The 144,179-nt window shown below is 38.8% G+C and overlaps 1 protein-coding gene across 4 annotated transcripts; it reads left to right on the top strand.

Moving 5' to 3' along the window:
- The first annotated feature begins 36,793 nt into the window (after positions 1–36,793).
- On the top strand, positions 36,794–129,825 carry LOC120790556 (cadherin-2-like). 4 transcript variants are annotated; one of them, XM_040128206.1, is made up of 17 exons: positions 40,078–40,169; positions 40,303–40,363; positions 44,306–44,444; positions 76,381–76,610; positions 80,779–80,952; positions 83,962–84,117; positions 89,306–89,450; positions 89,553–89,725; positions 92,895–93,032; positions 93,433–93,618; positions 95,142–95,395; positions 100,732–100,874; positions 104,938–105,171; positions 108,599–108,832; positions 112,846–112,985; positions 120,919–121,080; positions 129,016–129,825. In XM_040128206.1, exons 3-17 carry the CDS (start codon positions 44,369–44,371, stop codon positions 129,220–129,222), a joined length of 2,652 nt encoding a protein of 883 aa, XP_039984140.1. In that variant the 5' UTR covers positions 40,078–40,169; positions 40,303–40,363; positions 44,306–44,368; the 3' UTR covers positions 129,223–129,825. The 4 variants fall into 4 exon arrangements, with proteins under 4 accessions (XP_039984137.1, XP_039984138.1, XP_039984140.1 ...); XM_040128203.1 differs by lacking the exons at positions 40,078–40,169; positions 40,303–40,363 and adding an exon at positions 36,794–36,997; XM_040128204.1 differs by lacking the exons at positions 40,078–40,169; positions 40,303–40,363 and adding an exon at positions 39,720–39,819.
- The last annotated feature ends 14,354 nt before the right edge of the window (positions 129,826–144,179 follow it).

Genomic DNA, 144,179 nt, shown 5'->3' with positions numbered 1-144,179 from the left:
TTATTTTCAATTTCATTTTGGTCCTATGAATATTACCAAAATATGCAACCCCACTTTGTTTTATTCATAATATCTTCATGTCCATTGGTAGTAGAGACCTGATATGTTGGCACAAAATTAATAAAAGATTGTGTTTGCAGAAAAAATAATGATCATTTTGTTGGAAAAAATGTGGGTTTGTAGTACCCTCAATATCCGTCTCTAGGAATTTTGTACTTTTTTCCAAATCTAGGGCCTTATAAAAATAAAATTGCATGCTGTACAGGCTTCTGATGGTTTTTGCATACAGAAAACATGTATGTCTTCCCTCCTACAAAGTTTGGTGATGCTAGGAACAATACTTGTCAAGATATTAATGCCCAAAATGGCATCCAAGATAAAATAATAACAAGCGCTGAAAAAAAACGAAAACATAGGATTTAATCAGAAATACTTTAGACCGTGGTTTTGGGACCAATCCATGATATAGACAAAGGTTTCAAAAAATTTTGAGACAATGCTGCAACAACCTAATCTGATTTGAAACAGGATGACCCTATTACCAGTAGACTAGCCTAGACAACTGCTCTGGCTAGAAGCTCAGTAACATGACCTTCACACTTAAGCATTGACTGATGAATTGAAGGGTTCATATATAAACATACACCCACAAACTGATCAGCTGTTTGAGCAGGGCTGGTTGAATGCTCATTAAAGGCAGCTGCAATAACCCAGTTCACATAGAGGAAGACAAGTAGGGACCTCTGGTGGTTCTACAAGATAACACAGGGGTTAATACCAGCAAGTACTAAAGATCTCATCTATAGTTGTAGATGATATCTCTCTGGAATTCCATGTACTCTGTTGTATTTTCACTTTTCTGAAGAAGTTTTCCCTTTTAACCTTTCCTGGATAACATCATACCTCTCAATCTGAGCTGACAGGTGTGACTAAACCACAGGAAAAATAGTATTGTATTATTATCCCTAATTTTTCATAGTTATTTAACTCAACACACTTGTTCTGTAAGTTGATGTTAATTTCAGTTTTTATGGTTTTTTTATTGATTTAGTGTTTTTGTTTGTATTTGTTTATTTATTAATGTTTTTCTGTAGTCTTATAGTTCATTTCATTTTCCTCCTCCTTCAGGTGTATGCTGATTGTGTTGTTATATCTGGATTTGCCACACCTAATTGTGGATAAAGGGATGATTAGCTTAGGATACGTCTTGTAACCCATGGATCTGATTTTTGGTCTTTTTTGACAGGAATCAATAAAAAAAGAAAGATCTGTTAAAAAGAAGAAAAGTGATCTGACCCAGGTGAACCGATGGTGTTAATGAGGAACCAAATAGTTACTGTAGGCAGGCTTCACATTAAGTCACTAGCCACATCTTTTTTATCTGCTGGTGAGGAGCTTCACAAGTATACAATCCCTCACCAGCTTCCCACCCACAAACATTAACAACTGTGTTTGCTGGAATGCCCAACCAAGACAGCTGTACTATAACTCTCCACAGGCCTAAGATGGATATCCAAACCCAACCCAGGCCTGTAAGACCCAATCTGACTGAACCCAAGTAGCACTGCCAAATATGAGACCCAATCTTGAGACTATATTTTTGGTATTCCTCAAAGTTGAGGGAATGTACTTAGTTTAAAACCAGTCCACACTAAGTACTAAATTGAGAAAGGCTTTATTACTAATGCAAAAATGCTAATCAATTGCAATAATGTATATCAGGCCAATCCAAATATGGCATAGTGACCCACCACCACACACACACTATGCAAGTTACACATAACACTAGCACATGACACCATAGCATCTCGTAATAAAAAATGATCTGCAAACAGATTTTACCTGAGCTCATGAACCCACATACACAACATGTCATGAATATGAACACATATTAAAAATATCAAATTCATGTGCAACTATATACAGGGAGGGACTGGGGAGGTGGAGGGAGTTATATTTCAGAATTCAGGCAGCAGTTTAGCAGCATGGATGACAAGCTCAGTGTTGGTTTATGCACACTGAATGGACTGCCTATTGAGAGGTTGTGGACATGCATTTTTGGAAGGTATGTGGAACATGTGACCATATATTGACTTCTCTGTCTGCCTGAATGTTCGATAAAATGCCACAAAAAATAATGAAAAAAGAAGTTGTCTTTAGCAACTTGCAAGGCTAAGGCAACACATTGGCTGTGCTCTGTTTCTCTTCCTGCTTCCCAGTGGACATTGTGTATTTACTAGTAACTTATATCACACATGGATGCAGATGACTGGCACAGTCGGACAGAAATAGAGACAAGGAAATTTCTTAATAAGTTACATCTGAAAATAGCCAAACTTGACCCAAGCCTTACACGACCAAGACGGGATGCGTTGTTGAGACCCCTCGGGTAGGAGAACTCTAGGAGGCACTGGTGCTGGTGCTATACTGTGCAGGTATATTGGCCACTGCCGACCTAGTTATGGTTAACGCTGGCCAGTGCACAGCAATGAAAAAAAGGTTTTCATTTCTTCATGGTATCAAGTTCAGTTTTAAGGGAAAAAGGTTGGCAATTTTGTATATTTTTGTTATTGTCCACAATCCAGTCAAAAGACCAAAACTAAAAGTGTGTCAGTCCATCTCTCAATATTTTACAAAATCCCCAGACTATCTGAAAAAACTGTTGCACAAAAATATAGTTTAATTTTTTCAAAAAGGCTCAATAATTTTGTAAAACAGCTGTTTTTCATCAAACAAACAGGAGGAAATAGTGTATTTGTTGGGGACTATTTTCAGCGGCAGATGAATCCACATTTGATCCTCTAGTCAGTACTTGGGGCAGCAGGACGGTGTATGAGGGACTGAGTCAAAATAAACGTGTGTGTGTGTTCACTATAATAAAAGAACATGTCATCCAGTGCAACAGTGTGGCTCACTGATGAGTCCACCCCTGGTCAATATCATTAAAATGTTGCGCAATTACAAATTCTGTCCATTTAATACAATTTTATATGTTTACAGCCAAAGCCCAAGAAGAATGAAACTAATTAATTTGAAAATCAGAGAGGTCAATATTAAAGAACCAACTGAAACAAAAGTGAGTACACCCTTCATTAGTTATATTCAGTTCTTTTGTTTTTTTAATATTGTGTATGTCTACCTTTATTTTTGATGACAGATTCGATCCTCCTGGTCATGGATGATACCAGTTTTACACAAATCTGTGGAGGGAGAGGTTCTGCCATTGTTAACAGATGATTCTTTTCATCTGCTCTCTGCTGCTGGAAGGGTTTTGTTGCTCTACCTTTTATAAAAAAAATCCAAAGGCTTTCAATTGGGTTCCAGTCAGGAGTAATAGTTAGCCAGGTTGTGGTTTTCACTTTTTTCTTCTTTAAAAACTATTGCTTGATTTAATGCAGTGTGTTTTGGATCACTGTCATGTTGGGAAATTCCTCTCCTGCCAAGCTTCTTGAGACTGAGAGGCAATCTTTTCATTCAGTATTTGGGTACACAAACATCTATAAATGTCATCTCACCCACACCTTTTGCATTCATGCAGCCCCATATCTGTACACTCCAACCTCCATGTTTAACGGTCGGCGGTATGCAGTCATTGCGGTAGTCCTGGACAGGTCCATGTCAAACATGCTGGACTCAAAACAAATTTATTTTGGTTTCATCTGGCAAAAGACTGTGCTGCCAACATTCATCAGGCTTCTTTTCATGTTCTCTTGCACGTTTAATCTTACAGTTTAGTGCAGTTTTGTGAGTGGTTTTCTTCTTGGACACTGTCCGTAGAGGTTGACTTTATGCAGTGTCCTTCCAATACTTGTTAGTAGGATCCATGCATTGTTGTTTTGAGTCTGTACAATATATCACCAGTTTTATCCATTAAAAAAGAAAAGGTTCCTTTACCAATCATTATTAACTGTTTTTATCATGTCATTTTTGTGTGATCCAGAGCTTATTGTGGTAATCTATTACATGCTGGTCACCAAATTGTTAGTGATCATAAATGTTATCCGATGTGATTTTAAAGAGCTATGTAAAAAAAAAAAAAAAAAAAAGCAGCTTTCACATTAACGACAAATCAGCTTCACATGCTGACAAATGGCAGAGAGCTAACAAAGACTTCAATAACCATAATTCCTGAAAGGTAACATCAGAAAACTGCTATAGTTCTGGCACTTTTCTATATTGACTCCTCAGCTTTGGAAACATAGTAGAATAGCAGGATATAATGTGGGTGTAGGAGGATGTTGTGATTTGGACTGATAAGAAAGCTGGGATTTTATTCAAACATCTTGCCTAGCACGGCTTTAAACTTTGGTGTGATGTGAAAAGGTGTCTGTGTATGTGTGTTTGACTGTACTGAAGTAGGCAGCAGTCACAACGTTTGTGCGAACATTGTGATTGTATGTGGTATGAGTCGTGCAGCCAGAAGGGTGCTGAAGTGGAGAGCTTTTAGCTGGGTTACTAAGTACCAGCAGTATTCACTGCACTCCTCCATCCTCCACTTCACTCGCTCCTTTTATCTCTTTCTTCTTCTTTACTCTCTCTCCATGACACCCCCCCCCCCCCCCGCTGTTTCATATTGTCAATCTGTCCAGCTCTCTCCTTGCTTTGTTTTGTCTTTATATCTCAAACATCCTCTCCCCCATTTCTCCTGTTCTTTCCATTTCTGCAGCCGTCACTCTCCTAAAGCCTTTTTCTCTCCTATCATTCCATTTACCCACAGGCACCTCTTTCTCTTCATTTCACCATGTCTATTTTCTTTCCATCATTCTGGTTCTCTGTTTTTTCCTCTCTTGTCCACTCACTGTCTAATCTCTCCTCACCATGTATGCATCCCATCAGCTGCAAACACACTGTATACTGTGCTGCTTCAATTTAATGAAAAATAATTAGATACAGAGTTCTTTGAGGGACACTGCTGGCTTTATTCTATGTATTTACTATGACCAACAAATCTCATGTCCAGATCCTGTAACAAGTATTGTGTGTGTATCCAGGACAAATATATCTTCTACATTCCTCTGTGCCGTAGACCTCCATTGTTGTACAAAAACTATAAAAGAGGCCCTTTAAGTGGTTGAGTGGTCTAGGACAGTGGTTCCCAACCTCGGGGTCAGGTAATGAAGGTTGGGCGGTAACAAAAGAAAAAAAAAAGTTCTCTCTAATCTTTACAGTATACCTTTTCAGGTATTTTAGGATAATTCACATGACACTAAGATAGGAAAATCACTCTTTGATTGAGCTGCTCACAACTCAAAGACATGCAATCTATGACAGGAATCACAAGTAGACGTTGCCTCGTATTAAGTGGTCACAAGTCAAAATGGTTGGGAAGGGCCCCTGTCAGATGTCATCACCCTTTTCTTTTGTTTCTCTTTCAACCCCAGCTCCTAAGAAATGTGTCTGTATAACACTAATAACACTAATTTTCTTTGGCAAGTAGATTTAGGAGGAAATGAAACAGTTATTGCGTGACATTTGATTGATTTCTATATTTCCATTTGAATCAATTGATGCAAATCACTGATTAAATATTTATGAATACATATTTATGGCTTGCATCAGTTTGACAATGCTTCCTATAATGTATACTGTGAATTCATGGCAACACAATTACTGACAGGATAGAGGTCCTCCTTTACTTGCACCAGTACATCAGTATGTTCTCTGACAGTAAGTTGTTGCTGCTACTGTGAACCAGTGTCACAACCCAGACAAACTGCAGCAAGGTTTTTACTTTTTAGCAAATTAAGAGATTTTAATTTAGTTCCAGTCACTCTCTCTCTCTCTCTTCTGTCTTTCAAAGCAGACTCAGATACTGTCGAGTTTAATTTCTTCCTCCCTCTACTTTCATGTTTAATAGTTTGCCCTCTCTCTTTCTTTTTGCACTTACTTCCTCTCTCTCGTCTGTCTCCTTGATTACTTGTTGCTCTCATCCCAACTCCCACCTGCCAACTTGAATTAGACCACAGTCTCAGCTGCTGGGCTGGGTTTGTACAGCCTGATGGAGTGTGTGCACATGTTCAGGTGTGTGTGTGTGTGTGTGTGTGTGTGTGTGTGTGTGTGTGTGTGTGTGTGTGTGTGTGTGTATGTGTATGTGTATGCATGTATGGCAATGACACATGGCAGGGAGGATGCTTGACGCTGGAAAGAGTTCCATCATGTAATACATTTCCACTTTAATAAGAAACGTTATATAAAAAACACAAAACATGTGTACTATATGTACACCGATCAGCCATAACATTAAAACAAGCAACTTGTTTTAATGTTGTGGCTGATCGACGTATGCTACCCTTTCCCTGATCAAAATACACTCAATACCCGATAATGATAAAGCAAAAACATAATTTTAAAAATATTTGAAAATGTATTAGAAAGGAAAAATTGAGAGCATTCAGACTCTTACTAGGTACTTAGTTGAAGAACCTTTAGCAGCAATTACAGCCTTGAAACTTTTTGGGTAAGATGCACGAGCTTTGCACACGTGGATTTGGGGATATTCTGCCTTTATTCTCTGCAGGTCCTCTAAAGCTCTGTCAAGTTGGATTGGGACCATCGTTAGATAGCCATTTTCTGGTCTCCCCTGAGGACATTCACAGAGTTGTCCCTCTACTACTCCTGTGTTGTATTGGCTGTGTGCTACGGGTCATTGTTCTGTTGGAAGGTGAAATGTCTGAGGTCCTGAGCACTCTGGACAAGGTTTTCATTAAGGATGTCTCTGTACTTTACTCCGTTCAGCTTTTCCCTCAACCCGTGACCAGTCTCCCTGTCCCTGCCAATGAAAAACAACTCCACAGCATGATGCTGACATTCACCATGCCTCACTGTTGGGATTGTATTGGGTAGTTGCTAAATGGTGCCTGGTTTTCTCCAGACATGACGCTTAGAATTGAGGCCAAACAGTTCAATCTTGGTTTCAACAGACCATACATTCTTGCTTCTCAAAGTTTGAGAGTCCTTCAGGTGGTTTTTTGCAAACTCCAAGAGGGCTTTCTTTGTCTTTCAATGAGGAGGGGCTCCCGCCTGGACACTCTGCCATAAAGCCCAGATCGGTGAAGTGCTGTAGTGATGGTTGTCCTTCTGGAAGTTTCTCCCATCTCGATACAGGATCTCTGGAACTCAGCCAGAGTGACTATCAGGTTCTTGGTCACCTCTCTTCCCAAGGCCCTTCTCCCCTGTTTGCTCAGTATGGCTGTGTGGCCAGCTATAGGAAGAGTCGTGGTTGTTCCAAACTTCTTCGATTTAAGAATTATGTAGGCCACTGTGCTCTTAGGAACCTTCAATGCAGCAGAAATTTTTTTGTAGCTTTCCCCAGATCTGTGCCTCGACACAGTCCTGTCTCTGAACTCTCAAGGCAGTTCCATTGACCTCATGGCTTAGTTTTTGCTCTGATATGCGTTGTCAGCTGTGAAACCTTATAGACAGGTGTGTGCCTTTCCAAATCACGTCCAATCAATTGAATTTACCACAGGTGGACTCCAATCAAAATGTGTCTCAAAGATGATAAAGAGAAATTTTTTAAGATTCTGTTTTTGATTTGTCATTATGGGGTATTGAGTGTAGATTGATGAAGGAAAAAAATAATTTAAATTATTTTAGTATAAGAATGCAGCATAACAAAATATGAAAAAGGGTGAAGGGGTTTGATTACTTTCTGAATACACTGTGTATATATATATATATATATATATATATATATATATATATATAGATAGATAGATAGATAGATAGAAACCATCAGCGTTAAACTGATGGTTTGCTTTGTGGGTTTTGACCTTTGAGTTTGATCGATGGCACTACAGATGCTCTCAGTGATGGTCTTGAGCATCTGATCATGACACCAGCGGTATCGGTCTTTTCTCAGAGCCTTTTGGCAGCAACTCAAGATATGCTCAAGGGTCCCCTTTCTCTGGCAAAGGGAGCATGCGGGAGTATCCACCAAGCCCCAGCAATGCAGGTTTGACAGGCTGGGAAGGACAAAATAGACAGCCTGGACCAGGAACCTGATGCAGTGTGGCTCTGCCCGCCAGAGGTCAGCCCACAAGATCTTCCTCTCCACAACTTTCTCCCATCTTGGCTTAGTGGCTAACTCTCCTTTCTAGGTCTCAGATTGTGGAGATTGGGAACTCATATTGTAGTAGTGGCCACAGTATCATTGGCAGAATCCCATTCTGATAAATCCATGCGTTGAATTTACCTGGAGGATCCGTCTTGTCGACATCTTTCAGCCACCCCTCTAGCTCAACGCCGGTGTTCTTAATGGCTTCTCAGAGATGGTTGGGATTGGTGTTTCTGAGGTTGGAGACGCGTAATTTATCCACTACTCTGCCCTTCTTCAAAACCAAAGATCTTGATTTTCTGGCTTGACCGACATCCTTGCCCATCCCATCAGCCTCCCCAGGCCCTTCCGGATCCATCTACCTCCAGGTACCGACTCGGTGGTCACTGTCAGGTCATCCATGAAGGCGCAGATTGGTGGTTGGCAGATTTCACCAGCATGTTCATCGACGGAGCAAAGAGGATCACTGAGATGGTGAAGCATGTGATTATTCCCACCTCCAGTCAATGCCAATCAGATGTTGCTGATCCTGTTGAGACTCTCAGGCTGAAATTGCTGTAATAATTCAAGATGAAGTCTCTTACTGAGACTGGAACATTGGTTCTCTCCGGTGTTTGTAGCACCAGTTTGTGGGGTTTGTGCCAGATCTAACCACAGTACCAGCAAATTACCCTTGTTCTCCCTAGCCTTTCTGAGGAACTGTGTGACCACACCAGTGTGCTCTAGACAGCCTGGTACTCCAGGGATGCCACCTTTCTGCACTGGAGTATCCAAGTATCCATTCTTGAGAAAGAAATCAGCCAGCCACTTCGCTAAAATGCCGAAGAAAATCTTGCGTTCAACACTGAGAAGCAAGATGATTGTAAACTGGCTGATGTCCTTGGAGCCCTCCTCTTTAGGAAATCCACACTCCCTCTGCAAACAGCCACTGCTGTGCTTGTTTTCCTCTTAACCAGATGAGCTTCAAGATCTTCCGAGCCGGTGTAGCAGGTTGGGACAGTGCTTGTACACCCTGTAGGCTGTTCCTTGTTCCGCTTAGTCGTGGTGCTGACCTGGACCTTGGTTCTTCACCACACCCTGAACTTCATTCAGCAGTGGCTCCCTCAGGTCAAATGGTTTAGCAGGCTCTGGTGGTCTTATTACGGCCTCACACTGCCCTAGATCTCAGTCTCTGGTGGGGTTACTAAAGGTGCTCTGAGGGTGTTGGTCGACTTCCTCCTTTGAATAGACTCGGCATACACTGAATCTCCCTGGTGAACCTAAATGGGTTATTGATGAAGGCAGTCCCTCTGCCGCCTCCTGTGTTGCTCGGCTCTTCGCATGGTTAAGAGCCTCTTCCTGAGCATGAGACGAAGCTCTACCAGTGGTCCCCTTTCCTCTTTACTAGCCTCCTTGTGCTGTTTCCTCAAAGCTTTCAGTTCTTTCCTGATGTTGTCGATTTTAACTGCCCTCTGGTTCTTGATGTAAGGCTGCTTAGCTCCCTTTTTCTCTTCAATACCAAATCTCTAAGCAGCCATGTTCACTATGATAGTCATTATAGTCTGTAGCCTCCTCTCCACATTCCCATTGGCTGTTACTTCCAGCACTTTATCAGTACCCTCGTCAAGCTTCTACCACTCCATTGTTTTAGAGGCTTGTGGGCACCTGACCCTTCTTGTCTTGGACTGCCTGTCTGAATGGACTGCTTGCATCACTTGGAGGCTCTGGGCTCTGTGGGGTGTTTCCAGGGCTCCAACACTTGGAATCAACTCCAGACCTTTTATCTGCTTAATCGGTCATGAAATAATGAGGGAGCAGGCCACATATTACCATGACACTTGCCAGTTACTTGTCCAGTTACATTTCAGCCTCTGAAAATGAGGGACTATGTACAGTCCTCCTTGAATTAAAGCTGAAAAAAGCTGAAAGTCTACACTTCAGCCACATCTTTATGGCTTCATTTCAAAACCACTGTGTTGGTGTATAGAAGCAAAATTATGAAAATTGTGTCACTATCCAAACACATACGTACCTAACTGTATATTGACAACACAGCTAAGCAATTTGTTTTTTATTATTTTGTTTTTTAAACAATGACACAAGGACTTGATTCTGATGGCACTGACATGTTCATTGACATAAATACTTACTTTTGAGCAATACAGCAAGGAGTTTGAGAAAGTTATGGGCTTTTGAAGGTAATCCATTGTGTGGTGCAGTTTTTACGAATTGATTTGAGAAATGCGCTCGCAAATGTTAAGGATGTTCCAGAAAATCTACCAAAGCAACCGAGAAAAACTGTTATATAAGTGCAATGTAATCTAATCAGAATGTAATTTAATGTAATGTAATATGTAATGTAATTTTAATGTATTTGATTCTGGTTTACAGTGGCTCTCAATGTACTTACATACAGATGTACAGGAAGATACACATGCAGCAGATATACAACTAAAACAATGACAGCAAGTTATGAGACATAAGCAGACATAAACATATGGAGTTGTGTGCAAAAGTCGTGCTAAGCCTGGGCAAATTACGTATTTTTTTTATTTTTAAAGTGAAAGATATTAAAAATTAGCCTTTCTTAAAATGTTAATGCATTTTTAAAAAAAAAATAGAAAAAAATAAATAGTAATTGGAGCATAGTGGCACCCTACTAAGTCAGTACTTGGCACAATTACTATTTACCTTTTTTTTTTAGATTTTTATTTTTATACATTTTTTTAGTTTAACTTCATGAAACAAAAAGTAACCGTGGATTAATATTTGCTCTTTTTTACTGTCCGTTTGCTGCATGGGTTGTATTTACTTCTTATTACTTCAAAAGTCAACTGTTAAATGAATCTGTCAAAGTCAGCTGGGTGAAGCAACCTAACAACGTCATCATGCTAACATGTTTAGCATGTTCACCCTCTTAGATTAGCATGTTAGCACACTAAAATATGCAAATTAGCAGTAAAAAACCAGTACAATTGAGGCTGTGTCATGGTCTTGGCCAAGGCTTCAGTTTTTTTCCCCTTTTTCTTTGTGTTTCCTTGTTTGTGCTCTGCCACTCATTACCTGCTTGCATCTCATTCATATCTTAGTCCTCATCTTCATTTCAGGCTACTCAGCCTTCATTACCTTTACAATCAATCCTGTTCAACTTGTTCAACCTGAATCTGTGTTCTGCTTCTGGGTCCAGTCATTGGTTATAAACAGGCTCATGTGAGTATCATTGGTTTTGCAGGTGTTTGATTATAAACGTTGACACCTCACTAAGCAGTTTATGTTGGTTATTCCTTTGATTTGGCACCCATGTGTATATGGTAATTATCTCAATTTGACCTTTCTTTAAGGATATAAATTTGCTCCTAGGTAGAGACCTAAATATAAAGACAATATTCACCAATTGTGTCACTTGTACTTGGTGAAGCAACACATGTTGCCAAGGATCCAAGATATCCAGTAATGCTGATTAAACAGCAAAAGTCCTTTTCTCTGAGCTTCAATTTGAAAATGTGGTGAAAGTGCAAATGCTCAGGTACTGAGCTTTGACTGAACTGTTACTGCATGTGGTTTTTTGTTTGGGGCTTGGAGTGAGTGATTTTGCACTTCAGTGACTGATGTGAAATTTAGATGTTGGTCTGCAGAATGAGTAGTTTCAGAGACATTGGTAGCTGCAGGCGATTTGGGTTTAGTCAGGTTTAATCCATCCCTCACACAATCAAACAAAAGTTACTATTACTAAACAAAACACACTTTAACAAAACAACCCTGCCACTATCCATCTGCAGCCATACAGTGTTTCTACTAGTGGAAGTTAACAACCCTACACACACATGTAGTTGGAAAAAAAGCCATCAGCAGTAAGTTTGTCTAGTTCGGCAACTGGGTGAAATTGGTCTGTTACCAATCCTGTGTCACTTTTGTGGCTCCTGGCACCACACTGTGGCAAGGCTGTTTGTTTCTTATTTTATGGGGACAAAATCTGTTGACCTTCTGTCTATCCCACATCTCCTTCCCATCCTAACAAGACGAGAAGTTGTGAGGATGGAATGGTGATGTTCATCATAGATGAACAGTAAGTATTACCTCATTCCTTCACTGTATGGTCTGCCGACTGCAATTGATGCTTGTGAAGTAGCAAACAGCTCCTGTAGGTCCACAGGGAGTTTTGCTGCTTTCACTTGTACATGCACATCAGAGTTTCACTCTTTTGAATTTTTGATTATATATTTTTGAATTAGATTGTCCTAAACTGGGGTCTCCTAAACTGGCAAGGTATTCTTTAAGGGTGGCAGCTGCCACCCCATGCCACCCCGGTAGATCCGCACCTGCATAAATGTATGCACATGGTCAACAACAATACTCAGATGGGCTGTGGCATTCAAACTATGATGGATTATTAAGGGGCGAAAATTGTGCCAAAAAAACACCTCAAACCATTACTCCACCACCACCAGACTGGACTGTTGACACAAGGCATTTTGGGTCCATGCTCTTGACGCATAATTATGATCCTACCATCTGCATGCCTCGAAATAAATCCAGATTCACCAGACCAGGCTACGTTTTTTCAGTCTTCAACTATCCAGTTTTGGTGAGACTGTGTACATTTCAGCCTCAGATTTCTGTTCTTGGCTGACAAGAGTGGAATCCGACATGGTCTTCTACTGTTGCTATTGTTGTAGTCCATCTGCCTCAAAGTTAGACGTGTTGTGCATTCTGAGATGCTTTTCTAATCACCACTGTAGTAAAAAGTGGCTATCTGAGTTACCATAGCCTTTCTGTCACCTCCAACCAGTCTGGCCATTCTCCTCTGACCTTTTGGCACCGTTCTCAGTAAACTCTAGAGACTGTTATGTGTGAAAATCCCACGAAAATCCCCAGTAGTTTAAAAAATATTCTTTTTTTCCTCATTCTGATGTTTGATGTTAACATTAACCGAAGCTCCTGACCTGTGCTTGCATGATTTTATGCATTAAATTGCTACCACATGATTGTCTGATTGGACGTTTGCATTAATAAGCAGGTGTACAGATGTTCCTAATAAAGCGCTGCGAGTGAGTGTGAAATGCCTCTGTACAGACCAATCTGTATAGGTAACTGGTAATCCCCAGCAAGTCCCCCAATTTAAACGACCATATAAGTTGTTTGCCCCTCGCTTTTGACACAATCAATTGGTGTGTACCAGTGAAAAACATACCAGAGGTCCGTCATCATGGTAACAATAATAAACATGTGGTCATAGTTTGCGGAACGGTGACAGTTTGGTAAGGTTTTAGGCACAAAAACTACATTTAGGAAAAGATCAAGGTTTGAGTTAAAATAAGTACTTTCCTTAAGGTCAGAGGACCTTTGTCATTGTGGTTATAATAATATACACCCAGTTAAGATTGTGGAATGTTTGTTTGATGATGATCAGTTTCATGCAGGAAAAGAACAGTGGTCCCTTGTATCAAAGTCCTGTGTTTTGTGGACCTATCCATCCATCTCGACCTCCTCCTAAAGTGGACTTTGTCTTCATGTAAAAATATTTTGTTTAGGAATTTTTGTTTTTTACACCTGAGAGCTGAGATTTTTCTGCTATTTACTACTGTGGGCAACATTTTGATAGCAGTTGTGTGAGAGGAAATAGTTGATAGTTGACTCCCTCTCCATCTAAAGACACTCATTACACTCCTGCCATCTGTCATATCTGAGCACTTGGTGAGAATGAAAGCCCACTGCTGATCTGAGTAGAGCAGTCTATGTTAATTTGTCAATGGGCAAAGATGATATGGTGTATCATTTTTTCATAATAAATACAACTATAGCTAAATAAGCATTTCCTAAGTACAGAAAGTGTATTATTTCATGGACAGGTGTAGAAAAGAAACAGCAGTCATTCAACTGAAACACACCGCTACTGTCTGCAGCTCAACAATACACAACACACAGTAACGGTTGTGAAATGCTGCTTGTATTTCTAACACATACACCAAAGGGAGAAGGCTTCAAATCTTTTTTTATATCTTTTATTTTTAATACACCCGTTATTACAGGCAGCTAACATCATATGCTCAATCATATTTCATATTATACATTCAATGTTTTTTGGTATTTCTTTGTACTGTCTTTCTTTCTTTCCTGTCTCTCTAGGTTTCTGGTATTTCCACCACGTAACAATTAATTCATTTCAAGTTTTTTTTAGGGTTTATGCACATGGTTAGTGTTAAAGCGGTAATGCGACAGTAGGGCACATTAGTAAAGACAAAAATAAGTTCCATTGTGAGGATTGAAAACATAAAATATCAACATACTTATATGGATGTACTTCTACAGATTCCATGTTTACTTATATAAAATGAAATTAAATCTGGTTATTCCTAAATATTCCTATTGTAGTAGTAAAATGCCAAGAAATATACACTGTGTGACAAGGTATATTAAGAATGTTAAGAATATATACTCTGTGTGCAAAGGTATATTAAGAATATACTCTGTGTGTTACAGTATAAAACAGAATGTATTGAACATTGATTTTAACTTTTAACATTGATTGTGATGATAATCTGACTAAATCATTGGGCTTGCAGTGAGTAATAGAAGTATTCTGATTAATCTGAAATAAGACAATTATTACTATAATAAACTGTTTGGAAATATAAAAGTTTTTTTAAATATAGCCTAAGACACCTTGGAAATAAAGGTGTCAGGAGATGCCCAGACTTACCCAAGCAGGCTGGGAGAGTTAGGGATTTTCCAAAGAGACTGACACCATTATTTCCAGGTATATATGGATGATGTGACCAAATATGGAAAGTATGACACCATTATTTCTTAACGAGGTGAAATTTATTTTTTTAAAAGTAGGTGGAAAGCCAACCAGCAAGGAAGAGCGAATTTGGGGTATAAAAGATGATGTCTAGCTATGCTTTCTTCAGTTGGTTTCTGGAATTAACTTGGGTTTATCTCTTGTGAGAGAGTAAACTCTATTGCATTGAACTCTGATCATCTCCAGTGAGCTTTTTTGAATTTTATGAGACTCCAGTTACTCATTACCTTCACAGAAATTAAGTGTTGGAAGAGAGGTCAGAAATACACTCTGGCTCTGATCTGGGCATCTTTTTCTCCAACACTATCTCATGACCACCATGGCACCAGGCAAGGTGCATTTATCCATCAGGATGAGCCTGGATAACATTCCAGAACAGTCTATTCTGTGTTTGCACACCAAGCAGCTGAGCATTACATGTTGGAGCCCATCCATAGAAAGGTTTACTTAATGCTCGCCTCTTCTGTAGGTGCCCTTAAACTTGATCTGACACGGAATTTCTAAGGTTTCAGTGTTTGAAAATAAAATCGGTGCCGGTTGAGGGCAGAAGGTGGTGAATGTTGTCTCCTAATAGTTAGAATTTTATCATTAAAGAAGCTCATGAAGTCATCACTACTGAGCGCTATATGAATACATGGATACATAGAGCTATGACTTTTTGTCAGCTTGGCTACAGTGCAGAAAAGAAACCTAGTCTTGTTTTTATTTTCCTCTATTAAAGATGAGTAATAGGCTGCTCTAGCATTACAGAGGGCCTTCCAATATATTTTATCTTGCCAAGCTAAGCAGGATTTTCCCAGTTTGTTGGAACGCCATATCCTTTCAAGTTTTCACATTGTTTGCTTTAATATGCAGTCTCCCAAATAAAAAGGTTTGAGAGTTACACCATGGAGCTAACCTTTCTTGTTTTATTAGTTTCCTTTTTAGAGGGGCTATGGAGTTGGTTGTCATTCTCATTGAGCATGCAGCACTATCATCAAGATGATCAATTTTGGAAGGACCAAAGTCAGCATAGGAGTCCTCTGATATATTGAAAAATAGTGATGAATTAAGTGCTGATGGAATCACTTCCTTAAATTTAGCTACAACACTACCAAATAAAAATTAATGATTAATAGGCTTGAACTGAAAATGGCTGTAACTCCACCTCCTTGGCCGGTGCCTTGAGGAATATGAGTATTAATATGACTGAAGGGAGTGGATTCATTTAAGCTAACATATTCATCATGGCATAGCCAGGTTAAGACTAAATAAACCAATATTTTGATCTGACATTAGATTGTTTACTAATTAATCGAATGTTTAAAAGTCCTCATTTTATATTTATTTCCATTTTAAATTCTCCTACTTTGTTGTACTTTTGCAGTGGTCTTAATTTTTATTAGGTTTTTATGTACAACTCCTCTTCTTTTTATTTTTGAGTTAATTAATTTAGCTGGTATGGGAGCAGACACAAGCTCTATGGGGTTTCGGGTGGTTGACTGCGGAGGCAGAAAGAAGTGTGTAAGACTGCAACTCTGCCTCCTAGTTTTAACTCTGCGTTAATATGTGGTTTTGGCTTTCTAAAAGACTCAGTCACTTTAGATATGAGCGCCACTCCATCCAAGGTGGGATGTATGCTGATAGATCCTAATCAGACCTGGTCTTCCCCAGTAAGTCCATCAATTATCTATAAAGCCACATGGTTTGCTAGACACCACTTCGACAGCCAACAATTGAATGATGACATGTGGCTATATATATCATCACTGATCAGATTAGGTAGGGGCCCAGAGAAAACTATGGAGTCCAGCATTGTCTTTTGCATATGTATGTACCGACTCACCATCAATTTTTTTGATGTCCGATTGGCATATTCGGATGTCGTTAATGCCTGTTGTTACTGTTACTGAATAACAATCTACTATATTTACGTTTATCCTTAGCCACCAGTTTTAAATAGGATTCAACGTTGCCTGCTCTGGCCTCAGGAACAAATTTGACTAGGGACGACAGTGTCGCTAACTTCACGTTTCTAAAGATAGAGCTAATAATAGAGCCAATAAACAGAGTTGGTGTCTCAGTGGGTGTGTCGCTGAGTGGAGAGTATCTGTTTGTCAACTGGTTGGTGGTGATCCAAGGGCTGCTGCTTGGGGCTACGCTTCTTCTTATAGACATTCATCCAGCCACTCAAGCTTCCCGGCTCCTCAGGACATCAGCATTCTCTTGGGAGAATTAGGAAAAGACATCACAGGCAAAGTAGAAGTGATGGGTAAGCATGGTTTAGGAGAGATGAATAAAAATGTAGAGGTCTTTGCGGCACTTATAACCTAAACATTTCAGTCATCAGAGGAATTGTATTTCCACACGAGGATTCACAGGGCTATGTGAGTATCATCGGCCGGTATTACTGAGAACCAGATAGATCACTGCTGTATAACTAGGAAGTTCAACATCTGCCTTTTGAAAGACACGCAGATTAGGGAGGAATGCACAATTAATCTGAAGAACAGATCCCAAATATAGCAAGAACAGCACAGCGAAGAAGAACACATGCAAGACCAATGGGTAAAGATAAGAGAGGCAATCACAGCAACATGTAAGAAAGTAGCTGGACTAAAGAAGCGCCAACAGAAAGAATGGATATCAGCAGAAACACTACGCAAAATAGAAAAGATGAGGCAGAAGAAGGCTAAGATTAAAATCTGTCGCAAAAGAGTGTCATTTGTGAGATATGACTCATCTTACAAATGACTGTCGCTAACAAATTGCAGATACATTTGTTACAGCAGCATTTCAGGAAACACACATATACTCAAGTAGTTTTCACAACCCTTGCAGGTTGTGAAAACAGGGACTGGAAAACAGGGACTGGAAAATGTACCTTTTTATTTGTCTCGGCATATGTGTACATTTAGAAACATAGAACTATGCACACATACATGGATAATACAAATATATATATACACAGCTAAAGTGAAGGTGCATAATGAATGATAAAGTTGTATTATATTTTTCACAATTGTTCAGCATTAAACAAAGAAAAACTGGATGCGGTTCCATAGAAGTCATGAAGAGATGATAATAATCTTTGATTATTCTTTGCTTTGTTATTTATTCCCCCACTTTAATCTTTAAGATCCAGTCTTAAAAATCCAGCAGTTATTGGTACACTTTTTGTTTGATGAGTTTGAGTTATGGTGTAAGGGCAAACCCAACCATATCAAAAAACAGTATCCCTGTTTTGTTTTTGATGCCAGTAAAAGTCAGAGTCAAGTTCCCCATCCTGTGTTTTCTGATAAGGTGAAGAGTTGTTTTTGTGTGTGAGCCATGAAACCTTGAGAAAACCGTATTTTTTAAACTCTTGATTTATCCATGATTTCCACAGATTTTCCCCATCGCAGTAGTTTACACTGGTATATTTATTGATTCTCCAATAAAAACATGGGAGTTTTGAATGATGGGCAGTATGAACAAATAAAGGGCAGTCACTAACACATGCTGGAAGCTGCAGTGACTCCCGTTGATATCCCTGGTCTGACTTCACCCTGTCCCCCCTCCTGGCTGTCTGAAGTCAAGGGTGGCAAAATGTCTCTCTCTTCCCCTCTTTGATCCATTTGGTGTCGCCAGTGATAAGGCCAGCTCACTCACAAACTATTTCTCTCCTTTGGCGGAGCTACCACCGTGCTCCCCCAATTCCACCTGCTGCTCGTATAGCGGACTGTATCCAGCCTGTCACCAGAAAGCACATCTCACCCACCAGCTCTACCAGGTCCAGCTCACCATCCACCTCAGCGGCCCCCGGGGTCCAAACATCCCCTTTTGTCACTCCCACAGCCAGTACCTGACAACCTGTTCCACTCGGTGACGTAAGCTCCAGTAACTTCTTCACCGCACACACCTGTGCTTCCCACCACGCAAACATCAGCTCAGATTGCTGTGGAAATTCTAAACTGAATATTTCCAAAAGGGAAGTTTGTCTTTATGGTCTTTTATTGTAGAATTTTTACAAATGGGGCCACAATGCCACAGTCAGACAAAATGGACCTTGTACAAAGGATATGCTCGGTCCTGGGAAAGTTCTGCTGTGAGATGGGGTGTCCTTGCTCATAGAATAACTGTTTTTGAAGCTTTGTTATGTTAACAAAACATATGCAGATAGGGGGGTGCAGGCAAGGTTCAGTGATAACAGTGTTAACAGGGTTAAACTCCCCCATGCAAAATGCAAACTGTTCTATAACACAAGCACTGAACCATAAACTTAAATATTAAGTTTTCCATTACATGATCAATCACTCACTCAGATGCATGCAACCAGCTCGTTAACTCTCCACCCACAATACTATCCAAAGCTTTCCATGTACAGTGGAAACCCTGAAACTGAGCAGCCTGAGGTTTAAATTGTTAGAGACTATCATTAGATTTGTAAAGCTCCAAGGTGCTATTACATACTGTCTTTAAGGATGAAAGTTGATTTTATAGAACTAATTCCAGATCATTCAACGCTCTATCCATACTGTAATAGCTGATGTCAGCAAAAATGATGTCATGTCCAGGCAGTCAATTAAATTATAATATGAAGTTGAGACAGGTGTGTCCTGTTGGGCCCTACTCTCACTATAAGTAAAAGCTCTGAACGATTTAGCCGTCTTTTTAGTCTGCATCATTGAATTTTAAAACTTCTACTTGGCTTGGTTTTACTATTAATTTTCATTCCTTCTGGACCAAGTGGGATCTTCTTAAAAACAATGGCTTGCATCCTAACAGGAAAGGAACAGGAAAATTGATTTCTAATTTTATTATTTTTATTGCTTTTAGCTATAACAGAGTTCCCCAGCAAGACCCTACCCACCCTCCTGGCTCTGTACTTCATAGTCCTGCTGTTGCTGGTTTTATTTCCCACATTAATTCCTTCACTCCTGTTAGAATCACTGAGCAGCAGATGTTAATACTAAACTTCCATTCCTTCTGTTGAAATAGTTCTTCTCTGTTTACTCAATGTAAAGGTCCCTTGCTATTAAGTCTTTTTCCCCATTCAAGTAAATGGGAAAAGTGGTCTCAGATTTTTGGACCCCACTGTATATGCCAGGATTTTATTATTACCATGTTTTGTTTTGTTTTTTATGATCACAGAGTCTTGGAATAATCCCTATGAATATGCCCCCCCCAGAGTTATTATTCTTCCACCAGCCCAGGTTGACAGGTCTATGCAGGGGCCTTGCAACATTACAGAGATAATTTTTGTTGTTCTCTAGTCTGACTCGATTGTTTCTCCACCTTTGAGAGTCTTGGGCAATGTATCTAAAAAATAAAACTATTTTAAGCATTTTAATCTACAGACCCCTTAAATTTAGCTCTGGTTTAATTCAGGAATTTTCATACCTTTTGTGAGCCATTATGTTCCAATATGAATGAGTTCTTATTGTTTGGTGATTTTAATATCCCTGTTTGTTACTCCTCTTCCTCCTTTAATTTCTGATTTTTAGACTCTTTTAATTGAAGTCAATATGTCAAGCCTCCTAGCCATTACAAAGGGCATTACACTTGACCCTCTGCTCTCCCATGATTTCTGTGTGGAAAATGTGAATTTGGTTGATTTTGCCATCTCTGATCACGGAGCAGTGCTCTTCCAGGTACCCTTTGTCTCTCCTGACCCGAAACCCATACACTGATTTGCTTCTGCCACCTAAATTCACTCTCTGTTCCTTGTTTCTGTCAAGCTTTTAATGCCTCTAACACAGTTTTTTGTAGCCATGAACATCAGGGCTGATGATGATGTAATATGCTAATTAGCATATTCATGATGTAATTGTGTCATATTTGCATTCTGCCTAGTGTCAGCTGGTTTCAGCCTTTATCTCTCTGTGCTAACATACTCACAACCACTGTCACGGTCCAGCCAAGAAGACAATATAGGAAAACAGAACAGAAATGGGAGGATAGACATAATGACTCCATAGCTTCTCTTAAACAGCTAATGTCCATTTATCAGTGTGCAATCAAAGAACCAAGGCACAAAGCTGGCAGGACCATAATCCATGAATTCTCTTTAAAAGCATAAACTCTGTGAAAAACTGGTACCACAAAACAACAGGACTCAAAAGCACGACTCAGGACAAAGTTGAGGGTTTCACAAAAATCAGCGTCTTTACTAGAGAACAGGTCAGTACACATGAAGGCAGATAGAACAGGCAAACAATTCCAAAAGGACTGGAAAAAGACGTGGTTGAGACTAGGAAATTAACATTAACAAGGAACACTAACACAAGGAGACTGCTGGAACGCTTCTCAGGAGGAACCAAGACGAACTGGCACAGAGGGAAGGGAACACAGGGACTACATACACTGAGAGAGGGGGAGACAATTGGACACAGGTGCAACACATTAGGATGGGGCAAACAATCAAAAAGGCGGGAAAAACAGGAGGGCAGGAAGTATGAATCTTAAACATAAAAAACAAAACAAAACAGGAAGTAGTAAACAAGTTAAAAACTAAAGGGAAAAAGGCTTAATTGGCAGAACGAGACAAGACACTCTGTGATTGGTCCCCCACTTAGACAGCAAGCTGAATCCTCCCCAGAGTCAAGTGAATTGTTTCTTCTTTATTTCTATAACAAGATAGTGGAGATTTGGCAACACATTGACACTGAAATCATAGAGCTTGATGTTGATTACTGCCCATCTTCAGCACTAACTCAACCCTGGAATGCACTGTTGCTCTTTCAAGATCCTTCATCTGCCAGACTGCACTCCCACTTGTTTTTTAAAAACAGTATTTCATAAGATTGGTTGTGATATTTTAGCAATGGTTAAGTATTCTCTGTTTACTGGTATTTTGATCTCCAATTTTAAACATGCCACTATTTACCCCCTCTTAAAGAAGCCCTCTTTGGATCCATCTGTTTTAAGTAATTTTGGACCCATCTCTAAGCTGTCATTTTTATCCAGGACTTTGGAAAAAATGTCTCCACACAACTGATTTCCTTTATGAACAAGAATCAAATTTTAGAACATTTTCAATCTGTTTTTCACTCTCCGCAAAGCACTGAGACTGCTCTGGTCAAGTTCATCAATAACCTATTGCTTGCCACTTTTGCAGGCCTGCACGTCATTTTAAATGTCCTTGATCTTTGACACAGTGTACCACGACATTTTAATCAGCCACCTGTAAAACTATGTTGGCATCAGCTATCTTGCTCTGGATTGGCTCATCTCATATCAGACACAGGTCCTTCTCTGTAACGCTTGGACATGCCTTCTCCTCTCGTGCTCCTCTCTTTTATGGGGTCTTACAAGGGCCTATTCTCGCTCTCCTTTTATTTACTATATACATGCTACCCCTGGGACAAATCATGCATAGACATAATGTCGATTCCATTGCTATGCAGACAATAAGCAAATGTATGTCCTAATAAAGCCTGGTTCCACTGATGTGTCATCTATTATGTCCTGCCTTTATGAAACTCAGTACCGGATGTCCAATAATTTCCTGCATTTTCATGTCTCCAAGTCGGGAATAATTATACTTACAACACCTGGCCCCAGGATTAGCAGCATTAACAATCTCTTATCTAGTCTGGGTGATTTATTTAAATATGTTAAAAAAAGAGACCTATAACCTAGGTGTTAATTTCAACCTGTCACAGTCAGGTGATTAAAGCTGTGCAATCCTGCTTGTGTACAACTGAGATATTTAACCAAGATCAGATTTCTTTTATCATTAGATCTAGAAAAGGTCATCCATGCTTTTATGTCCTCCCGACCGGACTACTGCAATGCCCTTTATTCTGGTATCAACAGGTGGAACATCCAAAGACTAAGCCTGCTGCCAGGCTTTTAACACATTCTAAGAGAAGCGACCACATCACACCAATCTTTGCTGCCCTTTCACTGGTGACCTGTGAGTTTTAGAATTAATTTTAAGATTTTCCCATTTGTTTTTAAAAATTCTGTCTCCAAAAAATTGCGTTCATATATGACAAAAGTGCAACAGCAAATACGTTTTGTATTCACTGGCTGGATTATGTCCAGGTGTTTTTTGAATAAACGAAGAGCTACATTTATTAACGGCTACAGAGTCACCAGGAGGTGGTTGGGGTGGATGGCAGGCTTTCAAAGAGGAAAAATGTCACACTCCAGAGTCCAGTCTGTGTTTAGGTTTAGGCAACAAAAGCAGTTTTGTTAAGTTTAGTGAAAGATCTTGGCTTTGGTTTTAAATGTAAATGAACCTGTTGTGTCTGAAGTCACTGAGTTTTTTCTGTAAACCTGACTACGATCTTTCCTGAACCTTAACCAAGTGCTGTGAATGCCTAAACCTAACCATAAAAAGTTTAATAATGCTGTAGTCACTGCAATTAGATATCGTACAGCAAGACTGGATATTTTCACAGAAAAAAATACACTGTCTGTTAACATTTTACTGATATATTCAGAATAAATGTATTTACGACTTCCCAAATACGTCAATTAAGAGCATTTCTTCGTTATGTCAAGAGAAAACGTTATCCGGTTGCAATTATGTTTCCTAAAAAACATTTTTTTTATGGCGTCTTGTAACTGATGATATTTTTTGCAATTGCTTTTAATTACTTATCTTGTTTTAGATTCATGTTTTGGATTTATTATTTTTTTTCCTTGTTTTTACTGTAAAGAACTTTGTAACTGTGCTTTGAAAGGTGTTCTATAAGTAAAGTTATTTTTATTGTCCTTAATATTATTAAGCCCTTTGAGGTTTTGGAAGGCTTTTAATTTGAAACATCTGTGCAGGAAAGGGTTGTGTTTCATTAACACGAGCTTTACAGGGATTAAAAAAATATGAGGAATGGAAGTGACGGAAAATATTTGAACAGTATTTTTGTTATAGAAGAATAATTTTTCCCAGCAGAGTAGTGAGAGTAACATGACTGTTGTACTGATGGAATTAGTGCTGTAGAAATGGAGAACATAATGAATTTATCAAGACAACAGGTAAACATGAAGTTTTGAGTTTGTATAAACTGCAAATTAAAACAGGAGCAGATCACAAAACAATGAGATTTCTCACTAAAATAAGATGAAATATACCTATTTAAAAAAAAAACAACTATTTGATTTTTGAGAAATACCTGTCTTATATAAACCTGTTTCAAATAAAAGTTCACTGGTTCTCTCTGCAGTTGAGGTAAATAATGGTTCAAGCCAGTATTTGAGATTATATGGGCATAATTTTGATCCAAATATATTGTTATTTATTACCACAAATTCTTATATGATCTAATAATAATTTAATCAAATTTTCTTTAACATAAGTTTTATGATTAACTATTGTATAACATTCTAACAATCATGATTTGCAAGTATATGAAAAAAAAAATGTAACTCAACAAAAGTTCTGAATTTCTCATATCATGTAAAGGTTTTACTTCTTCAGATTCAGTACTCTTTAAAGCTATAATATGCTAAAGTAAAAAGTTCTGGAAATGAAGCTAGCACTAGCATGAGACTGGAAAGAAAACCATTTCACTCGTGCCACCCCTCCCTCTTGCTGTTCTATTACGCTCCACCCAGTCGTCCACCTACCTTCTTGTTGTGCTTGCTGCCTCAGCTAATGCTCCTCAGCATGCCCCCAAGGCTCGAGTGTATGATAAGAGACTATACACTGACAAAGACAAGGGACACCCCAAACATACACTACTGAAAGGTGGCACAGGCGACAAAGGTGGTTTTCTAGGGTGCTGAATTTCAGGGGTTCACCACAAGAGCAGAAGTGACACTAACATAATTTTATTAATCATGGTTACAGTAACAACATTATCAACAAAAACAGGCTTTTAATTACCATAATAAACTTACTGTGCCCCCTAAACGTTCAGTCACAAGTTGACAACCTGATAGAATAAACAGTGCTGCTTCTCACATAATTTCATCTGCCCTCCACTGCACTTGATCTGTGTGAACTGAAAGTGGAGGTTGATGGGCATTGTTTGATGTACAGTTAAGCATCACTCAGCCCAAGATGTATCAAGATGTAACACTGACTGATGGCAAATGTTTGATTGCTTCATCTTAAAGGATGCTTCAATTATTATTAACTCAATTATTATTTCTTAATGAAAAGGTCCAAGCCTTCATGTGCACAAGAATGAAAACAGAGAAAGGAGAAAGAGGAAGAGATGATGATTCTTTTGGACTTTTCTCTTTCTTTAAAAGTTTGTTATATTTTCCATTGTGTAAAATCTTCATCTTAAAAGTAACTGGTAACTAAAGCTGTCAAATAAATAGAAATAGAAATAGATTGAAATGTCTCTAGTTTTTGTTAAGATAACTAAAACTAGACTTAAACTAAAACAAAAATGACTAAAATTTGACTAAAATATAGATTTTTGTCTAAGACTAAGACTAAAACTAAATCAAAACCAGTTGACAAAATTAACAATTTGTGAATTTGCAGTTTAAACTACAGCTTGTCAGTAAATAAACGATGAAAGGCCCGAAGGACCCAAGTAATGTTCCCATGTTTTGCTTTCCAACTGCTGTGTAAAGTGGAGGGGTTAACTCCCAAGTTAGTATCAACTGCAGCCATGGAGCAGAAAAATAAATCTCCCTTGTGCTTCTTGACCACAGTCTTGAAGGTATATTTTAAAAGTGGTATATCATGATAAAGGTAGGGGAAAATATTCTAGGAAATATCATACATTCTGACCCTACTATTTGTGTGCCTTAGCAGAAATCCCGATTCATCAGATCAGGCTACATTTTTTCAGTCTTCAGCTGTCCAGTTTTGGTGAACCTGTGCCCACTGCAGCCTCAGCGTCATGTTCTTGGCTGACAGGAATAGAATCCAACATAGTCTTCTTCTGTTGTAGTCCATCTGCCTCAGTGTTCAAAATATTGTGCATTCTGAGATGCTTTTCTGCTCATCACAGTTGTAAAAAGTGGTCATCTGAGTTACTGTTGTCTTTCTGTAAGCTCCAACCACTCTAGCCATTCTCCTCTGTCCTCTCTCGTCAGAACTGCTGCTGATTTTGATGATTTTTGCACCATTCTAAGTGAACTCTAGAGACTGTTGTGAATGAAAATTCCCATCACCTGTCTGGTATCAACGATCATGCCATGGTTCATGCCAATTCACTGAGATTTCATTTTTTCTGATTTTTAACTGAAGCTTCTGACCTGTATCTGCATGATTCTATACATTGTACTACTGCCACTTGTTTGTCTGTTTAGATAATTGCATGAATAAGCAGGTGTACAGGTTATTATGATGAATAATTATCCTGTCTATCTATCACACGGTTGACTACAGAATGTTTTACTGTTGGTGCAGAAGGTGAAATCAGAACTTATATTTATAAATAAATCTTTGAATCATATAAATAAATTGTTTTTGGAATTAGTTGCTGGGTTTTCGTTTGTGTGTGTTCAGAAACACATTATCTAATGATATAGTTACTCTAGAAGGTATTTCCCTGCCCTTCAGCACCATGTTAGAAATCTCGGAGTTATCTTCAATCACGATATGTCCTTTAACTCTCACATAAAACAAACTTCAAGGACTATCTTTTTTCAGCGATTTGAATTTTGCTAATTTCAGGGGTATCCTGTCTTAAAAAGATGAAGAAAGACTAATCCATGCTTTTGTTACTTCTAGGCTGGATTATTGTAATTCCTTATTTTCAGGCTGTCCCAACAAGTCTTTAAATACTCTCCAGCCAATCCAGAATGCTGCACCACTGCATTGGCTCCCTTTAAAATCCAGAATAGAATTAAAAATCCTTCTTCTAACCTACAAAGCCCTTGGTCAGGCACCATCATATCTAAAAGAGCTCATAGTACCCTATTACCCCACTAAAACACTGCACTCCCAGAATGCAGGCTTACTTGTGGTTCCCACAATCTCCAAAAGTAGAATGCGAGGCAGAGCCATAAGCTATCAGGCTCCTCCTCTGTGGAACCATCTTCCAGTTTTGGTCAGAGAGGCAGACACCCGCTTCACATTTAAGAGTATGCTTAAACCTTCCTTTTTGATAAATCTTATACAGTTAGGTGGATAAGTATTTGGAAAGGGACACAATTTTTATAATTTTGCCTCTGTACACCAAAGAAATTGATTTGAAATTAAGCCATCAAGATGTGATTGAAGTGTAGAAAGGGTTTAACAAAAATATCACATTAACTGTTTACTGCCACTTTTATACATAGTCCCTCATTTTCAGAGGCTCAAAAGTAACTGGACAATTGATTGACAATAAATGTCATGGCCAGGTGTGGCCTGTTCCTTCATTATTTCATGACAAATTAAGCAGATAAAAGGTCTGGAGTTGATTGCAAGTATTGAATTTGCATTTGGTAGCTGCTCATTGGAACTCTCAATATGCGGTCCAGAGAAGCATGTGAGGGATGCCATCATTAGGCTGAAAAAAACAAAAAAACAAATCTATCAGGCAGATGGCAGAAATTTTAGGAGTGGCCCAATAAACAATTTGGTACATTTTTAAAAGCACTGGCAAGGTCAGCAACACCAAATTGCCTGGAAGACCACAGAAGACAACAAAAGTAGTGATGATTGCAGAATTCTTTCATTGGTGAAGAAAAACTGTTCACAACATCTAGCCAGGTCAAGAACACTCTCAGGGATGTAGGCAGACCATTGCCAAAGTCTACAATCAAAAGACGCTCTCATGAATGTAAATACAGAGAGTTTACCACAAGATGCAAACCACTGCTAACACTCAAGAACAGAAAGGCCAGATTAGACTTTGCCAGAAAAACATTTAAACATCTAAAAAAGCCTGCCCAGCTCTGGAACAAGATTCTTTGGACAGATGAAACCAAGATTAACTTGTACCAGAATGATGAGAAGAAAAGAGTATGGCGAAGGAAAGGAACAGCTCATGATCCATAGCATACCGCAACTCTCTCAAACATGGTGAAGGCAGTGCCATGATGTGACTGCTGATAGAAGTAGCAGTATGAAATCTGTGTATAGGGCTATACTATCTGCTAAGAGTCAGCCAATGCTACTAAAATTATAGGATTGTGCTTCACAGTACAGATGGATAAGACCCAAAACACACTGCGAAAGTAACGCAAGAGTTGCCACCCTCACATAATTCCCCAAACCCCATAGAGACTTTGTCTGCACCCCAACCACCAAAATTAAATAAATCAAAAATCAAGAAAAGAGGAGTAATTCATAAATTCCTAATAAAAATTAATACAACTACTATAACAGAAGCAAAAAATAGGATAATTAAATGTTTACTATTAAACATTAGATTGCTTTCATCTATATCCGTATTAGTCGACAATGTGATAACTGATCATCACATTGATTTATTCTGTATGACTGAAACCTAGTTGCAGCAAAAATATGTTAGTCTAAATGAATCAACACCCCCTATTCATATTCTCACATTCCTCAAAGCACAGGCTGAGGAGGAGGGATCACAGCAATTTTTCACTCGAGCAAATTAATCAACCCTAGTGAATCAGTGGAGGTTAGCTTCGTGGTACAGTTCACAAATGCATGCTTTAAAGCAGAGATTGCAAAAACTGCAAAACAGTGGCATTCCACCAATCTAGAAGACTTTCACCTAGCCTGGGAAGATAGTGTAGTTACATACAAAAAGTCCTCTGTAATACCAGAACCACCTATTATTCATCATCAATAGAAAGAACAACCCCAGGTTTCGTTTCAGTACTGTAGCCAGGCTGACAGAGTCATAGTTCTATTGAGCCATGTATTCCTTTATCTCTCAGTAGTAATGACTTCATTAGCTTCTTTACAAATAAAATTGTAACTATTAGAGAAAGATTTCATCACTTCCCTCCCACAACTGGCATGGATGTGTTGTCCAGTACAGTGCCCTTAGAACCAACTGTAATGCCCGATTTATATTTAGACTGATTCTCTCCTATAGATCTCCCTGAGCTAACTTCAACATTTTTTTAATGTTAAATCGTGTATGGCTTTACTGTGTTTTGTAAAATAATTTAGCACCATCTGTGTAACATCATGGCTGAGGATCATTATTGTGGAAATTAAGGAGTTCATTCTGCCAAATGGTGTCACATGATAAGCTGACTGTTTCATCTCCACAAAATATCACAGTGAAGCTTGTCAGACACGACGTTTATGTTTTTTGTTTTTTTTTAACACATTTGAAACCTAACACAAATATCTGAATTACATTTTTAGTAGATGTTGAATGTTGGGCCTTATGGATAAAGATTTTTAATATTTTAGTTTAACTTTACAGTCTTTGTAATTTCACTCATCACTCTGAGCAAAAACACCACATATCTACCAGCGGTGACCTTGATCTTCTGCACTAATTACTGCACCTCAGGGGACCATCTGTTTGGAGTCAGTGGTCATTGGCTCACCTCATTTGCAATGCTGATGAGGCTGCATACTGATAGATACAGGTACTTCAGGTTTCTGGGTTCCACAGTCTCCCAGAACCTGAAGTGGGAGACCAACATTGATTCTATCATCAAAAAGGCCCAGCAGAGTATGAACCTCCTGTGCCAGCTCAAGAAGTTCAACCAGTCTCAGCATATGTTGATCCAGATCCACACAGCAGTCATCAGGTCATCAAGAAAGAAAGAAAGAAAGAAAGAAAGAAAGAAAGAAAGAAAGAAATAGGCCAACAGCCTGAGCGCTCATGTGCTTGAGGGAATAAACAAACAGGGTTAGAGAGAAGCAGTGGTTTTCAGAATGTTTACAGTAATCTCGTCAACAAGACTGCATGGTCTCTACTGTATGTACTAGGATTAACAGATTCATTGAGACTGAGACTGACCCATCAGCAGGGGAATGGTAATAGGTACAAGGCCTTAAATAATAATAAGCCATCAACTGAAAGTTAAGATATAAAGAAGAGTTTTAAGTTTGGATTTAAATGCCTCAACAGAGTCAGATAGTCTGATGTCAGCAGGGAGGTTGTTCCAGATGAAGGGGCTACAGTCGGAAAAGGCCCTGCAGCCCAGCAGACTTCTTTTTAACTCTGTGGACAGACAGGAGCCCTGTATTCTGAGAGTGAAGAATACGGGATGGAATAAATGGTTTAAGGAGATCAGACAGGTATTAAGGAGCATGACCATTTATGATTTTGTATCTTATTAGAAGCACCTTAAAATTTCTTCTGACATGGATAGGGAGGCAATGGAGGGAAGCTAAAATTGGTGTAATGTGGTTGGTTGTTTTGGATTTAGTCCAAATTCTAGCTGCAGCATTGTGAATCATTGTTAGAATTTTAGTACTAGTTATCCAGTATCCAGCCTGTGCCATACATAGAAGAGACCAAAATTTAGTTAGAACACCTTTAGGCAGATCAAACATGGAGAAAAATTTTACCATAACCTTAGCGATGACTAAAGCTGTGATTTTTCATAGTGGGATGGCTTCTGGGAACCTAGTGGGTTCGACACGGCAGCAAAAACTGGTGGATGTTTTAGTATTACAGGGTTATTGCATAGGGATTGTTTCTGATGCAGTTTTTATCATCGCACTGTAGATGGCTGCCTTGGTTCCTGGCTCTCTTGCGCTCTCACCATTTTTGTTTATTTGTTCCGCCTTTTGCAACTCCAATACGATTACTTTTCACTAGAGAAGAACTGCTGAAAATCTGACAGTCCACTCCACACATTTTTTTTTCCAAAGTTGATAATAAACATAATAAACACAAGCTATTAAGTGACCAACATTCATGAGAAAAAATGACCATGGCCCATTCAGACAAAACAAAGAACAACAAAACTCAAAATATATACTAACTTGTCACGTTTGTGACATTAAGCCTTCAGTTTGTGTAATTCAGTGTCCAAAAAATAGAAAATGACAAATTTCATGAGTAATAAGTGATTGAGGTCTAAATTTTCAGGCCACACAGAGGTGCACATTTAAAATTCTGGTGCCACCTGTGCTTATGACATGTTGCCATGATGGACAGGAACAGACACAGCAGGAAATTGAAACTGCCAACAAATATGAAGGCTCAACAGTTTGATGTGTATATCTGCCGAAATATCTGAACTTAAGTCATGAATTTGGAGAGAACAGCTGGATCAACTGCGCCAACAGTGGAGCAAGAGCCCCATCTGCTAAGTGAGCAGTGATGGGATAACAAAAGTGGAATAAAACAAAAACTTTTCTGACAGTTGTTGTGAAGAGGTTCATCGATTCCAAGACAGGCTTCACCACTGAAAGAAAAAAAAAGCTAGAAAGTCAAACGATCAGAAAACCATGGCAAGTGTATTTTCTCAAAAGAGGTAGGACAACCATTTTAGCTCTGATTTTAAAGTCACACTCCATCAGAAATGTCTAAAAATGTTCGAGTTGTTTGCAATAGATACTAACAGGAATCTGAATTTCCGTACAATGTCCACACAGCACTGACTGTAAATAAATAAATCTCTGTCGAATCTGATGGTCTTAACTTTTTCAACAAATAGTTTTCTTCCCTGGATACCCATAGAAGAGAGACATAGCAAATTTGTTTTGCCACCCTTTAATGAAGCCCCTCTTCATTAAAGGGTGGCAAAACAAATTTGGAGGTATTGCATGAAAAAGTAGTGTTAGTTCATTCTCTTTATACTTCTGTTTAATCCATGTAGGATACTGTAAAGGTGGTGATATTATTTTCTCAGTGTCAGTGAATCCCATGAAAATACCAAAACAATGTGTTACTCAGTCTCTCAGTACTCCCTGACCTCCCTACTCTTTATGTGTCTCTAAGCTCCAAGCCGATTGGTTCCAAATGAAGACTTAAATCTTTAGAAACAGCTCAAAAATATAGTTTCATTTTTAAAGTAATTTTTACTTTTTAACAAACGTTACTCAAACAAGAGGAAATAGTGCATTTGTTGGGGGTTATTTTCAGCAGCAGATTAATCCAAATATGGTGTTCTAGCAAGTATTTGGGTTAGCAGGATGGTGTATGTGGGATTGAGTCAAAATAAACTACAGTGTGTATGTACATGGTGATGAAGAAACATGTCACCTAGTGCAATAGTTTAGTTAATTTATGTGACTTTAATAGCTTTTGGACAAAAAGCTATGGCACAGAAGGATAACATTGATCGTGATTTGATACACACCCAGTACTTGTTTGTAGAATTCACATTGTTTACATAGATTTGATGGATTTATTTTCAATAAGAACATCACATTGATTTAGAGAGCATAACGTGCACATGTATTTGTAGTTTAGGGGGGCTGCTTGGTGTTGTCCAAATAATCTTCAGTGTCCATGTTGGACTAAGCACCACTTGGGCCCTAGCGCATGTTTTGTGACTATTCTTTCTGGACCTTGTCATCAGTAGCTTCTCTGCCATTCTAAATTTACTAAATTCAGTTATAATTATATTACAACTACGTTTATTTGGCAGGTCCCAGGAATGGTCTTGGATGGCACAGGCCACCACTGAAATCCGATTGGCCACTCCATTATTCTAAACTATAATTGGCTTTCTGCCCAGTCAGAAGCAGGCCTTAGATTGAAATTTTTGACAAGTAAACCTAACTTCCATTTAATGGTACAATTCAGTCTTAAACCTGAGAGGCAGTAATGTCACAGAATAGTGTCTACCCTGCCAAATACCCAGAGAAGTATAAGATCTTGCTGCAGTGCTGATTTTTGAGCAGAGCGGTCAGCTGCAGTCAGTCATGTCAAGTCTGCGGGGTTCCCACTTCTTTTTTGATTTTCATGATAAGGTGTTGGACAGGTCTTTCATCATCTCAGCTTTCTAGCAAACCTGTCGTCATTGTTTGTGTAACTTTGTAGGTCTGAGTAGGGTTTGCGTGCCTCATCCATGTTTGCATACATAATTAAATGCTTTGTGCGAGATATAAACTGACAGGCTACTATGACGGTATGAAAAGAAATCAGAATATTCAAGATTTCTTCCAAAGAAATCCAAAACAGAGCAGGATAGAGCATTCAGCATGTACAGCAGGAGCCTCCAGCTTCAGCTGTACTTCTTCTGCCTTGATAATATCAATGACATTGATTGATTAATTGCCAGATATTGAAACTGAAGTTGAAACTTGTCAATTATATGTGTGCAATAGACATTATTTCATTTTGGTCATCTGGGTTGGGTATCATATCACTTAGCCTACTAAGAAAAAGGCAGCTTTTATTATCATTCTAATGAAAATTTATGTGTTTATGTAGACTCAGAAAAAGATATTGGTGATGATGCTGGTTATGAACTTCCTTCAGTGTCAACTGCATATCAGGGTATGTATGCATTTGCCTTCTTTAAAACTTAATCTATTTTGACCCGGGATGGGGATGTTTTACTTTTGCTATATTCATAGCAAAAACAGATAGTGATGTGGCAGCCCGTTGCCCCTCCTGGACCACTTGGTATGCCTTACTATTCCTTTTTTTAATAGAAAATATATTGTACTTAATGAATAGAGTGTACTTCATTCAATTATTTCTTCTGTATTAATGACCCAATTGCCACTTCTTCTAATAAATCTTACCTGCAAATTATTAGTAATATAAGCTTTATATTACATTTGTATGATCTCACTTGGTTGTGTGGTGATTGTTAGGTCTATTTATCTTTTTAAATTAAACTTTAAACGCAGGAATGTAAGACACTTGAATATTAGCCAGTAAATATGTGGAGACACAATGGTGAATTAATGCTATGCCAAAGTGCGTGCATTTCTGAATGTGCATGTGCGTAAATCAGTGTCCCCTAGCGCCACCCCAGTCAACTAATTCTGGACACACCACTGCTAGGTTTGTAATGACATAACCATTCTAGGTAGGCAACAGGAGTAAGGCTTCAGTGAATATTGCAATAAAAAAAGGCAGGACAACTTTCTATTCCAAGGAAACAAGTTATTAAGCAATTGACACTAATTGTCAACTAATACTAATTGAATACAATCATTAGTGAATGTCAGTGTAATAATCATGGCACAACTGGTGATGTGAGGTAGTGAGTTATGTGCAAGTGTGTGTGTGAAAGCATGGGTATGTGTGTGTGTGTGTGTGTCTGTGTGTGTGCAGTTGTGAACAGAACAGAGGACGAGGAGTGGGAGAGAGAGAGAGGCTGTGCAACATGCATAGGGGAGAGGTGTGTGTGTAAGTGTAGTGTGCAAGCACTTGTGCCAGGCTCTGGCGAGAGTGGGGTGGGCAGGAAAAAGCGCATGCTTGGAAGAGGGAGACAAATGATCTCCAATTTAGGCTAGTCCCGATGAGTCCTTTAACCCAACAAACTCTGACTGAACCCCAGCTAGCCCTGAAGCCTCAACCGTTGCAGTGTTTTTGTGTTAAGATTAAGACAAAGGGAGTTAGAGGTAAAGAGAGAGAGGTCATGCATAATCTGTCTACACAGGTAGCAAACAAAAGAAAGCGGTCAAAGACTGAATTCCATGTGAATCAGTGTGCACATCTAGATGACAAAACAATTCAAATAACAGCACCTCTCTAACATTATCTAAACACCGCTAACACTAGCATCTTTTTTGCCCGCTCAACAGCGCAGGGCACAGATCCAGGGAAACAGTTATTTTACTTCACAGCTCATCAGCTGATGATCTTCTGCGATCCGTCAACTGTCGGATGATCTTTAAGGAGTTTAATTTGCAGTTTAATTTACTTAACGTTTAAGACAGAAACAGAGATCTGATCGCCCTCTCTTTCTGTGAAAACTGCATGGGCTGCAGTATAATTAACTGGTTCCAACTAAAAGTAGTAACTACGCGAGGGAAAGTGCATTAAACCTTGGCCAGAGGTCTGATAAAAATGGCTCGCTGCATTGTTCTTTGTTATTTTTCCAGCAGCATAAAAGGTACCTCTTTACACATGTGGAATCCTCTGCCAGAGAGAGAGAGAATGTCAATTTCACTGTGGTTTTACTCCCCAACCTTCCTATTTCCCACAGCATTTAGGTTAGGTCAGGATATAGGTCAAAGAATTATTATTTGTAAAGACCGTGAGGGTTGGAGCGTAACACAAATAATCACTAAATTTGTCGTAGCTGGCCCATTGGAGCACCAGGAACTTGAGTTTACCAGAGTGTAGGTGGTAAATCCTCTCAACAAGTGTTAATGTCCTGGACCCCTACCCAATGATAAGCAGTTTGTTGCCCTGGCGTTGGTATAATACTGCTCCAAGGCCTTCATCTGATGGCCCCTTTGAACAATGAGTCCTCTCTTCCCATCTTTCACTACAGGGCTTGATGGTTCTTCCTTAAATTCCACCCAAGACTTCCCCACCATACTAACCTGCACTACACCATCCAATAACATCTGAACTTTTACCCCATTTAGACAGCTGAGCATACAACTACCACTGATCAAATTGGCTACATGTTTCTTTTTTCCTGTACTGTGTTGTTTGTGTGACTGGGTAGCTGGTGGTGTTTCATCTTTAGGACATGAGTTTGCAGTGACAAGGGACTCTTCACCCATTAGGGTCACTCGTGGTCCCTCCCCAGCGGGTCCTCAGTCCTGCCTGTGTTGTGATAAGAATAGAAGTGACAAACACGTTGAGCTGCTGTTAACTTCACGGCAGGAGGAATTATTCTTCCTCTCACAAAACATACTTCAGGTATCAAAAATATCTGCCATAAACTAATGTAATATGGCCATATAACAGCACTGGGCTAAAAAAGGAACAATTTCTTCACATGTTCATTTACTTCACAATACTATTACTAATTTAGGCTATTTGGAAACATTAAACACATTCCCACAATTTCAGCATCCCCAGGAAACACATTCACTTAAAAACAAAATATACATAACCAAAATATATCTTCTCTTGTTTTCTCATGAATTATATCTCCACTGTATCCATGAAAAATAATAAATGGATTTTTTTTACTGTCTCAACCTGTCCTTACAGTGTTATTTCAACTAAAACGAATAAAAAGTCTTTTATTCTGTAGGTAATATAACTTATTTTGTTATTGTTTCATTATCTTAACATAAACCAAACAATTCCGTTTTTCCATAAAACACTGGGACACACAGTTCAACTACATTCGAACTACATTTGCTCGTTTATTGGCGCTGCCCTCTATGATGATTTATAAACTTTGTGTGGTCACCATTTTGTGTACTCTACTACTTCACAGGAGCATTTTCTGGTGTTGGAATAAACCACTAATGTCCATTTGGCCATATATAATAACCTAGAAATAACGTCTTGCAAGAAAACTGCTTCATAAATTAAGTGTATAATTACTAAAGTGTGTTTAGTGAATTCACAAGTTTTTCTGTTGTTTTGGTTTAGCTTTCTCCACACACCACTACACGCTACACAAGTCCTCTATCTCTATTTGATTAAGATTCTCTAACAAATTATTTCCTTTACCAACGTGTGCCAACGATCTCATAAGCGACATGTTCAACTCTTAAAATCTAGGATGTACACTCAATTTAAGGTATTTTTACCAACCAGCCTGTGATTAGAACAGAAGAGGCAAAGAAATTGAGCTGGCGCTCACGTCCCTGCAGAGAAATTTATTCTTTTTGTGTGAGTGCAGGAATCCTATTCAATACCACCCAAGCGTAATGCGCCATATAGCGGTCTGGATGTGAAATAGTAATGTAGTGACTTAAAACGCAATGAAATTACATGAGTGATGAAATCATTGAAAAAAATAATAATAATAAAAATAGGGAGTGTCTCTTTTTCTCTAATTTAATTCTACTTTTTTTTAGTTATTCCTTTCTTAACTTATTCCTAAGGTTAGCTGTTTTCAGCTGTTAGCTGTCTGTCCATGTTTTTACACTTTGTATAGCTGACAGTCTATCAGAAGCCAAACACTGGCTGGAGATCATTTCCTGATTTTGATATTTTTTATGATAACTTGATTATCGCAGATTTGTTTCATACCATCCAGATTTAATGAACTTCCCATAAACTGAGGAAGTAACGGGGCTCAATGTTTCTGTTGTCCGTTAGAGGGCCGCAATGAGGCGCGGGGAGGCCGGTGTTGAGTCAGTCCCAGGCAGACTGGAGTGCCGCTGAGCTGGACAGAGCAGACAGACAGACACAGAGGAGGGCTGGTGTATGGAGGAAGGTACCCTCATGCCACCGTGGTTTACCGGGAATTAAAAATCTGACGCCCAGCGTTGCGCGGCGGACGCTGTCGGAGGAATTAGAACACAACACAACAAAATGCATCTTTTGGTGATTTGGATACTGATGGCGGCTCTGCAGGTAAAACATGTCTAATTTTACACCGAGTCAGCTCCGATTGTCGGAGGCTGCAGTAGGATATAGCCTCCAGTGGAAAAGAGACTGATACCCATTTAGAAGAGGTAGAGAGAGGAGCGCTTTTCAGGGGACAGAAGACAATGCAGTTAAAACCAACTCTGAATCTGCCTTTTTCATTTTAGTAAAAATTTTATTTTCTGCTATTCTCGACTAGATAAGCAGCGTATATTCACGTACAGTACATTCACTGGCAGTAAAATGCTGCTGATAACAGACCCGCTCCGGTCCCACTGCACACTGTAATTTACCAACCAAACAAGAGAAATGCATTCGTAGCCTCGTCCCTTTGTATGATAAAGCATGAGAGTTTCAGATCAAATACGGCTGTATAGAAGAGTCCGAGCACAGAAATATCCGTTCCCGAGGTGTGTGTGTATGTTTTTATTAAACATCCATTCATCCTCGGATGGCAGGCTGCTACTGTCACCTGTTTCAGCATCTCATTTATGACAGAAAGTTGCTTTCTGCTGAGACCCGATGGTTTTGTTGGGCTGTAATCCATTGAAGCCTAGGTGAATCAAGCCCCCAATTCTTGTGGTGAAAATACGCCAATCTCCATTTAAAAAGATGGCAGTGTTTAGCGCCCGTTTATAACCGGACATAAGTAGTGGAGCAAGGTTTAAGGCGGTTTTTGAGTCGTAGATGTTCTTCAGCTAGGCTTCCAATCAATTCAATAGTGCAAGCTGAATTTTTTCAGTATAGATACTCGATCCGGCCTAAAACCTACCCCACAGAGTGTACCACCATTTGCTGTTGTACCCTAACATACAGCAATTGTCACTTGGCATGTGTGCGCCGTGGGAATATGATCCTATTGTGAAAGTGGACATATTGTGATTGCAATAGAGTGTTTTCATAATAGCTCAAGTCATGTCACCTGGTGGATTGGCATTAAGCAAGAAGAATTGTTTCATTGTTGAACACCTGCACATACAGGTGGTTCACAGTCCGTACAGTGATGTTTGGGCTACCTGTTTCTCAGCCCATTCCCACAAATAACTTTTAAAGGTCTATACCAACATTTTAATAGTTTATTATATTTACTACAAATCACATGCAGCTTATATTACTGTTAACTATCATCATGATTGTAGGCTACCATTTCTCGTAGTTTTTAATGTTTTTTTCAGTAATTTAAGCAGTACACAAACACTGAAGAACATACTGCATGTGATTGTGTGACATTTAGAAATCTGCTTACAAAGTATGGTATGCTTGGGTTAGTAGCAATGTTAAGGACGTATTAGTTGTATTAAACCAGCAAACACAACCAGGAACCACTGGTATGCCGCTGTTCAGGCAAATCAATGTTACTGTATATTTTCATGTGTGAGCGTCAAAGGTTGAATGGACCTTGAAAAGGCACCTGACGCATATTTTAATGAAGGCAGAAAGAGGCCCGCATAGGTAGACAAATCAATAGAGAGTACAATGCTGTGCCAAGGGGTCAAAGGTCAGGTACTAAAATAAATACATCACCAATGCCTTACCTCAAAAACAGCAAGGTCAGCACTCGAGGGCTTAGCTTAAATCCTCAAAAAACCTTTCATACATCAGCTTTTGTTACTTTTTAGCAACAATTTGCAGATTTTCATGAAACATTTGATCATATGTTTATGTATATTTATATCTGAAGGCTCTGCTGTAACTCTATGTCATTGTCGGATGTATGAATATCAGGTAGGTTGATATGGTTAATGACTTAGTTATATATAACCATGGAAGGGTTTACACACTTTTGGATAAATTAGGTAACAGCAATGGACAGAACATTATTTAGGTTTGTAGAGATAATAATCCTGTTCTCTAATTCCAATTGATATTGGAAGTTGATCAAGGTTTGATTTTATTAGATGTGTCACAACTTGTAAAGTGAGTCTAAGTACTGTCCTCCCTTCTGATCATGACCCCTCCCATCTGTTGGCATTTTTTCCTGGGGGAATGGCTGATGCAAAATTGTTATTTGTGAATCCTGCACTTTATGAATATATTGATGCAGATTTATTTTGCTCCAAGCAAGCTTGAAGTGGCATGCATTGTTCTCACTGAAAAGTTATTATACAATGGGGTTCAAAAGTCTGAGACTGCTTGAAAGTGGTCTCAGACTTTTGGTACCCCACTGTATATTGTATGTATACTAGAAGAGATAAGACATATAATCATCACACACAGGTGTAGGGAAGAAGCAGGCCCTGTTTCCTGGTAACGATTGTTCTTAGGATTTTCTACCAGCATTTCTACTGTTGCTCTTATATTTTTACTTGCGTTAAGAGCTTCCTAAGGTGGGCTGTCAGTGCTGTTGGAGAGAAAGATATGGAAGGATATATTTGAAAGGAACAACGATAAGTGTCTGTAAGATGTGCTATATATCAAAAATACATAAATGTTTAAGTTACACTGGTGAAGCCAGATGCCCAACACAGGCTAAATGCAAAGAAGATTCAAGTAAAGATTTACTGAAAAAGGCTTTAGTAATGGATGGTGAATGGGAAAGTGAGGGCTCCAGCAGGCAAAGGTGAAGGAAAGGGGAAATGGCAGATGGCAGGGTTGAGCTGAGTGGGGCATGAAGGCTGAGGAGCTGACAGGTGAAGCAGGGTATTGAGGGAGGCTGAAAGAAGAATGGGGCTGAGCAGGAAATGCAGGCAGAAGAGCTGGTAGGCGAAGCAGGGGATTGAGGGAAGCTGGAGACTAGTGGAGAGGAGCAGTGTCTGGGAAGGTGTGCTGAGCGGTGAGCACGGCAGGCAGAGAGTCATGCAGGTAAACAGGTAAGCAGGGGATGATCCTGAGGCACAGGGAAACAATAGTAGGTTGTAGGCAAACACACAAGGAGAAAAACTCAGAATACACAATTCTAAGTGGCCAAGAGCACTTGGTATCAAACTGGCAGGAGCCACAATCTCGCAAAGAGTGGATGAAGAACTGGGCTGATGAGTTGATGAATGGCAGGTGTGCAGACAGATTGGCAATCAGGCAGCCAGGAGAGAATGAGGCGTGCCGTGCCCACAGCACAGACACACATACACATACGTACAGAAAGAGAAACAGGCAGGGGAGGACAGAAAACACAAAGGGGAAAAAACAGCAGAAACACAAGGGATGAACCAAAGTCACCGTAGTAACCATTACAAAATGTTCATAAAAATGATGCTTAATATAAAGTTAGAAGTCTACAGATTGAGTTGCCACCCTTAATGATTAATGTTACTGAGAGGAAGACAGTTTAAAAAAGTAAACTTTGATTGTTTCAGCTGCTGCTCAACGAAGATGCTACTCTGAACGGTGGCATGCCTATCTGTTTTGGTGCCAGAGGTACAGTTTCATTGAGTTTCAAATGGATCAGAGTTTTACTGATATTAAAAAAAAAATGTCCCAACACTGTTTGACTGTATTAACTTAGAATCAATGCGTGAGAGCTTACATGTCTGAAGTGTAGAAGCAAGTATAGAAGTAGGTACAGGGTTTTTTACCGTTATCATGAGTTGGCATGTCCGGATAATTAATAATTGTAAAAAATTAATGAGGTAACAGCTGCTCCTCTCTCACTTTCGAGAAGCATATTTGGATCCTGCTGCTGTGTGATGGCTACAGGAATTTATTCAACTCTGAAACTCATCCTACATACAAACAGCTCCAAGCAAACAAAGAAAATTTAAGTAGGCATGTTTGATGTTTCAGAAAAACTCATGATTAAAAGAGGAGACAAAACTGCTAAGCCTCATTAAGCTATAGATGCAAACATGGTAAATGGACTGCACTTATATAGAGCTTTTCTAGTCTCAAAGCGTTTATTCTACATGCCACATTCACCCATTAACACACACATTCATACATCAGGGGCAATTTGGGGTTCAGTATCTTGCCCAACAGCACTTTGACATGGGTACCAGAGGAGTGAGAAATCAAACAACCGATTTTCCAGTATAGACTTAAAATTAACAAAAATAATAACAACATGAATAAAAATCATAGTTCATGGTTACTCCTGCTCATTCTGCAGCATCTTAAGATGCTCTTAGCTGCCTACAAGTGTTTAGGGAGGTACTCGTTAATCTGCGTTCATTTCTAAGAGTTTCTTCAGTTACGAAGCTTTTGGGAAACTCAACTTAAAAATAGGAAGGCTCTTAAGATGGATTTTCATCTTAGCCTTAAGATGCTTTTGGAAAATGGGGCCCTAGATTTGATGTCCAGTTGTGTTTAACTTTCTGCCTGCATCATGGATAACTATACATGTACACTATAATTCCATTAACCACTTTGCATGTGTTAGATTAATAATGTTATTTAAGACAGGTATCTCTTCTGACTGCAGTAACTATTGTGGTAATCAGTGCATGTGATTAATGTGTGGCAAAATAATATGATCACATTAAAATGATAGGATAGAGTCATAGATGGGAATGACTGAGAGATTATGAGAATGGCAACATATGACATAGTTTTTGTGCCTAAAACTGCACCAATTGCAAAACTAATGAGTGGGAAATGTTCTATTATCCCCCCAAAAAACCTGCTCGTTAGCTTTGAGTGCAGTATTAGCTACCAGCATGTAGCGGTCTGTTTAGAGCTATGGTTTTTATAAATGGTGCACAGTTTTACACAGAACCTGGTGAAGAAGTAAGGTCAGACTCCTACTGTCACTTCCTGTTTATGGCTGTTAAATGAAACATGAATGTTTGTCAGGCTGAACAGTGTGACATGTATTTAGAGTTTCAGTGTGGGACTCGTTGACAGCTGTGCATACTAATGCATTTGGAAGACAAATGCATCACACTGTTAGGCTTATAATTTGCCACTTTGAAAAAAGACAACGATATTCATACATGCCAATGTTACACATAGCAACATTAGGAATTTAATATATGTTATGTGCTGCCTGTTGATGTTGTGGGTGTCTCAATGTTCGTTTCTCACTACTGTAGAGCTAACATAGTGAACTCTGAGTCAGCGTTATCACTGCTACTAGCTGCCCTTTCTCATTCGAATGTGTCATGTTAGCCAACCAGAGCTGAAATGTCTATGAAAGATGGCATGTGGTTAAAAAAAAAGTAATGCAAGAATGAGTGCATGAGTGCATTAAAAATTCACCTCTAAAAAGTACTTTTACTTGTTTTTAATTATCATATCATTAATACGTATTTATTTTGTTTTAGGAAATCAATGTGATCATTGGGATTTTGACTATGTTAAGTGGCTGAATTATTCTAATTTTACCATTGATCAATACTTGGGTTCATTTAATGTTTTATCTTAGGAAATAATTAGGATTTTGGTTTACATGAAGAAAATGAATGATAAACAATACTGAGAGAAATCTCACCTTCATTGAAGAATGAAGGCCTTTTAGGTATAAATTAAGGGATAGTTTCAGGGTTTTTTGGTCATGGGCAATTTTTAATGGGCATTTTCACTTCTTTCAGATGCTGTATAGACAAAATGATTAAACTGTTAATGGAAAAAGATGACAGATAATAGATAATAAAAATAATTGTTAGTTGCCGCCTTAATTCTACATACAATATAGTTCTCTCACCACATGGAAAAACTACTAAGACACTAGGTCATGTTCCCAAAAAATTCAGGTAAGTAGATAACCCAAGTAAAACTCTTTACCAGTAGATAATTAATTAATATAATTTGCACGTATATTTTAAATTTTACACTTTACAAATTTAATTCATGCGATTTCAAAGACATGATAGTTGCTGAAACAATTACTCAATTAATGTATAAGACCATTGGTTTCCAACTGTCATAGAAAGCCAACAGAAAGTCTGCAAGTTTTCAGCTGTTGATGTCACTGAAGAATTCTTTCCTTCTACTAGAAGGTGTGCAAATCAGTGGGTAGAGTCTTTTGTTGGAATGAACATCTGGAAAACTCTTGGCTCCACATGATACATGGTTTGCCACCCATGGATAAGTTGATCTTCTTTTCTCAGTCAGTGTTGAAATGGTCTGTTTGCTTTATCACCTGAACCAGGTGTGCGTTCAGTTCTCATGTCCAGTCAACACATCATCATGCACATGAAGCCGATGCTCAATCTTCCACTAGCCCCTGCACTGATGGGAGCTCTGTCTCTCTTAAAGAGGTCAGCTTGGCTATGGTGGTCCTCACGCCAAGCTGCACTTCAGAATATCTAAATAGATTTAAGATACACTTCAAGCCAAACTTCAAATCCATAGAGAATGGCGGATGAAGAGGCAGAATCAAACACTTAATTTTCACACTAAATAATAAGTCTTAACTAAAAAAACCAATTACTCTGTTAGCTGCATCAAGCTTCAAGGTATTTCAGTTTTTCATATCATTTTCCCCTCAATGTCACCAAAATGATGGAATTGTCCAACACCATTAAAACATAAAGCTATTTAAATAAATAAATGTCACTACCGAAGCCTGTGTAGCATTCTGCTGAAACATACCATCATACCATAGTCTTGCTATGTTTCCTTCCTTATGCTAATCGGGGAAGTAATGAAAGCTAGCCGTGCTCAATCCACCCCTCCCCCATCTCTTTTGAAAATGTCAGTGTTGGCAGTGAGGATGTGAGAGTTTAGAGTTTTTGGATTATGTGGAAGCAAATAATAATTACTTTAATCACAGAACACTAAAAAACACACTAACCTACTACAGATGCTTTTATGCTGCTCTGAGGATCAGGAATATTTGTATCTGTGTGTGTCCGTGTATGTGGGATGGGAGGGGGAGTGGGGTTCATGTTGGGCCAGGGCTCAAACAACAGGAGACACAAAAGTCTAGATGTTAATTATTATCAGAATTGATTGACCCAGTTGTCTGTTGCTCTTTATAGTGATTAATAAGGGTTTCTTGGTTTGGACTGGTGGTGAACTGGATTTTATTTTCACTTTGATGCACAACATTTTTCTTCTGCTTCACTGTTGCAAGTTAGAATAACAAATGCTGTTAAGAAAATGTAGAAAAATTAAATCACTGCTCTGTGCTAATTGCTTTTTGTTCTGTTACATGGTTATGTTCAGCAAGAGAACCAGATCAGTGTCGATCATTTCATATTGCTTTAGTCAGAGACCTCAGTTTTATAAAAGAGAGAATTTAATATTTGCAGACTTGTTTTAATATTGGCTTTACATTTTCCCAGATAATCAGCCTTCTGTTTGAAGAAAAATAATCAAATTGAAGAGGTTATGAGGGCATCTAGATGTGATCTAAGATGCATGCAAATATCTGAATATTCTTTTTATTCCCTTTCATCTTTCTTCTCCTTCCCTCTCCAGTTTGTTGTTCTGAGTGGAGAGACCGAGCGGTCGTTGTCAAGCAAGCAGGGGTCGTTGCCATGCATGAGGGGGTTTACAAAGGAGAAGTACATCATCGAAATGGACCAAGAGCTGGCAAAGGGACAGGCTGTCTTCAACAGTCAGTACAACACACACACACACACACACACACACACACATGCACGCACGCACACACACACACACACACACACACACACACACACACACACACACACACACACACACACACACACACACACAGACTTGGAGTGGGGACAGCTCCAGTAATAATCCCCTGCTGTTGGGTGGGGGTTGCTTAAGAGTCCTGCTGATATTTGAACCATAATGGAACGTCAAGAGGACTGACCTTTTTGATGACAGTGTGTGGAGAAGGATTAGACTAATACACTGAGTGGATACCGTCCCTCTGTAAGGATGAATGTGCTCCAGTCTATCTTGTCCTCATTGCTAATTGATGAAAAATGACTGTGATTGGTGCTTCTAGCTTCTTCTGATTTTTCTGTAAAATCGATGAATATTTCTGTCTTTCTCTCCTGGAGGGTTGGATAGTGGTCTCAGTGCAGTTTCAGAGGTTTTTGTGTCAAATGTCAATGTCACTTTGACCCCACACCCATCCCTTTCTTGTGAATGTGTTATATCAGGAACGCTTGGTGGGAAGTAGGGATGTGTGTGATTAGTCGACTAAACGATTCAACGCTGCAGTTGGTTAAACTAATTATTAATATTTTATTAATATAAAATGCTGGTCAACTGTGCATTTAAGCTGAACGCAGCTGCCGGCCACTAGCAGGGGCTGCAGGCCCTGCAGACGGCAACCCCCCTCTCCCTGCACTAGTGCCCAGTTGTTGTAAACAAACAAGCTGGAAACTGGGACAGATGACATCTTGTAAAACCAGCGCAATTTGGCAGTATTTTGATCTAAAAAATTAAAATAAGGTTGTATGTAGGCTGTGTAAGAATAAACTGGCATATAACCACTCGACTGGAACAATGAGTAACCAAATTCAGCACAGGCATTTGGACTTAACCTGCAAGGAAAGAAGGCTCCTGTTGCTAGCACTGCTAAAATTAGCCACACTAGGCAGTGTCTCCAATAATTACCTAGACTGTGGCGGCTGCCATCCAAATTTGACCCACAACAGTTTCATAAAGAATCGAAAATATTTTTACACTTCTCATAATAATATAAAAGATCTCTAACGTAATGTTTTGCACCGTTGCTTCATTGTAAAGCTGTGTGCAGTGCATTGATTCGCTCAGCCCCTCCCTGCCCCGCTCTGACTCTCTCTATCTCTCACAAACACATTGCAGTGGAATGTGTGTCACAGTTGGAACAGCCACCAGGTAAATCCCGGCACATCGGTGGGTCCATTGGACCATTGGGAGCCCCCGGACGCCCCTGGACCCATGATTTTTCTCTGTGCTGTGTATCAACAGGACACTAATCAATAAGTAGTGTAAATTTGTAGATATGGTTAAAGCCTGGAATGGGTGAGCACTGCTGTGTTAATGGTTCTCCAACAAGAGTCCTTCTCATGGTGACAATGCATCTGCATTTGTTTTGAACCAAACTTTTGGACTTTAATAACCCTTCTTTTTAAATTGGCCACTATATGTAATTCTGCAGTCTGAAGAAACCTTCCTGTACTGATTTTAAGGGGAATTTAGTAAGAGGGATGTGTGTTGATAGTCAATATCTGACTCTGGCTGACTCCGCTTATTCTCTCCATATAAGAAATGCTCAGACCCTTTGATGTCTGGAAAATCAGCATGGCACTGTTTAAGTATTCTGCCTTTTAATGTCAGTGAATGGGAACTTAAAGCATTGTGTTTGAGCCTGATAGTGTTGCCTCACTGCAGCACCAGACACAGATAGTTTAGTTTCATCCTTTTTCTGATAAGGGTTATGTGAGGGCTTTTGGACTGGAAGGTCCTGGACTGTAAAAACGTCTCTCCACATGTACTGCTGGGATGCTCCTCAGTTTAACAGAAGAAGCCTTTGGCACAAGGCAGCCCAGAGTGTGAACACGTCAAAGTGTGTGAATATGAAGCAGGGTTTGCTGTCAATTTTCCCCTGGAGAAATATAGGTCAGGAAGTGACTTTCCGCCTGATGGAATAAAATCCATTTTTGGTTGTATTGTTGTGATATTATTCTGAAGAAATGTTTAAAACAGAACTGACTATATAAACAGTCTTTTTCTAACCACATCAAAGTACCAGGCAAAAGCCCTACAATAACACTGAGCTGAGGTGGCGTGTGAGAAATGGGAATGTGTGTGTGAGTTTGTGATCACATATTTCTGTGCTGCAGTGGACTTGTACAGGCCCTGTGAAGTGTAACAAAGCAGCAGAAGCAGCTAGGGAAACAAGAAGAAAAAGTGTTTCAATGTGGTTGTCTGTGATGCTCATGGTGTGTGTGTGTGTGTGTGTGTATGTGTGTGTCAGTGTGTATGGGTGAAGAAGGTTAGGAAACAAATTACGAGGCCATGTTGTTTATACAGTGTAACAAACACTAATTGCTACATTATATGAAGCCAGGCTGCTGGAAAGATGAAGAGAAAAAGATTTGTGTTGTTGGTCATTGTTTATCCACCATTCTGCATGTCATACTCTTCACAATCAAAACCGTCAGACCTCTAAAAATAAAAATGTTGCTTCACCTACTGTATATGAAGCCAATAATTCATAATAAGCTGTCCTGGAAAATAGTGAACGAGGCAGAGACAGAGAAAAAAACCTTGCGGTGTTTTGCTTTGCTGTTACCTCAAAGTGTACCACATTGTTTGCTTGATACATGGTTGAGTTCACACTGACATAAATATTATAGTTAAAATATTTTAACTTTGTAGCCTCCCTGCATTAGGGTTTTTTTCAGTTATCACATTAGCATTAGTCCATTAGCTTTTGCAAGTAGTTCTTTAGTCACATTAGCCTTTTAATTTTCTTTTTAGCATTTGTCATGTAAGTCGTTTCAGAATTTTGTTATAGTCATGTGAGCCTTCACTTTAGAATCTATCACATTAACCTAATAGTTCTTTGCTTCTTTGCTCTTTGATTGCCGTGTGAATAAATGCTGAAGTTACACCATTGTTTGTTTCTCTTTCAAAATGAACTGGTGGAAACAGTTTCTATTGTGTCATTGGGAGTGTGTTTACATGTAGTGTTGCCATCTTAATGCAATTGTTGCTGGAGTTAATGATTTTTGCACCCCTTTAGCAACTTCTTTTGATAAAAGCGCATAGCGACAAATCTAGGGACTTTTTGAACAAACCTTCGGGCTTTCCCTCCACAGACACACCTGTCTGTGCGTCTCATTTAATTGACCCCACAGCAGCTGACACAGACGTGAATGAGCTTCTAACTTTCTCTCTGAGTGATCATTTTACAAGTGTATATAGCCTAAATCACAGCACAGCCGTTGCCTTTAAGTTAGGTTTATGGTGATTTTGTCAGACGACGTTACATTTATATAACCAGGATTTTAACAGTGCAGAGCAGCCACTTGGAAATGGCATGGTGGTTAACATGCAGTCTTAATGGGCTACATTTCAGGCACTATTTCATAATTTTTCCTTTGTCTGCCAACAGAAACAAAAAAACATGTAAATGGGAACAGCTTTGTTAGGAATTAAACTGTATTGAATTAATGCGTATGTGAGCACAGACAGTAGGAAAGAAGCAAACAGATAAAGGGAAGTCCAGCCAAATACTAGGTTTTGACCTAGTTTTGTTTTGAAGATAATTTTGGGACCAGTGCGGGGTGTCTTTGCTGGGTTACAATCTGATGGCTCTGGGTGCTGTTAATTATTTAATCAGAGCAGAGGAGGACTGAATTATTAATGAGAGGAGAGAGGATTGGGGGGGGGGACATAATTATAAACAGAGTGTCTGGGAGATGAGTTGTGAAGGAAAGGAGGTTAGAAGTGGAGAGCAGCAGCACAGATCAGGTCAGACTGATACACTCGTACAGTAGGAAGAAACAGGAAGTACCACTGAAAGTTAATTGACACAGTCCATTATTTTAAATATTGTCTTCAGACTTTTTGATTTTTTTGTAAGAGTTCATTCAAAATTAGAGTCTTTTCTTTCATTTTCAGTGTTTTAACAAACAGTTGCACTCGAAACAGATCAGATTTTATATAGGCTATTGCAATCCACCAAAAATCGCCTGGATCTCATTCCCAATTCTGGGGATCAGCTCATAATTACAAATAATATCAAACAATTAGGGCAGGATATGGAACCTCAATACTATTTTTTTATACCAACTGATGTGTCTGTAGAGAAAGTTCTTGGGTGAGATGTGGGGTAAACTCTGCTTGCCAGGTCTATGATGTAGAGACAAACAACCATTCATGGTCACATTCACACCTACGGGCATTTTAGAGTCACCGATTACCCAAACCTTTATGTTATTGGACAACGCACAGAGGTGTAAGGAGAACATGCAAACTCCACGCAGAAAGGCCGGGGTTCGAACTTAGAACCTTCTCACTGTGAGAAGGTAGTGCTAAAATTATCCACCATTTACAGGAAACTGACTCAAAGCAGCGGTGGCTGAGTCCGATTTGTGTTTCTGTGGAAAGCAAACAAAAATAAATAGGGGAATGAAAAGTTGATTCAGACCAGTGTTTTCAGTGGACAGTCCCTCTGTGCATGTGTGTGTGTGTGCATGTGTGTGTGTGTGTGTGTGTTTATAATGACTGTCTGTATGTGAAGAAATAGATGTTGTGGTTTTGATTTGCTTTTTTAGCCACGATGGAGGTGTTTTTGTGGGTCCTCATCCTTTTTTTCATCTTGGGTATACAGTGCATTTGGAAAGAATTCAGACCCCTTCACTTTTTTCACATTTTGTTATGTTGCAGCTTTATTCCAAAATCTAAATAATTCATTTTTACCCTCTATCAATCTTCATTAGTTCAGAATTCTTTGCAAATTTATTCAAAATGAAAAACTGAAAGATCACATTGACATAAGTATTCAGACCATTTGCTATCAACCTTGAAATTTAGCTCAGGGGCCTCATGTTATTGTCATGTCTGGTTTCCTCCAGACATGAAGCTTTTGATGCTTTGACGCCAAACAGTTCAATCTTGGTTTCATCCGACCAGAGAATCTTGCTTCTCATAATCTGAGAGTCCTTTAGGTGCTTTTTTGCAATCTCTCTGAGGACAGACTTACGTCTGGCCACTCTTCCTATAATCCCAGATCGTAGGAGTGTCGTAGTGATGGTTGCCCTTCTGGAAGTTTCTCCCACCTCCACACAGGATTCCTGGAGCTCAGCCAGAGTGAACATTGGGTTGTGGGCACTTCTATTACTAAGGCCCTTCTTCCCCAAATCCTTAGTTTGGCTTTACAGCCAGCTCTGGGAAGAATCCTGGTCCACAGTTCTTCCATTTAAGAATTATGGAGGCCACTGTGCTCTTGGGAACCTTCAATGCAGCAGAAGTTTTTTGTTGTCTTCCCCAGATGTGTGCCTCAACACAACCCTGTCTCTGAACTCTGAAGGCAGTTCCTTTGACCTCATGGCTTGGTTTTTGCTGCTCCGATATGTATTGTCAGCTGTGAAACCTTATCTGGACAGGTGTATGACTTTCTAAATCATGTCCAATCAATTGAATTTACCACAGTTGAACTTCAATTAATGTGTAGAAACATATCAAAGATTATCAAGAAAAATGGGAGCCATCTGAGCTAATTTTCAAGTATCATAGGAAAGAGTCTGAATATTTATGTTAAAGTGATATATCAATTGTTCCTTTTTAATAAATTTGCAAAGATTTCTAAAATTCTGTTTTCACTTTGTCATTATGAGGTATTAAGTGTAGATTAATGAGGGAAAATATATATTTTTTTATTTTAGCATAAGGCTGCAAAATAACAAAATGTGAAAAAACTGAAGGGGTCTGCATACTTTCATTATACCTTCTGAATGCACTGCATGTGTGTGTATTTATGTGTTTTTGTGTTTGCATATGTGTGTGTGTGTGTTTACCACGTGTTTATCACTGCAGTTTGTTGTATATTTTTTGCCAAGTACAGTATGCATTCTTGTGTGTGTTTACATATGAGCACCGGTGTTGGTTATGCTGGGTTTGCATGTGTGTACAGTATTGTTTTTGTGTGTGTGTGTACGTGTGTGTGTGTGTGTGTGTGTGTGTGTGTGTGTGTGAGTCAGGTCGAAGTTAGTAGCGCTCTTGTATTTCCTGTGGAGCTCAGCAGGGCTGACTGCTCTGACCTTCCCATTTTCCCATCCATCCTTCCAATTAAGGCAGTTAGTGTTAGTCAGTCATACGGCCTCATGGAGCCAGCCAGTGGTCAGCGCTGCCATACACAGCAGTGGAAAACCCCATCCCACGAGCCAGCAGGCACTGAGCACATTCATCTCCCCACATCCTCCCTCTAAATCCTTCTCTCTTTCTCCTTTCTCTCCCTTTCTTTTCCTTTTTCTTTCCCTTCCGTTGTCATGCTTATTCATGCATGCATGTTTATTTTAGCCTCATATATCACTGTCTCCCCTCACAGTCAGATTTGGGGAGGTTGACCGAGATACAGAATGAGAGTTCTCTCTCTCTTTCCCTCAAATTTGATTTCTACTCCTGCCATTGTTTTTTGTCTTAGGGGCTTGTTAACATGTTAGCAATGGGATGTTCACTGCTCTTATGTTTTCACTTCTGCATCTAATGGAACATAGTGTTTGTTACTTAAATTTTGTAGTAGAAAGTATTTCATTTGTATAACTTCTAGTTAATTAATTAATTTCATTTTAAGGATGGCTAAATGGATGTCAGTTACTTTACATTCTGCCTTTAAAGATCTTCACACATCTCTGACACATTGTTGTGTCTTCTCTCTGTGCTTATTTCTTCTGCTGCACTCTCTGCAGCCTGTTTCTCTTACAAAGAAGATGTTGATCTTTTTTGATATAAGGGTCATTACATAACAAATCACCTAGGACATCCCATTTGGTGTCATGGACTTTTTTGAAAGAATTCGTACATGTATATCATGTTAAAAATTGTAAATAGTATATCGAATTGTAAATAGTTGTTGGTGAATGTTTAACAGTATCAAATTAATAACAAAAAATAATTTTTTACCCGAACGAGGTAAAAAATTATTTTTATTTTAAAAAATTATCCTTATTTTTTAAAAATTAATATAATATGTCTAGTATTCATTTTCTTGTAACCAAATTTTGATTCTGTGTAGTATTTTATATATTTCTATCACATCTAGAAGTTATAAATTCTGCATAAAAACTGAGTGCGACAGACCTTGCTAAAACGGAAACAGAGTTTTAAACATTTTTGCAAATTTATTAAAAAGGAAAAATTGATGTATCACATTGACATAAGTATTCAGATCCTCAGCCAAGACACTTGAAATTTAGCTCAGATTCCTCCCATTTCTCTTGATGATCTTTGAGATGTTTGTACACCTTAATTGGAGTCCACCTGAGGTAAATTCAATTGGTTGGACATGATTTGGAAAGGTACACACCTGTCTATATAAGGTCTCATAGTTGACAATACATATCAGAGCAAAAACCAAGCCATGAGGTTTAATGAACTGCCTGTGTTGAGGCGAAGATCTGGGGAAAGCTACAAACAAAATTCTGCTGCATTGAAGGTTCCCAAGAGCACAGTGGCCTTCTTAAATGGAAGAAGTGTGGAAAAACCAGGACTCCTTCCAGAGCTGGCTGCCCAGCCAGCTTGCGGAATCGGGGGAGAAGGGCCTTGGTAAGAGAGGTGCCCAAGAACCCGATGATCACTCTGGCTGAGCTCCAGAGATCCTATTGGAAAAACCTCCAGAAGGGCAACCACCAATGTAACACTCCACCAATCTAGGCTTTATGGCAGAGAGGCCAGACTGAAGTTTCTCCTCAGTGAAAGACAATGAAAGCCTGCTCGAGTTTGCAAAAAAAACACCTAAAGGGCTCTCAGACTGTGAGAAATAAGAGAAATGAGAAATAAGAACTTTTTGGCCTCAATTCTAAGCGTCATGTCTGGAAGAAACCAGGCACCAATCATCACCTGCCCATTACCAACCCAAGAGTGAAGCATGATCGAGGCAGCTGTGGTGGTGTTTTTCAGCAGCAGGAACAGGGAGACTGATCAGGGTTAAGGGAAAGCTGAACGGAGTAAAGTACAGAGATGACCTTAATGAAAAATTGGTCCAGAGCACTCAGGGTCTCAGACTGGGTCAAGGGTTCACCTTCCAACAGGGCAATGACCCTAAGCATACAGCCAGGACGACGCAGGAGTGGCTTAAGAACAACTCTGTGAGTGTCCTTGAGTAGCCCAGAAAGAGCTCCGACTTGAACCCTATTGAACATCTCTGGTGAGACATGAAAGTGGCTTTCCACCAACGGTCTCCATCCAACCTGAAGGAGCTTGAGAAGATCTGCAGAGAAGAATGGCAGAAAATCCTCAAATCCTGGTGTGCAAAGCTTGTCATGTTATACCCAAGAGGACTCGAGGCTGTAATCGCTGCCAATGCTGCATCAAATAAGTAAAGCGTCTGAATACTTACGTCGATGTGACATTTCAGTTTTTCCTTTTTTATAAATTTGTAAAAATTTAAAATTCAGTTTTTTTACTTTGTCATTATGGGGTATTGAGTGTAGATTGATGAGGGAAAAAACAAATTTAAATGATTTCAAAATGTGAAAAAAACACATCTGAATGGACCATATATATAATATATACATTTTTTATACTTTTTCAGTTTTTTTATATATATAAAGTGTAATCCACACTGTCATTAAAAACACATAAAATACATTTTAAAATGCAAATTTGTTGTATGAAATAGAGACAGGGTTGTACCAGAACCCATTATAAGCTAGCCATACAAATTTGAAACTTAAAGATAACATTGTATAGCTTTTTTTCTTAAAAATGTTATGGAAATATAAATGTTACCAAAGATCACTGACATAATAAAAGTTTGTAAAAGTTACTTTGGGACTAAAATATTATCCTTTCTGAGTGTTTCTTCCCTTTGGTGTCTGAGCTAGACTACAATAATGCAGAGGGTTGTACTTACAACCTAGAGGAAAGGAATTACTAACCCCCAGTCTGAACGTTAGTTTTATGCTCATCGCTGCACTGTTTCTTAATTCATTTTAATGTGATAAAGTTGAAGGATTGATATCGGATCTAAAGTGAACGTGCCACTGCTTAATGAAATTACAGATTACAGGTCTAAATGTATTAAGTGTCACCCTCCTGATTTCCCTGGCTGAACTTTTAACTTTGCTGTTAAAAACCGCAGTGTGAGCAGTGAATGAAAGGCCAGTCAAGGTCAATGAAGCGGGATGTGTATGTGGTAGAGATGGAAGAGTGTGTGCATATGTGTTTATGTGTGTGTCATGGAGCAGGAGGAGCATTAGTGCAACCATTAATTAAATTTTAAAGCTGTTGTTTTGTGTATTATTTTTAAACATTACCATACCACTTTCAAATTTAAGTGATGGAGTTACAATAATCAAATGAGACCATAGTGGAGATGGTCCAAATGAACCTTTCTCATAAACCATGTTACCTATGCCTACTTAAAGAGGAGAAAACCTGTTGGAAGTAATTTTGTCGTCTTACCTAAGTCCTACCATTGCATTTACAAGAACCTGTGAAAGCTTGATTGGTGCTCTAAAGGTGTGAGTCGATTAAAGTCAATGCAAAGATGTGAATGGATGTAAATTTGCTCTAGAAGGTTTAAATTGAGGCTAAGATGCTTGAGTTGAAAACGTTTTAACTTTAAATCTGCGCTCATCTTGAGGATTTTCCCCATGAACATATGGAGACAAGAAAAAGATCAGTCAGAGGCTGTGGTTAGTCTGACATCTAAAATAGTATGCATACGTTACTAGCTAAATCACAACTACTGGCTAACTTCTGTAAAGCTGATACACTGGCTATTATGGGCAAAACAAGACAAACTGCAAGTTGAGTGAGTAATTTATGGTGAACATTTGTTCCAAGTTCAGTCTAAACACACATGTGCAGAAAAATTCTTTTTTTTTTTAATCTTCTTTATCTTTATCTTAACATTTGCACATTGCAAAGTTAATTTTAAAACTACCTTCAGTGCTTACAGGAAATATTTATGGATTTTTTTCAAGGATTTGTAGTCTTAATAATGGGTGGTAAGTATTGATGTTGCCGAACCTGTTACTATTACTTAAAGCTGCAATAATTAATATTTTATATTAACAATGGCTCAAATGACTTTGTGTAATGCAAATGAGGCCAGAGAATGATGCAGTTCCCTCAGCTCTGCAGAGATTTTCAGCTTCTCTTAGCTCCGTTTTTGTGTTTCCAGACTGCACAGCTCTGATAAACCCACTGCACACTATCTGCCCAGCACCAGACAAAATCGGTGCCTAGCAGGTGAAAAAGTAGTACATCTAGGAACTAAAAAGCCAGATAGTAGACAGGAATTGGTGAAGACCCAGCAGAGCTAAAAGGAGTTTCTGTTGAATATGTAAATTGAAGAATGTCTTTGAACATTGTTCGTGATGTTGCATTATTTTTTTTTTAGCTTTTTTATGGCTTCCAAGTGGCCAAAAAAACAGAAAGAAGCAGCTCAATCAGCCAAAATTAAAGTTGCGAGCAGCAATGAGCAATGGCTTGACAAAGCCAAGCAAAGTCACTTCGAGTTGTTTCATTCTGTTTAAAATAGTGAGACCAAGCACATACTTGTCTTATCATCACAATGTATTCAGAAGAAAAAAAGTCATCATTCAACGAAGTGTCCATGTAATAAATAACAGCTTAAGAATCAGGTTGATGGAAAAAAATCTACTTCAATGACATTTTTTAATAGTTTCCTCAAAAAAAATTAACGAAAGTAAATACTTTTGACTGGAGTTAATGACGGCCTTATAAAAATAGAAAATAGGTAAAGAAACGTAAGGTACTATTATGAAGCCATTTTTTGCCTTGATTCAGCCACAGGTGATCCACGTTGCATGGTATGTTTAATTTTTTGTTTCACAAGTGTATTAAGTATTAAGCATTTTATTGTTATGTAAGACTAGTCAAAGGATTGGAAAATTAGATTGACATACAAAAAACATAGAGTAACTATTGTTGGCTACAGCCCTGCTTTATGAGACTCATGCCTCAATTCGGTGGTAGCAACATGGATCTAGGTAGCTTTTGAAAACTTTGTAAATTGTGTACAATATGACCTCAATATGAAGTGGCTGCTATGAGATGGGCTGAGAAAAGTGGAGCTGACAAATGTTAACCAATAAGTTTTAATGAAACAGCAGGCCAACTTGAACTCTGAGATATGGAGTCATTAAAACCTTGACACTTTTGACCATAAATATACCTAAATGGCATTGATTAGACTCATGATGGTGTATCACTATACAACTTTGTGGGCCTATCTATATCAGTTTGACTGGAAAACATTGTAAACATTACATTGTTGCTGTGTTGGTTTGGTAACAAGTGTTAGTTATGTTGCCAGGATACTATTTGCAGTGACATAGCTTAAATGTCCATCACTATCTTGACCAAACAAAAAAGGTGTTAGAGAGCCAATTTATGTGGTCGCATAACCACCAATCTAAATTGTTGCCATTAGAGACAAAATTGTAACTCGACGAGAGTAAACACATTTTGTCAAGCAAACTAACTTTGCTTGACAAATACTGTACTGGTTTTATCACTTACATGTATGTTTACCCATAATAGGCTTATGGGATAGTGTAACATACATTTCATTACTTGCTACCATTTGCAATGAAGCTCATTCTCATTTATAGCATCCTTATAGCTTTTTTCTAGTTGTTAATAGTTTTATTTGTGTAGGACATAGTTTTTTATGGACCTCTCAATTTGAGATGATCTGTACGCCTACTGGGTTTTGTGTTTAGTTATAAATATGCATTTTCATGGTTATGTTAATCATAGAATGCTTTAACATTATACATGCGATCAACAATATGCTAACAGTATGTTTTTTGTAATTTTTATGAATTACATGTATTTAACAATAGTCCTAGACAGCTGCCAAGCTTTATTGTTTGAGTTAGCTATGTATGATTCAATGTCTTATATTAAATTATATCCTTACTCCACTGAAAATTACTACTTTATTAATGCACTTAAAATCACAGGTTCTCTGTATTATTTCTACTTCTAAGTAATTTAGAACCTAAAAAAATAATCTTTGGTAAAACCTTTTGTGGTGCACTTAGTAATAATTTGGCAGCTAAGTGCACCACAAAAAGTTATACCAAAAATTTTTTTTTTAGGTTTGGGTGCAGACTTCCCCATCACCTTGGCATTCACCACATGTAAATTTTAAATTAAGCTGAAAAGCTTAAAACCTTTTTAGAGACACACACATTGCAAATGGATCATGATATTGCAGTTCATGAAATACTCATCAATTACAAAAATGTAACATTTGATCTAGACCAGGTAGAAGTAGCTGGGAAAAAAATGTTGATCTACTAAAGTGTGTGGAATGTGGCGTTCATGGCATCAATTTTGAAAAATTCCCTTATATAACACTTTGATTTGTATTAATTGCAATTCCAAGGTATTGAACTTCCTGTTTCACCTGAATGTCACAAATCATATTACTTTCACATCCATGAATTGGTATTAATTCACACTTCACCTTCAGATTCAGGTGTAGGCCTGAGGCTTTGGACAGTTATCAACCTATGCACTCTGGAAGCATTTTTAAGAAAAATTGTTGTGTCATCAGCAAACTGATTAGCTGTAAATTCTTTATTCAAAATGTTGATGCCATGAGTGTTCTCAGCCTTGATAATCATCATAGCCAGTAACTTTGTAACTGGCAGTGGCTGACACAGCATTATTATATGTGCTAATGCCAACTCTGGCTCCCTGTACAGACAAGTTTGGACAAGTCAGGTTTCTTTTACCCCACCCTGCAAGTTGATGGGATTGGTTCCTTAGGTATGTGACGTATGACACCTAGGAAGTCTGAACGCGTGTTATTGAGACTGTCATTCGTACACTGCAGTTCCAAGGTGGAAATATTCAGCCCTGACGTTGAGTGCTTATTATGCTCATGATATGCCTTGTATTATATAAAAAACACGATATGGACATAGTAACAAGGTTAAAAACTTGATTTTTATTTGAGAAGGTCCTTAATACTTGCCCCCAGAGTATGTACAACAAAATTGGTGAAACTGTCCACCAGGTTTTGAGATACATGTTTTTTTGCCTTGGTTGGGGCTTAAAATGCTTTGGTAGGCCTATTCCCAAACATGGACCAAGATTTATGATAATTGGACAAACCGTTGAAGAGTTATGGCCAATGTTTTGCGAAGCACATTGAGCTGCACTTCTGTGTCAAATTTCATATCAATCGGACTTAAACCATAAGGGGTGTGGCCTTTCCGAAATTGCGTTTTGGGGCCTTAATTACAGTGCCACGATCTGGCCAATTGGACTCATGTTTCTTAAGAAGCATTTGCACGTCATTTCCAGTTATTTGGCCAAGTGTCATGTTTCTAGCTCATTCCAGCTCTCGGTAATTTCAGCCACAGTATAAGTCGACAGATAATAATAAACCAGCATAAACACAAAATAGTTCTACCCTTTCGGGGCCAATCCCTAATGAACCGGCACAAACTCAGTAGGGTTCTACCCATTGAGGGTTTGAACCTTAATAACCCTGGTTGCAAACAATTAGTTTTGGAGTCCTGCATATTTGATATATCTGCAGGTCATATAATTCACAGACATCACAGACAATCCGTAGGTACTCTTTAACTTTTTTCCCATGAGAAGTGTTATAATCTATTTGACAAAAGCCATGCATTAAAAGATTTCCTCAATGATAAATGCAGTCTGTCTCTCATGTCATTTTTTGCTGATGTTGAGGAAACCAGATCATCCTTTTCTAATTCTGTTCATCATATTTCACATAAAATACTCAAAAGCCAGCTAGAGACAGTTTTGGACCTCAGACTAACCACACAGTGTAGACAGAAGGAGGCCAGCTTTCTCCAGAACTTGCTTTGTGTGTGTTTATGTACTGTATTTGTGAGTGTGGAGGAGGAGATTCCAGGTCTGGTTGTCATTATATTGTCTGTATCTTAAACTGACAAATCCCAGACACTACCACACTCAGCTCCACAGATATGGCTGGAATGTTTGCACTGTGTGTGTATGTGTGTTAGTGTTTGTACTCCCACGGGGTGCTCTTCCAGCTGTGGTTTTTCATGTTCCACTAAATCCTGTCCTCCCATTTTCATTCTCTACTTCATTCCCATCTCCCTCTCCAGCTTCGTCTCTCACCCGTTTTCTGTTAAATTAATTATGGCTACATGCCTGACCTCACATCTGACAAATGAATGTGTGTGTGTATGAGTAAGCGTGCATACACGGGTGTGTGCATGTATGAGTGGTGGAGCTCAGGGTTGTGTGGGTACCTTTGCGTCAGTATGAAGGGAATATGTTGTTCATCTACTATTTAATGGTGTATATTTGCAAGAAACATGCACTTTTCCCCCGCTTAAACACATGTTGATGGAATGATAGGATCATACTATAACTTCAGACAGTTTCATTGACTGGGGACCCAACTAGTGTGTTTTCTGAATTGATATAGCAAATAGCAGTACAGTGTATGTACTTTCAGTTCATATAGTGTAAAAACAGTGCAATGAGGGGTAACTTGACATCACTTTTTAGATTCACTAGTGGTTTGGCTCTTTTGATGGCAGTTTTACTCGGTCCATTTCTTTGGGCTAGAATGAAAATATTTTGACAAATATTGGATAGATTGATCATGAAATTTTGTGCAGACATTCAGGGTCCACAGAGGGTGAATCCTGAGGATGACTTTTCATTATTTTGAGTGAAATATCTCAACAATTATTAGATCTATGGTCATGAAATTTGGCACAAATATTCAGCATCACCAGAGGATGAATTCTAAAGCCTTTGTTGATCCTCTGACTTAAGTTCTAGCACCTCCAGCAGGTGGAAGTTATCAAATTATTAAATATCTCAACATTTAGTGGATGGCTTAGCACAGAATTTGGCTCAGACATTAACTGTTCCCAGAAGATGAATCCTTAATTTATTTTCTTAGTATACTTTGGATCTCAACTTGTATCCATCGTACAATTTGGTTTTATTTACAATGAGCAGAATATTTGTCCCGTTATCATGCAGGGTTGGGGCATATGGATAACATGATAATTTTCCAATATATATGTATATCATATATTGGAAAATGATCATGATTTTCTGGAAAATTTGGATGGAAATGCATATTTTAGCTAAGCCAGCACATGAAATACTTCACAAATTAAAATACTTTATTACATGGATGGAGAAAACATATAAAAATCACCTCATAGATTTGTAACATTACATCAATGCTCTAATACATTCAGAGATGTTAAAGGAAGAGCTACCATTGTATAAAGAGATTAGCAGATTGTTAACAAATTCATGTTGTCTCATGGTATATATCATCATATGGCCCAACCCTATTGTCATGTCGCAAGAACTACCACAGTGATCTTGTTGATTTTTTGAAGCACAATCATCTTTCAGCAACAAATATTTTAGTTGACCGAAAAGCCCCCCCCCCAGAGGCCTAACTCTGAGTACTGTGATGTCTCTCTGAGCCTTTTATTCTTTACCTCCTACAGTAAAGGAGCAGACAGGAGTCAAATTGATTATGCAGTGTGGAACAGTGCCTAAGATTCATGTATTAGGAGGGTAAAAGCTTGCACAGAAATCAATAGTCTGTTTTATCTTACTCAGGGAGACTGTTGATCTGTTTATGTAGTACATCCAGAAAGACATATGCCTGTGACTAAATCGCAACTGTGATGTTATACCACAGTTTTTGTATAATTTTATTTTTACTGTGAAACCCTGAGAGTATGTTGTGATTAAGAGCTTTAATTATGCTCTGTGAAAAAAAGTAACCCACAAAATGAACTACATTAAACTGTAAGATGAGTCTATGCTCTGCAGGTAAGCTGTTGCTAAAGGGTTGATTTCATTGACAATGGTGTTAACGTTACTGCAATCATCTTTTAACTCTGTGACACACCGCAGAGCAGTATTTCTGTTGTATCATACTAACAGGATGGACACTTACTGAAAAAAACCAAGAGAGGCTCATAGGAGGTCATTTTGACCTTGGAAACAGTAAAAAAAAAGTACAAAAAATCTTAACTCAATGTCCACTTATTAGCCTTTTCTGTGGCTTTAACAGCATCTCATGGTCTTAATCAGCGACTGGCGTTTGCTCAATAAGCAAACTTACTGAGTAAAAATATTTAAAAAAAAACTGAGGACACGTCATTACCTGAAGACTGTTAGATGCAGCTGAAAGCTCTGAAGAATTCACCAGCGAAGGTAAATGTGTAACACAGCATCCATATTGTTTCTATAGTTACCTGCAGTTTAATGACCAACTCTCCACTCATCTCATGGTCTACATCAGCTACTACTGTTACCAAGGTATTCACCTTACAATTCACTTTTCTCTAAAATAGAGAAAACCAAAAAAATCTGACAATGGAAAATGTTTGCAATTATTGCTTAAACTATGATTTAAAGGAGTCATAATTTAACAAAACTGGTGCACATTCATTTTCTGTTGATTAACTAAATGACTGATGGAATAAAAGTCTGTAAGACCAAGTATTGTAAAATGGTTGAGTTAGAAAAATAGGCATCAAATGTCCAGTCTGGTTCATAGTCTTGTTGACTTTTTCTTTAATAAAATATTTTTTCTTGTTCAATTACTTGGGTTTACACAACACTGAACATTTTCAATCAAAAAGAACATGTTTGTATTCCTTAAAGTAAGGTATTGAAAAGAAGTACTGTCTTTAGTATTGCTTAAAATAACACTCTAACTGCCAATGACAAAGGTGTTTGTTGCAGTAGTGGACTCACCTAGACATCGTGATCAGTTAGTAATACCACTTTACGAGGTGTAGTGTGTCAGAGACAGAGGGTGCTGTGCTGTGACTGACAGCCACCCTGTCTGTCTGGGCAAGCTGGCTTCCGGGCTCATAATACCATTTGCCAATGTGTGTGTAATGCATTGTGAGTTTTTGTGTAAACCCCGGAGAACTCTGTGCGCTGTGTGTCTGTATGTGTGCTACTGAATGTGTGCTACTGTGTTTGAGTTTGTTTCTCTCTACTAGTGGGTTGATAGAATCAGTAAGGCCTGTCACGGTCTATTAAGGCTCTGCTGCCATCATCCTAGTCATTGTCCTGCCTTAGCCTCTGAAAACCTCACACATAGATGAACTCTATACATTAGGTATCATTGCTCCTGTGCACATTTGCATAAGAGCAGTATCAGTATAATTAAAATTAAAAAACTGTAAGTCAAACAACTCCATCTCCTTTACAATACGGATACAGGAACTGTTGTCTGTGCTACTGTTCAGCTCCAGATATACACTGTGAGGGTGGTATGATACATGGACACTCATTATCGCTAATGTAAGAAAACGAACACTCCATGTCATACACTTAAAAGACTAAAAAATGTGCCAAAAAAGGGGACATGTCATCATAATTAAGGCACCGACCCAAAGAGTAACGGAACATTGAGCTTCAGTTCACTCTTTACAGTGGAAACTGCAGTTGATGAAATAATCTTAACTTAAGATTGGTTGTTCTTGTTCTGGAGCTTCCAAGCTCAACTTTTTTTTTTCCGCTTTGCTTCATCATGGATCATGTGTCTTTGGAGTTGCCATGTCATACTCAGCCTATTACAAGATGGTCGACAATATTTTCACAAAGCACGTGGCGTGTTGGTGTGAGCGGTTGGGACTGGGTGGTATGGTGTGTCAGAGTTCAGAGCTACAACTGAGGCTCATCAGGTTTTTCTTTTATCTGGGACGACAACTTCCCCCAGCTCTCCACCAAAACACACTCCCAGCCAGCGACAGACTGTTTCAGGCTGTTTAATTATGTGGCTTTCCCCGCATCATGTTTCCTCAGTTTTTTCTCCCTTAACCCTACTCTGAACTTTATTGAGGTTCATTCTGAGTTACAGTTTGAACAGTGTACAGTTTGGAAATCAAAATTTCTGTATGCATGCTGCCAAAATGTATTACTAGGAGTTTCTTTGAACTGGAGTTTCTATGTTGCCTGCATGTTTGCACCAACCCAAGATTTGTCAGTGTTTAGTTATGCTGTGTCAGATCCAGTCCTTCCACCATCCCAGAAAGATCAAAAGAGATTTCTACTCCATCCTAAAAGCCAAAGAAAACACATTGCTTTGATTTGATGCATTGCTTTGACATGTGACCCTTACTGGTGAAGGTTTTACCCAAAAGGTTATACCCAAATATTTTGTCCCAGTTTCAAAAGGAGTGGGTCACATCTCCACGGGAAGGCCTGTTTTTTTGGGATTGTGCATGAGGAGGAGAAGAAGAGGGGTGGGAGGTTGGGGGGTTGTTGATTTGAAGATTATTCAATTTCAAAGCCAACATTCGTTTATCCATAATCCAACTGTGTTGTACATGGCCGGAAACAGTCCTCACCCACATTGTTTGTGTGAAGTCTCTGTGTGCTTGTGTGTGTGTGTGTGTGTGTGTGTGTGTGTGTGTGTGTGTGTGTGTGTGTGTGTGTTTGTGTGCGTGTGCGTGTGCGTGTGTGTGAGTGCGCGTGTGTGAATCAGATCAATCAGGACAGGGCGACAGCTGTCCAATGAGGATTAGCTGTGTGTGTCTATAGTGTGCATGTCCTGTCATTCTGAGTTTAGTCTGCTCCCCATATACAGACTAAAACAGCAGCAGGCTGACCTTCTAATCTTGGCCTCCAGATTTCAGTCATTATTACTTAGATGCATTCACTCAAATGTTTACCATAAACCTTTAGTCTTACAGTCTGAAATGGAGCTATAAAGTGTGACTCGTAACCTGTCGTTAAAGCAAAACTATAGCTGTAAACATAGAAATAGCCTCCAATGAAAACATGAGTGTTTCAATAGCAGTGCAGAGGGGTGGAGAGGTCTTAAATGCATTTTTTAGTGATGTTTGGATGGCTCTAAGGATGAGGTTGACTCGTCTCTGGTCTGAGGGTATATTCATGGCATACTTTTGTAAAACATGTTTGTGGGCTTAGTCATCCTACTCTCTGTATTTATGCCTGCTGTTGGTTTTCTTCCTTCTTTCTTCTACTTTAATTTGTCAGGTAATTAATTTACTGGATTACCCCCCCAAAAAAGAAAAAAAGAAGTGAATCAGCCAGTTATATTGCATATTGGATTTTTTTTAACCTGTTCTCACTTGTCTCCCATTTTGTTTTAAAATAGACATTACCAAAAATTAAATATTTCCAGGAGGCCTCCTGAGTTACATATTTATAAACAGGTATACATACATATTGCTTTTGAATGAAGCTGAAAGCACATGTCTCACATCTAAAACATGAAAGTAGCCAATGGTGCAGTAATTCTGGCTGATAGCAAAATGGATTGTTAGCTAGTTAGCTCGTAACAGTTGATATAAGAACTGAAGACAGTGTGTCACAGTAACCTACATTTGGAGATAAGTCAGCCTTAGCAGAACATTCAGTTTTGCTTAAGCCATGCAGCAGGAACTGTACACCACAAATCAGATCAGATGAACTCCTGTGCAAAGATGACCAGTAAGTATAAAGCCTGCTGTAATATTCTGGGATGGAAGTAATTTCAGTTTGCTGTAGATTAGGGCTCAACATGATTTTTCTCTGTCTAGACTCTTATGAACAAAAGTAACCTGTTTTTTGTTAATGTTGTCAAACAGTAACTTAGGTTACTGTGAATTAAAAAAACAAATCCAAAACAATGGCCGACTTAATTTAGTAAGGGTCTCAAACTGAAAGATGGATTATGATTAGGGATTATGCCTCTGAACAGAATATAAATGCAAGTGATGTTAAAAAAAAGTTCACCGTAATACAAGTAAAGTGTTACAGTTTATTCCAAGTGAGTATGAAAGCACCAATGTGTTTGTCTGGTGATTAAAGAACAAAAAAAGTGATTGCAGCTGGATCTCAGATAAAACACAGCTGGACTGACGTCGGAATAAAAGATTTACTTCACAGGAAAAAAATTTTTGCAGTGACTGGAACTTCAGACTGGGGTTAACTGACAGTACACGTAGGCAAGGTCGAGCTAATGCCGATTTAGATCAACATCATTTTACCTGTTTTTTTGTGTGTTTAAATTGCACATTATTATACATATTATATATCATAGCTCAAATCTGACCATCTAAACATGGGTTTGATGAATTCTATTATATGCACACCCCTACAAGCTGTATCAGCAGTGTTGTTAGGCATTGTGAAATAACAATCAGTTCTCCAATCACTCAGACTTGGCAAATAAAACATTCATGTCACAGCTGCATGTAGAAAAGGCTGTATAAAATCTTCTCTCCTTAAAAGTAATGAACACTGGCCAAAGGCTGGGCAAAAAGCCAAAAATAGACCAACATGTTGTTATGTTTGGTAGATTCATTCCCTCTGTCAGGCAGTTGTTTATAGACCACCCCTTTAATGCACCCAAATCACATCTAACCCAAAGTAACAACAAACACTTGTCATTGTGCGTGTATGTGTATGTGTGTGTGTGTGTGTGTGTGTCATTGTGTTCATTCATAACAAAGAAAGTCTAGGCAGCAGTCTTCCAATAGCCACGAGTGTTCAGTCTAATGCAGATTGATAAAATGAATAATGTTGGTGCGGGTGCAGAAAAAAATGCAATGTGTGTAGGCACAGTGTGACATTGGTCCTTATGATACAGAACTAAACAAAAATGAGGAATTTGTTCCATCACCTCAAACACAACACATGCGCATTTCACAACTGCGCACTTGACCAGGTCACTTGTCAGACACAGCAGCATTTGCTAATGTGACTCCATACACCCACAGATACAATGAGACAACTGATGCCTTAAATTGATTTATAATTTGACTCGCAAGAGATGTGTAACTGAGCTTTTAACTTTAACTTTAATTTCCTATTATAGCAAACAAATACTAATGCTTAATGCTGAAATAGTTTTTGGCTCCATTAATACAGATTTTTGTATTAACCATGGATCAGAAGACTACATGTAATGTGAAGGGTGTTGCTTATATTAACAAACCCACAGAGAATTATCACCAACTCCGCTGTTACCCTCAGCTGTACACAGCTTTTTCATGTCTATGAGCTCATTGTTTTGGCTTTCCAGCCTGCAAACTCTGCCCTCATCAACCTTTTTTCTGGCGGCAGCAGCTGTTTTCAGAGAAAATGCTCTGATAAAGCTCTGTCCACTACCTGCTAAGCATCAAACAGCAGACAAACACAGTTAGAGACCACCATTTAGCAGCTAAAGAGCCAAATATTTCTCTCAGGAGTTTGTCCAAAAACAGAGCTAAAAGAGTGTGAATATTGGACTTAAATTCATCAGGTGCACACAAAAACCACTCCAAATGAATAGCCCAATATCTCAGAATTTCATTCATGATGGAAATTTCACCCCTTGTGATTTATGTCCAAAGTTAATGCTTCATGCCGGTGCATTAGCTGGTGTACTTTTCATCTACCGAGGTGGAAAGTATGGGTGCAGAGGTCGAGGTGGTTGATGGATGTGTATTGTCTCTGACAGGAGTTTGCCTTTTTATTAACAATGGCCATGATCATTCCTTAACCTTAACCATGTCATAGTTACCATGCACAGATATTGTGGATAGTGAGAATTTAAAAAAAATATTCCGCCAATGAGGTTGAGATAAATCCTAATGTTGTACTAATACAATCCCATTAACTATTTTACAAGGTGATATCATGTCTGTCCCTAAAAAAATCAATTCATGTAGCCTTAACTCCTGAATATGTTGAATAAACTCAGAGTCATAATCAATGACTCTTTATTATTCAGTACCAATAAATCATAAGAAACCCACTGTTTGGATGTAAAGTCATGTGCACAAGTCAGTTTTAAGTTAAGTTATCATTTTATCTGTTGCTCCTGAGGTAAACGTGACAATTAATCGTGATATGGATTTCAGGTCATATCGTGAATCTTTAACATCGACTATCTAGAGGAACTTGTGCCCTCAGGTACTGTCTCAAACTTTTATCACTGTGATGAATCCTGGGGTCTTAGTCCCTTCCAGCATTGCAATGAGTTTCCCGCAGAAGCTAGACTTATGTCATTTACTCCTCCAGGGTCATATTCTGATGGCTGTGTGTTCATCCACTTTGTATTTACATCGTATAACCTGATAGCAAACTGCCTGAACATCTCAGGTTTCTGCATCAAGGATTTCGCTGAAGCGTTTTCCATCGAGATATCTGTGTTGTATGTTGTGGTGCGGATCTGGTGTAGAGGAGAATGGAGTGGAGGAGAAGATGTGTGCACTCATGACGACTCTAAATGCCTGTTCCTGAGCTGGATATAAGGTTTATTTAATGAAAGTCCTTTTAGTTGACAGATTGCTGCTCTTTATGCCTGTAGAATCTCTTTATCCATGGCCATGTAGAAATTCAGGAGGTGATTTGGGAGGATTTTGAGGGGGAGCAGAGCAGCAGGAGGAGGGTGACCTGTGAATGGATTCATTATGACGGAGGAGATGGGTTCATTAACACCCACCAACCCTGCCGAAAAGGAGAGCCCCAGTAGTAGTCTTTGGAGGAGCAAAGCATGCTACGTGCATGCGCGCGCGCGTGTGTGTATGTGTGTGTATTGGCAGGTGCAGGAGGTGATAATTGGTAGTAGTCTCATGTTTGCTCAGGCACAGATCTGAAAGTGGAGATCTTCACTGTCTCATTGGCTTTGAGATATCAGATTCCTCTGTGGCTGTCTGTGGGTGTCACTGTCTCTCCTCTCTTTTCCCTCCCCCTGCTTTCCTGTGTCCAACCCTCTTTTCTTTCACTGATGGGAACTAGACAGACTTGTTTGCTGATTTTTACCTGGTATTGAGCTTGAAGCATTCAGAAATGGAAGAACACTTGCTGGTGTACAGTAGGTGGCAGTTTCACATATTCAGACTTCTCTGCAATGAATGTGCTCCACAATAGTACCACAATGATTAGTTGAGTAATTTATTAGTCCATCAACGAAAAAAGTTGATTATTGTTTAAGTCATATATCAATTAAAAATGTCAAAAATTAGCTTGTTACATATTTTTGTGTACATTTGAAAAACATTCACTGCTTCCAGCTTCACAGGTGTGAAAAGTTGCTACTTTTCTCTGTTTTTTAACAGGGTAAACTGAATCTCTTTGGGTTTTGAACTATGTTGGACAAAACAAGATTTTTGTTGATGTCACCTTGGACTCTGGAAACTTGTGGTGGGATAAAATAATTACTTAATTCATTGAAAAAATATCATAATATAGATTATAGGTTAATTGATAATGAAAACAACCAGTATCCTAATTGCATTGTAATCCATTTGAAAGTGTGCTCTGATCTGAAAAGACAAGGCTAGGATAATAAAACTGACAAAAATGAAAGCAGACATGTAAGGCTAGGTGTGTGAAAATATTTCTAGTGCCAGTACAAGAACATGAGTTTCAGTAGCAATGCACAATACCATTTTCTATATTTTACTTTGAGAAAATATAAACATTTGATGACAAGTTAATTTGGAATTTAACAAAAGAAACACATTTCCAAATACTTTATATATATACACACATATATATATATATATATATATAATCAAAACAACACTACGAAGCTTGAAACCAGAAACTAGATGCAAACTTCAGGAACATGAATCATTTCTATGTGACAATGGGCACATCTCAGTTAATATCAAAAAATATTGAGGTTTGATACCTAGCCCTAAATGCTGTATCTATAATTATGCTGATTTAGATCCAATTCTTAGACTAGCAATGTCCCAAGCTGGTATCAGGATCTGGCCCAATGTAACCATTCTTTGATGGTAAAATCCTGTTTCCTAAGTCCTAAAATCTGTTTCTAGCTATGCTTTTATGGGCTCCAAGTACACCAGATGTCTAAAAAAGAAAGTTCCTGATATAGTTTAAAGTCTGTGTGATCCAAGAATAAGAAAAGCTTAAGAATTTAACCAGATATTATACACTGACCCTTACAATGCAGTTTTTGAAACCCATTGCTATGGACACATTACTTTCAGTTCAAAATACTATTGATGTGTGATGCCCACAGACATGACATTTATTGTGTTGTATTACCTAATTCAAGCAAATGTCACATAACTGCAGATCTTTCCAAAATGGACGTAAATCAGTATTTACCTGGATGGTAGAAGAATACCATAAAAAAATCTAACATGCCGACATGTTTTGGAAAAGGAATCGGTGTCATGTAATGTTTATGTGATTTGTAGTGAATAAGGTGAAATATATAAAAACACTAGTATAGTCCTGTAATAGTGGTAAAATAATGTATTTGTGAACAATAGTGTGTGTTCCATGTCCATTCTGTCTCCAGTGACTCCACCCTTGAGTTTATCAGTGATGAGAGGTTAGGTGGTCGGATCAGCCTCAACATGGCTGCTGTGTACTCCTTTAAACCACTTGGCTAATCTGTCAGTCTATTTGTATGGCTAATATGTGTGTGTAGTGTGATTAGATGAAGATCAGTGCAGGGTTTGATCAGAGCCTTAACAAAACATCAAGAATTGATAGTGAGAGTTTGTGAGCACTGATTGTTGTAGGTTATTTGCTCAGACGGCTCAGTCTTAAGATTGAATATAGTGGGAAGGAGCCAGACTGTGTTCAAACTGAAGGCCTTCCATTCAGTCACAAGAAAAGTGAAGAGCGATACTAAGGTATTCATGGTTCTTTGACTAAATAACTGCTGTCTCTGATGTCAATGAAAAATCCCCCAAGGGCCAAAATGTCTCAAGTCTGAATCTCAATTCAAGCCAGTAAAAATATTTGTAAAACATAGAGACAGTATATCACGGACATAAGTCACCTTCAGACTAATTGGCCGGCTTCTATTGTTCTGTTATCAATGGACATTTTCTGGAATTGCTCTATTAAAAATAAATTGGAGACATACATTGTGACCACAGGTTGAGGCGCCACTCTTATCTCTCCAGGGGCTTTTGTGCAGTTCTGTACTGGTGCTGTTACAATTAAATAAAGCAGTATAATGAAGTAAATCTCATTTAGTTGTGAGAGTACACCAAGGCAATCAGCAGTTGTCGCAGATGTGTGCTACAGATATTGATTGTCTGTCCAACACTGTAGGAATAACAGATATGAGAGCTCTGGTTGAAATGAGGCTTTCCTTAAACCACTTCATGTACTCTTCCTGCAAGGTTACGAAGTCTCCTAATCTCACTCCTTGTTTGTGTGTGTGTTAAATAGGAAATCCACCATAAAGCAGATTTATATCACATTCATAAACCACATTTATGTCTCTGAGCAAGTCAGTGATTCAGTGCGAGCGTGTTAATTTATGTTGATGCACCACAACATGATGCAGGCAAAAATTTGCCTAAGCACATTATGGCCGCCAGCTGTTGAGCAAGAAGGCCTGGTGGGTCAGTAAATGGATGCACCTGTGAACAGCAAGTGATGATAGTGGTCGAGACGAGTGGTCGAGTTCTTATTGCCTGTGATTCATCTATCAGCCCTTGCTCTCTTCACATAGTAATACCCTGACGAAGTCTGTAATGCAGGGAGAAGACTACAGATCTCTGACCCCTTTTGTCTGACTAATTCAGCATTCACTCTGCATGTGTCTTTATTTGCAACATATTGACCTTTCAGAGCCGTAGCTGATTGATTTGGCATGCTTCCTGGTGTTATCTCTCTGGGGTGGGGGGCGTGATGCAGTCCCGCCCACCAAGGCCAGAGGAACACACTGGCTTTCTGACCAGTGGCAAGTTGCCAGGGGGAACCAGGGTGGTGGTAAGAGACCATGTGCATTCTACTAGTGAGGGAGTATTATTTTTGACATGGAGGTTTTAAATTCAGGGTGATGCAACACCAAATGGTTTGTCTTTTAGTTAATTTCCATTGGAATACTTGACCTTGACATTTCATGTTGTTTTTGCAATAGTAGAGCTCAAAAAAAAAAAAAAAAACAGAGAGGAGATCTTGTAGTACAGAATTTTGAAAACAAGTAATCCATAGGTTTTTGTCAACCTCCCAAATCAGTTATCACATAATGAATGGTTTCTTTGTGCTGCATTTCTACCCATAGGTAACAAATACTAGGAGGTAGAGGAAACTGCTACTCCATGAAATGTGACAGGATGGCATGGTCACATTTCTTAAGATGCTTTTTGGAGCAGTTAGCATTATGGCTAACATTTATTTTCATTATCACTTAATCTCTCAATTATGTTATAATTAATTGCTTAATGTATAAAAAGGAAGAAATTGGAAACTATGTCCATCCCAAGTGCCCAGAGTCCAAGGTGATGTCTTTAAATATCTTGTTTTGTCTGACACAGTCCAAAACCCAAAGAGATTCAGTTTGCTGTGATAGAAAACAGATAAAAGCAGTAGATTATCATATTTGTGAAGTTGGAATCGGTGAATGAAGCATAAAACTTAATCTGTTATCATGCAGTGTCATCCAGGTGATGATGTGACTGAGCATATACCTGTTTTCAGTTTAGTTTATATGAGCTCTCAGTTTGCTCTGCAGAGTCCAATTTTAACATGCTGTCTGGAGACTTCTGCTGCTTTCATGTTCAGTAATCCTCTTAGAAAGATGCCTGAGATCCTGAAAGCCTGTTCCTGACCAGGTGCAAACCATTCCCTCCAAAGAACACACAGGAAGCAAAAAAAACACCTTCTTTGACAAGCTAGCAGCTAGCCATGCTTTCCTGGAGAACCACTACACATTAAATCTGTGATTATTTTTACGAGGTTAGGTTTATAACAATATCCTGTGGTTGAGGAACACAGGCATTTAATCTCAAGTTTTTATTCTAAATACAGACTTTCACATATGTGCTGTAGAAAATAATCCACCTCATTCATTGTGACCACAGCTACTTTCTTCTTCAAAAGAAACAATAACTTCTATTATCTACAAACAAATGACTACAACCGTACTAGGCAAACAGCCAATCAAATAGCAGCGTGCCAGCAGGTAGTTGGACCCACATGGCATCAAATTTTGTCCTATAATTTTTCATTACCAAAGACTTGGGTCATATGCATTGTTGTATCCCCACTCCCCACATAGAGACCTTAAGAGCAATTAAAAATTAATTTTAAACTGTAGAATAATGAGCATGATTTTATATTTTATTTCATGATTTTATCCAAAACTACATTCAGTTCTTATTTACTCATTGCCACTAAAACCACACTTTTTCTACTGCCAGTAGAAAAAATTTGGTTCTAGTGGCTTTGCCCCAAATGACCCATCGCCATTACTTTTAATTTTCTTTAAATGTTAAGTTCTCTTACTGTGAATAGTTAAGTTAGTAGAAGATAAAGTCATCCCCAAAAGGCATATAGTTGAAACATTCTTTTCAAAAATTAAAAATGAGTGTATTATTTTTGTTTTGTACAAGTTTAGACTTAATAAGAGGAAAGGAGGGCCACACAAAAGTTTGGGCACCCCAGGAGATTTGAGCTCTCAGATAACTTTTACCAAGGTTTCAGACCTTAATTAGCTTCTTAGGGCTATGGCTTGTTCACAATCATTGTTAGGAAAGTGATTCAAATCAGCAGCCTTTGGCTCCTCTAAGCAGCTGCCTAGCACTCTGAAAATTAAAATAATTAATGCCCACAAAGCAGGAGAAGGCTATAAGAAGATAGCAAAGCATTTTCAGGTCCCTCAGTTCATAATGTAATTAAGAAATGGCAGTTAACAGGAACGTTGGAGGTCAAGTTGAGGTCTGGAAGTCCAAGAAAATTCTCAGAGAGAACTGCTTGTAGGATTGCTAGAAAGACAAATCAAAACCCCCGTTTGAATGCAAAAGACCTCCAGGAAGATATAACAGACTGGAGTGATGGAGTACTGTTCTACTGTTCAGTGTCACCTGCACAAACATGACTTTCATGTAAGAGTCATTAGAAGAAAACCTTTCCTGCACCCTTGCCACAAAATTCAGTGTCAGACTTTTTGTCTAAAGGTATGGAGGGTGCGGAATGTCTTGAAAAGAACACCTCTCTAACTGTTAAACGTGGGGGTTGGGCATGCTCTGTGCTAGTGTAGCAGCCAGTGGCATGGGGAACATTTCATTAATAGAGGGAAGAATGGATTCAACTAATATCAGCAAATCTGGAGGCAAACATCACACAGTCTGTAACACAAGCTGAAGATGAAAAGAGGATAGCTTTAACCTAAACAAACTTCAAAATCCACAAAGGGCTATCTCAAGACGCACAAGCTCAAGGTTTTACTATGGCCCTCACAGTCCCCCGACCTAACCATAATCGAAAATCTGTAGATATACCTCAATAGAGCAGTGCATGCAAGACAGCCCAAGAATCTCACAGAAGTAGAAGCCTTTTGCAAGGAAGAATGGGTGAAAATCCATCAAACAAGAACTGAAAGACTCTTAGTTGGCTACAAAAAGCATTTACAAGCTTTACAAGGTTTACTTGCCTAACTGGGTTTCACTAAGTACTGACCATGCAGGGTGCCCAAACTTTTGTTTCAGGCCCTTTTCCTTTTTTTGTTATTTTGAAACTGTAAAAGATAGAAGTAAAAATATTATCTTGCTTAAAATATTAAAGAAATGTGTCTTTAACTTTATCCTTTTGGAAATCAGGTCATCTCTTACTCGCTTAATTGTTACTACAATCACAAGGGTACAAACTTTTTCATGCCACTGTACCATACTTCCCTTATTGTGCCTTGTAAATAGCGTTCACATCAAAATCTGAGTTGTAATTATGACTACGATTTTTCTGAAGGCTCCGATATGCTTAATAATACAGAGGTGTTTGAAAAGGCAGACAAAAGGATTGCTTCGCATCAGCCAAAGCCTTTCGCTCAAGGTAAATAAACCCACATTTAATGGCTGTAGTGTTATAATGTACAGTATTTTTAATCCTCGCCAAAATTTGCACTCATACAACTGTCTTTAGTTGTGACATGAATGCTTGCAAGTCTTAAAAATGGCAAATTTCCCATCACGAACACCCTTTCAGTTTGATGTGAACACAGCATAGTTATCCTGAGGGAAAAACAGTGCTAGTTCCTCACAGCTAACCATGCTGTATTCACCATCTAAGAACACTTCCTGTCTCTACTGCTTAGAAAATTAGCAAACTCGACTCATTCAGGGTTTTCCCTAGTATAGAAAGGCAGCGTTTCTGCAGAGATCCTTAAGCCGAATGATAGTAAAAAGAAAAATCTCAAGAAAAAAGTGTTTTCCTCAGATCTTTATCACAATTGAAGGATTAAAAGTTTATCATTTAAGAATACTTGTAGCTATTGGTTTAAACCAATCTTAAATAATCATATCAGTTGTAAGCAACTGGCTCTGTTAGCTCTGCATTTTTAGCTATATCGCTCTGTCCTGTTCTCTGTCCCTGCTCCTTTAAGCACTTGCTTCTTCCATCTTCCTTATCATGATGTAAGGCTTGTAGCATGGAGTGGGTGTTTATGTGGGTCCACTGGGCTGTTGTGAGCTTTTTTTTTTTTTTCTGGATTTATCAAGCTGCTCTTGTGTGGCACATTTAGGATTGGGAAGGGTTCTTGGGAAATACACCTCTGCCATTACTGAGTAATTCCTTCCAACCATTACTGAGTATTTTCTTAAGACTGTACCCCATTTACTATATTATATTAATTTATATCGCAGCTCTTATTCTGCCTTACTTTGTCTCAAAACGTAGACTTCCACAAATTTGAACAATTTAAAATTTGATAATAGCTTAATAAATGACAATAATTATTCTGAATATAAAAAAAACACAAAAGCCTGACCAATGCATTGGTATGCCAATATCATCGGCTGTAATTGGGTTATCACAGAGATATTTTTATTGGTGTATATGTTTGCAGATACTTTATATATTCTTTATTTACCACAACTGCACAGAGAAGCAGGCTTTTATTTGAAACAGTCTCTGATTAGTGACGCGCCTTTTATGACACAAAGCATTTGGAAATCTACTAAAACACAGAAGCAACTTCCAGAGAAGATATAATGTTAAAAATAGTAATCCAAAGTTTATAAGAACCTATAGGATGCATCTAAGATGCAAACATTTAAAATGTGTGGAAACATGTAAACAAGCTTTTAGTATATGGTGTGTTCACACTAGAAAAGTGAGAAAACAAACTATATCAAAACAGACAGTATGTGTGTCTGTAGAATGGTAGCAGCTGAGTCGGCGTGGCGGCGTCTGGAGTGAGGGAGTAGGTGCTGCAGCCGCCAGGTGTGGAGGTGTAGATTTTTCGGTTGAAATTGGTGGGACAACACAGAGACAGAATGGGACACCGCGTTCCAGTAACAAGGATAAATCCACAGTTGAATTTCCAGTGAGGGTTTATTATAGGGAAAGTTTGAGACGGAGAAGGGAAGCATCTGACCAATTCATGTTAGTCCCCCGGGGATGGTGTCAGTGTTCAAACCCTTTCTGGGCATTATGTACATTGATGATCGGAGGCTGCATACCTACAACAAGACCAAACATCACATGTTTATCTCAAAGTGTTATGGAGATATTAGTACATGAGTTCAACAGACATACAACTTGCAGATTTAAGCTGTAATTAATAGCAAAACTCTAATATAAGTAAGAATACATAACACAATAATGGCATTGGAGCATTTTAAGAGCAGAGATGTTTAATTTGGCAACTTTCTTTGTTTTGAGAAGAGTAAAGGAAAGAGCAGGAGGGGGAGTTAGAAAGTTCCAGGGGGAGAATGGCTGCGTTATGTTATAACACATATTACGTCACGGGTTCAGATGCTCATTACATTACATCTTTGGTTCTGTTGGTCTAACAGTGATATTAAGTTCCTTTTCTCCAATCCCATCTTGATTTTTTCTGTATGTAGTTCCATGTATGTTGAAAGAAATTTCTAGGGGTCAAACAATGGTCACATCGGGGCAGCAGCCTCCCTGCTGCTAGAGGGGCCTGTGTAATCTCCAATATCGTCTTCCAGGGCTATTAGCAGTCACTCGTTAATCTGGTTTTATATTCTGCCTCCTTTAGGAGGACGTTGATTGTCTTTAAATGTAAACACCAGTCATTGTTTGGTATCTGGTTAGAGTGGCAAATGGCCTCAACTAATTTATGGCTGTGGGAAAAGAATTCGTCTTGAAGGGGGGATGCATCTTTTGGAGGTAGCCTGGAATACATCACATCTATGTGAATCTGATTGAATCTGGTGTTCTGCTCCATAACATAATTTATTTCACACTGTACACATTGTAGTCTGATGCTCTAAAAATAACACATTATAAATAAAAATGCATTTACAGTATATCCAAGAAATATAGAAAATCAATAAGTACAGTAATTTGTCTTCCAACTCCAACTGCAGAATTACACATGATCATACGCACACACGCACACACACACACACACACACACACACACACACACACACACACACACACACACACACACACACACACACACACACACACACACACACACACCCACAAGGTTCAGGGAATCACAGCAGCTCTTACCAATGCTCACCTGAATGCCTGGTTGGTTTTCCAGTTGACCTCTCTTCATTTTCTTCTCTCTCTCTTTTTGTCTTTTTTCTGTCTCATAAGTGCTATTTCCATCCAGCCATCAAGCAAATTTCAAATCAACTTTTACAACACCACTAAAAATAACATCAACACAACTGAATAAGATGTGTTTCTGTAAGGAGAAGTAAACGAATTACCATTCTGAAAGTAAAAACAATATGTAATCATGAACTCACTGGTGGGTTCAGCGGGGATGGAAAGTTAAACACCTTGTGAACTATCTTCTGGGCTTATTTAGACAACTTACAATCACAATACAGCAAACACAACTCACGCACTCTCACACACACATTCACACACAGCACATCACACAGGTGATTAATGGTTTTTTCCACTCAGTCTGACATCTGTCTCCGTCTTTCTGTCTACCACAGTGAGCTTCACAGACTGCGGTGGTGGGAGGGTGTGGTTCGAGGTTCAAGATTCGTCTGATTTCAGGGTGAGTGAGGATGGTGTGGTCTACACCCTGCGGTGCCTCAGTCTGGCAGGAAAGGAAAAAGCCTTGGTGGTTGTCAACGCTCAAGATCTGCAGTCCAAACAGGTCTGGAATACCACAGTGCACCTCCACATACGTCCAAATGGCAACAATGCAGGACCTGAACAGGTAAAACAATAGTGGTACAGAGCTGTATCATGAAGACTTGTAGTTTCATCACACTGTATACTAACCTGTTTACTACGAATAACCTGAAAAAGTGTCTACAATTAAAGCATATGCTTTGTAGTCCCGGCAGCGTTCTCATTGTCCTCTTTTTACTTTAATTGGTTAATTTAGTTAAAATAACACTAGAGACAGGTCTTTATTTCTCATTTCCCTTTTTAAGTATATTGTATCATATTTTAGTAAGACGGCTCCCTGTTTTCTAATCTGCTCCCATTTTGATTTACTGTTGATGCAAACTCAACACTTCCTCAATATTTACCTATTGTCTTGATAAATACAGTATGATGTCTATGTCCACAGCAACAATTCCATCAGTACAACAGTCATCTCACACTCACCACTCTGCTGATCTCAGAAACAGAAATACTGACTTCAAGCCACCTCCAGTTTGCCAGTTGTAATTGCAGTTAAGTTAATGTCAGTTTCCTGCGATGATTTTTTTCAAATCAAAGCCCTTTAGTGACTTAGGCTACATCCACATTAAGATGGCTAAATTCTAAAAGACTTTAGTGCAAAAAGGACATTCATCTACACCAGGCTTTTAAGCTCGTTTCTTACCTCCGTCCAAATTAAAACGCCAAAACACGTAATTCTCCTACTACTGGGCATGTGTAGAGGACAGACGAGCAAACCAGCCACAGATAAAAGTGAAGAAGAAATAGTATACTATTTCTGTTTCTGCTCCATGCATTGTTTATAGCAAGAAAACAATGAAATGCCACACTACTGCCACCATCTGTTTGGTCACCAATATAACAGTGTTTCTACAAAGCTCAGTTTTCCCCAAACATACTACAACGCCAAGCCAGCATTCTCAGATTTAAGAAATATCAAGTAGACACAAGTGGAAATAATTACTGAATGAAAACCAGTGTTCAAATTACAGGGGGAGCCAGGGGGGCTTAGCTCCCCCAAAAGAGACCTGTGCCCCCACAGAGGCAACAAAATAAGAGCAATACATGAAGTCAAATTAAAATCTAATGTCTTGTCATCAGTAATTTTGAATGTATGTCTGCAGCTCTGCTGTGGTCATTGTATCTGACTTTATTTGCTGTCAGTAATACCTGAAGCACATCGGATCTGGACATTGATCTGGGTGTTTAATGGGCTGCATTCATGTGTTATTTTGTTGCCTATACACAATTATTGTGTATGGATTTGGTGTCAGATCAGTGCTTCTCAACGACTGGCTACTGGAACAGACCTTCTGACAGCACATTCAGTTTGGCAGTCTTTCTCATCATTTCTGTCACAAGTTAAAACTAAGTATTCTGTTAGTCAGCATGCAGTGAAGGCTTTACTGCCCTTCCAGATCACACACCTTTGTGAGGCAGATTTCTCTTTTATGTCAGCCACAGGGAAAAGTTGGAAACATCATTTCATAACATTTTTTTTCAGGAAGTGACAAATTAATTATGAAATGAATTAGTTGTTAAACTAGAGACACACTTAATTTCTCATTAAGTAGTGAGCTTTTTATATTTCCTTGTGATATTTGGTATTAGTGTGGCGATAGCTTAATGAAGTTTGTCTATCACTCCCTCCGAAGTGGTCTATGGTCCTGTTATGATTTTTTAACAACCATCTTCCAGATTTTCTTTATTAGCCCCTGCTGAGCTGCTAAATGTTTGGTTGTAAAGGGTTTCTCAACTTTCCAACATGATAAATTTGTATTTATTTGCATTCTTTGCATGTTTCTAGCCCTACTATATGCAAAGGGAATGGCTTCTTCTTATGTTATTGATAATTATGATAATAATGGTAATGTAAAATTGTATCATTACTGTCCCTAACTTTGTCACTATGAACACAGTGTCGAAACTATTTGTTATTTGATCGATTATTCCTAAATGTGAGAATTTGCTGTGTTTCTGTGGTTTTACATTATTTCTACTGAATACCTAGAACTGTTGGTTGGACTAAACATAATTTATAGATGTAGTCATGGGCTCAGGAAACTTGTGATGGACATTTATCAGTTTTTTGACAGTTTTAGATAAAATAATTAGTAGGTTAAGAAATATGTGCAGTGGGGTCCAAAAGTCTGTGGTCTTGGACTTTTAGACCCCCCTGTATAATTGATAGATTAATCAATAATGAAAAGAATAAATAAATGCGGCAAGTATTCTCCTATTTTTTATGTTTTGTTAATTCCAAAGACAATGTTGTTCCTCCACTGTACACACCCCTCACTGTCCCTACATGAATGTACAGTGCACAAAGATAGATTGTCACTGAGTATTTAGATGTTTGAATCACCGTGACTTCATTAAAACACATAGCCTGACAGCATTAGTACATAACTGAATGCAAGTCTGAGAATGTCAGTCTGCATGAAACCTTCTGAGGGAAAACTGTAATTTTTGACAAGCAGAATCATTAAACTGTCTGAGCATGGTGGGCTGTTATTTCCCCCCACAGCTACAGTAATGTTGGATGCACTATCTACAGATATAAAATCACAGCTTTTTCAGCCCAGCAGGAGTCTGAGGTTGGTCAAGTACTGATTGCAGAGACAAAGTGAGTCAAACAGCCATCTGTTAGTCTGTTTCATGTACAAGAGTGATAATAAGGCCCTCTGCATGTATTTAGACAAGACACTGGCCTTGATTGGCTGTTCTTCTTAACACAGCCCAGAAATAGGCAGCTGCCATGTGCTTTAGTTGTGATCAGCATCGCTCGCTGAAGTCAGTGAGGAGGAGAATCACAGAGAGTGAAAGAAGCTGTCAACAATCCTTCAAAAGGAAAACACCATGGCAGTTAACAACCAGTCATTTGCCAGGGGTGCAGTGTCAGTACTGTGCCCTTCAACAGAGAGGCAGGACTAGGGTTGTTATCAAGTGAACCTGAAGAGTGAGATGAACGGGCAACACATTTACAGTCCACCAAGCTCCAAATGTCAGTAAAATAAGTCTTTGCCGGACACATCAGACAGGACCACCTCATGACAACACCTCACTTACTGTATATCAAGTGTTGAGTCTTTGTCCTCAGAAACTTCCACACTGCTGGCCCCCAAATTCTGTGATATGCACAAAAATATTGTCTTATTTCTCAAATATATCAACCTCAACTGCAAAAAGAACCAGGCTTTTATTTAAAACAAGCTAATATTACTGTAGGTCTTTACTTCTAGTAAATTGTGAATATTTCATCATATTTTAGTGAGAAGACTCCTTGATTTCTGTTCTGCTTCTGTTTTAAATTGCTGTTGATATAAACTTAAAACATCCCCCATGTTTACATGTTATCTTGATAAATAGAATGTATATTCCCTTAGCATTATTATAAAAACAAGAATACTTCCCTACAGCTCTGTTCCTCCTTTTAACAGAGTTATTGTTTTCATTCAGTCAATAATTCCAATTTTTTTACTATCCTATTTTTTCAGTCACTGTAAAGCTAGTAGCAGTCTAACTCAACACTTCCCACGCAACTTTTTTATATTAAAGGATTTCCAAAAAATATTTCATCATCCGCTTTCCTGGTAGACTTCTTTTTATGAGATTTTTTTTTCGGCATCTTTGCTTTTTTTGATAGCACGAGTAGAGAGACCTTGTGGTTACGTGGTATTCACTGTAACCATTAGGCTACTGGGTGGTAGGCTTTTAATGTGAAAAATCTTGCAGGAAGCGTTGCCTTTCACTGACAGTAGCTTAACAATGATCAAAAGAATGGCAAAGTAGAAAGGATCTGAATTAACTAGATGAAAACAGTATTTGTGTTAACCACAGAAACAGAGATCAGCAGAGTGCTGAGTATGACATGACAGCAGGTAAGAGATGGGGGGGCAGAGAAGATGAGAAGCTCTTCCTTTTCCTTATCATTCACTTTGAACCCTATACTTTAGTTGCACACTGACCATTCATGCAGATCTGTGGTTGCAACAGACACACACAGACTCATGCACACACACACACACACACAGAGTTACAGGTGGTGGTCATTTATCGGACAGACTATAATGAGAGCATTAATCCAAGACACTGGAATGAGATCAGAAATACCTTGAGTCACCAAGCCTTCCCAGCAGGATTGCTCTGCAATTCAGTGTTACTATGTGGGCGTGTGTAGCCCACTAAACAACACTTGTTTACTTTCTTTGCAGGTAAAGCCAAGTGATGCAACACTGACTCAGCCTCTGCCAGAGATCATGTTTCCATGGCACAGCATAGTTGTCAGGAGTGATGGCAGTCTGAGGCGCATGAAGAGGGACTGGGTCATTCCGCCTATCAATGTCCCCGAGAATTCACGAGGACAGTTCCCGGAGGACCTAGTTAGAGTAAGACACATATGCACAAACAAACAAACCACACACAAAAGCAGGCGTGTCTCACAGTAGCTGTGAGGACCCTTTACTGACTAACCCTATAGCAAAATAACATTTATATAGATAGAGATTTCAAGGGAAATACAAAGGGAAATACAATGTGCTTTATGAAAAAGCAAAGAACATTAAAGGCACACACACACACACACACACACACACATACACACAACCCTAACGGCGATCAAAACAATCAAATGCAACTTTAAAAGACATTCACAGCAAAATAAAGCTAATTAAATGCACAGGAAACAAAGGAATGTTGTTAATCTGTTTTTAAATGTGAACACTGAGGCAGACCTAATGTAATCTGACAAAGTATTCCAGCTGCTGGGAGCATAAAAACTAAAAGCAGCTTCAACAACTTTGCATTTAACCCTCGCCAAACCCAGGGGGCCTGTGCCAGATGACCCGTCAGAGATGTACAGCTGAGCAAGGCAATGCAGAGCTTTTAAGACAAGATTTACAATTTAGGTATAAATTGTAGAATTGACTGTAAGCCGATGCAGAAAACTGAGAGTTGTCTTACATGTTTAACTTCATGATTATGCAACATATTATATTGTATTGTTGGATGATGTGAAACATTAATAACCTTAACAGCAGCCAATCCAAGAGTCCTCCCCTGAAGGACACCACATGTAATGTCTAAGTCTCTAGACATAAAGGGCTAGATTTGATGAGAAACTGGAGTTGTTCAAATGCGTACTGTTGTTTTCATTGAGTTTGGGACAGCGATCTGCATATAAGTAGCTCCTGATTAACAAAAACAGCAGCTCATTATGTAATCATCTCCTGGACTGATTCTGGTACTTCCATCCAGACGCACTCTGTGAGTGAAGGAGAGCAGTTCAGATGTCAGATTTCAATGAGATGACTAATCTGGGGTAATTAATGATAATATAGTGATCTTGATTATAAAATATTTACTTTGGCCAACTCCACCTGAGAAAAACTGTTGGAATTACTCAAAATATTACTCATATTACTTTCTTAAATTAATTATTAGATAATACTGTTTATACGGTGCTCCACTGCAGATATTTTTATTGCCAAGTACTGTGTTACAAATAAATAAATAAGGGTTTATAAAAATTGTGATTGGTCAGTGAGCTCTATCCAGCACACGAAAGCAGCACGCCCTCATTGATGGTCCACCAGCCCCTCAATGTGGCAGGATTTCTCTCGATGCTCCTGATGGCCAGTCTGACTATGACAGATGGGCCCATTGCCAATACGTTTGTGTGTGTGTGTGTGTGAGAGAGAGAGAGTGAGCAAGAGTGGGGCAAAGAGGAGCTGACCCAGATAGCAAAACGAAACTTATGGGAGAATGAATGTGCTTGCACACATCTCCACTATCTACTCAAATCTTACCCATTTTAAATAGTAGAAATACAAAATACAAAAAAATAAAATACAAAATAAATATTGATACAATATTGATATTGGTGTGGGCCACCAAAAATAAATCAATGTATGGCAAACTCTGGTTCATTAATAATCAGCTTCATTTTTGTTATTAATAATCATGTTATTGTAATTATAATAATCATGTAATCATGATGCTTTCTTCCTTTGGCTCCTGTAAATCTGCGCTGTGTTTACGCCTCCTTTTAAGAGGAGAGTTTTCCCCACAAAGCTCACAGTCATAAGTAGCATGAACCCAGTAACTCGAGGGGAATACATAATCAACCTCTGTATATCTCCTCCTATTATTTGCATGATTATCCCTTTAATGCATATGCACTGATGAGAGGTGCAGCTTGCAGACACTCGCACAAATGTCATGCAAACTGCTACTCCAGCCTTCTGTCTCCTTGATAAATAAAGCACATCTGCACCTGAAAAATTGATGCAAAAGCTGCAGTAAATCTGGCCCAAAGTTCTTATGAGATGTAGAAATATGTTGTCTCTTCAGTTAGGACCCAAGCAAGTACTGACCCAGACAAGCCTACCTACTTCTTAGGCCTTTCAGCTAAGAAGCTCTGTCAGAGCTACAGAAGGACCAAGCATGACAGAAATGTCGTGGCCTTTTCTTTCTTCATTTTATAAAGCAACCAGCTATTTAGCTGTGACTGATACTATGTGATGGTTGAGAACTTGACATCTTGGTGAACAGAATATGTAACTGAATAATATGAGCTAAAATGTTTCACCAACTACCGTTCAGAGCTTTCAGCTGCATTCCATGGTGTGAATTCAGTGAAAGGAGTTGGCTCAGGTTGCACTAATTTGTTCTGAGAAAACTAGCTATTGAGTAACTTTAACGTATTGTTTCACTTTTGGAAGCCATTGTTCCTGTGATATGACACTATATGCCAATATGGGATATATAAGAAACAAAATATAAGAAAAGAAACAAAAAATGATATTTGATATTTGATTTATTGTGCTACCTATATATCACTGACACCATGTCCTCTTGAATACATGTCATTAACACTTGATTGTTAATGAGGACATATGAAGTCAGGTTGGCTAAAAGGCTTTCTCCTCTGAATGTGGTTTCTATGTAGATGATTTCTTTAGGGCTTCTGTTAACATAAATTCAGGAATATTATGAGTAGCAATTCAAAATGTATTCCTCCTCTCCCAATTCCACACAAAATCCTGCTCCTTTCTCTTTTAAGTGTATAAAATGTTCAACTCAGTTATACAACGGCAGTTAAACCTGAAAGAATCCTTGTAGGTAAAACATTCTTGCTTTTAATTTTCAGCGTATCTCAATTTTCATCCTCTTTTTTTTGTTTTGTTCATATATCTGTGTGTATGCATGTCAAGACCTATCTTTACAGGAGACACATCCAAGTCAAACTCAGAAACTTTAGCACTTATATTTTATTATATCCTTCCCTTAAATAGGCAGACATGTTAACTAGGAAAACACCGACAGCAGTAGATTCACCAGATGAAAGAAGTGAAAAATGCCCTTTCCTTATCTTCCCCTCTCTGTCTGTCCTTCAGATCCGCTCAGACCGGGATAAGAACCGGATGCTGCGTTACAGTGTGACAGGCCCTGGGGCAGACCAGCCTCCGACCGGCATCTTCATCATCAACCCAATCTCAGGCCAGCTGTCTGTCACCAAACCTTTGGACAGAGAGCACATCTCAAACTTTCATGTAAGACTCTCTACATGTGACAGCTAAGGTCAACAGCAAAGCAAAAATTTCATGTTTCAGTTCAGGTCACTTTACATTTGGATTTATAGTGATATGCAAAGCCGCATGGCTCCCTGTACCAGCGCTGCTAGGAACCCTATTGTAATCGCTCAGATTTTTATTTTATTTTTTTTTATTCTTTTGTTGGTAAAAATGGTACTGCAGCATACACTGTTAAAGTTATGTAAGTGACATTTTCAGGGGAGGTATAGAATAGTGCACACATGTCAGACACCAAAAATGACAGTGGCACTATAATCATAATCAAGGTGAGCGTGTTTTGGCCAGTAACTCCCACATGGAACATCACACAGTTAAAAACCGTACATGCATGTGTGCCCTGAATTTATCTGAATCTTGTGTAATAGGCCACACCTATTTCCTCCTATACTTTTTTTTTTTGCAAAATTGTGGAATTTATATTTTGTGGCAAAATCATGAAATATGTTAAAATTATTTTTCCAAAGTTCTCTTAGGCTGTAAGTGTGATCTGCATGACAATGTATGTACTCTCATATTCACAAGTTATTAAAATGGTAAATGATAAATGGACTGCATTTACATAGCCCTTTTCTAGTCTTAGGCATGTAGTGCTTTACACTACATGCCTCATTCACCCATTCATACACACATTCATACAGCACTTTTCGATACATACAATGCTTTTTCATACACACACAAAAAAGAGTTTTGATACTCCAAAAAATGCTAAAGTTTTAAAGGAAAAACTCGTACTCGTACCATGGAAGTGATGTCATATCTTTAGATAGGCCTGTCCAATTAACACAAAACTTAGTTTGGAGTTCGACATTGAGGTTCTGTTGGTGCATATTGGCCACTAGATGGCACAGTTACAAGACATTAAAAAATATGCAAAAACTACTTTTTCAAACTTAAAATATCTTAGGTTGAAGTTAAATCTGCATAAATTGTTGCATGTAGCATTTGAGCACTCTCATGGTTTTTGGATCACTTACCCCAAAACATGGCGTAAGTGAGCTTACTTCTACTGCACTTCGAACCCAAAAAACTATGTTACAGAGAACCTCACAGTGTTATGGTAAAGAGCAAAGGACAATAAAAAAGCTAAATTCTAACTTTTTGTTAAGAAAAGGTAAAAAATGAGTCACATTGGAAGGTTACAGAATAAAATTTTGGTTGTAAAATTTTCTTTTAAAATAAGATTAGCTGCAGTGACATGCCTAAGTGTGGTCACAGTTCAGTTTCAGAGAATAACTAAAAGACCCTGGTTAGGATACCCCGGGAAGCTTGGAGTTTCACGAGGGCAAAAAACTCCAGTGGCTACCTTCATAGAACTACCATATTTTTTCACTTAAAGGATAAGGCTGGTAACTTTCTATATTATACTTATTGACAACAAACTCCATGAAAAGTCCCAAACCAACAATGAATGTATCCTACTAACACATAATGTGTGTGTATCAAAACCTTATCTATCTTATTCCTCTGTGCCATAGAGGTCCATTGTTGTACAAAAAATATTAAAAACACATCATTGAGCCACACTGGTCACGGAGTTCAACATGTTCCTTCATTACTAATGATATGGGCACAGCGATCACTTTCAAAGCTTCTGGAGAGCATTTCCTGTAAGGCAGAGGCCACTGAGCATGCTCGGGAACATAGATGGTATTGTTAACAGTCTCCATTTCTTCTTTGCCACTTTAACTTGTACAAAATTAGCATTAGAAACTGAAGTGTTCTGCGCCTGGTGGTGGGAATGTCTGGACCACACAATTATCCAATTTTCCCCTTCATACCCTGTGTAGTTCTGTCAGTTTATTTTGTACACCCTGAAGAAACTCTCCAACACTCTGGGCCTCAGGTGTGCTGAGATGTCCAGGTGGTGTGTGACTCATCAAAGTGTCACCAATCTTGCAGATCCTGCATTATTGGCTCAAATTAATGTCCCATTCATTGCAGCATCTACATACTGTCTTCATTTGTGTTGCTGAGCATTCACTGCAGCTGAACAACAACCTCTCATAGTTCTGTTAAAGGTGCCGAGAGCCTCGCTATCAGTCAGTGGGACAATGTTAGTGCCTGGTGCGGCCCTCAGTATTTCCCTCTCATCACGTCTCTTGTATTTCCTCTTCTAAATACTCCAACTCACACAAGTGTGGCTTCATGAATTGCATTCAACAATTTCTTCTTCTGCATCAGACATATATTCACACTATTTGTATCAGTGCAAATTTCTCAAAAAACCTGAAAAAGGTAGTGATATGTAGCACAACAAGTTAGCGAAGTAGTGTAAACAGAACCGCATTCCCGAGCATGCTCAGTGGCATCTGCCATACATGAACTACTCTCCACTTTGAAAAAGATCACTATCATCACCTAGAACAACAGTGTGGCTCACTGATGTGCTTTGAATAGGTTTTGGACAACAATGGAGCTCTATGGCACAGAGGAGTAAGATATATCAGGGTTTGAATACACACACAATACTTGTTAATGTGAGACATAAACTTTTAGTTTGGTCTGCAAATGGGATTTTTTGACAATAAGAAAAATATGGAAAATCACTTACCCTGTCATTAAAAGAAAAATACCAACATTTTGGTTAATAAGCTTATTCGTTTTCTTTCCAAGAGGCAAAGGGGTTTGTGTCGAATTCTTTGCACTTACAGTCATGAAGTCTTCTCTTGATTGTTGACAATTAAACATGTACACCTACAAACTGGAGAGCATTCTTGACCTACTTACAGTCATAAAGGGGGTACAGGCAGTGTTGCCAATTTTAGCCACTTCGTTGCTAGATTTACTGACTTTTCACACCCTTTTTCTTCACAAAAGCACCTAGCGACAAATCGAGCAACTATGTGGACAAACCTTAGCTAAGATCCATGCATCTCATTCAACTGACCATACAGCAGCTGACATAGGGATGAATGAGCTTCTAACATTCTCTCAGAACGATCATTTTACAAGTAAAAATAATGAAAATTACACCACAGCTGTTATCTTTAACTTATGTGTATGGTGATTTTGTCAGACGACGTTGCGGTTATAAAATCAAGTTTTTTGCAGTGCAGAGCAGCACCTTGGAAATGGCATGGAAGTGACTGCTGGTTAACATGTAGTCTTCAAGGGACTCATTTCAGTCAATATTTCATACTTTTTCCGTTGTCTGCCAACAAAAACAGAAAAACAAATAAATGAGAATAGCTGTATTGGGAATTTGGCTGTATAAAATTACTGCGTATGTGAGCAAAGATAGTAGAATAGAAATAAAACAGATAAAGGGCGGGCCAGCCATATACTAGGTTTTGACCTAGTCTTGTTTAGAGTGTACCCAACTGTTGATTTTGGCAAACCAACTACTTTTGATATCTCTCTGATAGACTTTGCTTTTTTGAGAGTCATTACTATTTTCTTTACTTGCATCATCACCTCTTTACTCCTCATACTGAAAGACAACTCCACCTCAATCTAAATGGCAAGTCTCATTCAGCTCTGAGCCTTGTGTGACCTCTTTTGTGCGTTAATTAATGTTTAAAGAACACACAGCTGCCCAACTAACTTTTAGTAGCCAAGTGTCCATTTACTTTTGAACCCTTGCAGTTTTAGCTCTGTCTGTTAAAAAGCCTATATCTCCCACACTGTTCTTTCTATATTGACTTACTCAAATGAAAGCTGAGACTTAGCACTTTAATGTAGTATCCATTATTTTATTTTATATTGAATTTGTTGAAGAACAGAGCCTGAAGAATAAATGTGTAACCGTCCAAATATTATGGTTTGGATTGTAAAATTCAGTATAACAGCAACCTTAACACTTATACAGTGTATCTACTAAGAAAATTAGTACATTTCAAATGATTTACCTCCTGCTTCACTTGATGTGTGAATCTGCCCCCAGTCTGCCTCACCATCTTGGTTACATCTCATCTCCCTGTTTTTATTTTCATCTTTGCTGTCACTCTCTCCTGGAAATATTCTCTCACATGCGAAGAGGTGAAGAAGACATTCTTTAAAAAGTACTCTTGGTGTTTGCTCACTATATCTAATACAGTCAAATCCACCTCAGAGAGCAGAGTCTAACCTTTTAATCTGTAGGAGTGCACACACACAACTCACACGGGGGAGTGGAAATCTCGAGTCGCAGCAGGGTGAATTGCATTTAAGCTGTCTCATGAATATGCATGTGATTGGATGTAGCTGTCAAAGCTGGGAGCTGGGATATGCCGGCATGTTTATTCATGAGGGAAGCTTTTGCTCTTTTACAGCCTGATACAGTTGCTACACTGCAAAGGAATGACTTATCAAGGATCCAAGGGCAATCAATATCTATATTAAGCATCTCTGACCATTATATACAAAATAAATACCTCTCTGAGGCCTGCTGTTTTGATTGGGAACATCAAAGATGCTTATAAAATAGGTTTTTGATTTTCAAATTGGAATTATGTTTATTGAATTTACATAAAAACTGGAAATGTTTTGTTTTTAGACATATTTCATTGCTATGTAAAGATTGGTATTTTGCTTTTTTTTTTTGCACTTTTCATGATTTTTATATTTCATCTTTGAGTTTCCCACAGGATGAACTGTAGTAACTTTAGTAATACCTTGACTTTTCATCCAGTGCCACCAGCAGGTCAAATCCTCTGGTTTATGACCAAATACCTACAAAACAAATGAAATTGCCATTCGCCTCAGCTCTACTTTGTGTTCACTGCTAATTAGCAAATGTTAGCAAGCTAATAGTAAACAATACCTGCTAAACAGCAGCATGTTACATTGCATTGTTACATTGTTAGCATATTAGTAGGCTGATGTTAGCATTTAACTCAAGCAACCCTGTGTCAAAATACTTCTGATATTTGAATAATTTTGACAGTTTGTGCTTGTTTATCTTCTGAGTCAACTACTGAACTCATGGAGTTGGTCTTAATGGAAGGAAACTCTCTAACAAAAGAGAGTTATACATTTGATCAGGGAACACTAAATTAATACATTCTTACCCTAAATTCTTGTCAAAAGTGGCTTTATCTCAACCACTTAACCTTATGGTGTGTGTGTGTGTGTGTGACTGTGTGACTGTGTGTGTGTGTGTGTGTGTGTGTGTGTGTGTGTGTGTGTGTGTGTGTGTGTGTGCGTGTGTGTGTGTATGTGTGTACAGTTGCGAGCCCACGCTGTGGACCTTAATGGGAATCAGGTGGAGAACCCCATTGACATCGTCATTAATGTCATTGATCAGAATGACAATAGACCGGAATTCACACACACCACCTTCAACGGCTCTGTACCGGAGGGATCCAAGCCTGGTACCAACACACATACACTTCTAACACTAACACTTCTCTCACACACTTGTGGATTTAAACCTTCTTCACTGACATATCTGTTGACTTGCTGTGTGTTTCCAGGATCCTTTGTGATGACAGTGACAGCGTTGGACAAAGATGATCCAAAAACTGCCAATGGGATGCTGCGATATAAGATCCTCTCCCAGAATCCCCAGAGTCCCTCCTCCAACATGTTCACCATTAACAACAAGACTGGGGACATCATCACTGTGGCAGCAGGCCTTGATCGGGAGGTGTGTGTGTGTGTGTGTGTGTGTGTGTGTGTGTGTGTGTGTGTGTGTGTGTGTGTGTGTGTGTGTGTGTGTGTGTGTGTGTGATTGTGTAGGTGTGTAGGCTATTTTTGGGGACAAAATTTCGACTAAAGACCAGTTTTTTTGGGACAGCTTGTCCAACTTGGGACAACAGCCATGTCCTCAATTGGGAAAAAATTGATATTTGGGTCAGTGGTTAAGGTTAGGGTTAGGTTAAGGTTAGGATTAGGGTTAGGGTGAGGCAAGTAATCCTTATGGTTTAGTGTTGTCCCTCGTTTTTAAGTTGCTTTGGATAAAAACATCTGCCAAATGAGTAACTGTAAATGTAAATGTTTAGGGTTAAGTTAAGTCTCCTGGAAATGAATTCAAGTCTATGTAATGTCCCGAAAGTGACCAAGGTCACTGTGTGTGCAGGAATGTTTGGGTGGACATTTTGTAAGGCTCATCCCTAAACCCTGCTATGGAGCAGCAGAATGTGTGTCCAGCCTGCAGTGTTTCCTGCGGTGTAAAGAAAGTTTGTAGCTGTTTTTTCTTGAAATATGCATACATAAATAGAACCTATAGAATGTTCTGTCTGTTCTGAGGCCGTGCTGTTTGCACTCAAGCTTACAATGTTATTATATGTGTTTAAGGATTTGTAAATCAGCTTAAAATCAATCAAGTATGCCCTCTGCTTTTCTAAAGTTTGTTTTGTAAGTTTGGGAAAATTTGACACATTTTTACAGTTTTAAACACACAATTAGTAGCTTGCCAGTTGTGTCTACAGTGCATTCAGAAAGTATTCAAACCCCTTTCTTTTATATTTAGTTATGTTGCAGCCTTTTTCCCGCATCAGTCCACATCCCACAATACCCCATAACAAACAAGCGAAAACGATTTTAGAAACTTTTGCAAATTTTTTAAAAAGGAAAAACTGAAATATAACATTGACATAAGTATTCAGACCCTTTGCTATGACACTGAACCACAGCGAGCATGCAGTCCACTTACAGAAAGGTTAGTGTCGAAGTATCCTTGGGCAAGATACATGGGCAAGATACTGAACCCCAAATTGCTCCTGATGTATCATCGTGGTGTGAGTGTGTGTTTTTATTTATAGAAACTGCTATATGTATAGAAAAGTGCTGTATGAATATGTGTGTGAATATGGTTGAATGTGGCATGTAGTGTAAAGCGCTTTCAGTGGTCGATAAGACTAGAAAAGCGCTATATAAGTGCAGTCCATTTACACTTGAAATTTAGCTCAGATTCCTCCCAATCTTCTTGAACATCCTTGAGATGTTTCTACATTTGATTTGAGTCTACCTGTGGTAAATTCAATTAATTGGACATGATTTGGAAAGGCACACACCTGTCTATGTAAGGTCTCACCGCTGACAGTGCATATCAGAGCAAAAACCATGCCATGAGGTCAAAGGAACTGCCTGCAGAGTTCAGAGACAGGATTTTGCTGAGGCACAGATCTGGAGAAGGCTGCATAACATTTCTACTACATTGAAGGATCCCAAGGATCATGTGTGGAAATGGGAGAAATTTCCAGAAGGACAACCATCACTGCAGCACTCGACAGATCAGGGGTTTATGGCAGAGTGGCCAGGCAGAAGCCTCTCCTCAGTGAAAGACACGTGAAATCCTGCTTGGAGTTTGCAAAAAGCACCTAAAGGACCCTCAGCCTGTGAGAAACAAGATTTTCTGGTCTGATGAAACCAAGATTGAACTGTTTGGCCTAAGTTCTAAGGTTCATGTCTGGAGGAGATCAGGCACCGCTCATCACTTGCCCAATACCATCCCAACGGTAGAGCGCGGTGGTGACAGCATCATAATATGGGGGTGTTTGGAGAGACCTGAAAATGGCTGTCCACCAGCAGTCTCCATCCAACCTGACATGGTGAATGTAATGCAGACTGATGAGGGAAAAACTTTACCATAAGGCTGCAACATAACAAAATGTGAAAAAAGTGAAGGGGTCTGAATACTTTCTGAATGTACTGTATATACTGTATACATTTTACATTGATCCCACTAATTCTTGAGAGATAATTCTGGTCTAACACGACTTGGGTCTTTTTCACAAAATACTCTTAACTCACTAACTTTTTCTGGAGCTTTCAACCACATCTCAGGGTCTTTGTCTTTGTCTCCATATTTAGTTTGCTTAGTTGTAATGGAAACATTTTTTTTTTTCATCATGTGACCTAAATATGTGACGAAGACTTGAGTTTACCTTGAGTTATTTTGTCACACTACTGTTTTTAAAGGCAAAAAGGAAGTGTCAACCTAAATTGTATTAATCTGAATTATTTAAAATATGTTGACTTTGTTGTAAGCTAATAATAATAAAAATGTTAATAATCTTTCATTCTAGTAAAGGAGGCATTAAATTTGATCTGAGATACATCAAAGGAGGGATTAATTCTACTTTTCAAAGCTAGAGTATGTTTTATGCAATGGAAGTGATATTATTTTCCCGTTGAAGGTAATAAGAGGGTAATTAAATTTGCGCAGGAGATGTGTAGAACCCCTAATAAATCTAGCAGTCATTAGCTCTCTGATCACTATATTTAAGCTGTACTGAGTCATGATCTGTAATCGTGCTTTGAAAGAAAGCTTGAATTACATTTATAGGTAGCTATGACCTGTGCCATATTTGAGCTGTGGTTTGTTTAATATACGGACAGGTGACAAATTAAAGGAAAAAAACAACATAAAGTGTATTGGAAGCGTCAGTGCACTGTGGCATAGCTTCTACGAGTCTCTGGAACTGTACTGGAGGGATGGAACGCCATTTTTCCAAAAGTTATTCCCTCATTTGGTGTTTCGATGATGGTGGTGGAGAGCGCTGTCTTAACAGGTTGGTCCAAAAACCACCATAGGTGTTCAACTAGGTTGAGATCTGGTGCAAAGGCCATAGCATATGATTCATATGATTTTCATACTCATCAAACCATTCATTGATTCCTCGTGCCCTAAGGATGGGGCTATCATCATTCTGTTTCTCCACTCATTTTTCAGGTTTTCTCTAAAATTTGTCACCCATCTGTATAAATTACATTTTTCCAAAAAATTATGGGTGGTGGGATGCTCACTCAGTCTTAACAAGGTTAAAAAAAATTATTTCCAGCTGGTGACCCTCTTTGTTCTCTGTTTCCAGAAAGTCACCGGGTACACCCTGATCATCCAGGCTACAGATATGGAGGGAAACCCCACTTATGGCCTGTCTAACACTGCCACCACTGTCATCAGGATCTCTGATATCAACGACAACCCCCCAGAATTCACCACAGACACAGTACGTCCACACACACACACTCAAACACACTGTCAAAGAGGAAATCTAATGGCTCTGAAACAGCAAACAGGCAAGGCAGTGTTCTTCTAAACAGCACTAAAACTCTCCAAGTTTTTATTGCCAGTGGTAGATGGTTGATGAGCAAAAAGCCAATGAGATGTCCAATATGTTGGACATGTATGTTGTATGTCCTCAGTCAAGCTGAACAGGTTGGACAAGAAGGAGCAGTGTTTGTGGGAAGTGCGGTCTTTATTCTGGGAAACAGTAGCACTTAGCTCTGGTGTGAGACAGAAGCAATTATCTCCATGTTTGTCTCAATTAATTAACTTTAAAGTGACATATCAGTGTTAAAGTTGCTGCAGAATGTCAACAAGTGTGTCTTTTTGTCTGTCTCTGTCAGTTCTTCGGAGAGGTTCATGAGAACAGGGTGAATGTGATCGTTGCTAACCTGACTGTGACAGATAAAGACCAACCTCACTCTCCAGCCTGGAGCGCCGTGTATCGAGTCATCGCTGGAGACCCCACAGGACGCTTCTCCATCCCTACTGACCCCACCACCAACGAGGGTCTGCTCACTGTGGTCAAGGTGTGATTTGGTCTCCACAACACACACACATTTCTAAATGCCCAAGAAAACAAGTATTTACCCTAGCCTAGCACAAAACCTGTTTGTAGGGGAAAACTGCTAGCATAGCTGAAAACTGAAAAAAATATCCCTAACAGCAACTTCATTAATCATGCTAGAGCAAAAACAGAAAAAGTACAAATCACCCTTAGAATTTAACATGAACCATGGAATGGAGAGGAGTCATTGGACTGAATATATAAGGAGCCTGGAGATGGAGCAGATCAGAGAAATTAACTGGTGTCAGTCCATGCAGGCATTTAGAAACCAATAACAAGAGCTTTGAAATAAATTCTAAATTTGAAGGGAGGCTACCGGGAGGTATGAGCTCTCTTGCTGCTTATTTTGGACTAATTGCAGGACTAACTAAAGGCTAGACATGGCTCGCTGACTCTCAGGTAATGTCAACACAGAAAGAGAGACAAGTTTCCACCTCCGGATGGACACAGTTGATGGAAAATGGAAAAAGTTACTAACGCAATGTTGAGTAGTCCACAGACATCATCTGAGTGGCCTGTTGTTTACTTGTTTACTGGAACTAAAACAAAGTATGCAGCATATCATCAATATATCATTCAAGATGATCACAAATACAGCCTTCAGTCAGCTGGATATCCTATAAAATCAGTAGGTCTATAGTTTGGCTGGAAGGATAACCTTTTTGGACCCCAACAGACTGACCCCAAAATCAAACCAGATCTGAGACATTAGTAGTGCATAAACTCAGCTGAAACAACCATCACTATGGTTGTCACTTTCATCATAACTAATATGAGACAAGTAATGGACAAAGATAGTGTTCAAGTTGGTTCTGTAAGGAGTTTACATCAAGAAAATTGCATTATTTCTGAATGTGAAAGTTTTTTCTTGACCTTAGAAATAGTAGTTTGACAAAATAATCTCAAATAAAGGTCTACTTACGGTTTCGGGTATTTATTGCCTTTATTTGAAAGATTACAGTAGAGAGATGGCAGGAAACAGGGAAGAGAGATGAGAGATGGGGTGCAACATATGGTACTATGCAAAGGTTTTAGGTACTAAAAGTAAGGTGGGGATTTTTTAAAAAGTAATGCCATGAATAGTTTTTACTTTTAGTCAGTAAAAAGAGAAAACCTAAATCAAATCAAATATTTGCGGTGACCACCCTATGTCTTTAAAACAGCACTGGTTCTCCTAATTAGACCTGCACACAGTTTTTCAAGGTATTTGGCAGGTAGGTCATTCCAAAGATCTTGGAGAACTTGCAGTTCTTCTGTGGATTTAGGCTGTCTCAGTGTCTTCTGTCTCTTCATGCAATCCCAGACTTGACTCAATGATGTTGAGATCAGGGCTCTGTGGGGGGCCAGGCCATCTGTTCTCCAGAACTCCTTGTTCTACTTGTTGCTGAAGATAGTTCTTAAGGACTCTAGCTGTATGTTTGGGATCATTGTGGACACCCAGTGTACCATGTCATTATCATCCTCTCCCTTCCTCCTTCTGTCTAGCCGATAGATTTTGAGCTGAACCGTTCATTCATGCTGACAGTGGAGGCGGAGAACGAGGTCCCGCTGGCCCGAGGCATCCACCTGCCCCGTCAGTCTGCAGCAACTGTCTCTGTACGAATCCTGGATATCAATGAGAGTCCAGAGTTCAGCCCCAACCCCAAGTCCATCAAACTGGAGGAGGGTCTACCTGCCGGGTCCCTGCTTACCACCCTCACTGCCCAGGACCCTGACCGCTTCATGAGACAAACTGTCCGGTAAGATCCTCACTGGGATCTCTGACTTTACAGGCTCTCCTTTTGTGATAGTGAGTTCACTATCAAATGATCATTTCAAATTACAAGTTAAAATTATTCTTCTTGGGACACTGAACAGTCAAAATTTAGGGCTGTGGTTTGTTAGCAGTCATCATTAGGAAAGGCCAGGTAATGCAAATTTTAAAGCTTTATAAATACTCTGACTCCCCAAACCTTGTCCCAACAATCAGCAGCCGTGGGCAGCTCCAGCTGCCTAACACTCTTAAAAATAAAATAATTTATCCCCACAGAGCAGGAGAAGGCTATAGAAAGAAGCAAAGTGTTTTCAGGTTCCTCACTTCATGATGTAATTAAGAAATGACAGTTAACAGGATCTGTTGAGATCAGGTTGAGGTCAGGAAGACCAGGAAAACTTTCAAAGAGAACCACTCAGAGAATTGTTAGAAAGGCAAATCAAAACCCCCGTTTGACTGCAAAAGACCTTGAGGAAGATTTAGCAGACTCTAGTGGTGCAGTGACATTTGCACAAATGTGACAATCACGTTAGAGTCATCAGGACAAAACCTTTCCTGCATCCTCACCACGAAATTCAGCATCAGAAGTTTGCAAAAAAACATCAAACTAGCCTGATGCCTTTTTGAAACGAGTCTTCTGGACTGATAAAGTTAAAATGGAACTTTTTAACCGCAATGAGCTAAGTTATATTTAGAGAAAAAGGATTCCGAATTTCTTGAAAAGAACACCTCTTCAGCTGTTTTACATGGGCTTGTTTGCAGACAGTAGCACGGGGAGAATTTCACTGTTGGAGGGAAGAATGGATTTAAACAAGTGTGTGTATAGATACTATTCAGTGATGAGGGAAAAATGTATTTGAATGATTTCAGCATAAGGCTGCAACATAACAAAATTTGAAAAAAGGAAGGGGTCTGAAGAATTTCTGAATGCACCTCCTAGCGTGAGGTTATGCTAGAAAAGTACTAGTTTGTTTGACATGTTTCCTGACCTTGTTGGAATGCAAAAGTATGTGTAGCTGTTCTTAACGGCCACACTCAAATGTGGAGTGGAAAACTGGACATCACTGACCCCATTTACACTGAGTGGCTTCCTGTGTCTTGGGAAAATGGGATATCTATCTGATTTCTGAAATCTCAGTGCAGTCAATCTCACAGCAAACTTTTATCTGACCCCTGATCACTTCAACCATTGGATGATATGTGTGGGTGAGAGAGTATTGATGTGTATGGGTGAGGGAGCAGTATGATTTAGAGTCCTGAAGAAGAACACAGTTTTGTGTGGATCATATTTCAGAATTATGAAGGCATTCCTGTGTTAGCTTAGATTATATATAGTTGTTAGCTAACTGAAAAAACTGCTGTAACCATATAGTGTATGGTTGTAACTAAACTGCTGAAGATCAGAAGTTTTTTTTCTGGCATTATTGAGTTATAACATGGCCATGAAAAATTCTGGATTCTGATTAGTTGGAAGGTGTAAATTAACTTTTAGTAACCAGATGGTTTAACCGGACACTAATTGTCATTCTAAATTAAAGCGCAGTATTAAGCAGCAGCGGAGTGTCAGCTGAAGAACTTGGAGCTAGGGGTTATTTGTGTAACCACCAGCAACTGAAAATAAGGATAAATACCTTCTTAGTGAGGACAGAAAATATATTTTTAAATATGTATCATGTTTGCATGAATCTGGAGGTCCAAATCAGCTATTGGTGGGATGATGAAAGAGGCTTAAATAGAGGAGCTAAATAACATTACCCACGGTGAGTCTGACTGGAGACTGGAGAGGAAATGCCACCAAAAACACTCAGAGGATAAAGAGTTGTGGAGAAGTCACAGGTAAGAGTGAAGGGCCATTCACACGTACGCATTCAAAAAGCTGCCAGTCATTGTGAATGAGTCCTGGTTTTGCAGCCCTTTGCCCTCTTTTGTGTTCAAAAAAACAAAACAAAAAAGCCACCAGCTAAACTATAGGGGAATGTTGAGAAATTAACTTTATGCAAATATCCTCGGACCCTGTGTAAACGAAAGCCAGACTAAATCATGGTCTTGATTCAAGCGGAAACAGAAGAACAAAGTTGTTTACTACTCCACTACGTGAATGAACTTTAAACAAAATAGAAGAAAAGCTGATTGTCGCGGTCTCCAGATTCCCAATTCTCTACAACATGTCTTTAATGAATTATCAGGACGTTAAAAAAAAGAATGACAGGTAGAAACAAATCACCAACATCAAACAGCTTCATTAAGTGTAAATAAAAGTGATGATTATGAGATACCAGATATGAGACACTTGACATGACAAGTGCAAGCCAGCAAACCATCCAACCAGCACAACGTTTAGGAGGAATTTTTCGACCATTCTTCCTCCAGAAGTGCTTGACGTAAGCCTTCTTCTTCAGGATGTTTGGTGGTTGCAGGCAGCCACCCTGACATTATCTTATAAGATATCTTGATAAATTTAGGAATTAACCCCCCCTCAACATGATGGCAAGCTGTCCAAGCCCAGAGTGAGTAAAGCCGCAAATCATGATGCTCCCTCCGTACTTCATTGTTAGGATGATGTTTTAGTGTTGGTATGTGTTGCCCCTTTTAACACCCTACCTAGTGCTGCGTCTTCCTCCCAAATAATTCAACTTTAGTTTAATCAGTCATGAAAGCGTTTACCCAGTAGCGTTGTGGAGTGTAAAGCTGCTCTTCAGGTGCAAAGTGATTTTTTTTTGGAGATCAGCAGTTTCCTCAATGGTAGTATCCTACCAAGGACACCATGCTCCATGCACCATGGATTGTGTATGATAGACTTAAGAACACAGATGTTAACCAGCTCCAATAATTCCTTTAAGCCTTTAGCTGTTACTCTGGGCTTCCTTTTTTGCCTCACTGAACATTTTATGTTGTACCCTTGGAGTTATCTTAGATCACAGTCCACTTCCAGGGAGATTTTCCACAGTACTAAACCGCTTCCCTTTATAGACAAGTCTAACTGTGGACTGATGAATATCTAAACTCTTTGGGATGACTTTTTTTTAACTCTTTCCATCTTTATGTATATTAACAATTCTTGACAGTGAGTCTTCTGAGATCTTTTTTTTTTCTTTGTGAGGCATGATTCACATCAGCAGATGCTTCTCGTGAATAACAAACTCAAAATGTTTGCATCAAAGTAGCTCTAACCCACAACTCCAAACTAGTTTCATTAAATTGGACTCCAGGTTTTGCTAACTTCTGACACTAGCTGGGGGTCCAAGCTCGCTGGGGGTCATGCATGCAAAGCAGCTATTGTAATAGCTCAGATTTTCAATTAATTTTTTTTTCCCTCCATTGCTAAAAGTGGTACTGCAGCGTCCACCATAAAAGTTGTGTAAGTTTAATTTTCAAGGGAGGTATAGAATGGTGCACACGTATCAGATGCAAAAAATGACACATGTCCACTAACAGGAGGTGCTATAATCAAGGTAAGGCATTTTTTCCGGTAACTCCCACATTGTACATCACACATTCAAAAACCTTACATGCACACATTTCCTGAATTTAGCTGATTCTCATCATATAGGCCACGCCCGTTTCCACCTAAATTTTTTTTTTTTTTTTCTTTTTTTTTTTTTTTTGCAAAATTGAAAAATATGCAAACCTTTTTTTTCAGACTCATAGGATATGAGTCTGATCTGCCCAAAACTTTGGACATAGAATCTATGGTCTCTCATGATCAAAAGTTATTAAAAGAATTTTGATAATCCAAAAAACGTTGTGTGTTGTATATCTCCCCTCCTATTAACACAAAACTTGGTCCTGTACTTCCTGAGGGTGTGTGCAAATTTGGTGCTGGTTGACCACTAGGTGGCACAAAGCATAAAATATGATTTTTATGTATTGAAATAATTTTTCATAACTACTCTTGCATGGAAATTTGCACATATCATCTTAGTACTCTCATGATCACACATTATTAAAAGAATTTTGATACTTGAACTTGTACTACAAAGGAAGTGATGTCATAGCTCTGATTAACACAAAACTTTTGTGCATATTGGTCACTAGGTGCCACTTTCACGCAAGGTCGAAAAAAAGCAAAACGTACTTTTTCAAACACATCTTAGGTTGAAGTCCAGTCTGCATAAATTGATAAATGTAGCATTCAAGAACCCTAATTATCGTCAGACCACTTACGCCAAAACTGGGGCTAAGTTATATAAGGTTCACTCAACCCTAAGTCCAGGGTTTATGCCACGCTATGATAACCATGCTTTCTGAATACCCCACTGGAATAACCCTCAGAAACATTCCCATCCTGGAGGAATGTTTTCCAATATCTGTGCTGCTTTCATTTGGGCTATAAGGTGAATTTTTGCCTTCTCAATTAGTGAGGGCAGCATGTTGCTCTCTGTTGCAGCCACATTTTCAGATAAAAGCTAATAAGATGGCTGGAGTTTTTTTTCTACAAACACGTTGTCTGGAGGAAATGTGTGTTTCCATATCCTGCAGCACTGGGCTAACAGCTAAACAACCAGCAGACCAGAGCGCAGAGAGCCTGTAGGACTGCTGCTTTTTGTCCCCATCCTTTCTGTTGCATTGCATTATTTGTTTCTAAATGTAGTACTGAAGGCTTTGTAGCCTAGCAACAGCCTATGGTGGATGAACATTCCATTCACAAAAACACACATGCTGACACACATAAAATGAGTATATTGTGCACTATAGAGGGGGCCAGGGAGAGTATTTCTGTTTCTGATTTTTTTTTTTTTGTTGCTTTGTATTCTGTACTTCGTGTTGCTCCTAAATTTATTCATAGATGTGCCTTGCTATTCTTTATCTCACCAATTAAAAATATACAGAATGGACATTATTCCCTATTCATGCATGCTTCGTGGTGGCTTTTCGGCATCTCTGTTTGCCTTTGTTGAAAGCTGTGTTATTTTCCTGTTTATCCATGTTATTCCTCAACTGTGTGCTTGTTTTGGAACACAACTTTTTCTTCTCGTACAGCAATATAAATGTATGACTAAGTTCTGTTAAAAACTGTTAAGATAAATACATTTCATCAGGAAGTTGCAGGGAATTGCCAGGCTTCATTCCATTTATTTATTGTTTCCAATTCAAGAAAAAATATTTCCAATGACAAATATATGTTTTGATATAATTTTCAAGTCTGTTTAAGGCAGAATAATTTCCAGCAAGAAAAAATGAATGATTTGTGGTTGCCTTGTGAGAGTGCTGCAGCTTCCATATATCAATTCCCCAGTAGCTGCTTGGCCTGTAGCCAGGAAAGCAGATAAAGAAGTCTCTCTGCGGTAGTTTCTCATGCTGTCCCTCTCTCATTGAATCCAGGTACTCCAAGATGTACGACCCTGCCAACTGGCTGGAGATTGACCCGGTTAATGGTCGGATTTCCACCATTGCCACCCTCGACCGAGAGTCTCCCTATGTCAAGAACAACCTCTACAACGTTACCTTCATGGCTTCTGATAACGGTTAGATACGTGGACTTTGCTGGTGTCCTGCAGCAACCCCATCCCACCACACACAGAGGTGGATTGTGTTCCCTGTGCCAAAGTGCACTTTCAATAATTGCAATAGTGCTGGTTTACTGTGGAGTCAGTGTCGTAATCCAGCTTCTAAAGTGTATCTGCAGTGTTTGGGAAGCTACTTGGAAACGGTAGCTAGTGAGGTTATAAGCTAATCTTCACTGGAAGTAGTTAAACTGGAACAATATAACACATTTATTGAAAGTTGCAAGCTACATTATCTGCAACTCAGAAAAAGTAGCTTAAAGCATCTATTAAGAAACATCTACTGCTATAATAAACAAATGCACTCATTATGAGGTGTCATTCTTACATAACAATTTTCAAAGGAATTCATTTCTAAGCATTGTATTTCTTCAAGACAAAATAAAACATTTCAATGTAACATGTAGCTACAGTAGCTCACTACTAGAAACTTAACATGATTGTGAAAATTGCTATCCCACTTGAACACCACTGGGAAACGTAGCTAAACTACCTATGTCACTACATTTAACAGCAGCACTGCCCAGTACTGGATAATCCTGGGGAGTGCTGTAACAGCAACGTCTTTAAGAGTTTTGACAGTTGAGTGTTAACCACGATGCCAACTCACTTTGGTTCAGACTCTCAAACCCCACAGCAACAACAACAACAACAACTCAGCTATCATATCACACGGATGTGTTTTATCAGCGCTGTGCTGGAAGGTATGAAAGATCTCTGGGCGCTACCCTATCCACTGTAAGGGCAGGTGTATGTGGATCCAAGTGCAAGAGAGAGTCAGGCAGAAGTGCAATGTCCAAAATCAAAATCTTTAATTCGAGAGACGTAGCAGAGGTCAAAATACCAGGAGTCAGTTAAACCAGGCAACAAGGCAGAATCGAGGGTCACAAAATACCGGAAAAACAGATCATACACAGGGAATCAAAATCGGGACTAAATGCGAGAGAGCTTGAACACAAGGGTAACAAAGACAATCTGGCAAGGCATTAGAAATGAGGCGGGGTTTGAATACACAGAAAACAAGACACAGGTGAAAGACATTAAGGTGGAGATAGTAATCAACACAGGCGGGAAAAACCAGGAAGTAAAACAAACAGTAACACAACAGAACCAAGACTTCAAAATAAAACAGGAAATGAATACAGATCCTGACATCCACGAGAACCTTCTAGCTAATATCTTTCTTTTCTACAAATAAGGACACGTCTTCTGTATGTGCCTCATTTTAATGAGTGACCAGAGTGACCAAAGAAACATCCATCAAAGAAAAGTGCACTCTGAATATCTTAAAAAATATCAACATCAGTAAGTTTAGGTTGTAAATGGTGTGATTGTAACTCTTCAGTACCACATCAAACAAAATGCTGTCTGTTTTTGGCTTGTGAATTACAGTTAGCAACGCAAGTTTGTTTGCATTGTCTCTTTGCTACTGACGGCTTAGCTGTCAATCAAAAACATACATCAACCCGCCCAATCAGAGGCTTGGAGCATTTCTGATTATATCTCCGACCTCCTATGATCTTTTTGGCTGGACCGCAACAGCATAGCCAGCTCTCTAAATGCAAAATGTCAGGCTGACTGACAGACTGAGTGATAAAGTTATACCCTTGGCCAGCTGAATGCTTACTTGTTCCGTCTTCTGACAACTGAAACAGAAAAACATAAAATGAGAACAGCTTTATTGGGAATTATATGTGAGCTCCTACAGTAGGAGAGAAGCAAACAGATTTGACCTAGCCTTGTTTTTCTTCTTATTAGCAATGTACAAGTTTGAAAATTACAACATGATTTTTGAATGACTATTAATTTTTGTGATTGCAGTTGGTCCTATAATATCTTTAATCCAAGTATATAGAGGTCTTATTTTTTCTCCCAGTGTGTATTTAGTTCGGTTATTTGCTACAGCCCAGCTAATGCTGGAGTGGAGTTTTTAAAAAACAAATCTTGACAAAATCTGACCAGCACTGTTCAGTGAGAAACGTGTTAAATTTGAATCCTCATTAAGGTTGTCAAAATTGTTTTAACAATTCTTGCTTTCCAAAACCTGTAGACACTGAGTTTTTAACTTGAATGAACAGTAGGATGTCACATCAACACTGTCTTTTCACAACTGCCAAACAAAGCTGAGTGTCATACACAACCTTTCTGATGGAAGGAATATGTGTGGTTCTTTCTTGTCTTGGGGTGGAGGCACATCTCAGATGAATATAGAACATTTTGCTTCAGTTTTGGTACCCATATGTCATGAGTTTGACCTGATGTTATGCTCTTAATCCACATAATTGAAAGAGGTAGACATCTTCATGTAAACAACAGGTTGTACTGTCCACCTTCAATTACATTTAAATTCTTTATTCCCTTAATCAAATGTCCTGATCAAGGAGGTTTTTTAGGATTCTATAGAAATTCTTTTGGACACAGTAGTCCCACTGATTCTAACTGAGAAGTTTTTCTGTCCTTTTAGTGCATGATTCCAAAGTCTCCTTCCTGATGTATTCACAACTGTGCTTTATAGCCATAGAGAAGAGGATTCTATGTTCAAAGTGGAAAATTGTTGAAGACGAATGCTCATTCAGCAGCAGCTCTATCCATCCACTCTACCCTATACAATCTCCATACAGAGCCCGCTGTGCACTGAGCCTCCTGCTTACTTACTGTCTTAGCACATTCTCTGCCTCTGTCCAGCACACAAACACTGCAAGGACCTCACTGATAAAAAAAAACCACATTCAGACACAAGGAAAAACACACGCTAGCTCGTGCAAGAGGTTACATGTCAGTGGTGTTTCAGTGGTCACCATATATGTACCAGCAACCTACTTATACTGAGCTTACTGGAGTTTATACTGTGTTCATGAAGAATACTTTTTTTATTTGCCAGAGGACATGCATTCATGTCAAATAACTGAAGCATGGGCCTTGTCACTGTTAGTAATAATATGCGTAGCTGGTAGATTGTGTATACTCTGCAGTAGCATTTAGCCAGCGTGGCACATCATATGTCAATGACTACATTGTTGATTATCCCTCATTTGCTGCATGCAAACTTCCACTGGGGATGATTTTGCTGTATAAATTTTGCATTCATACATGTAGCACAAGGAAACTTGACATACGTTTAAAGAATAAGGCTGATGATAGTATATATTTTTCTTAATGTCAACAAATCCCACGAAAAGACCAAAACCAACAATGTGTTAATCTCTCAATACTCCTTGACCTCCTTACTCTGTGTCCCTCAGCTCCAAGCCCATTGGTTACTACTGAAAATTTATATCCATTAAAACAAATCACAAATATATAGTTTGATTTTTTTTTTAAAGGCTCAGTAATTTCCCAAAACAGCTGGTCAAAGTAGTTTTCGGCTGGACCACAACAGCGGGGCCAGTCCTATAAATGTAAATGTCCGTGACTTACTGATACCATCATAACAGAAACAGAAAAACATGTAAACAAGAACTTTGCGCACATGATGTCTAATGATCTAATTTGCTAGTTGCCAGTTTAATGACATTAATCAACCCAAGGGAATAAGCCTTTTTAGTTTTAATCACCCTAAGACCATTTTCCTCACTGCAATCCTCAAGATTGATTTTATTATGAGGTGTATTGTGGGGTGTAATGAGCAGCTTTTACCTAGGTTTTAAATTTGTACTCTAATTTTCTTCTTCAGGTTTATAGAGGAAGACAATTTCCACCATGCATATCTTCTTCAGTAAAGCCGGCGATGTCAGGAAAATTGTAAGTGGCAGGGGTAAGGGTAAGTGATTTTTGGTGTAAGATGGGAGTCTACTAAATTTTCCTGCCAATTACTCTTTCCATGGCATCACTGGCTTTGCTGAAGAATATATTCATGGTGGAAATTTGTTTTCAGCTGCGTTTTAACACCTCAACTGACTTACTTACGGCCTCCATAGGACTGGGAAATTAGCTTTTTATTAAATGTGTTGTGCATTGTTTCTGTTAAATAATTAATAAAGTAAAAATAAAGTAAAATATTGTTTTTTTCATCCTGTGTGTCCAGGTATCCCACCTGCCAGTGGGACAGGCACCCTTCAGATGTATCTGCTGGATATTAATGACAATGCACCTCACGTGTTCCCCCCTGAGGTAGAAATGTGTGAGAAACCAGATCCCAACAACATCAGCATCACAGCCAGTGACCCCGACCTGACCCCTAATGCTGGACCCTTTGCCTTCGAGCTGGCCAATCGTCCATCAGACATACGCCGCAACTGGACGCTCAGTCGTCTCAATGGTCAGTGTGGGATAATGTGTCTGAGCTTGTCATTTTTGTCATATACCCTCATTCATTCATTCGCTCTATTACTTTCAGTTACTGCTTAAAGGGAAGAATACACCCAAAGATAAAAATCATGTTATTTATATAGTCACTCCATGTTATCAGAAGATAATGAGATGATGACAATCACAGCCTTCCAACCAACTACAGAGGTGAATTTTGTCTTGCTGTTTCCTAAGAGTCCAAAAAGGCTTGAATTACCTCCTAATGTTCTGTAACTCCACATCCAGTAAATATTTTTAACCACAGTGGCACTTAAGATTTCAGATTTTGACTGAGGCAGACTTAAGTCCCAACAATGAGCAATATGAGATTTGACTTTGATGTGACTGCAAGGAGACTGGAGTTATTTGAGACCTGACTCTCTGCAGCCTTGACATGAGACTTAAAGCAAAACATTCAAGTGTCATGTTTCAATCTAGAAAAAAGCAGTAACAGTAAAAAAAGAAGGCATCAAGCATGCCTTATTTATAGTATCAAATACGACTATGCCTTGAAAGGATGTGTCTCAGCTTTGTAAAAATGACTGCTAATACAGTTTTAAAAACCTCCATCCATCGATCCATCCATTCTTTTTATGTCGCTTATCCTGAGTCGGGTCATGGTGGCAGCAGGTTAAGCAAAGTAGTCCAGACATCCCTCTAACCAGCAACGTTTTCCAGTTCCTCCAGTCCTGTATGCTTGCATGCCCACATTACTGTTGTCGCTCAATCCACCTGTCAATCTCACACTCCATTTTGCTGTCACTTGTGATCAAGACCCCAAGATACTTAAACTCCTTCACATGGGGCAGCAACTCACTCCCATGCCGAAGGGAGCAAACCATCACTTTATGACATCGAACCATGGCCTCAGACTTCGAGGTGCTCACTCTCATCCCAGCTTCACACTCAAAAGCATTCACCCCAGTGCATGCTGAAGGTCCCAGGCTGATGAAGCCAACAGAACCATCTAGTCTGCAAAAAGCAGTGATTCAGAGGTTCCCAAACTGGACACGCTCCTCCCCTGGCTGCGCCTTGAGATCCTGTCCATGAAAATGACAAACAGGATCAGTGACAATGGACAACTGTGGCAGAAGCCAACACTAACTAGAAATGTTGCTTGACTTCCTGCTGGGAATACAAACACAACTCTCAATCCAGTTATATGCATACTGAAACCATACCACAAACTCCCAAGACACCTCCAGTAACCTTGCAAGGGTTAAGAGTTTTTCCATTGATCCACGCCCACTTCGGAATCCGAATTGCTCCTGGATCTGATGTTCCACAGTTGGTCTGAGCATCATTTCCAGCACCGTGGCATAAGCTCTTCCTGGGGAGGCAGAGCAGTGTGATACCCCAATAATTGGAGCACACCCTCCAGTACCCCTTTTTAAATATGGGAACCACCACCCCTGTCCGCCAGTCCACAGGCACTGTCTCCAACCTCTATGCAGCACTGAAAGAGACGTGTCAGCCAAGAGAGCCCAACAATGTCCTTCAGCATCTCAGGGTGGATCTCATCTGCCAGAGATATAAATGAGGCTTCCACCAAGGATTAATATCTGCGTCCTCCTCAGCGGACATGCTGGCCGGGTTCTGGAGTTCCTCAAGGTGCTCTTTCCACCACCCGATGATATCCCCAATCAAGGCCAAGCCTTGCTTTCCCTTCCTGAGTCGTCTCATGGTGTGCCAGAACTTCCTTGAGACCAAATCCCACATCTGGATTTTTTTTTGCGGCCACGACCAGCTGTTTTAGGAAATTACTGACGACCCCCGGGCCAACCATGCCAGAAAAGCCGCCACAACAGGCACCTACAACCTTTTGACTGCAACTCCGAACTGCTGCCTCCCCAATGGATGCTCTGAACATTGCCAACTCCGGTTCCATGTCCCCAACCTCCCCCGGAATGCATGAGAAGTTCCTCTGGAGGTTGGAGCTGAAGACCTCGCTGACAGGGGCCTCGGCCAGGCATTCCAAGGCCACCTGCACTGCACATTTGGGTTTACCAGGTCTGTCCAGCAGCATCCCCCACCGTTAGATCCAACTCACCACTAGGTGGAGATTGGTTGACAGCTCTGCTCCTCTCTTCACAGTGTGTCCAAGACAAATAGCCGCAGATCTGATGATCCAACTACAAAGTCGATCACCAGGCTTAGGCCTAGGGTGTTCTGGTGCCAAGTACACTTTTTGAACCACCCTATGATCGAACATGGACATCTGGTAACAAAACATCACATGGGTTCAGATCAGAGGGGGCCGTTCATCCCATCACAGCCTCACTCAGCCAGGGGCTCATGAGTATCCCCACACCCACGCCTCACAACCTGGGCAACTCCGGAAAAGAGAGAGTCCGGCTTCTCCAGGATTTTGGTTCTAGAGCAGTGCTGTACATGGAAGTAAGTCCAACCATTTCTAGTTGGTACTGCTCCACCTCCTGCACCAAGTCTGGCTCCTTCCGTGCCAGAGAAGTGACATTCCACGTTCCTAGGACCAGTCTACAGTGCCAGGGATCGGCATGCCCAGGTCCCTGCCCTTGCCTGCCGTCCGGCTTGCATTACACCGGACTCCAGTTATTAAAACAAAATCTTCAAAAGCTGTGTCACTTAAATGGTCAGTATTTACAGACCTAAAACACATTCTATCTTAAAATTTGCTTATAAAGACTTTTTAAATTGATTAATAAATTTAAGACTTGACTTGGATTGTGCCAACTTGTATGAGTATGGTAAAATATTCCAAACTCAAAGACTAGCTCCTAGCTCTTTCAACTGTCAGCTTACAGCCTTCTTCAGCTGGCTCAGTTGTCATCACATGATGTAAGTTTGGAACTTGGGTGACACGTTGGAAGGCGGTCATATATAGGTGGAGATGGTAACTCCTTTCTCTGTTCAAAAATTGCCTCAGGTGTTAGATGTGAACATCCTTCTTGATCCCTGGTGTTCACACCCAGCTGATGATATCTGTTTCCATTGTTGTAGTCATTATTGTATGGGATGCCCTTTTGTGGAAGGAGCAGTTTAAAAAGAGATGTTTTATTCTCCTTTTCTTTACAGTAGTTTGTGAAGTTACAAATAGATTTTTGTGAGTTCGGGCTTTGTAGGGTTGAGTCAGGTTTCTATTTCTATATCTGCTTTAGCAGGTATCTTTGAAAATGTGTATTTGGGAAAATAAGTACAAATCATTTCTCTATCAGAATCTACTGTTGAAATGCTTTTGGCAAAGCTTCAGTGACCACCATTAGCAGACTCTAACATTTCTGTGCAGTACCCGGTGTGACTGAGTAGACGGAAGTGAATATGAATCAGACTGAAGTCTGTAAGTGAGAAATGACCACTATTGCCTATCTTTCAATTTCTCCATATGTGTACCCTTCCATCTTCATTGTGTCATACTGTAGGCGAGTATGCCCAGCTTCGACTGCGGATCAGCTCATTGGCTAGTGGGATCTACGAGGTTCCAATCATGATCACAGATTCTGGTAACCTCCCAATGTCCAACACATCCTACCTGAGGGTCAAGGTGTGCCAGTGTGATCACCATGGAGACTGTGTGGACATGGAGCGTATCATCGCTGCTGGACTGGGCACCGGAGCCATCATCGCCATCCTTATCAGTATCATCATACTATTAGGTGACCCTCCCACACACACACACACACACAAAGTAGCACATAGTAGACCTAATAGATTATACAGCTAAAGAATATAACTTTTCTCAACAGTAGAAAATCTAAATGTAAAAGTATGAAGACATTATAAGAGTTTAATATCCACATTTTCTGCTTGCACAATGTGAAAGAAAATTTGAATTAAAATGATTTATAACATGAAAGCTAAAATCTGAAGCTTTCAATGCTTTGTGAAATTCGATTACATCTACAGATGTTGTGGCAGGCTCTATGGAAGATGTGTGGAACATGCTAACTAATTTCAGTCTCACTACAAAGTTAAATCAACACTTCTCAACAACAAAAACTAGTTCAGTCTGAGTTTAGTGAACAAAGGATGGATTAACAGCCAGACGGACCAGGCAACTGCACCAAGGCCTCAGATCACAGGGGCCCAGAAGCCCCAGGTTTACTGTGCCAATTAGTTTTTAGTCGTTTTGTCAGTCGTTTTTGTACAAAAGTACAAAATCACCTTAGGTGGGTTCTACATCACTGATTTTCAGAGAGTTGAATGTTAAATACCTAGTTTCAAAGAAAAACAATTCTTTACTTGGGTAGAATTTCTTTAGCTCAGGCCATCAGTTTTATTAGTTATGATAGCATTGTACTCACCAAAATAATTGCTGAGATCACAGAATGTGGCAACATTGTTAAAAACAGGTCCAATCAGTCAAAATAAAACCAGCACTACTTATCATAGTTGCGTGATTGGCTCACTATGGGCATATCTCTAGGGATGTCAATGACCCTAGACCAAAGTGGTGGTCAGTCCACCGCTTTGGTCTAGAATATAATATCTTAACAACTATATCGGATGGATTACCATGAAATTGTGGACAGATATCCATGGTCCAAGAGGATGACTCCTACTGACTTTAGTGGCCCTACAGCTTTTCCTTCATCGCCACCATCAGGTCAATATTTTAATTTGTCCAATACTTTGGTTTATGACCAGATAGCTGCAAAACTAATGACATTGCCATAAGCCTTAACTGTACTTTATGTTTACTCTTAATTAGTAAATTTTAGCATGCTAACATCCTAACCAAGATGGTGAACATGGTAAACATCAGCATGTTAGCATTGTCATTGTTAGTGTGTTAGCATGCTGATTTTAACAAAACAGACTCCTAGCATGGCTGTAGACTCCTGTGCAATGAGGGATTATTACCAACATTTCAGGTGCACCCACTCACAGCTACCTCCAAATAAAGTGGTTTAGATACTCTTGTTAAACATATGTCATATGTCGACATATGTCAGCTTCTTGCCCCACTGGACCTATTTTTGGTGATGTCCCCACACTCAAAGATCTCAGTATTATCATAGCAGATTGAACCAATCACTTGAAGCACAAAACAACAACCAAAGTTGTAATAAACACCTGCAACACCTTTATTATTTTAGGTATTATTGTGCTCACATGGTACACATTCCTAAATTAAGTTGTGTTCAGTCAAATAAACACAAACTGACAGAAATACAAATACATAGACAAGGCACAGAGGGCAGTATGGGTAGAGGGGTTTGGGGTATAGGATAAGTAGGTGGAACTTGTTTGGTAAAGCACAGGTTTGCCACAGCAGAGATCCCAGGCTCTGATCCCAAGTGTGAGTGTCAAGCTGGTTGCTGTTTTTCATGAATTATGTGCTTGCTAACAAGTAGCACTTGATATGCTTGGACACAGGGCTTAGTCCTTCGGAGCTGCCTCCTCCCCTTAATGCTACAAGGTGACAACAGAGTGGACAAACAAAGGAGCTAAGCCCTTACTGAGCTTGGCTGTAGTAATAATAAATGATTATGAACAAGCAGTAGTATATTGGGATTTACTGTATCAGACATTAAATCTAAAGGGCATCACCAAAGAACAAGACTTTGTGTAACAAAAGGATGAATTTTCAAGTACTTGTGATTGCATCACATTTTTAAAATAAGGGAGAGCAATTTAGGTGGTTCTCTGACTCATGCATGGTTGCATCTGGTGGATGCTTTTTATTTCAAATCACACTGTTTGATATGAGAGTTAGAATAAAAGCATCTTGGCCAACTGGACAGGCCCAGTGCTGGAGTTCTGCAGGCTGCAGAAAACTTATCAGTGCAGCAGGGGACAGGCTGGTGATGAAGTCCTTGACTGCCTAAAGAAAGCAAATGGAGTCAGAAGAAAAGGAATCACAGCTAAAAGAAGCAAAGCAGGGCTAATTTTTCACACACTCAAAGTATAATGCACATGTATTTAGTTGGTAAATTATATGATAAGTGATAGGTATAATTAATTCCCCTTAATTTACAGTGTTTCAAAGATTTTTCTTAGTGGGGCTTACATTTTGGTAAAAGTTGCATGTTTATTTAATATGTGATCTTTTGTGAATTTTAAGTTCAAATCTTTGACCATTTCTATGACATCACCATTAGGATCTTTGCAAAACTGGAAAGGCTGTTTGTGAAGAGGTCGCAACGAAGAGAAAAAAAAAAAGAGACAGTAGAATTATTAGGCCACTTGCCCTTGTTTCTTTTCACCTAAAGACAAAAGAGTTCATTTAAGGTTCAGTATGTGGCACACTGACCATGTTATGGAATGAGGCAAGTTGTGGACCTGGGGAGAAGCAGTGATATTGTTATTTTAAACAGGCTAGATGTGTTGTCTATTGTCTGGCTGCCAGCAGCCAGCTTTCCCTTTTGGTTTCACAGAGAAATTTTACTAATGGTAACAAGCCATTTTTCAAATCACCTCTCTAGGGTTTAAATTGTCCTCACGTAGAATTTCACTCATCATCCAATTGTACTTTGGCAATTCCAGCTACAGCGGTGTTTATTTACACACACACTACCTGAGTAACTGTCTCATAAATCCACACAGATTAATATGATCAAGAGCACAGACTTTAAAATCTGCCAGTTGTGTCAAAATAAGAGCTGTGTGTTTCCTAAAAATACTTAATCCCAAACGAGGGGATATCAGTTGTTATTTGGTATTGAATATATTGTCTAGTAGGTACTTGAGGAGATAACAGAGGCTTTGAGTTAGAAGTCTAGAAGAACACAGATACAGTACTATAGCTAGAAAAAGAGTGTTGAAGTGTGAGTGTAAAAATCTGTAACTTAATGATTTGTTGAAGGTTTGTAGCTGTGTTTCCAAATGTAGAGAAGTTTAAGAATATAGAGATATGTTTGTTGTCACACAGTAAACTATTATTTATAGTGGTCTTTAAGATCAGTGGTTCCCAGCCTTTTTGGCTAATGACCTCTTAAAACAAAGCAATGCCTACCTATGAGCTTCCAGTATGTAGCCTCAGTGTGGACATGAGTTGGGAGCAGTTCCACCAAGGTGTGATTTCCCCTTCTTAGTAGGTTTTATTTTAAAACATAAATTATATGTTTTAAAACATAAATGATATGCCTTTATATGAAGAAGCCTCCCCTTCTTGTACCACCATTTACCAGGCTAAATCTTCAGCTTTGGGTGCTGGATTACAAATGACGTGGCTGTCATAAAATTAGCTGTAACATGCCATGGTACCCAAAGGACTGACTGTACTCATTTTGAACTGTATTAGTGTAATTTTTACAATAAACTTTCACTTTCAAGTATTGTATATCATAAAAGACTGAATTCTAAGGTATCGTCAAAGACATTCAAGCTCCCCAGAGGAGGAACTATATTGAATTAGATGTTTCTGTGGGATGTTCTGTAGCACCATCCTGAGGTCACATTTTGTATTTTCTACTGTCATGGCAAGGTTCCAAGAACAGAAGTACGATGCTTTTTAATTTCCGGTTATTAACCCTATGGGGTTTTGTAGTGGAGCCTTACTGACTGATAGAATTGCTATTTCACAGATCCCCCTGGAAGTCTGTCATGAACCAATGGGTGGTAGCTGAAACCCACTATGGAAACTTAACTGATTTTCAGTCGAGACTTAATTTGTCCCTCATATTAAATAGTGTCCCTATCTTCTTTTGTCACACTTGTCCTGCAGTGCTGGTGTTGCTGTTTGTGATGTGGATGAAGAGGAGGGATAAGGAGCGTCAGGCCAAGCAGCTCCTCATTGACCCAGAGGATGACGTCCGAGACAACATCCTCAAATATGACGAGGAGGGAGGTGGAGAGGAGGACCAGGTACATGCACACATAAACACACACATAAACACTATAAAAAAAAACTATAACAGTACAATAACAAAGCGCAAGAAGCCATCCAAACTGAACTGTACCATTTTGCTGTCTCTATATTTGTTATGTCTTTAGTATGTTATCTCTGATGGGCTAAGCTGACTATGGGTTAATGTTACATTTTATGTGATCTGTAGTTTTGACTTTAGGTTTAGTACTGAATATTCTCACATCGTTTTAACAATTCACACTAAACTGTGCATCCCCCTCACACGCGCATTCACACTCCCACACAATCACATTCAAACACACACCCATTCTCAGAAACAAACCATAAAAGACAAATAATGTTGCCACACACACACACACACACACCCCTCTTCTCTACAGTTTTCAATCATCTGTCCTCCAGCTAAGATTAAGTGTACTAGAAAAGAGGACATCAAAACCGTATGAATTGCTTTCTGTTTGAGAACAATTTCCTCTGTCCCTCCACACAGCTCCTCTGCTGGTGCCAAGCACATAAGCTGCTCTGCACTTCTGATGGGGAAATGTTTAAACCTCATTTACCTAGCCAACGAGACTAATAGCATGTCTTACTTTTTACAGCAGCTGCTCATTAAAGTGGCTGTAAAAGAAAGGGAGTTATACTGGATATCTACCAACATACACAAACTTACGAGAAATATTTTGTACCTATTCTTTTTGCAAGCTTAGTGTGTCTACTGGTATGTACTGTTTCCAGGAAATAGCCACAGCCTTGCACTCAGCCCAACACTAACAAAGGCTTTGACCTTCTCCTTGCCTATTCATCTTTTATTAAACTTTAAAAGTATGGAACTATTACAACCTCAGCAATGTTAAAAACTCACTCAGTACTGGTTGACAGTTTAGCTTTAAGACTGTTATGTACTACAAACCTGTATACTCAACTTGATTCGAATCAACTGTCGCTGATAGCAGCATGCTGAACTGCAGCCCGTACACAGTAAAATGCCTGAGAGATGCTTGGGGGCTTCAGAATAAAGCCCTGCCCCCTGCAGACTCACTGCTGCAGTTTGGTTTATAGTTATACAACTTTTAGTTCCCGTTAGTGTTAATAATTGTTTTGCATATTGAATTAAATACATTAATTATCTCTATTAATGCACTGTCATGATACAACACGCATACATGTTTGTAGATATTTATTTATTGTATAAATATTACACTAGTGTAATCATTACAATCGCAGTACAAGTTACAGTATCTGTTTAATGTAGCCTCAATGATTTGCAATGATAATGAAGCATATATTTTCTTTATTTCCACTCAGTACTTATCCTGTTAGAAGCTGTTGGGGGGCCTAATACTTGAAAACCCAAAAAACAAAAACGTTCAATATATTTAGAGGTCCAGATCTGGTATATACCCGGCTAACAGAACATTTTCCGGGACTACTCTCAGTTTTTGTAATTGATATTTGTGCTGCTACATGAATCAGATCGATCAAACAACATTAGGCCCAATATGGGCCTAATTAATATTAAGCCCATCTCGGTCCAATCAAGTTGAGACTACTAACTACAGTCAGCCCAAAAACTGGAATGTTTTTCCCCACCTTAAGGCAACAATAAAACTGCAGATGAAGGTGTTAGTCATGTTAGCAGTGTGGCTGCAGGAATGGTCCAATATGTTGGTCCAGACTGAAAGATATCAACAACCACTGGATGGATTGCCATAAAATTTTATACAGACATTCATGGAACCCAGAGAGTGGTTCCTAATTAGTTAAGCCCCAGAATTGTCATGTATCGCCACCAGCTAGTCAAAGTTTTTACTTATCAAGAAATATCATCAAAGAAATATAATTTAAAACATTTAGTAGAGGGATTGACAAAGAATTTGTTGGACCATTCGTGGCTCTTGGAAAAAAATACTACTGACTGAGCCACCATCGGGTCAAAATTTCAGTTTGACCAATGATGACATTCTCATCAGTCTCTGCTGTACACTGTGTGCAGTGTTCATGAACAAATGTTAGCATGCTAACATTCAAAACTAAGAAACTAAGGCAGTGAAAATGATAAACATTATACCTGCTTAACAAAAGCAGTCTAAGTACAGCCGCTAGCATGGCTTTAGACATCTTGTTTTACTTCATGTGTGGTTCAGAAGACAAATAATAACAATAATTACACACAATCTAACATTTTCAAGTCTGATTTAGTCTAATTTACTATGTGGTCTTTAATCTGATACATAATCTCATATCAGTATAACAGAATTCATTGGAGATTATACCCCAGTGTGACAGTCTGTTGAGCATGACCATAATGGCTGAAACATCTGTGTTGTTGTAGTTGTGTTTATGCAGGTCACTTCAACAGTGTACCACATATTGTTTCTGACTTAATCTACACCCACAACAACACCCTCTGTCATGTACCTTCCTCTTTCTACTGTTGCGTTTTTTATATTGAGACATTATTTGAGGACAGCCAGTTCTTTGCTGTACCTAAATGATGGTGCCAGACTGTAGCTCCAGATGTTGGCTACTGATCATGTTTTACTGAAATAGGAATTATTCAGTTAGGGTTAAAAGGCTAAAGGGGGGCCCAAAAGTTTTTTTTAAATTTTTCCTAAAACTACAAACTGTCAATTGAAACATAAATTGGAATATTTTTAACAAAAATACAATTTCTTTAATTTGAAAATTAGGTTTCAATTCCCCACTTCAATACTATCAATGTTCCGAAACATGTCAAACGTGTATTGACATGTTTGCATTTACATGTGTAACCAAATAACACTTAATGGCAAAAGTCAAACATCAGATAACCTATTACAAAGCACTTTCAGCAACAAGTAATACACATAATATAAAAGTTTAACTTAGTGTTTCTGTTGTTTGACCTTGAGTTAATGGTTTAGTCTCCATGATTCAATATATGGGAGGAACCACCTTTCATGCAATCCCTCTGCTATATAAACAGTGAATACAGAGTTAATGAAGAAAGTCAAGGTTTGCTTTTTCCTTTATTACTGCTACACTGTAACATATTGCACAGGCCTTGGATACTGTTGGGGCTTTATTCTATTTGACTAGATTGTTATTTTAGTTTTTTTTTTTCCCTACAGGCTGCCTGGGTCTTTATTTGTCTGGATTAAAGCTTAGAATAAAAAGCAAACTCAATTCTCAGGAACACACTTATGCTTTAACCATGCCAAGCAAGAGAAGTACACAATAACCTTCATTCACAGCAGTTGTTCCCTTGCTTATAATCCTTTCCTATAGCCAATATTACTGGGACCTATAAGGCTTATTAAAGGTTACATAATGCAGGATATGTATGGTCAATACCAACAGATGTTTGTCTTTGGTGGAGAGTAAAACAAAGTAAAATACTCAAGAAGAACTTTCACCAGAGATATTGTATTTCAAAGCACACAAGCAGGCAGAGGCTGGCGCTGTGGTCATTCTACCAAAAGGCCCCTATACACTATGTGATAGCAACAACATTGCAGGATCATGTCATGTCACACTGACATGTTAGACTGTACTAAAAAATACATGCAAGCAGAGACTTGTCTTCAGCTCATGTCACCCATCTGCACCATTCTCATATTTTAGAAATGCATTTTAGATGTTTATTTGTTCAAAAATGGTGCTTAGTACAGCATATTGACATGCCAAGGTGTTATCTGTGTGTTTATGTCTATGCGGACTTACCCAGTGTATTATCATGCAGGTGGGTCATAGCAGTAGTCACATTACGAGATTATTGTCCAAAACTTTTGACTCTGTCAGAATTTTGACACAAACTGTCTGTGGTCACAGAAGCTCAAAACAGACTGTTTTGGATTGATGACCAAACATTTCATCACAGTCCTCATTTGCCAGGGACAGCTCAAAATCTTACAGTGTATAGGAGCCTTAAATTGGATAGCCTTCTGTGGTCATGGAGTGCATACTCCCAAAAGAGTCAAGTCACACCCAGTTATATGCAAACTATGCAGTAATTAGTTAGCCTAATTAGGCTTCTAACTGGTCAAAAATCAGTAATTATTGGCTTCAAGTAATTTTTGTTGTGTTTAGCTTTCCAAGTTGTAGGTCTTACCTAATGTAGGTACACAACACATTTTTCCATCTTCTGGTACCCAAAGTATCCATGTATTAGTATGTAAGGGCTCAAATCATCGATACACAGTCTGTTTCCACCTGCGCAGACTCAAAAGATGCCCAGGGGCATGATATAGAGGAGTTGTTAGAAAGTATAAACTAAATGCAAATTGCCTCTGAGATGTGGGAGACAGCCAGGTGTGCTTGTTGTGGTAACCGACAACAACACAGAGAACAGCTTGATTGCAGATACAGGATCACAATGCCGATCAGTCTTGCATTCATTTGTGTCATCGTTGTACAGTGTGTGTACAGTTTTAAAAACACATATTTCAAAGTAAATATAGCATACTGCAAAGGTATTAACTAGTCTGTAGTTTTTTGTTGTTGTTGTTTTTTGTTTTTTTTTGCCTTTATTTTTCCAGGGTCATTTCACTGAGAGACAGCCTCTCTTTTACAGGAACACCCTGATTACATTCACACCCATTCATTACATTACTCATATATTGATTGCTCAAAGGCACCAATGGTGTTGATGAGGGAGGGGCCAGCGCTGCTTTCTCTCTTTTCCCAACCAGATTTAATTCTGCCAGTCTTGAATTGACAACCTTCTGGTCACAAGCTTACTTCTCTAACCTTTAGGCCACCACTGCCTAAAGTAAACCACTGCTTCTCACGTCAATATAGTGGCAATGGCAAAAAATAACTGCTCAGTTGGAGCTGAAAATGTATATGACATGCTCAAAGCTAAACATGCTGAAAACTATGTTTGACTCATGTGAGGAAAGAGTCAGCCTGCCATCTTTAAACCTGTATGTGTGAACAAGATGGAAATCATAAACCCACATCTTGCTTCTTAACTATCCTGAAATGGGTTTTGGTGCCTGTCACTCTCTCTTAGTAGAAAGCCAAGATTTTTATATGGAGCCACAGCAGTGTTTTGCATGTTCTAGTGCAACTATGTACACATTACATTACTGCCAGTACTTTTCCAAAGCATAACAATAGTTTTTTGAATTTTTGAATTTTCCTACCTTCCAGACAGTTGTTGTTTTCTCTTCCGTGCCATACAATATGAAACTCAACTTGCATAAACATGAGCTTGAGTTAGGTCATCCATCACAGTGAATATATGCGTGATAATGCAGTACAGGTTTTTAAAGTTATTCTGCATGTACAATTCTTTGACCATGAACAATGAAATAAATGCCAACTAATGAACAAAAATTCAAAAAACTATAACTTGCTCTAAAACATAAGTATACTTAGTTGGCAGTAAAGGGCTGAAACATGCATAAATGCTGGTATAGCTTTTCAAATGGAGTCCTTAGAAAAGTGAGCACAGGCAAAAGGTCCCTACAGAGAGGACATCAGTCTATCTGGTCCTTGTAAGTACAGAAATACAGGAAGGACACAGCATTTCCTTTCTCCCTGCCAGGTTGTTGCGGGACTCTCAGCTGCTGTCCAGTGAAAAGTAATCTGTCTGTCGGCCATTATGTGAACAAAGCCCAAGGTCAGTCCATAGCATGCCGTTATTGTCCTAAAAAGGCTGCTTTAGTTGATTTTCCTAGAGATCAGAGAGCATGAAATGGTTTCTGGACAGTTGCTGCAGTGACTCAGACACTACCATTCAGCATAAACAGATCAGAGGCTTTGACACACACACTTCCCTTCTGCCCGCTGACTATGCTGATGTTGTGTAAAAGAAGGTGAAAGACAGAATGTGTTTCTTTAAGTGGATGCAAATTAGATAGCATTAGAATCAGGTTCACTCCTCCTTGAGGATAGATGATGTAGGAGAAATGGTAGACATTGCAATAGAGTTCATTTGAGCCAATGAAATTTTCACAACATCAGCTTTTAAATACAGATGCACCATAATGGTAGTGATAATTCCATTTACTGTAAGTGTGTGTGAGTCCCGATAAAGACTGCTGCTTTCATGAATCAGTCAAATTCATTATAAGTGTTGGCACTCTTTTGGTATTTTTATAGCCAGTGGCATGCAATGCTCATGGCATTAGGGAGAATTCATTATTAACAAACCCTAACAAACCTGCCTGTCATTATATAATAAAGTTCAAGCCCAGAACTAATTTTTCTCATTTAGCTTGAGTTTTGAATTTAATGCAGTGCAAATATTCTGCCAGGTGTTTGAAGTTGAATTCATCTTTAAGGACATTCCGGTGGTAACAGTCCTTTATGTGGAATCACAATGATACAGAAAATAACCACATTTACAGTTAGAAATCATACCGTAGTGCAGAAAGACTAAAAATGTGGTCCCGTCTTTTGCAGTTTTTTTTTTTTTTTTTTGATTGTGGATGTTGACTTTTGTTAGATTTGGCTCTAAATACAACAATTGAGTCAGTCCTGTCATTCAGTGAGAAGGTTTATTACAGCCTTTACATCATGGTATTATTGGGGAAATCTTGTATTGATCCTTTAGACGATTCACAACCGATAGTGGATTCTTATTATACTCACACTATTGTGTATTTTAAACACTGTACAGCCATGATTTTACCATCTCATATTGTCCATTGCAGTAACAACAGGTAAGCTTCTGTTGTAATTCTAAATGTGATGCTTTAGGTGATTAATGTGCTCTGCTTGATAGCCAGAGACAGCCCCCTACACCTGCAAAATACCACAAAAGTATAGGCAAAGAAAAAACTCTGCTATAGAAAAAAACACACCCATATAAAAATTGATCCCAAAATGTTTTCACAATGATAGAAGTATGAGATAGTGAAGGTCAATCATACTGCTATAGGGCAGAAAGAAGAAAAAAAAGAAAAACACAGTGTGAGTGTTGATACATTATATCAGCATATCAAGTTAATAAGGCATCACATTCTCTTTCCTTTTAGATGTCAAATGTCCAAATATGAGTTTTTATCACTGGTTCAATTTAACAACTCCTCACAAAATCTGGAAATGTATGTGTCTGTCTTGTATTGGCTTTCACGATTCCACCATTACACAATAAATGTCAAAGAATTTTGCAATATTTATAGGAAGTAAGCAAAAAATCATCAGGTCACAATGTAGGCATAAGTAATAACTACAACTGTAATATGGGTTCACACTTGAAGGCAACTGGAGGACTGCAGGTGAAAGTGGCCAAATTGTGTTTTTTAGCTGTGCTAGTGACCTTGCTATAGGGATAGCAAAGTTGCTCTGTTCGTTGGTTGGTCAGTCGGTCGGTCCATCTTGGTCCAGACTGAAATATCTTGACAGGTATTAGCTAGACCCCATAAAATTTGGTACAGTCTTTCATGGTTTCTAGATTATTAATCCACTTGACTATGTTAATCCTCTGACTTTTCGTCTAGCACAATCACCGGTTCATTTTTAATATGTCCGTTGCTTTGGTTTATGGCCAATTACCTGAAAAACTAATGAGATTCCCATTGTTAGTGTGTATCACCTAACAGGAGTATTGATCAGAAATCATTTATTTTTCCACATTCATGACCACTGATGCTTTTCATTCCAGCTATACAGGAAACCAGACTGACAAACACCAACAAGAAGGATCAACAGTTTAATTTGTGCAAGGCTCGTGATTATTTATGCTCACTCCCAAAAACATCGTGGAATCTGATATATGAGAATCCTGGTGGTGATGTGGTTTAAGGACAATGTTGTGGATTTGTAGTCGATGGAATGTCTCAAAATGAACTGAGGGTCTAAGGATATAGGGTGTGCTGTACAGGTTGAAATATCCCTTGAGACAAATTGTGTTATTTGGTTATATATATTAAATCTACTTGACTTGACTTAATTAATGCCTACATGGGAATGTGTGGCTTTGTGTGCTTGTGTGTTTAGGACTACGATCTGAGTCAGCTGCAGCAGCCTGATGCCCTGGAGCCAGATTGTGTCAAAGTGGGGATCAGACGTCTGGATGAGAGGCCACTCAATCATGACCACCAGTATCCCCTCCGCTCTGGTGCCCCCCACCCTGGAGACATAGGAGACTTCATCCATGAGGTACGACAACACACAGGCTTTGTGTGTGTTGGACAAATACTGCAATCTAGGATCCACAAACCCCATGCTGCCTTTTCCCAATTTAAACCTCAAAAACAACATCTTTGAGTAAAATGTAAGTGTTCTTGTCAGTCTAAACCCGCAAGTGTGAGCACTGAGATTCAATCTTTTCACCCAGATTCCGTTATGATGTCAGGCACATGCGCTTGTCATGACAATGAAGTCATGAATCAACTTGAGTGAAATACAAGTTGTCTGTTCGACCGCAGTACGCAAACACTATGTCCAGAAAAAGTAAGCTTTGCCAATGTTAGATCTTTAGCTTCTCTTATTTCCTTTTCTATCCTTTGGTATAAAGCATTAAAGACCTGCCAGGATGCGTGCCATTTACCTCATCATCTTACAAAATTTAGGAATACTGAAGTTCAAACAGTTTTTCAAACAGTTGCAGCTCATAGCTATTCAGAGCTGCCAGTATGGGAACTCACCCACAGTAACGTTCAAACAGCTTGATTACTACTAATTAAAAGAATGCAGTGCCAATATTTAAACAGGGAAGCATATACAGAAATTATCACAAAAAAATTATGCAGCTTGAAAATATATTTAGTTCTAGGCTCAGTTGTACACAGTCTCTTCCCCTGGTATGAAAGAAAATACAAGTTATCAGTGATCACAGACAGGTGAACATGGCATCTTGGTATGACTTATGAGAAACCAGAACAGAGGGTGTCATATTAAAACAGCTAAAAAAAAAAATAGTAAATCAAAAATAGAGGGAACAGCTTCATTAACCAGATGTCTCAAAATCAGACGACAAGAAAAAAAAAACAAAGTTAGGAACTTTTTAGAGAACGCAGATATGAGTGCAGGGAAGACTTACCTGCATTACATCGACACAGATCAGGAGGCTCCAAAGTAGGCGAAATGTTTGAACAATGAATTCCAAAGTAATCAAGAATCCCTGAATGCTAAACTTGAAGAGATCAACTCGGCCATCCAAACCTTAGCCAACGATTTTAAAGCGGTGAAACACAGGGACACAAATGCAGAAAAAACCATAAGCGTTTAGGAGGATGACTTGGAGAAGGAAAATGCCCTGGTCAAGGAGCTATACAAACAAGTGTCATATTCCATCATCAAATTGATGACCTTGAGTTGCGTGGCAGAAGAAATGAATACAATAAAATAATTGAGGATCTGAAAAAGAAAAAGCTAAGGGTTGGAATACAATACTACACCCTTCCCAACCCATTGTGACCATATATGGAGAAAAGTTAACATAACATCTGAGGTGGCACAGAAAGAGCTGCAGAAGTGGTTGCAGTATGACTGTATCCTTGGACACAACTAATGCCAGTCCGGAATGACTACAGTGAGTTTCCAACAACAATCTCTGTGAGCTTTCTTTTTAATATGCTGCTTATAGACACTACGAAGAGATCATTGAGGAGGCGTGAATATAAAAAATGTATTAGTAATTTAGGAAACAAGCGTTTCATAGGCCCTATTAGTTTTTCATGGGTCTTTTTTTGGCAGTGTCTTTATTATAGTAATATCCGCCTTGTTAGTATTTAATTTGTTACGCAATTTTTTCATCATTGGTGGTAATCACTGTTAAGTTTTGGCCTCCATCTGGTTATCAATGATATTAGGCTACGTCTACTTGGAGATTAACTGGTTTCTCATCTTATTAGCTATAACTGTTAATCAGCATTATTGTGGGTTGTTGTTTTTGTTTTTGTCGTCATGTGTCATGTTTGCATGTGCTACAGTGAATATAATGAAAATAATTTCGTAGAATGTAAATGGAATCCAGAACCCTTAAAAAGATTTAAAATTATATCTGATTTAAAATCTCTTGATTGTGTCATAGCAATGTTGCAAGAAACGTATCTTTCAAAGGAAGAAACTTTAATAATAATGAAACGGAACAAAATCCTCCTGAGGAATTTTTATTTTTATTTCACGAAAATTCTGTTTACAGCCCTGGATGTGATCACAGATAAAGACAGACAATGGATGATAGTCTCACGTGAATATGAGAACAACAAAATAATTCTAGTAAATTTATATACACCAAATCTGGTGCAAGCCAACTTCTTATCAGCATTACATATTCAGCCAGCAATGTTTTGAAACATACTATTACTTGTTGGTGGTGATTTTAATGCAGTAAGCTATGCGTCTGTAGATTGCTCTGGTCACCCTTTACCAAGCCTTCAAAGAATTACTGGAGATACAGTCATTAACAGATGCAAGGCATCTAATAAACACACACTCAGGAGAGTATACATTCCATTTGCACACACATAATTCCTACTCCAGAATTGACTAACTTCTTTTTGTCAAACTCTTTATTGGAGAACATTGTTGATACCACTCTACATAGCATCAGTATTTTGGACCATGCCCCTGTATCAGTATCCTTTTGCCCCAGTTTTATTCTGATATCAAAATCTAAACAGTGGAACCTTAATAACTCCCTGTTAAATAATAACAAATTTGTTACTTTAATACAATAAAAAATTAAAGAGTTTATTAAATTAAATATGACTCCTGAAATCCCCATACAGACAGTTTGGGAGACCTTTGAGGCAACCTGCAGGGGTTAGATTATTAGCTTTTTGTCAAATAAGAACATAGACAAGCTATGAAGGCAAGAGGAAGTGTTATCCAAGCTGAAAAAACTCAAACAGAAACACTTATCATGACAAGGGATCATGATATTCTTAACACCTTTAGAAGTTTTTTCTCATTACTATATAAGTTTTAATGTAAAATTGAACAGCAAGACTTTGATAATGTCTGAATGAACATACCCATTCCAAAGTTGAACGAACAAGAAAAAAAAAACTTGTGGCCCCCATCTCAGGGATAGAGATTCAGAATACTATTAAATGTTTATTAAATAGTAAGTCACCAGGTTGTGATGGTTACACCAAAGAATTTTATGTGTTTTTCAAAAGAAATCCCACTACTGTTACTTTTTTTATATTATATTACAGAAAAGCAAATGATGCCGCTAACAATGAGGACAGCCATCATATCATGGCTGCCAAAACCGTTTGGATGTAGAGAACTACAGGCCTTTAAGTCTGCTTAACCTCTTGCTTAAAATTTTAGCAAGAGGTTTAGAAAAAGTTGTATCCAATTTAATTCACATCAAGTAGGTTTATCCCAGGGTGGCTTTTATCCAATAATATGAGGAGGCCTCTGCAAATTATCCAGCTTTTTCCAGCATTTAGTGCTAATTTAATCACATTCTAGAAAAGATCTTAGAAGGTGGGCTATGTTGCCCGTTGTACTTATGGGGCAAAGAAGTTCTGAACGTGAACATTCTTGCAGTATTGACTTTTTCATTTTCTTCTTACCTGTGTATATTCCAAAATCTTGTTTTGATAATATAAACAGAATTTTCTCCATTTTTCTGTGGAAGAACAAGACGCTTAGAATCAATCAGAAAATAGTAATCATGCTTAGAGGTAGAGGGGGTCTGGGAGTTCCAGATGTGTATCTGAATTATCTTGCTTTTAATGCCAGATACCCCCTAATCTGGGTCTATGATAAGAGAATAGACAATGGTAGCTGGAATTGGCTGTAGGAGCATATGGTAATGGTCAAGAATAAATCAATTTCATTATCATAAGTGTGGTCAGACCTATCCCGCCTACAAAGTTTAATAATGGTATTGGTAGTAATTAATAATGGTAAGTTCCATCCGTCCATCCACCATTATGGCACAATACAGCCTTTAAAGCTGCAGGGAATCCACTGTTAAACTGTATGGCAGCAACATAATTTACAGAAATATCACAAATTGCAGAGAAAGGGGAGATTTTATCTTTCAAGGATCTTAGAAGGAGATACAATTTGAATACAGACACTTTCTCACAATATGCCCAATTAAAAATCAGTTTTCTCAAAACTTCCCAAATTACATTTTAAGTATAATTATGAGACAGATAAAAAAGTCAGATCTTTAGCATTAAATAGGGATAATGTCTCAGGTCTGTACTAGATGTTGATTCACTCCTTTCTGAATCTCAATATCCAGACTCAATGGGAGCAAGACTTAGGGGATTCACTCACCTCTGCAGAGTGGTACAGAATCTGGAAGGATTCTGCAGTAATTTCCAAGTCAGTCAGATCTGAGTTATACAATTTAAAATACAACAGAGAGCTTATATCACTCCCTTCAGAAAAAAAAAAATAGACCCAAGTTTTTGTAATTTATGCTGGCATGGTTGTGGACAAATGGGAACGTTGATTCATATGCTTTGGCACTGCCCTGTAGTCAAGTTTTTCATTGGATTTCAGGATTAATGAATATTATCTCTCTGTGTCCTGTGGTTGTCTTGTTTGGGGATAGGGCTGCACAGCTAAGGTAAAAAAAAAAAAAGACAGGAAAATATCAGGCTTAGCCTTTTTGGCTGACTAAAGATTTATTTTGTTAAACTGGAAGATTCACAAGTCAAAATGATTCTCAATAGAATTTCGGTTACTTGAACTTCTTGACCTCCCCGGAACAGATAGCTGATATGATCAGCGATACAAAATGCAGTTCTGAAACAAATTGGGATCAGGTTTGAAAACACTTTTCAGGATTGCATATTTGCAAATTATACAGACTGCAGTCCTAAACAGTTCCCACAGTTTAGTCTGTCAAGCAGACCCTGCGTATTGTGTTATATTGTATTTTTGGTTGTTGTGGTTACTGTTGTTAATATGATGTTGTTTTCTGTTTTGTAAGCCTATCTTGTATGAATATAAAATTGTAAATTAAAAAAAAAACAAGTATCACTGATGTATCAGTGATATGTGATGATGAGTGGTTGGCAGGAGGATGCATGCTGTCAGCCAAACTTAATTTGTTCAAGAAACAGACCTAGTGTAGCAAGAGAGTGACAGGCAGACAAACACAGACAGTACATTGTCAGTGTAATTCTTAATGAGCTTTGCAAATGGTCAAGATTAGCTGGCCACGTGGCGACAGACTGGATACCTAATTGGAGGTAAATCCATTGATTTACTTAATCCAACAGACTGGCTGCAAATCATCCACAGTTCTTTAAAACTTTGGGGTTTTGGGAACTCTGTCACTTCCATTTTTTTACTATATACAGTGTGTATATATTTCCAGAACCTGATATTTGTTGCCAATATTTAACATCTTTAAATTTAAACATTTTACCAAATGCTGTTAAGTAATATCTCCCCAGAAACATCTGAAATAAAAAAAAGACAATAAAGAGCATATAGAGCAATGGTCTGGAAGGAGCATTCAGGTCCTAGTAGGCTTCAAATGAACCAGTTCGAAAGAGGTGGTCTGACCACATGTGAAGGCAAGGCGAAAAGCCTACCGTCATAGCCCCCACCTTGCTCCCTGATCTCCTCTCAAAAATTCTTTTGTTTGTCCCAAAGGGATTCTTGGTGTTGCACTCAATTTTACACATGAAAAGAGCCACAATGAGTTGTGTGAAAAATTAAAACCTTTCACACTTTCAAACACCTGGACAACCCCTGCATAATGTGGGTTGTGAATGTTGAGCTGTCTGTTTGAGTAGGTTAATGTACAACATTGACTACACTGACTTGAATGCACATTATAATGTGTAAAAGTCCAGTAATGACCCCATACATGGCTTCAGCTTCACTGAAGAGGTGAACATACTATCAGTGATGTCAGTGTCTGCTCTACATTTAAACCTTCCTTAAAGCAGTACACCCTCTTAGATTGATTAACATGACTCTCTTAGTTAATCAGATAGGCTTCATGAAGAGACTGAACACTTCCTTCATCAGCACTGATAACTCTGATCACATCTCAAGAGCACCGCACCCGGCAGTAGGGCATCTCAGGTGTTAAGAATCATCATTGTCGATGTAGCCAATCCATGTTGCTCTCTGTGCTCTGGCTGCTTCCAATTGAGTGTGTGCATGTGTGTGTGCGCCTTTTTGTTCGGCTGCATAAAGACATCTGCCAAGCGCAGCTATGAATAATGAGCAGGAGCTGTCAGACATGGCAAGCTGAACTAGACAGCTTAATCCGGCAGACATGGCAAGCCAATGCTTCTCACCCTGCCTCTCCCTTTCCCTCCCTGTGTTAATTCTCTCTTCCCATTAAGTATCAGAGTGGCATGAATGTCTTCAGTCAGACGACAGACGTGGCCCACAAAACATTTTCACAGTTTATCAGATTAACTGCTTTCATTTCAACCATTCTGAGCAAAGACAAAAAAACACCCATTTTCTGGACTTTTAGTTTGGGCAAAATTTTGTAAATGTTAATTTTAGTGATGGTACATTCATTCTGCCAGTGTAGAGGTTCTTGGACTGAGTTCATAAGTGTGCATGTGTCTGAAATATGTATGTGTGTGGGAGGGGGATGTGGGTTTAAATTCAGGCTACGCTGGGTAATCTCCTGAATCTCCTCCTAGAGATAGAGGCTGCATCTGCCCAACCTGACCCAAATCCTACTCTCTTATATGCTGCTCCATAATCCCCCCCACTCCCTACTGTCCATCTCAGCCCCTTCTCTCTCTCTCTCTCTCTCTCTCTCTCTCTCTCTCTCACACACACACACACACACACACACACACACACACACACACACACACACACACACACACACACACACACACAGACACATCCTTGTTTTACTATATTAATGGAGACGCATCATTTACCTAATGCATTGCCTAGCCCTTCACCTTAACCTTGACCATCACAACTGAATGCCTAACCTTAACCATAGCCTAAACCTAATTCTAACCCTAACTCTAAAAGCAAATCTTAACCCTGAAACAACCATTTAAACTTGAAGGGTCCAGCATTTTGGTCCCCACAAAGCCTTCGGACCCCACAAGTATAGGGGGCTCCCAGTTTTCTCACCCCACAAATACAGTAAAACAAGCCCTCTCTCTCTCTCTCTCTTCTTCATGTTTCAATCTTGTGCCTGTTCTCTGGGGGATGAAGTAAAGGCGGAGGCAGTAATTTAGAGGTTAGACAGTCTGGCTTGTGATTAGAAGGCTGACATTTGACAAGTCCCACTTATTTAGGAAGCAGGTCAACGAAGGTCATCAGCTGTGGTTTCAGGGGTTTTTACACGGGTCTTACAATGCATGAACACAGGTTTCTGTAATACCCTTACGTTTACTATAAAATTACTAGAGAAATATTATAGGATTACAATAATCCTGCGTTAGATGTAGTCAGACTCTTGTAGATCTCTCAACCATAAATTCTGCTTTTCTCAGTCTCAAAGATACTGTGGAGTGTGTGAGTTTTTCCGCTAACTTGCAAACATGGCAGTGTCCACTTTTAATTAACTGAAAGCTGACAGCTCTGCTTAGCATTTATTTTAGACAATGTTTTGTGGTTTAGAAGTGATATTTTGAACTCCAAGGAACCCGTGACATGAGTATGGTATGAGTGTGCATGAATGTGAAGGTTTTATCAGTAATATTACTCCCCTGCCTCAGCAACCACTGATAAGGTGCTATTGAGCAACAAACTGAACCCCCAGCTGATCCACTGGTGTGTAATCACCATCAGTATATTATTGTACTGGGTCTCTTGTGAATCTATCATAATGTATGAATGTGATGCAGGATCATGGTGAAAAGGAGCCTGGTTAAAATAAAAATATGAAAAATCCTTCCCTGAACAGTTTTAGTCTAATTTTCAAATCACCTCGTTTTTTACCCTCCTGTCTACATTTTTATTTTCAGTCGAACAAGATTCATAAAAGAGCACCAATGTTTATTTAATATTAGGTCCCTATTTAAATTAATGTACACTCTTCCACAGTCTGGCAGTCCTGGAGTAGCTGTTTAGTTTCACCTTGGAGATCAAAAAAGATCCCCTTATATGCTACTATTATTTCCTGATGCTCTTTGTTCACCTTCCTGTCTCCTCAAATTTTCTTTCCAGGGCCTAAAGGCAGCAGATAACGACCCCACCGCTCCCCCATATGACTCCCTGCTGGTGTTTGACTATGAGGGCAGTGGCTCCACTGCCGGTTCCCTCAGTTCCCTGTACTCCTCCTCAAGCTGCGGAGACCAGGACTATGACTACCTCGGCAACTGGGGGCCACGCTTCCGCAAGCTGGCCGACCTGTATGGTGGAGGGGAGGATTAGGACCCTTAACCCCCACCAACAAAAACCACCCTCCCCACCCTACCCTTGCTCCGAGGCTCAGGTGTGGGTGGGGTTAAGGAAAGAGGATATGGGTAAACATGGGGTTTGGATTGGCGCTTCTGTTTTACCACAGGACAGCTTGTAAAGAGTCTTGCTGCCTCTTGAGGACAGTTGATAACACTAGAGACCATCCTGACCTAGCAAGGCCTGGTAGTGGGGAGCATTCAGGCTAATGGACATTTTCATCCGAGCACTAGCCCCAGAGCTAACAAATGTGAGCAGCCAGAACAGTGCACTCAGAGGGGATGTTCTCTCTGGGATGGTTAAGAGCTACGACAGCCATGCTACAGATGCTCATTACACTTGAATCTCACAGTACAGGAGCACTTGGGTCAAATGTGCCTTTTTGTACATTCTTTTGATTGTGTTCAGTATTGATTCTGTACATTGCTTTAAAGCTCCTGGTGTTTTGCAACGGCAACTGGAGGAGCACTTCACCATGATAATGACTGCATGCATGTGTGTTTGGGTGCCACCTTATTATTTGTGTTTTTGTGTGTGTGTGTGTGTGTGTGTGTGTGTGTGTGTGTGTGTGTGTGTGTGTGTGTGTGTGTGTGTGTGTGTGAGAGAGAGAGAGAGAGAGAGAGAGAGTCATTTCCACAGAGACACACTGGATGGACGCTCTAAAAGGCAAAGCCTACTTGAGACTCCTTGGATTATCCTACCAGCAAAAACATGGTTTTTCTGTACAGCTCTGGGTGTTAAAGGTTTTCTTTGACAGTCTGATTCAGTCAGAAAGTGATAGCTACACTCCCAATATTTGACAGTGTGTAGGTCTTATGTAATCACAGACGTTAGCAGAACCTCTGTGATTACTTAGATCTGAAATGACCAAGTTTAGTCTTAACATACACGCAATACTGATCCCTGAAAACACATTCTCCTCTGGTCAGCAGCTTAAAAAATAACTGTTGTCATTATTGATATTACACAGTGGAACACCTTTCTCTGTGTTACTTTGATACTGTACATTTGTCACCTGGCTTTCTGAAGCGCATGTGTGTAATGTATAATTGGCAGCCTCATTTTACAACATTGCTCTGTTATTAATGTGACTGACTGCCTGTGTTAACAAAGCCGGCCAAAATCGCAAGTTTTAATTTTCTCTCTGCTCTCCCACAAAGATTTTCCTCTGCAAACTCTGATCATTCAACATCACATCACGCCAAAGCCTTGACTGAATTGCTATAAAGAATGTCTGCCTACCCTGGCTTTCAAAACACTCAGATAGTCAAGGACATTTAGTGCCACAATGAATTTAAATAACTTTGTATCTAAATCTGGGACGTTTTTACAAGCAGAAAATGTTATTTGTAGTGCAGCTTAAATATTGTGGTTATTTCCTTGCCGTGCTTTCACAAATTGGAGAATTGTAGAATGACAAAATACAGAAGCAAAGTGGTAAAAAACACAATCGAATAAAAATCATTCTGTTTGGAATTTTTATTTACTGATGAATATGAGCAAGTGGTGAACAGAATATAAAGTGACTGAGTGATGATAAATTATATTCATCTCTGCTGCTTAAAATAACTAGTCCAACACCATTCCTCTGTAATGTCTAGATGTGCAGTATCTGTACCTCTCCTAATACATCTTCCAAATATTACAGAGCAGCTGCACCACATTCAACACAATGATAAAACAAGATCTCAGTCAGTCCACCTGAGGAATATATCAGCTTACTTGTCATCTACACCAAAAAACAATTTAATTAATTGCCAAACAAGCTCTGCATTTGAGTTTGTATGTGGGAGAAGGGGAAATTCCCTGAACAAGGCCGACATGTTTAGCATTACCTGTCCACCAAACACTACAGCTATAACACTGAAATATGTGTCGGTACCATAGTATCAGTGCTTCAATTCGTCATTATTACCATATTTTCCCAAATATAAGATGATCTGATTATAAGATGACTCCCCTATTCCAACGTCCATTTTTGGAAAACTCTGAAGATAAACATTATAGTCATAATCAAACTTGTCCTGTTAGGAAAGTTTATCCAAAATACTATTAGTATTGCCCTTCCTAAACAATCTTTCCATTAACTTAAATCCCATATGGAGCTTGTTTAACTATGTGTGCAAGAGCAGTTAATTCTTCACAGTTTTTAACAGTCACATACCCATACACCTCTGTTGGGCTTCTGACAGTCAGAATAATTTTCTCTGACAGTTAACATGCTGCAGTCTTTTTCAGCTCCTCATCATGATATTTTGTGATAGCAGTAATCCTTGGCCAATTGATGAATCAGACCCTGGTCTTTTTCAGCAGAAGAGATAGATAAATTAAATGTTATTCATGGGGAATTTATTTTCTGTGGCAGCAAAACACAAGCCATCATAAAGTACTGTGCAAAAAAAAAACACATTAAAAGGACATGAAGGAACTTGATATCCCAGCAACAGTAAGCCGGCAACACATAATGCAAAACACTCTCTTAATGCAGGCTCACTCTCTTGGAGCTGATAGTTTCTCCATTTGATGGGAACATCTGCTGCTGTGAATACATAAATGCCCTTGTTCTCAAATATATTACGGGGTCTTACTATATATTTAGGAAAAAATATAATTTTATAATTCGTGTCAGTAGTGTAAGGACCAGTGTGAATAACATTCTCTCCTGTTGATACACAACCTTTGACAGTGTTGTTGTGGGGTACTATTAGTGAGTAGATATTGGTCAAACCCAGAGTTGTACAGAGGAGCTGCATATTTTTGGCAGTCTGGTTTTCCAAAGCTAGTGAGAAGAAATGTACAGTAATGCTAGACATTAGATGGATATCTTCTGGTTTTTGTTTTGCTTTTATCACAGTGTAACTTGTGTGGCTGATTACTAATAAAGGGAGTCGTCAGTCCTTGTTTTGTAGCAAAGATACTTCTTGATACTGCTGTGGTGGATTATATACAAAAAGGCAATCTTTTTTCTGATGATTTGCCTCTGTTCTCTCCAACTGGATACTCGCTGTAAACTGAAATATGTACAGATTTTTTTTTCTCTCTTGTTCTTTTGGCTGTGGTCTCGGAAAATGACATGCTAATATCCTGAATCCTTGTATATGTGTAATTTGGATTACAAATTAAAACATTTTTGCATGTTTTTATCTTTTAATTACAGGAAAATAGATTTTTGGATGTTTTGCAAATAAGTAAAACAGCAGTCATATACACACCAACACCAAAGCACTCATTAGGATGGACTTTGGCTCAGAAGTGGTTGAAAGCCCAATGGGTTGACTTGACCCGCTTCCAAAAATGTATCTTAAAACTCAAAAAGAAAAGTGAAATTTTAAGCAGCAGAAATTGAATTTTTTCCACTTGGGGGCAGTAGAACAAGCTGTAAGGAAAACACGTTAGAGGAACATTATCCCTTATTTATACTAGTGTTTTTGTTCACCTGATGAATCAAAGCTCAATATTCAGAGCTGTTAGCTCCGTTTTTGGTCTCTACTACCTCCAAAGGGAAATATCTGGCTCTTTAGCTGCTACATGCTCCACTGTTGACCAGCTTATCTAACAGTGTCTGATAAGAGAAAATGAATTTTATTAATCCCATGGGGGGAAATTTGCATTGTTACAGATGCAACAGCATATAAATGAGGGTTGGTATGAGCATAGTAAAAGGAAAGAAAGAAATATTTACTTCAAGAAATATTTACATCATCAGTGTATCTACATGTGGTATAATATTTTTTAGCATTAGCATAAATTACAATTTTTTGTTGTTTTCTTATAAGGGATTTTCATATAATGACTCAAAAATAAAAATTCTAGTTTCCATTACGACTAAATGCAAAATTGGGGCAATTTTAAATTATCTTTTAAATTACCTTTTTTATCAAAAAAATGAACCATTTCATGGACCATTTCATGAGGTTGACCTAATTCTTTTCTAGACTTGGTAATAAATCCATCCATCCATTTTCTTACACTTATCTGGGGTCAGGCAGCAGGCTAAGCAGGGTATTCTGGACATCCCTCTCCCCAGCAATGTTTTTCCAGCTCCTCCTGTGCAATGCCGAGGCGTTTCCAGGCCAGACGGGATATGTAATCCCTCCACCGAGTACTGGGTCTACCCCGGGCCTCCTCCCAGTTTGGTGTGCCCTGAAAAGGAAGAAAGAAAGAAAGTTTCTCCCATCTCCTTACAGGATCTCTGGAGTTCAGCCAGAGGTTCTTGGTCACCTCTCTTACTGAGACCACTCTCCCCCGATTGCTCAGTTTGGGTGGGTGGCCACCTCTAGGAAGAGTCCTGGGTATTCCACACTTCTTTCGATTGAAGAATCATGGAGGCCACTGTGTTCTTGGGAACCATTGATGCAGCAGAATTTATTTATTTTTGGCCTTCTGGAGATCTATGCCTAAACGCAATCCTGTCTTTGAAATCTGCAGGCAGTTCCTTCAATTTCATGGTTTGGTTTTTTGCTCTGATATGCATTTTCAGCTTTACGTTATATAGACAGGTGTGTGCCTTTCCAAATCATGTCCAATCAATAGAATGTACCACGGATGGACTCCAGTCCAGGTATGGAAACATCTCTAAGATGATCAAGAGAAATGGGAGGCACCTGACTTAAATTTCAAGTGTCATAGTAAAGGGCCTGAACACTTATTTCAATGTGATATTTCAGTTTTTCCTTTCTAAAATTCATTTTTTGCTTTGTCAATATGGGGTACTGACTGTACATTGATGCGGGGTTTGAAATGAATTTAAACGATTTTAGCATAAGGCTCTAACAACAAAATGTGAAATAGTGAAGGGGTCTGAATATTTTCTGAATGCATTGTATGTTCTGTTAATATGTGGGCTAGCCCACAAGGCTTTTATTTCTTGAGACCTTGAAATTATTCCACTTGAGAGGATAATTACTGTTAGCAATTTTTATCAATAGGCATATTTTCAATCAAAAAATCAAGACTGTGCATTGCCACACCACACATCAATCATTCTAGTGTAACAGTGAAAGAAAACCCTCCTATGGAATTTCAAGCCAACAACACTCTGCCATCAACTTGTATAATAGGTAATAGGTCAGTAGAGTCCTAGCTATGTGTTGTAGTAGGCCTAAATTCTGTATAGCTTTGATTAATCATTTGGCTGCAGGATTAGGCTACTCTTGATAGATTAGTGGATGTATAGTATATTACCAAAGGATGTGTGATCATTTTGCAGCCAATTAATGTTGAAGTTGGAAAAGTTATGAGTTTGAGAATTATATGGGCATGGATAGGCTATTTACATGGGCATGGATAGGCTATTAAGTTTAATCAAATAGTCAAGAGATTACCTCGCATATTGTCTTGCAGTTATTTAGTGTAGGCCATTCTGTGCTTATTTATAGACTGGGCACAGCCTATGTATAACTGAACTGTTAATGTTGTAGCTCTTGTTAATAATGTTGAAGGGTTAGGGCTAATACCAACTCTAGACAGGTGGTTCCTTATCAACATGAATGAAACTTCAGACTATTTTCTATATTGTTTCTATATTTTCTATATTATATCTATGTTGTTTCAGATATCCTTTTTTTAATTGAGTGACAAAACAATTTTTTAAAGATTCTATGTGTGGAAACAAATATATGGTTACTGTCCAATTAAAGTTCAGGAAAGATTATCACCATGGTAAAACAATGAAAATGCCGTATAATGGTATATAACTGGAACAAATAATGGTACTGAACAAAAAGAAAAGTGAAATTTTAAGCAGCAGAAATAGATTTTTTTCCACTTGGGGGCAGTAGAATAAGCTGTAAACTGACATTTTTAACACATTAGAGGAACATTATCCCTTATTTATACTAGTGTTTTTGTCCACCTGATGAATCAAAGCTCAATATTCAGAGCTGTACAAGAGTACTGAACTCTTGTACAACTACAGTATCTTCAACCCAGATCTCCATCTCAACACCCTAACTGCATTAAGCCTTTATGATTATCATGCTGTGTTCATGTAGGTTTCCTCCCACAGTCCAGTTAAATTGTTTAGTTTATCTTATAACACTGAAATTTCTCTGTACAGCAGCTGGTTAAGCGCGGTAAATTTAAACACGCTTATTTCACTCAATTACCTATTTTGACAAATTTTTGCTATGGAGGCGAGGCTTAGCAAATTAGAACTGTGGCTCAACACCATGAAAAAATACATTAGCTGGCAGTTGTGGCAGCTAGCAAGGTCCCAGCAGCCACTTTGGGCTGACAAAGTGTAGCTCCTGTTAGCCGTCCCCTGGGAGGTCAGGAAGCCAGGCTGGCCGGGTGACAGTATATAGGAAGGATAGCCTAAACAGAAGCCCCCGGTTCACCACCAACCACTTCACATTTCTAATTCACTCAGTTATACTCCCACTGATCAAACTCTGATTATTGGCAGCTTTATTTTTAGAAATATAAAATTTGCTACTCCAGCAACCACAGTTAAATGCATTCCTGGGGCCAAAGCAGGAAACGTTGAATCATATTTTAAACTGCTGGTTGAAGATAATCATAAATACAGTAAGATTGTTATTCACATCTGCGATAATGACTCCCTATTACAGCAATCGGAGGTCGCCAGAATAATGTGGAATGGAAACAATGTTGAAACTGTGCCAAATCTGACCAGTGATGACATGTATAGTTGCACGTCGTCATTCAACCGCTGGCTGTCCAGCAAACACTGTGAGCTACATAGAAATTTTGGAAGACCTTCTGGGGAGGCCTAGTCTAATTAGCAGAGACGGGATTAATCCCAGTTTGGATGATGCGGCTCACATCTCTAGAAATCTGATGAAGTTTATTAGAAAGACAAAGCCATGATATCCCAGAGTTAAGACCAGGAGGAGTTTCAGTCCTACATACTTCTCTGTAGTTTCCTCAGAGGTGTATCTGCACCCCGATAACCTAAATAAATAAATCAAAAATCAACAAAAGAGAAGTAATTCATATAACCTAATAAAAATTAGCAACAACTACTATATTACTACTTAACAGCTACTAGAACAGAATCAAAAAAATCAGGGCAATTAAACAAGGACTATTAAATATTGGATCGCTCTCATCTAAATCCCTATTAGTCAATGATTTGACACCGGATCATCACATTTATTTATTTTGTATGACTGAAACCTGGTTACAGCAAGAAGAATTTGTTAGTCTAAATAAATCGACACCCCGTCCTCATATTAATTCTCATTTCTCGAAGTACAGGCAAACGAGGGGATGCAGCAATTTTCCACTCCAGGTTATTAATCAACCCTAGACCAAGACTTAATTATTACTCATTTGAAAGCCTTACTCTTAGTCTTTCACACACAAGCTGGAAAACGCAAAAAGCAGTTCTACTAGTTACTGTATATATAGTTATATATATATATATATATATATATATATATTTATGTTGACCTGCACCTCACTCAGAATTTTTATCTGAATTCTCAGACTTTTTATGTGAGAAAGTGCTTAGCACAGATAAAGTAATTATGGTGGGTGATTTCAACATTCACATCGAAGTTGACAGTGACAACCTTAGTTCTGCATTGAATTCATTATTACACTCAATTGGCTTTTTTCAAAATGTAAATGCACCTGACATATGGCATAGAAATTTAACACTGAATAATATTTCCCCAAAACCCACTTTTGTTTGACCATTTTTTAGCAATGTTTGAGTCCGCAATAATGGACTACACAATATCTGGGAAAAAATTCCATTACAGTAGGTGTCTGTCGAATAATGCTGTAACCAAATTTAAGGAAATAATTCCATTGTTATTTACTCCTATGTCATGTGTCAATACAATGGAGGACAACTATCTCAACTTTACTCCCACACAAGTTCATGATCTTGTTGATAGTGCTACAGCCCCACTGTGTACAAAACTTGACACTGTCGCCCCTCTGAATAAGAATATAGTGAAATAGAGGTGGCTAGCTCCGTGGTACAATTCAAAAATGCAGGCTTTGAAGCAGAAGTCCTGAAAGCTGGAAAAGAAATGGCGTTCCACCAATCTAGTAGAATTTCGCCTAGCATAGAAAAGTCAAATAACATATAAATAGCATAACATAGAACCTCCTATTATTCATTATTTATAGAGGAAAATAAGAACACCCTGAGGTTTCTTTTATGCACTGTAGCCAGGCTGTCAAAGTCATAGCTCTATTGATCCATGTGTTCCTGTTACTCTAAGTAAGTAAGTTGTAATGACTTTAGAAAGAAAAACATCATCACATCCTTCCCACAAGTGGCACAGATGTATTGTCCACTGCAGAAGCCTTAGAATCGAAGGCAACATCTGATTTATATTTAGATTGCTTCTCTCCTATAGATCTGAGCTAACTTAAACAGTTTCTTAATTTAAACCATAAGCTTGTCTTTTAAACCCTATTCCAAATACGCTGTTCAAGGATGCTTTACCTTTAAGTAACGCTGCCATATTAATTCTGATAAACAGGCTTTTAAGGTTGCAATAATTGAACCTCTACTTAAAAAACCTAATTGTGATCCAGAAATATTAGCCAACTATAGACCTATATCCAACCTCCCCTTTATTTCTAATCCTTGAAAAAGCTGGTGCAAACCAATTATGTGAATATTTGAATAGGAATGCTATGTTTGAAAATTTTTCAATCAGCATATAGAGTACATCATAGCACAGAAACAACACTGGGGAAAGTTACCATTGATCTTCCCATTGGCCTCAGACAATGGACTTGCCTCTATACTTGTCCTGCTAATGTTTGAATGTTTGATTAAACAAGTCTCTATGGTCTCTGTGAGACTAGTGTCATTTGAGTAAAAGGTCTCAGCCAGGCTTTTAGGTCCTTCATGGCACACATCTTCAGAGGACCCAGCATCTCAATTTAGAAACAGTTTAAATTGCCTGTAAGTGTAACTGTGTCTGTATGTGTTAGCACTGTGACCGACTAGCACCTTTTTAGGGTTTAGCCTCTCTCTCACACAGTGCATGCTGGGATATGCTGCAGTTCACCTGAAAAGGATAAGTCGTTTTAGGAAATGGATGAATTCACATTAGTCACTACTATAACACTATGAGAGTAGATTATGAATGGGTTAACACCGTGTCTTGAGATAACACTGGAAGAAACTAAAGACTGACACAGATCCCTGCATTGGTATTCAGTGTGTGAGTCTCAGTCTAGTCCTCAGCAGCGTCTTGCTTCTCTGTGGCAGCTTTAAATCCTCTTTTTCCTCCTCTGGCCTTTTATCTCCAATCCAACATGAAACACATAGAGTGTCTGTAGTTTCCAAGCCCAAGGGCACATCAGCAGTATCTTTCCCTAGCAGCCAGCCATCCAGAGAGAGAAAATCATAAAAACGCAGTCCCTCTCCTGAGATCACGTACACAATTACATAAACACATTCAGTTTGCTGCATTGCTCTGTGAGTATATGTTCAGTCATGAGAGCATAGTGTGTATGGCTGCCTTGCTAAAGAGATCTTGCAGATGCATCAAAAAGCTATAAAACAATAGACTCCATAGCTGGAGCGCTGACTGCAGCTAAATTAATTAATTAGCGACTGTAAATTATAAGGAAGTAGTGTGATCAATTAGATTTACTGACAACTGTAGGTTAGTGTGACAAAGTAAGTTATCTTTTCTTTAATAATCGTGAACAATGATAAAATGTTGCAATAATACTAAACGTAATACCAGTATGCTAAGTCAGAGGAAGCCCACCATACTTATTAATCACCATATATAACAAACTTGGTGTTTTAATGTATCTGCCAGAAACAATTTGTGGGACATTTTAACCAAAACTATATCCAGATTTGTCAATTTGCTCAAAATATCATACTGCCTGAATCACTTTCTGTCTTCATGCTTGTATAACCTCAAAAACAGAAGTATCTTGTTTGACTTCTTTAAAAACAATCATTTTTAGCAGTTGTAGCTTCTCAGCCATCAATAAAGAAAAAAAAAAAAAAATCAGTAATTAAAGGGTCAGTTCACCCAAATCATAAAATCATATTTTCCCATACTTCGTATATACTGTAGGTATGTCATTCTGGTCTCTAGTATTGACATTTCTGCCATTCATATAATTTACTTAACTAATTTGTTTATTTGTTAGGTTGTTAAAAAGGGACAATTCAGATAAACATTATAACACGTTTGCAAAAGGTGTGATGTCTTTAGGGCGTCTAACTCTAGTTGGCCTTTTAAATTCAGATTAAAGCAACTCAACAAACAGTAGATAATAAAATATATAAATGAAAGTAAAAAACAGAAACCAATAGTAATTTAAAAAATGAATTAGACTGACACAAATTAAAAGCTAAATTAAATAAATAGGTTTTCAGCTGTTGTTTAAAAATTTTGACAGAGCCTGCATCTGTTATAGCTCTTGGTAGGATATTCCATAGTTTTGGAACATAGTTAAAAAAAATCTATTATGCCTTTTTTCTTGTGGGAATAATTTTGTCTATTCAAAAACCTAGCAGAAGATCTAAGAGCTCATCAAGTATTATAAAAACAACAGAGAGTCTGCAATGTAAGCTGGTTCCCAAACCATTAAGAGCTTTATAAACAAATAATCTTTTATTTGACATGTGACAGTAGGTAAAGTACAGGTGTGAATAATAAAATAACAGATGGCTGAATTCCATTTAGCTGCTTCATTTTCAGGATCCTGTTTCATGCTGGCTCACTGTCACACTGTCTTGGCTTACTGGACTCTTAAATAGAACAGAGCCATGGTTAGTGGTTTTACTAGCACCGGTGCTTTACCGCCAATGACAATTGAAAACAGACTGCTGTGATAAAGGTCTATACAGTCCTGGTGGCAATTATGTGCACCCCTAAATTTTATACAGAATTTAGAATATCTTCAGAAATAAATGCAAATTAACCCAGTTTGTATGACCAGAATATTTAATAAAATGTCCAAGATTACTGAACAACAACAACAAAATGCTTTCATATAGTGAAATGAAAAAATACAGATATAAAATGTATGCGTGACATAATTATTGGCACCCTTTTGATGAATTTAAATTAGTTCCTCAAACAAAATAAAAAACAAATAAAACTCACCTTTGCTTAGTTTTCAGTGTTCACATGTTCTTAATTAACCAATTAATCATGGTTTTACTGCATAAAAAGGGGCTGAATGTTTCCAGATTCTTTTTCACACTGGTGAAGACAAGAGAGCTGTTTGAAAGCATCAGATGGCTATTATCAAAAACATAACAATTCCAAAGGCTACAAAGCAATTGGCAAACATCTTGAATCCCTGTTTCAACAGTTCAAATGTTATCAAGATGTTTCACAGTCATAAAAGTGTTACACTTTCAAGACGGGGTGCTAAGAAGAAACTCAATGTGAGAAGTCTTTGAAGGTTGATGTGGGTTGTGGAGAAAAACACTACAAAGGACATCTAAAGAGCTTCAGGCTGACCTGGAGCAATCTGGAGGCCGTACCCTACGCCACAAACCAAACCAAGTGGGGCTCCATGGGCGAAGGCAAAGGGGGACAAAACTATTGAAAGAAAGGCACAAAAAGTTAAGACTAATGTTTGCAAAAGCTTTCATAGATAAGCCACTGTCTGTCTGAGATAATGTTCTATGGAGAGATGAAACCAAAGTAGAGCTCTGTGGAAATGCAGTACATCAGTTTGTTCATGGGCAACAAAATGAAGCACATAAGGAAAGAACACCCTACCTAATGGAAAACATGGAGGTCGTTCTATGATGCTGTGGGGCTGCTTTGCTGCCTCTGGTATTGGAGGCACTTTTCGTATCAAAGGAATTATGACATCAGAAGATTCCCATGCATTTTAGAGCGAAATGTGTTACCTAGTGTCAGAAAACTAGGCTAGAGGTGATGAGGTATTTCAACAGGACAAGGGTCCAAAGCACACATCCACCAGCACAAAAGAATAGTTGAAAAGGAAAAGATGGACTGTTTTAAAACTGGCAAAATTTAAAAGAGCTTGATTGCATAGCAATGGAAGAGTGGTAGAAACTAGCACTAGATGTGTGCAAGAAGCTTCTAGATGGTTACAAGAAACGTTTAGAGGCTGCCATTGTTGCCATAGGTTTTGCAATCAAATATTAGTGAAGGGTGCCAAGAGCCTGAGTTGGAGAAAATAGTAAGTTCACACTCTTACTTTTTCCACTCATTCATCATTTACCAGACTTGGATTTCCTTAATAGAAGGGGAAGTGCTGGAATTTGCTATACTTTATACATATATTTTTAAAATATATTCATTCAGCTGTAACCTGATGATGACAAACAACAATTTAACAGCAACTGAAGACAGTAGTAAAAAAAAGCTGTGCTCAACCAAAGTAAACGTCCAAAGAAGAACGAAGGATGGCACACTCAGATAAATTAAATACTGTATTTCCTTTTATTTATTTAGTTTAAACTATCTGAAATGAGCACAGTCAGAAAAAAATGCACAAATGACGTTTTGGCTCTACCTTCTTCGCTGTACAATAGTCCTATAGTCACTTTCATGGTTGGATCCTTTTAACTTTTCACCAGCATTAGGTACATTTGCATGGAGCCTAATAATCTGATTATAATCACTTTAAAAGCCAAAACAGGAAAAAAAAAATGCTCCATATAAACACTTTGATTGGAATAAACAGTCCCAAACAGACAGAGGGGTATTTTTTAACCTTTTCATAAACCAGGCAGAAGAAAAATTGTACCATGTAAACAATTTAACCTGATTACTTTCTGGCTGCATTCTTTCTGCACATGCCCTCACACAGCTGTTCCAATTAAACACGTTGTGTAAACACCAGACGTATTAAATCACATCCCATGTAAACAGCTGACCCAAAATCTTCTACTAGAAGAACTATCATTCTAGTTCTACTAGAACTAGAATGATATCAATCACAGTGAAATAACGTGCAGTTGTCAATCAACTTAATGCCAACAGATGTACCAAATGGCTACCTGTAATCAGACTCTTCACTAAAAGACTCACAAGCCCTTTAGCAACATTAAATCCCTTACACTTAATAACCAAAAGCAAAACTATACATTTGCATAACTATATACAGATTATGCAAGCAAAAAATTATATTAATTTGAGCATTATGGGCAGTTCCAAAAACAATTTCCAACAAACAAAAACATAATCTACATAATGAATAAACAATACGCATTTAAGGATGAACTACAAAAATATAGATCAAACAGACCTATGATTGTGACCTCATAGTCTGTTCCAGTAATAAAGAATTTTGTGATATGCAATTAAAAAGCCACTAAGGCTAAAACTGAGTGTATTTTTAATTTAGTAAGACTATTTGAAACCTGTAAATTAAAAAAATAATTTACTCTACATTTAGTCACATTTTTTCAGCCACAACCAAAATCATCCTCTTTCAGGAATATTCACTTAATCTCCAATATGTTATGATAACTATGATAGGTATGTTGCAAATATTCACAACATGAGATTATTATTCATAGATCAGTGCATTATGTAACTGAAACTTCATACAGATTTCTTTTCTGTTTAAACAAAAATTAACCCAGTTATGTGGAGTAAATCTTTCAGGGTTAGGTTAAGGTATAGGTAATAGGGTTATGCAAGTAGTGGCTATGGTTGGGGGGGGCTTCATGTCATGGGTGAGGAATGCAGGCCACCAGAGCTCTTTCAGCCAATTACAGTCAGAGGTGCTGCTTATTCCTTCTTCATAGGAGCTATGTGGGAGTGAGGTGATGTGATGGCTGGCAGAGAGAAAGGAAACGGGTGTTAAAGTCCGGGGAAACGGATAATTAAATAGTAAGTCAAGTATGAATGAGAGCTGGCAGCAAATGAGTTTAGCATTTTTTCATCAAAGTTTTTAAAGGCAGGATATGGGAAGAAGGAGAGCGAGCCAACATGAGTCTTTAAAAAATCATTAGCAGGCCAAGTGTCTGTCAGACTCTCCTTTCTTAATCATCCACTAAAAAAGGCTGTTTTTTAGCCACTAATGAGATGCAAAGCTCCTCTGCTGGAAGCTGAGCACAGCTGAGCTACTTTTACTGAGCTACATGATACACCGTTGAAAATGACAAAAGACTTGATTAGTTTCGCCCTTATTCAGATTTGTCAAATTCACTAAGGTGCATTGTGATTGATATATATCAGGTTAGCAGGAGACACCTTTTTAGTCAAATATGAAATTTTTCCTTCACTTAATATCTGTTTGAAAATGCACTAATCAGAAATAAATGGTAGAATGATACATTGCAAGATAAGTAGAATATATATATATGAACAGATCATTTCCACACAGTAAAAAATTTTAATATTTCAATATGATTTAATTGGAGATGGATCGCTATCTCTACTAATAAAGCCCCTGAATTGTACTGAAAAGTGATCCATTTAAATATCTGGTGATCCATTTACTCTGGCCTTCAAGGCCCTGCACACCCGCATAGGTGTTTTCACTTCACTGTTGTTTGGACCTCTGCTCAGGCTGACACTGGGTGGAGCTACGCTATGAATTATGAGAACACCATAAACGGTGCCGGTTTCAGTCAGTTGGGTGTGGTCTCCCATCCATTTCTAATCGGCACATGCGCATGCTGAATTGACTCAATTACTTGTGCAGCAAGTAAGCAAAACACCATGTGTATCCTACAGCATCCTAAACAATACAGACTGAGAAATATATTTCACACAGCTTGTAGTGGCTGGACAGACATGAAAGGGTACAGAAATGTCTCAGCCACTATGGAAAAACTTTGAAAACATGAAATTTAAGTTAACCACAGCATTTCCACCCCTTGCTGCTGTTTCATTATCAGCTGACGGATACAACATGGCACAACATACCTGTTGCGTCATATGTCACTGCACTCCACTTAACTGGGTTTCCCTGCCATTGCTACAATTTAACAACTGGCACGCCAGCACAACCAAACAAAACAAGCTCCT

Source organism: Xiphias gladius, chromosome 6 (assembly GCF_016859285.1).
Source record: "Xiphias gladius isolate SHS-SW01 ecotype Sanya breed wild chromosome 6, ASM1685928v1, whole genome shotgun sequence".
NCBI lineage: Eukaryota > Metazoa > Chordata > Actinopteri > Istiophoriformes > Xiphiidae > Xiphias > Xiphias gladius.
This window is presented reverse-complemented; position numbering and strand designations above follow the sequence as displayed.

Coding starts and splice junctions, on each gene's coding strand:
- LOC120790556 (XM_040128203.1), top strand. CDS start 36,956: ATGCATCTTTTGGTGATTTGGATACTGATGGCGGCTCTGCAG. Junction 76,611..80,778: donor ACAATGCAGGACCTGAACAG/GTAAAACAATAG, acceptor CTTTCTTTGCAG/GTAAAGCCAAGTGATGCAAC. Junction 89,451..89,552: donor ACCGGAGGGATCCAAGCCTG/GTACCAACACAC, acceptor GTGTGTTTCCAG/GATCCTTTGTGATGACAGTG.